The sequence below is a fragment of the Cetorhinus maximus genome, chromosome 10, assembly GCF_964194155.1.
Source record: "Cetorhinus maximus chromosome 10, sCetMax3.hap1.1, whole genome shotgun sequence".
Lineage (NCBI taxonomy): Eukaryota > Metazoa > Chordata > Chondrichthyes > Lamniformes > Cetorhinidae > Cetorhinus > Cetorhinus maximus.
Genome location: NC_135888.1, coordinates 46,016,119 through 46,160,297, shown reverse-complemented (window position 1 = coordinate 46,160,297; position 144,179 = coordinate 46,016,119). Strand labels below are relative to the sequence as shown.

At 45.8% G+C, this 144,179-nt stretch overlaps 1 protein-coding gene and 1 long non-coding RNA gene across 6 annotated transcripts; one reads left to right on the top strand and one right to left on the bottom strand.

Moving 5' to 3' along the window:
* The first annotated feature begins 46,099 nt into the window (after nt 1-46,099).
* On the top strand, nt 46,100-143,805 carry glipr2 (GLI pathogenesis-related 2). Of its 5 annotated transcripts, XM_078550419.1 has the most exons (15): nt 46,100-46,116; nt 60,478-60,588; nt 68,765-68,845; nt 77,495-77,713; nt 83,812-83,889; nt 88,635-88,874; nt 93,294-93,512; nt 102,099-102,176; nt 110,833-111,072; nt 112,629-112,847; nt 113,939-114,016; nt 118,018-118,266; nt 124,080-124,298; nt 129,770-129,847; nt 143,594-143,805. In XM_078550419.1, exons 3-15 carry the CDS (start codon nt 68,815-68,817, stop codon nt 143,755-143,757), a joined length of 2,112 nt encoding a protein of 703 aa, XP_078406545.1. In that variant the 5' UTR covers nt 46,100-46,116; nt 60,478-60,588; nt 68,765-68,814; the 3' UTR covers nt 143,758-143,805. The 5 variants fall into 5 exon arrangements, with proteins under 5 accessions (XP_078406545.1, XP_078406550.1, XP_078406549.1 ...); XM_078550423.1 differs by lacking the exon at nt 46,100-46,116 and having other exon boundaries at nt 60,460-60,588; nt 68,765-68,827; XM_078550421.1 differs by lacking the exon at nt 46,100-46,116 and having other exon boundaries at nt 60,460-60,588; nt 93,300-93,512.
* On the bottom strand, nt 77,132-95,563 carry LOC144685663 (uncharacterized). Its single transcript, XR_013577757.1, has 2 exons — nt 95,485-95,563; nt 77,132-78,050 (listed from the first exon to the last, which is right to left on the bottom strand). It is a non-coding gene; the product is annotated as an uncharacterized LOC144685663 (long non-coding RNA).
* Nucleotides 143,806-144,179: the final 374 nt, after the last annotated feature.

The following is a 144,179-nucleotide window of genomic DNA, read 5'->3' as shown; positions in this document are numbered from 1 at the left end:
GGGAGGGGAGGTAATAGACACCAATACAGTCTCAGGTGGATGGTTATACACACATAATACTGACTGACGGGGTCGTGGGGGCGGTAGGAGCTAGTACTGTGGTATCGAGTGGGTGATACACACTGATAGTGACAGAGGTAAGGCTACATTGGTATCAAGTTATTGAACAATTTATTAAATGGATGCCAACAGGTTTATAACTAAATTATTGTTCAGTTCATTACCCAGAAAATGATAGGTTTGTTGGTGAGTTATTGATTGCTTTATTTGTCAGATACGTACAACTTTATAAATAAGTTATTGATAGGTTTAACAGGCAGATTCTGATGTGTTTGTCATACTGCTAACAGTGCCAGCCCCTCCAAAGGAAGAGAAGAAAAAATCACATCGTCATTGCCCCAAAAAGAAGGACCCAAAACTGAAGAAAGCAGAACGAAGCCCATGCGAGTAATGGTTGAGTTCAAAGCCATTAAGATCGAACGATAAGCATCTTCTTGCTATTGCAAAGCAAGGAGTGAATTCATGGCACTTAGGCATTTTGGCAATAAAGCTCCATTGAAACATTTATATCTTTAGTACCTGTCATGAATGTAAGATAATCCCAGCTTCTTCTGAGCAAATACCTACTGACGGATTATATTTGGTCACTGACCTCATACGAGTGTCAATGATACAAAAAACTGAGTAGACACAAAATTCAAAAATGCAATCACTGAACATGGCTGATTCTGATTCCATTGAACGATATAAACCAATGGGCCATTTTTCACTGACTGGAGGACTGCATGCATCAACCAAAATGAATGGCTGTCAGTCTTGCTTTGATTGGCACCTGCTGAGTAAACAGGCTCCATGTTATCACTGACAATTCAACAACTTGAAAAGCTTGCAGGAGACCCAGAAACAAATGCAAGTATCTAACTGTGAATGCAGCAGCACATGGAAGATCTGATCACTCTTCTTTAGTGAGCGTGAAGATAGGCACTAAGTGAAAGATGTGTTTAAAAATCTGGTTTTAGCTCCTAATTATGGGGCCCGTTGCTGATTACTATAGTTTAAATATGCCTGTAGGCGCTAAACTAGAAACCTGCATGTTGAGCATTCAAGCACTGATTAGGATTAATTTTCGTGAAGCAGTATGTAGTTTACAAGCAAGTACCTCCCTGGAGGTGTGGAATGGACTGGTTATTAGGATGTTAGGATATTAGGCAATTAGTTATCAGGATGGCTCAAGGACTAAGGGCAAGTGCTGACAGGTTCACAGAGGTAGGTCAGAAGTCCTGATGGAGGAAGTACAGAGGAGTGATATCATAACAACGTAAGAAACAAAATAGGAGCAGGAGCAGACCCTTCACCCCCTCAAGCCTGCTTCACCAGTCAACAAGATCACAGACTCAGCTCTACTTTCCTGCCCTATCCCATAGCCATTGGTTCCCTTAATATCAAAAATCTATTGCTCACTGTCTTGAATATGCCCAATGACTGAGCACCCACAGTTCCCTGGGACAAATTCCAAATATTTACAACCCTTTGAATAAAGAAATTTCTCCTCATCTCAGACTTAAATGGTCAACCTCATTTTCAGAGACTGTGATTCCTACTTCAAGACTCCCTGGCAGGTGAAACATGCTACCATTATTTATCCTGTTAAGCCCCATAAGAATCCTCTCATTCTTTTAAACTCTAGGGAATAAAGCTCCAATCTACTTAATCTCTCCTCATAAGACAATTCCCTCATCCGAGGAATCTGTCTAGTGAACCATCCTTAGGTAAGAAGACCAAAACTGAACACAGCATCTGTTGCAATGTCACCAGGACCCTATATGATTGCAGTTGTCGCGGTCCATATGAGAACCAGTGACATAGGTAAAACCAGGAATGATGTCCTACTATGATAATTTGAGGAGCTAGGGTCCAAATTAAAACACAGAACATCAAAGGTAATAAACTCTGGTTTGTTACCTGAGCCAATCACTAATTGGAATAGGGTCGAGCAAATTAGAGAATTAAACGCGTGGCTCAAAGAGTGGTGTGGGAAGAAGGGGTTTTGATTCATGGGGCACTGGTATCAGTACTCACGGAAGGGTGAGCTATTCTGTTGGGATGGGCTACACTTGAACCAGGCTGTGTCCTGGCCAATCGTATAACTAGGGCTGTGGACAGGGTTTTAAACAAATAGAGAGGGGACAGGGTTCGGGTGAAAGGAGATATAGAAATCCAAAGGGAAAGGTTGAGGCATTGGAGGAGTATAGCAATGTGGGTAAAGACAAGCAGAATGGGACAGGAAGGGACAGAGAGTTTAAGAAAAATTGTACATAAATAAATAAGGTCATTAAGGGGAATAAAAGTAAAACAATGAAATTAAAAGTTTTTTTATCTGAATGCACAAAGCATCCGCAATAAGGTAGATGATGTAGTGGCACAAGTAGAGGTAAATGATTTAGATCTAATCGTTTTTACAGAGACATGGTTACAAGGTGATCAAGGTTTTATATAAATATCCCAGGGTACACAATATTTCGGAAAGACACAAAATAGCGGAGGAGGAATAGCCCTGCTAGTAAAGGATGATATAAGGACTTTAGTGGCCTCAGAAGATCATGAAGTAGAATCAGAATGGGTAGAAATTAGAAATAGCAAGAGTCAGAAAACACTGGTGGGTGTGGTTTATGGACCCCCTAACTGTAGTATTACCATTGGACAGAGCATTAAACAAGAAATTATTGGAGTTTGTTACAAAGGCAATGTAATATATGTGAGAACTTTAATCTTCATATAGACTGGGACAATCGAATTGGCAAGAAAGTGGTCTAGGAGGTGAGTTTGTGGAATGTTTTCTTGACAGTTTCTTGGAGCAATACCTTTTGAAATCACTTAGGGATGAAGCTATCTTAGATCTTATCTTATCTTAGTGTTGAATAATGAAGCAGGATTAATTAGTAATGTCATAGTAAAAGATCCACTGGGAAATAGTGATCATAATACCATTGAATTCCAGGTTAAATTTGCAAGTGACGTACTCCAAGCGCAGGGACACAGTCTCATGAGAAGGGGCCTATCATTTAGGACTAAGATGAGAGGAAATTACTTCACTCAAAGGGTTGTGAATCTCTGGAATTCTCTCCCCAGAGGGTTGTGGATGCTCCATCATTGAATATGTTTAAGGCTGGGATAGACAGGTTTTTGGTCAATCAGGGAATCATGAGGATATGGGGAATGGGCAGGGAAGTGGAGTTGAAGCCCAAGATCAGCCATGATCGTATTGAATGGCAGAAAAAGCTCGATAGGCCATATGGTCTTCTCCTGCTCCTATTTCTTGTGTTTAGTAAGATTTCTTTACTCTTAATCTTTAATCCCTTTATAACAAAGTTTAACATATAATTTGTTTTCCTAATTGCTTGCTGAACCTGCATATTAGTTTCCTGTGATTCCGTACAAGGATACCCATAGCCCTGTGAATACAAACATTTCCCAGTCTCCCCATTTCAAAATTATTCTGCTTTTCTATTTTTCCCTTCAAAGTGTATAACTTCACATTTATCTACATTATACTCCATCTGCCACATTCTTGCCCACTCACTTAACCTGTCTATATTCCTTTGTCTCCTCACAGCTTACATTCCCACCTAGCTTTGTATTGTCAGCAAATGAGGATGCATTGCACTCAGTCCCCTCAGCTAAGTATGATATAGATTGTAAACAGCTGAGACCCAAGCACATGCAATGTCCTCCTAGATACAACCTGCTTACCCCATCAGCCCTAATTTTGTGTAAATATCTCTTGTGTGGTACCTCATTGAATGTTTTTGAAAGTACACTACATCCACTGGTCCTTTGTCCAACCTGCTACTTACAGCCTCAAAAATCTCTAACAGATTTGAAAAATACAATTTCCCTTTCATATATCTGTGATGACTCTGCCCAATCATATGATGATTTTCTAATTGCCCTGATAACATGGGCTGGATTTAATGGAGGCGGCGGGGTCTCATCTGCTGGCTGAAGAGCCAGCGGGAGCCCTGCATCGTGTCTTTTAGGAAAGTCTCACAGTATTAAGTGCCACTCGAGCACTTAGACAGCAGCGGGCGTTCCCTGGGATCAAGGACCCCCAAGGGCGGAAGTCCCGTCCACCGAGAGCTGCCAGCCAATTGGAGGTTGCACATTCTATTAACAGCTGTGCCGAGGAATGAGAAAGGGGGCGTCGGTGATGGCTGCTGGCTGGTACGGCACCCACCCGAGGTCTATTATCATCCAAAGATCCCAGGCTACATGTGTGTGATGGTGGGACAGCGGTCGCGGGGAAGTTGGGGTTCGACAGCAAGGCGAGAAGTGGCTCTCAGTGGGCTCACCCTTTCTGATGTCAGTTCCGGCATTGAGTGCCTTTGAACGAGGGACCACTCCTGGGGACCTGCAAACAACCCCACACGAATTTGCATGTCAGCCTCCCCACATGGCAAGATCCTCACCTGTTTTTGGGTAAATATAAGCGGCTGTAGGATGAGGCCCTTAAGTGGGCATTAAAGAGCCTCAATTGACAGGGTAGGAAGGCCATCCATGGGCCTTCCCACTACAGAATTAATCTGGGTGGAGGCGGCAAAATGCTGGGGTCCCCACCCACCACCCTCCTGCCTGATTAAATGCCCCCCACCACCAAACATGCCACGGGGGTGGGCACTAAATTCCGCCTCACATCCCTAATAATAGACTCCAGCATTTCCCTACACCTGATGTCACGCTAAATGGCCTATGGTTCCCTGTTTTCTTTCTCCCTCCTTTCTCGAATAGTAAGGTTACATTTGCTACCTTCAAATCTAAACTCTAGGGAATTCTGGAAGATCAAAGCCAATGCATTCACTATCTCTGTAGCTACCTCTTTGAAAACCTAGGATGTCGGCCAGGGGTTTTGTTGACTTTAATTCTCATTCATTTCTCCAGTCCTTTTCCTTTATCAATATTATTTGCCCAGGTTTTGCAGTGATAACAGTGCAGCTGTCAGTATTCGTCATTATTACACCATTGAACTTGACAGCAACTTGGGCAGTGTGCACATGCACACAACATGGCAATCCTGAAGTTGCTGTAAGAAATTCCACAGGGTGTGCTGCATAACTCTCCACTGTTGAAACTAATTCAAAAAGCATGGCACCAGCATGAACTTGGGTTAATTGCCCACTATTACAAACTTTTAGCACCAGTGTGAGGAGGTGCAAGGAGCCTCTTCTGGTATTCAGGAACATTTAAGGAGACCAGCATTGTACTGGAAGGAGGATTTCTAACACTTTTCCAAACGACAGTGAAACATCGGTATGACAATATTCAATTCTCTTCACATTTATATGGCTTTATAAAATCCTGTTTGCATGCATATGACTTTGAAAAATGATTTTGTCAATGACTTTTTGAATTTTTTTAACAGGTACTGCAACAGCTTAAAGTAAAATAGAAGCCTGCCAAAGGAAAATGTGTCTTTTCCACTCATAATCCATCAGTTTTCATAGCTTTTGAGGGCATGGCTTCACTTCACTGCCCCACATGTTCTGATGTTCAAGAACATTTTAAGCCGTGCTGCAGAAATCCATTAGGGCCATGTCGTGAAGACATCCTCTGAACTTTCTAACGCAGTTTTCCCTTAGACCATCGCATAGGTAAGTGAACAGTTTTGGTTGATGCCAGAAGCAAGTGCCATCAATACACTGCTGATTGCAAAATACAAACCAATTTCTTTAAGTCCCTCCTTCCCTCTAGATCCTTGTGTCCCCACTATTTACATTTTTTTTGTATGTGTGTCTTCTACTGTGAAGACAAAGCATTTGTTTAGTGTTTAAGTCATTTCCTTATTCCCCACTATAATTCCACCTACTTCTGCCTGTATGGGACCCATGCTTACATTATCTCTTCCTTTTTGCATATCTATAGAAGCTTTTACATGTCTCTTGCTAGTTTACTATGATCATCTATATTCTCTTTCTTTATCAATTCTTGGTCATCTTTTGCTGAATTCTAACCTCTTGTCAGTTTGCAGGCTCACTGCTCACTTTGGCAACATTATAAGCCTCTTTCTTTCATCTAATACTATGTTTAATTACTCTTGTTAGCTACTGTTGTACCACTTTTCCGATGGTGCTTTCATTTCTTAACGGAATGTATAATTGTTGTCCTGTATCTGTAGGGAGCGAGGTGGCCACAAAGGCAGGTAATGCACCTGATTTGGGAGGTGTTTACTGAGGAGGTCACAGTCAGGAACCCTGCCCTCAAGGCGATGGTGTAGGGGTATTATCACTGGGCTAGTAATCCAGATAATGCTCTGGGGACCAAGGTTCGAATCCCACCACTCCAGATGGTGGAATTTGAATTCAATAAAAATCTGGAATTAAAAAAGTCTGATGATGACCAGGAAACCATTGTCGATTGTTGTAAAAACCCATCTGGTTCACTAATGCACTTTAGGGAAGGAAATCTGCCATCCTTACCTGGTCTGGCCTACATATGAATCCAGACTCCACAGCAATGTGGTTGACTCTTAAAATGCCCTCTGAAATGGCCTAGCAAGCCACTTAGTTGTAGCAAACCACTAGAAAGCCTCAAAAAGGAATGAAACCAGATGAGCCACCTGGCATTGGGAAATGACAATGGCAAACTCAGCTCTGTTCACCCTGCAAAGTCCTCCTTACTGACATCAGGGGGCTAAGTAAAGCTGCCTCACAGACTAGTCAAGTAACAGCCTGACATAGTCACGAATCGTATCTTATACATAATGTCCCAGACACCACCATCATCATCCCTGGATATGTCCTGTCCCACCAGACCCAGCAAAGTTCGTGGTACAGTGGTATACAGTCGGGAAGGAATTGCTCTGAGAGTCCTCAACATCGACTCCGGGTCCCATGAAGTCTCATGGCATTAGGTCAAACATGGGCAAGGAAACCTCCTGCTGATTACCATATACCACCCTGCCTCAGCTGATGAATCAGTGCTTCTCCATGTTGAACATCACCTGGAGTAAGCACTGAGGGCGGCAAGGGCACAGAATTTACTCGGATGGGTGACTTCAATGTCCATCATCAAGAGTGCCTTGGTAGCACCACTACTGACCAAGCTGGCCGAATCCTAAAGGACATAGACGCTAGACTGGGACCCCAGCAGGTGGTGAGGGAAAAACGTATTTGACCCCATCCTCAGCATCTGTCCATGACAATATCAGTAGGAGTGACCACCGCACAGTTTTCGTGGAGACAAAGTCCCATCTTCACATTGAGGATACCCTGCATCGTGTTGTGTGGCACTACCACTGTACAGATTTTGAACAGATCTACCAACTCAAGACTGGACATCCATGAGGCACTGTTGGCCATCAGCAACAGCAGAATTGTACTCAAACATAATCTGTAACCTCATTGCCCGATATATCCCCCATTCTACCATTAATATGAAGCCAGGGAATCAACCCTGGTTGAATGAAGAGTGCAGGAGGGCATGCCAGGAGCAGCACCAAGCATACCTGAAAATGAGGTACTACTTGCATGCCAAACAGCATAAGTAGCAAGTGATAGACAGAGCTAAGCGATCCCACAACCAACGATCAGACTAAGCTCTGCAATCCTGCCACATCCAGTCGTGAATTGTGGTGGACAGTTAACTAACTCTCTGGAGTAGGAGGCTCCACAAATATCCCCATCCTCAATGATGGGGGAGCTCAGCACATCAGTGCAAAAGGTAAGGCTGAAGCATTTGCTACAATCTTCAGCCAAAAGTGCCGAGTGGATGATCTATCTCGGCCTCCTCCAGAGGACCCCAGCATCACAGATGCCAGTCTTCAGCCAATTCGATTCACTCCACATGATATCAAGAAACGGCTGAAGGCACTAGATAGTGCAAAGGCAATGGGCCCTGACAATATTCCAGAAATTGTACTGAAGACTTGTGCTCCAGAACTGGCCACGCCCCTAGCCAAGCTGTTCCAGTACAGCTACAACATTGGCATTTACCCGGCTATGTGGAAAATTGCCCAGGGATGTCCTGTACACAAAAAGCAGGACAAATCCAACCCGACCAATTACCACCCCATCAGTCTACTCTCGATCATCAGTAAAGTAATGGAAGGGGTCATTAACAGTGCTATCAAGCAGCACTTGCTTAGCAATAACCTGCTCACGGACGCCTAGTTTGGGTTCCGCCAGGGCTACTCAGCTCCTGACCTCATTACAGCCTTGGTTCAAACATGGACAAAAGAGCTGAACTCCAGAGGTGAGGTGAGAGTGACTGCCCTTGACGTCAAGGCCGCATTTGACCGAGTGTGGCATCAAGGAGCCCTAGCAAAACTGGAGTCAATGGGAATCAGGGGAAAAACTCTCCACTGGTTGGAGTCATACCTAGCACAAAGGAAGATGGTTGTGGTTGTTGGAGGTCAGGTCCGGATATCACTGCAGGAGTTCCGCAGGGTGGTGTCTTCAGCCCAACCATCTTCAGTTGGTTCATCAATGACCTCCCTTCCATCATAAGATCAGAAGTGCGGATGTTCGCTGATGACTGCACAATATTTAGCACCATTTGCGACTCCTCAGATACTGAAGCAGTCCATGTCCATAGCAAGGGAGAGTTACAGATCGTCATCCTGTCCAATGAGTCCTGGAGGGTGGCATGTCCAGCCTCTGAAGCTGCAGACTGTGACCTGGAACAAGGTAACGGCAGCACTTTAAAGAACCCCCTGGCACGCCACAGTGCTAGGTGACCTATCGAGTGCATCTACTATACATAGCGAAGGTTTGCACATTTCCCAGTCTGGCCAGCTAAGTCAATTTAAATTTTAGCTAATCTGTCAAACATGTCAATCTTCATAGGTGGCAGAAATTTTAAAAATCAGCAACTCTCCCACCTTTTGGCATTGAGGAGTTGTACATTTATTACATGTAGAACATGCCCCCACCAACAGAGTGAGGGGAGAGGCTTTCTAGAAGGGACAAAGCTGCCCCCAGATTCAGTGAGGCTGCCCTTGGTGCCCTACTTCATGCAGCATATGATGGATGTGACCAGCTTATGCTGAGCGCTGGAAAAAGAAGGACTAAGTGTTCACCAAACCCCTTCTGTAGCAGTGGCAAGCCATACTATATAAACCTTTGCGTTATTAGGGCATCCCTGGTGTCACAGCCATCCACTTGATCACAGCCAGGGCCATCAGCAGGAGCAACGCTGTGGCCCCTGATCGCATCCTCACTCTCATCCCTGGATGACTGGCTACCACCGGATCTGTCATCATCCTCCAGGGCATCTACTCTTTGGATGGCGAAGTTATGGAGTGCACTGTGAACCACACCACAGGGATTTCTTGAAATGTGTACAGGAGAACATTTTAGGTCAATATGTAGAGGGTCCAACAAGGGACGGCGCAGTGCTGGACCTAATTCTGGGGACTGAAGCCGGAAATGTGGCTGAGGTGGTGGTGGGCGAGCATTTTAGTCATAGCGACCACAACATGGTACAGTTTAAGTTTGTTATGGACAAAGAAATCGACAAGTTGCAAAAAAATATTTTGGACTGGGGGAGAGTGGATTTTAGTAAAATACAGCAGGATCCGGCCAAGGTACTCTGGGAAGAGCTACTTGTGGGGAAATCTACAGAGGAGCAGTGGGGGGCGTTCAAAAAGGAAATGGGGAGGGTACAGGCTCAACATGTTCCCTCTAGGGTGATAGGAAGGAGTAACAAGCCCAAAGAACCATGGATGACCAGAGATGTTCAGGTTACGATTAGAAGAAAAAGAGAGGCTTTTAGCAGGCACAAGGGAATCAAATCAGCAGAGGCATTAGTGGAGTACAGACAATGCAGGGTGAAGCTTAAGAAAGCAATTAGGAGAGCAAAGAGGAGATATGAGAAAGCTCTGGCTCGTAAAAGTAGGGAAAATCCCAAGATATTCTATAAGTATATCAATGGGAAGAGGATAACCAGGGAAAGAGTAGGGCCCATAAGGGACCAAGGGGCCAATCTATGGGTGGAGCCAGAGGACATTGCTAGAGTGTTGAATGAATATTTCACATCCATCTTCACCCAAGAGAATCAGGATGAAGGTATCGAACTCGGGGAGAGAGAGACTGCGAGGTTCTTAAGCAAATTGATATAGGGAGTGACAAGGTATTGGAGGTGTTGGCAGGCTTAAAAGTGGACAAATCTCCAGGTCCAGATGATTTATGCCCCAGATTGCTGAGGGAAGCAAGGGAGGAGATCGCAGGGGCTCTGACCCAAATTTTTAATTCCTCTCTGGCCACAGGGGAGCTGCCAGAGGACTGGAGAACAACTAATGTACTTCTGCTATTTAAGAAGGGTTGTAGAGATAAGCCAGGGAACTACATGCCAGTGAGTCTCACGTCATTGGTAGGGAAACTATTGGAGAAAGTTCTGAAGGAGAGTATCTGTCTCCACTTGGCGAGGCAAGGTTTGATCAGGAATAGTTAGCATGGCTTTGTCAGAGGGAGGTCATGCCTAAAAATCTGATTGAATTTTTTGAGGAGGTGACCAGCTGTGTAGATTAGGGTAGTGCAGTTGATGTAGTTCATATGGATTTCAGCAAAGCCTTTGACAAGGTCCCACATGGGAGACTTATAAAGAAGGCGAATGCACATGGGATACAGGGTAATTTGATAAGGTGGATTCAAAATTGGCTTAGTTGTAGGAGGCAGAGGGTGATGACAGAAGGATGCTTTAGTGACTGGAAGCCAGTGTCCAGTGGCGTGCCACAGGGATCTGTGCTCGGTCCCCTATTATTTGTCATTTAAATAAATGACATAGATGACTATGTGGGGGGTAGGATTAGTAAGTTTGCGGATGATGCAAAGATTGGCCAGGTGGTAAACAGTGAGGTTGAGTGCCTTGGGCTGCAGGAAGATATAGACGGGATGGTCAAATGGGCAGATAAGTGGCATATGGAATTTATCCCTGAAAAGTGTGAGGTGATACACTTTGGAAGGAGTAATTTGACAAGGAAGTATTCAATGAATGGCATGACACTAGGAAGTTCTGAGGAACAAAGGGACCTTGGCATGTGTGTCCATAGATCTCTGAAGGCGGAGGGGCATGTTAGTGATGTGGTGAAAAAGACATTTGGGACATCTGCCTTTATCAATCGAGGCATAGGTTACATAAGTAGGGAGGTCATGTTGGAGTTGTATAGAACCTTGGTGAGGCCACAGCTGGTGTACTGTGTGCAGTTCTGGTCGCCACATTATAGGAAGGATGTGATTGCACTGGACGGAGTGCAGAGGAGATTCACCAGGATGTTGCCTGGGATGAAACATTTAAGTTATGAAGAGAGGTTGGATGGACTTGGGCTGTTTTCGTTGGAGCAGAGAAGACTGAGGGGCGACCTGATTGAGGTGTGCAAGATTATGAGGGGCATGGACAGGGTGGATAGGGAGCAGCTGTTCCCCTTCGATGAAGGGTCAGTCACGAGGAGACATAAATTCAAGGCGAGGGGCAGGAGGTTTAGGGAGGATGTGAGGAAAAGCCTTTTTACCCAGAGGGTGGTGACGGTCTGGAATGCGCTGCCTGGGAGGCGGGTTGCCTCACATCCTTTAAAAAGTACCTGGATGAGCACGTAGCACGTCATAACATTCAAGGCTATGGGCCAAGTGCTGGTAAATGGGATTAGGTAGGTAGGTCAGGTGTTTCTCATGTGTCGGTGCAGACTCGATGGCCAAAGGGCCTCTTTTGCACTGTGATTCTGACACACGTGAAGGGGAGTAATGTAATGCACCTCCAGATCTGCCCAGGCATCGGAATCACATCTTTAAGAGACCAGTGGTCTGCTCCACTATCACCCTGGTGCTGATGTGGCTTTCATTGTACCTCCTCTCAGTGTCAGGTCTGGGCACCCTCACAGGCGGCATTAGCCATCTTTTAAGTGGATAGCCCTTATCACCTTGTAGCCATACCTCTAAGGAATGTGAGCCAATGAAAAGATCTGGAACCTGTGAGTTCCTAAGGATGTATGAGTCGTAACTGCTGCCCGGGTACCTGGCACATACCTGAATGCCCCACCGATTGTGGTCACACACCAGCTACACATTGATTGAGTGGAAGCCCTTACTCTTTATGAAGCTGCATGGCTGTCCAACATGGTTATGTGTGTGCAGTCAATGGCTCCCAGCACCTGAGGAAATCTGCAATCACTGCAATTCACCGATCTCTACTCATTTGACTTTAAACATTCTGCAGGAAGTAGATGTAATTCCCAGCCCTTCTGCAATGGTGTGCAGCAGGATGCATTATCTCACTGAGGTCTCCACGGAGGGGGGCTGCCTGGAATGAGCCTGTTGTGAAGAAGTAAAGCGCCACTGTCAGCTTCATTGTGACAGGCATTGGGTGGCCGCCAAGGCAGTTGGATGAGAGCTCTCCTAAGAGCATCTTACAAAGTGATGTTACAGTCGCTCTGAGACTTCGTCTGCACTGAGTATCATTCAGTGGCAGGCAGTTGAATTGCTGCCTGTATACCCTTGGGGCATAAGCTCATCTGCGCCTCCGATGAGGGTTCCTGGACTCCTCCTGACCATCGGGTCTGGCACTACCCTTTCCTCTTCCCAAAGGAGAATGACAGCATCCTTAGCTTCCCTGTGTTACCTTCTTCCTCTCACCCTTCCCCTCCTCCTAATACTTCTCTCTTCCTCTCTGCAGGTTGTGTCCCCAACTGAGACAACAATTCCCATCTGTCTCAGACTCATTTCACCCCTCACCCCTGGGTAATAGACAGGAAAGTATTCCGTCAAAGAAGTCCTCTGAATCATAGGAGAGCACTCCTTGCTCTCAACAAGCTTGCCTGTAAAAAAACAGATTCTCCACCTGTTGTAAATCTCGCCCTGAAGGCGTATTATTGACCTGACTGTATTGTTGCAGTGAGATGGGTAATTAATCAGCTCAATTACCATTTAAATGGATAATGACCTGCCCACATGCCATATTATCAGAAACCGACGTGATGACATCATAAACAGCGCCCAATGTCAACATGCCCCATAATACGCTCTGCAAAGCGGTAAACACTCCCAATCTTGGAGCGTAACATTCAGCCCACCGTACAGCAAATATGCAGACATTGAATGGATATACACAGATACTGACTCGTATATGTGCAGACATTAAGGATGGTGGCCCGTCCCCAAGAGATTCAATCAGAGGGCCAGGAGCTCACTGGCTTCAACAGCGCCACTGCAAGTGGTTGCAGCTGCAGGGAGAAGAGGGGTAAGTGGGGTGGTGTCAACAGGGGCAGGCAGGCAGCCTGAGCAATCGGAACGTAGAGGGACCATGAAGCACAATTGGTGCCATTGCCATGGGTGGGACCATGGCCACTGAGAGTCCCCTGCTTGGGCAATGGAGTACCCCAAAGGAGGACCCCCCCCCCCCCCCCCCCCCCCCCACCAAAGCCCACTGGGAGGCCATAGAGGCAGGAAGTGGTCCCTATATCGCCACAAGTGGCTCAATTGGGTTCCAGGTGGGCATGCAAGCTGCCACCTTTCCTGCAACTGGCAAAATGGCATGGCAGCAGGAAAACATTGGCACACCCCTGTGCCTTCTACACTATTTTTCCAGCCTTCCTACCTCACAGAATTCTACCCAATGTCTATATTGTATATACACCATTGTCTGTATATTTAACAACAGTGTCTGTATATTTAACAATCAGCCACTTGATATATACAAACACTAACTGACTAAAATAAAGACACTGATAGATATACAGTTGCTGACTGGTATATATAGATGCTGAATGCAATATATATGGACATAGCCATATATACAGACACTGTGGTATATACACAGACATTGACTACTACATTTACAAACACCGACTTTAATTTTATTTTTTCATGAGATGTGAGCTTCATTGGCAAGGTCAACATTTGTTGCCCATCCCTAATTGCTCTTTAAAAAGAGGTGGTGGTGAGATGCCTTCTTGAAACACTGCAGTCCACCTGGTGTAGGTACTGGTAGGTACTTATAGTGCTGTTAAGAAAGAAAAGTTTGAGGAATTTGACTCTACGACAGTGAAGGAACAGTGATATATAGTAGTATACAGTAGTATATAGTAGGATAGTGTGTAGCTTGGAGGGGAACTTGCAGGTGGTGGTGTTGCCATGCATTGCTGCCCTTTTCCTTCTAGATGGTAGAGGTTGTGGATTTAGAAGATGCTGTCATTGGAAGCTTGGTGAATTGTTGCAGTTCATCATGTAGATGGGTCACACTGCTGCCACTGTGCATCGGTAGTGGAGGGAGTGAATGGTTAAGGTGGTAGATGGGGGACCAATCAAGTAGGCAGCTTTGTCTTGGATGGTGTCAAGCTTCTTGAGTGTTGTTGGAGCTGCACTCATACAGGCAAGTGAAGAGTATTCCTTCACCCTCCCGACTTGTGTCTTGTAGATGGTGGATCAGGCTTTTGAATCTTGCTGCAGAATTCCCAGCCTCTGACCTGCTTTTTTAGACACAACATTTACGTAGTTTGTCCAGTTCAGTTTCTTGTCAATGGTAACCGCCAGAAAATGGATAGTGGGGGATTCAGCGATGGTAATGCCATTGATAGTCAGGGGGAGATGGCTAGATCCTCTCTTGTTGGAGATGATCATTGCCTGCACTTATATGTGGCATGAATGTTACTTGCCAATAATCAGCTCAAGCCTAAATGTTGTCCAGGTCTTGCTGCACATGGACACGGACTACTTCCATATCTGAGGAGTCACAAATGGTACTGAACACTGTGCAATCATCAGCCATTCCTCACCTTATCTTGAAGGGGAGGTCATTGATGAAGCAGATGGAGATAGTTTGGCTTAGCACACTACCCTGAGGAATTTCTGAAGCAGTACCCTGGGACTTAGATAATTGACCTCCAACAACCATAACCATCTTCCTTTGTGCTAGGTATGACTCCAACCAGCGGAGAGCCACGACTGGGTGTGGCAGGACTGCAGAGATTAGATCTGATCCGTTGCTTGTGGGATCACAGCTGCTGTTTAGCATGCATGTCGTCCTGTGTGGCAGCTACACCATGTAGATACCTCATTTTCAGGTATGCCTGGTGTTGCTTCTGGCATGCTCTCCTCATTGAGCCAGGTTTGGTCCTCTGGCTTGATGGTGAAGGTAGGGTGAGGGATATTCCAGGCCATAAGGTTACAGATTGTGGTTAAATACAATTCTGCTGGTGATAATAGCCCTAAGTGTCTCCAATGTGTCTTAGCACAGTGGGAGTGCCACACAACATGATGGACAGCATCCTCAGTGTGAAAATGGAACTGCACAAAGACTGTGTGGTGGTCACCCCTATCAATGCTGCCATGGATAGATGTATTTACGACAGGTAGATTGATGAGGGCGAGGTCAAGTATGCTTTTCCCTCTTGTTGTTTCCCTCACCGCCTCCTGCAGGCCCAGTCATATGGATATGTCCTTCAGGACTCGGCCAGTAGCAGTGTTACTAACCCATTCTTGTTGATGGGCATTAAAATCCCCCATCCAGAGTACATTCTGTGACCTCGTTAGCCTCAATGCATCTTCCAAGATATGTTCAACATGAAGGAGCATTAATTCATCAGCTGAAGGAGGGTGGTAGGTGGCTTCCTTGTCCACGTTTGGGACTTCATGGGATCCAGAGTCAATTTTGAGGGAACCAGTACCATTCCATTGCAATTAAATGTCATTGTTCTGCTACATCATGGGTCTACCCTACCAGTGAGAAAGGACATTGCTGGAATTGGTGATGGGGGAGTCTGGGACATTGGGTGCAAGGTATGATTCAAGTTGTGTCAGGCTGTTGCCCACTAGACTGTGGACAATTTTGACCCAAGCCCCCATGTTTTGAGGAGGAGGGCTGTTTGAGCAAGATGTGCCTTAGCTGTTTCCAGTGCCTAGGTCCAACCACTCCTTTTCAATTTTCTGTCGTGGTTTGGTACAACTGAATGGTTTGCTATGGATGACACTTAAGAGTCAATCACATTGCTGTCCTGGAGTCACATGTCAGAATGGCAGATTTCCTTCCCTGATGGACATTCGTGAGCTCAATAGGTTTTTAATGATAATCCAATAGTTTCATGAGACTAGTTTTTAATCCCAGATTTATTAAACAATTGAATTTTAAATTCCACCAGCTGCTGTGGTGGGATTTGAAGTCCTGTCCCCAGAGCATTATCCTGGCCCTCCGGATTACTAGCCCAGTAACATTACCACTACATCACTGTACCCGGACACTATCTGGCAAATAATCAGACACTAACTGACTGATTGATATAAGTACAAACACTGTAATGTATATACAAACACTAACTGGCTAATATAAAGATCCTGACTGGTATATATACAGACACTAATTGGTAAATAGATACTGAATGGAAAACGTACAGACACTGAGTAGCAACTATACAGATAATGGCTGCTACGTAGACACACACTGACTTTTATATGCGTGTATTAACCATCCACCTGAGTCTGTATTGGTTTCTATTACTTCCCCTCCCAAACAGTATCAGTGTATTCCACCCCCATCAGCATTGATGTTTATTACCCCAAGTAAGCCCCCAGTTCTTCCAACTGCGAAAGATAATGGGAATGCAACCTCAGAACTTTGTGAGGTTAAATGAGATCACCCATTCCACTTCTTTTGATGGCTGAAAAAGTAAATTCTGGAAAGGCAAAGTCTGCCACAAATGCCACACCAGAAGTTGACCCTTGTCAGTGGTGCAGGATGATCTCTGCTGATGCTTTGTTTGCAGGGCTGGCATCTGCTTCGGAGCTCCTGAAACCACATGTCATGGTGGTGGCGAATTCCTACTAACAATATACATATGCTGACTGGTATAATTATGGATGCTGACTGGTTTATATATGGAAACTGTCTGATACGTAAAAAGACATTGACTGGTATATATACAACCACTGACCAGTATAATTACAAGCTCAAGTGGTATATATACACGGACACTGCGCCATTGACTAAATGGACACCAATTGATGTATTTTACAGAATAATATTCAGTTCTTATGCTTTAGATAAGCATTAAATATAGCTGCATTTACGATACTCACAGTTATATTACATTATCTTCAACACCCTCTCTTCAACCAGCAGAGGAAAAGGCAGCAGAGGAACTTGCTGCCGCTGAACCATCTGCTGGGGATAAAGCCGCTGAGGAGAAACCCACGGAGGAAAAGCCAGCAGGGCGAGGTAATTCACCAGATCAAACACAACACCCAGGGACAGATCCACAGCACAAGAGAGCAACTTTAAACTTAAAAAGACTAATGAGGGCAAAGAGACATTATCTAGACAGTAAGAGGTGTTGCCAAGGTAACAAACACAGATAGCGACTGAGGGCAGGCGGCATGGGGTAATAAACATCAATGCTGATGGGGGTGGAATACACTGATACTGTTTGGGAGGGGAGGTAATAGACACCAATACAGTCTCAGGTGGATGGTTAATACACCCATAATACTGACTGACGGGGTCGGGGGGCGGTAGGAGCTAGTACTGTGGTGTCGAGTGGGTGATACACACTGATAGTGACAGAGGTAAGGCTACATTGGTATCAAGTTATCGAACAATTTATTAAATGGATGCCAACAAGTTTATAACTAAATTATTGTTCAGTTCATTACCCAGAAAATGATAGGTTTGTTGGTGAGTTATTGATTGCTTTATTTGTCAGATACGTACAACTTTATAAATAAGTTATTGATAGGTTTAACAGGCAGATTCTGATGTGTTTGTCATACTGCTAACAGTGCCAGCCCCTCCAAAGGAAGAGAAGAAAAAATCACATCGTCATTGCCACAAAAAGAAGGACCCAAAACTGAAGAAAGCAGAACGAAGCCCATGCGAGTAGTGGTCGAGTTCAAAGCAATTAACATCGAACGATAAGCATCTTCTTGCTATTGCAAAGCAAGGAGTGAATTCATGGCACTGAGGCATTTTGGCAATAAAGTTCCATTGAAACATTTATATCTTTAGTACCTGTCATGAATGTAAGATAATCCCAGCTTCTTCTGAGCAAATACCTACTGACGGATTATTTCTAGTCACTGACCTCATACGAGTGTCAATGATACAAAAAACTGAGTAGACACAAAATTCAAAAATGCAATCACTGAACATGGCTGATTTTGATTCCATTGAACGATATAAACCAATGGGCCATTTTTCACTGACTGGAGGACTGCATGCATCAACCAAAATGAATGCCTGTCTGTCTTGCTTTGATTGGCACCTGCTGAGTAAACAGGCTTCATGTTATCACTGAGGAAGATTTTTTGGGTAGGAGGTAGAAGCGGGCCGTCCGAAGTTGGGAGGCTATCTGTATGGAAGCTGGGGAGGGAAGATCTCCAGAGGAGATGAGGTCAGTAACAGTCCTGGAAACAATGGCTTGATGTTCAGTGGTGGAGTCATGGTCCAAGGAGAGGTAGGAGGAAGTGTCTGTGAGTTGACGCTCAGCCTCTGCGAGGTAGAGGTCAGTGCGCCAGACAACAACAGCACCACCCTTGTCAGCGGGTTCATGTTATCACTGACAATTCAACAACTTGAAAAGCTTGCAGGAGACCCAGAAACAAATGCAAGTATCTAACTGTGAATGGCATCAGCACATGAAAGATCTGCTCACTCTTCTTTAGTGAGCGTGAAGATGGGCACTAAGTGAAAGATGTGTTTAAAAATCTGGTTTTTGCTCCTAATTATGGGGCCAATTGCTGATTACTATAGTTTAAATATGCCTGGAGGCGCTTAACTAGAAACCTGCATGTTTAGCATTCAAGCACTGCTTAGGATCAATTTTCGTGAAGCAGTATGTAGTTTACAAGCAAGTACCTCCCTGGAGGTGTGGAATGGACTGGTTATTAGGATGTTAGGATATTAGGCAATTAGTTATTAGGATGGCTCAAGAACTAAGGGCAAGTGCTGACAGGTTTACAGAGGTAGGTCAGAGGTCCTGATGGAGGAAGTACAGAGGAGTGATATCATAACAACGTAAGAAACAAAATAGGAGCAGGAGCAGACCCTTCACCCCCTCGAGCCTGCTTCACCAGTCAACAAGATCACAGACTCAGCTCTACTTTCCTGCCCTATCCCATAGCCATTGGTTCCCTTAATATCAAAAATCTATTGCTCACTGTCTTGAATATGCCCAATGACTGAGCACCCACAGTTCCCTGGGACAAATTCCAAATATTCACAACCCTTTGAATAAAGAAATTTCTCCTCATCTCAGACTTAAATGGTCAACCTCATTTTCAGAGACTGTGATTCCTACTTCAAGACTCCCTGGCAGGTGAAACATGCTACCATTATTTATCCTGTTAAGCCCCATAAGAATCCTCTCATTCTTTTAAACTCTAGGGAATAAAGCTCCAATCTACTTAATCTCTCCTCATAAGACAATTCCCTCATCCGAGGAATCTGTCTAGTGAACCATCCTTAGGTAAGAAGACCAAAACTGAACACAGCATCTGTTGCAATGTCACCAGGACCCTATATGATTGCAGTTGTCGCGGTCCATAAGAGAACCAGTGACATAGGTAAAACCAGGAATGATGTCCTACTATGATAATTTGAGGAGCTAGGGTCCAAATTAAAACACAGAACATCAAAGGTAATAAACTCTGGTTTGTTACCTGAGCCAATCACCAATTGGAATAGGGTCGAGCAAATTAGAGAATTAAACGCGTGGCTCAAAGAGTGGTGTGGGAAGAAGGGGTTTTGATTCATGGGGCACTGGTATCAGTACTCACGGAAGAGTGAGCTATTCTGTTGGGATGGGCTACACTTGAACCAGGCTGTGTCCTGGCCAATCGTATAACTAGGGCTGTGGACAGGGTTTTAAACAAATAGAGAGGGGACAGGGTTCGGGTGAAAGGAGATATAGAAATCCAAAGGGAAAGGTTGAGGCATTGGAGGAGTATAGCAATGTGGGTAAAGACAAGCAGAATGGGACAGGAAGGGACAGAGAGTTTAAGAAAAATTGTACATAAATAAATAAGGTCATTAAGGGGAATAAAAGTAAAACAATGAAATTAAAAGTTTTTTTATCTGAATGCACAAAGCATCCGCAATAAGGTAGATGATGTAGTGGCACAAGTAGAGGTAAATGATTTAGATCTAATCGTTTTTACAGAGACATGGTTACAAGGTGATCAAGGTTTTATATAAATATCCCAGGGTACACAATATTTCGGAAAGACACAAAATAGCGGAGGAGGAATAGCCCTGCTAGTAAAGGATGATATAAGGACTTTAGTGGCCTCAGAAGATCATGAAGTAGAATCAGAATGGGTAGAAATTAGAAATAGCAAGAGTCAGAAAACACTGGTGGGTGTGGTTTATGGACCCCCTAACTGTAGTATTACCATTGGACAGAGCATTAAACAAGAAATTATTGGAGTTTGTTACAAAGGCAATGTAATATATGTGAGAACTTTAATCTTCATATAGACTGGGACAATCGAATTGGCAAGAAAGTGGTCTAGGAGGTGAGTTTGTGGAATGTTTTCTTGACAGTTTCTTGGAGCAATACCTTTTGAAATCACTTAGGGATGAAGCTATCTTAGATCTTATCTTATCTTAGTGTTGAATAATGAAGCAGGATTAATTAGTAATGTCATAGTAAAAGATCCACTGGGAAATAGTGATCATAATACCATTGAATTCCAGGTTAAATTTGCAAGTGACGTACTCCAAGCGCAGGGACACAGTCTCATGAGAAGGGGCCTATCATTTAGGACTAAGATGAGAGGAAATTACTTCACTCAAAGGGTTGTGAATCTCTGGAATTCTCTCCCCAGAGGGTTGTGGATGCTCCATCATTGAATATGTTTAAGGCTAGGATAGACAGGTTTTTGGTCAATCAGGGAATCATGAGGATATGGGGAATGGGCAGGGAAGTGGAGTTGAAGCCCAAGATCAGCCATGATCGTATTGAATGGCAGAAAAAGCTCGATAGGCCATATGGTCTTCTCCTGCTCCTATTTCTTGTGTTTAGTAAGATTTCTTTACTCTTAATCTTTAATCCCTTTATAACAAAGTTTAACATATAATTTGTTTTCCTAATTGCTTGCTGAACCTGCATATTAGTTTCCTGTGATTCCGTACAAGGATACCCATAGCCCTGTGAATACAAACATTTCCCAGTCTCCCCATTTCAAAATTATTCTGCTTTTCTATTTTTCCCTTCAAAGTGTATAACTTCACATTTATCTACATTATACTCCATCTGCCACATTCTTGCCCACTCACTTAACCTGTCTATATTCCTTTGTCTCCTCCTTACTTTCCCACCTAGCTTTGTATTGTCAGCAAACGAGGATGCATTGCACTCAGTCCCCTCAGCTAAGTATGACATAGATTGTAAACAGCTGAGACCCAAGCACTGACCCATGCAATGTCCTCCTAGATACAACCTGCTTACCCCATCAGCCCTAATTTTGTGTAAATATCTCTTGTGTGGTACCTCATTGAATGTTTGTGAAAATACACTACATCCACTGGTCCTTTGTCTAACCTGCTACTTACAGCCTCAAAAATCTCTAACAGATTTGAAAAATACAATTTCCCTTTCATATATCTGTGATGACTCTGCCCAATCATATGATGATTTTCTAATTGCCCTGATAACATGGGCTGGATTTAATGGAGGCGGCGGGGTCTCATCTGCTGGCTGAAGAGCCAGCGGGAGCCCTGCATCGTGTCTTTTAGGAAAGTCTCGCAGTATTAAGTGCCACTCGAGCACTTAGACAGCAGCGGGCGTTCCCTGGGATCAAGGACCCCCAAGGGCGGAAGTCCCATCCACCGAGAGCTGCCAGCCAATTGGAGGTTGGCAGCTCTATTAAACAGCTGTGCCAAGGGATGGGAAAGGGTGCGTCAGTGATGGCTGCTGGCTGGTACGGCACCCACCCGAGGTCTATTATCATCCAAAGATCCCAGGCTACATGTGATTGATGGTGGGACAGCGGTCGCGGGGAAGTTGAGGGGTCGGCAGCAAGGCGAGAAGTGGCTCTCAGTGGGCCCACCCTTTCTGATGTCAGTTCCTGCATTGAGCGCCTTTGAACGAGGGACCACTCCTGGGGGCCTGCAAACAACCCCACACGAATTTGCATGTCAGCCTCCCCACATAGCAAGATCCCCACCTGCTTTTGGGTAAATATAAGCGGCTGTAGGATGAGGCCCTTAAGTGGGCATTAAAGAGCCTCAATTGACAGGGTAGGAAGGCCATCCATGGGCCTTCCCACTACAGAATTAATCTGGGTGGAGGCGGCAAAATGCTGGAGTCCCCACCCACCACCCTCCTGCCTGATTAAATGCCCCCCACCACCAAACATGCCACGGGGGTGGGCATTAAATTCCACCTCACATCCCTAATAATAGACTCCAGCATTTCCCTACTCCTGATGTCACGCTAAATGGCCTATGGTTCCCTGTTTTCTTTCTCCCTCCTTTCTCGAATAGTAAGGTTACATTTGCTACTTTCAAATCTAAACTCTAGGGAATTCTGGAAGATCAAAGCCAATGCATTCACTATCTCTGTAGCTACCTCTTTGAAAACCTAGGATGTCGGCCAGGGGTTTTGTTGACTTTAATTCTCATTCATTTCTCCAGTCCTTTTCCTTTATCAATATTATTTGCCCAGGTTTTGCAGTGATAACAGTGAAGCTGTCAGTATTCGTCATTATTACACCATTGAACTTGACAGCAACTTGGGGAGTGTGCACATGCACACAATAACATGGCAATCCTGAAGTTGCTGTAAGAAATTCCACAGGGTGTGCTGTATAACTCTCCACTGTTGAAACTAATTCAAAAAGCATGGCACCAGCATGAATTTGGGTTAATTGCCCACTTCTTACAAACTTTTAGCACCAGTGTGAGGAGGTTCAAGGAGCCTCTTCTGGTATTCCAGAACATTTAAGGAGACCAGCATTGTACTGGAAGGAGGATTTCTAACACTTTTCCAAACGACAGTGAAACATCGGTATGACAATATTCAATTCTCTTCACATTTATATGGCTTTATAAAATCCTGTTTGCATGCATATGACTTTGAAAAACAATTTTGTCAATGACTTTTTGAATTTTTTTAACAGGTACTGCAACAGCTTAAAGTAAAGTAGAAGCCTGCCAAAGGAAAATGTGTCTTTTCCACTCATAATCCATCAGTTTTCACAGCTTTTGAGGACATGCCTTCGCTTCACTGCCCCACATGTTCTGATGTTCAAGAACATTTTAGGCCGTGCTGCAGAAATCCATTAGGGCCATGTCGTGAAGACATCCTCTGAACTTTCTAACGCACATTTCCCTTAGACCATCGCATAGGTAAGTGAACAGTTTTGGTTGATGCCAGAAGCAAGTGCCATCAATACACTGCTGATTGCAAAATACAAACCAATTTCTTTAAGTCCCTCCTCTCTAGATCCTCGTATTCCCACTATTTACATTTTTTGTGTGTGTGTGTCTTCTACTGTGAAGACAAAGCATTTGTTTAGTGTTTAAGTCATTTCCTTATTCCCCACTATAATTCCACCTACTTCTGCCTGTATGGGACCCATGCTTACATTATCTCTTCCTTTTTGCATATCTATAGAAGCTTTTACATGTCTCTTGCTAGTTTACTATGATCATCTATATTCTCTTTCTTTATCAATTTCTTGGTCATCTTTTGCTGAATTCTAACCTCTTGTAAGTTTGCAGGCTCACTACTCACTTTGGCAACATTATAAGCCTCTTTCTTTCATCTAATACTATGTTCAATTACTCTTGTTAGCTGCTGTTGTACCACTTTTCCGATGGTGCTTTCATTTCTTAACGGAATGTATAATTGTTGTCCTGTATCTGTAGGGAGCGAAGTGGCCACAAAGGCAGGTAATGCACCTGATTTGGGAGGTGATTACTGAGGTGGTCACAGTCAGGAACTCTGCCCTCAAGGCGATGGTGTAGGGTTATTATCACTGGGCTGGTAATCCAGATAATGCTCTGGGGACCAAGGTTCGAATCCCACTACTCCAGATGGTGGAATTTGAATTCAATAAAAATCTGGAATTAAAAAAGTCTAATGATGACCAGGAAACCATTGTCGATTGTTGTAAAAACCCATCTGGTTCACTAATGCACTTTAGGGAAGGAAATCTGCCATCCTTACCTGGTCTGGCCTACATATGACTCCAGACCCCACAGCAATGTGGTTGGCTCTTAAAATGCCCTCTGAAATGGCCTAGCAAGCCACTTAGTTGTAGCAAACCACTAGAAAGCCTCAAAAAGGAATGAAACCAGATGAGCCACCTGGCATTGGGAAATGACAATGGCAAACTCAGCTCTGTTCACCCTGCAAAGTCCTCCTTACTGACATCAGGGGGCTAAGTAAAGCTGCCTCACAGACTAGTCAAGTAACAGCCTGACATAGTCACGAATCGTATCTTATAGATAATGTCGCAGACACCACCATCATCATCCCTGGATATGTCCTGTCTCACCAACCCAGCAAAGCCCGTGGTACAGTGGTATACAGTCGGGAAGGAATTGCCCTGAGAGTCCTCAACATCGACTCCGGGTCCCATGAAGTCTCATGGCATCAGGTCAAACATGGGCAAGGAAACCTCCTGCTGATTACCACATACCACCCTCCCTCAGCTGATGAATCAGTGCTCCTCCATGTTGAACATCACCTGGAGTAAGCACTGAGGGTGGCAAGGGCACAGAATTTACTCGGATGGATGACTTCAATGTCCATCATCAACAGTGCCTTGGTAGCACCTCTACTGACCAAGCTGGCTGAGTCCTAAAAGACATAGCTGCTAGACTGGGTCCCCGGCAGGTGGTGAGGGAAAAACCTATTTGACCCCATCCTCAGCATCTGTCCATGACAATATCAGAAGGAGTGACCACCGCACAGTTTTCGTGGAGACAAAGTCCCATCTTCACATTGAGGATACCCTGCATCGTGTTGTGTGGCACTACCACTGTACAGATTTTGAACAGATCTACCAACTCAATACTGCGCATCCATGAGGCGTTGTTGGCCATCAGCAACAGCAGAATTGTACTCAAACATAATCTGTAACCTCATTGCCCGATATATCCCCCATTCTACCATTAATATAAAGCCAGGGAATCAACCCTGGTTGAATGAAGAGTGCAGGAGGGCATGCCAGGAGCAGCACCAAGCATACCTGAAAATGAGGTACTACTTGCATGCCAAACAGCATAAGTAGCAAGTGATAGACAGAGCTAAGCGATCCCACAGCCAACGGATCAGATTAAGCTCTGCAATCCTGCCACATCCAGTCGTGAATTGTGGTGGACAGTTAACTAACTCACTGGAGTAGGAGGCTCCACAAATATCCCCATCCTCAATGATGGGGGAGCTCAGCACATCAGTGCAAAACATAAGGCTGAAGCATTTGCTACAATCTTCAGCCAGAAGTGCCGAGCGGATGATCTACCTCGGCCTCCTCCGGAGGACCCCAGCATCACAGATGCCAGTCTTCAGCCAATTTGATTCACTCCACATGATATCAAGAAACGGCTGAAGGCACTAGATAGTGCAAAGGCTATGGGCCCTGACAATATTCCAGAAATAGTACTGAAGACTTGTGCTCCAGAACTTGCCACGCCCCTAGCCAAGCTGTTCCAGTACAGCTACAACATTGGCATTTACCCGGCTATGTGGAAAATTGCCCAGGGATGTCCTGTACACAAGAAGCAGGACAAATCCAACCCGACCAATTACCACCCCATCAGTCTACTCTCGATCATCAGTAAAGTAATGGAAGGGTTCATTAACAGTGCTATCAAGCAGCACTTGCTTAGCAATAACCTGCTCACGGACGCCTAGTTTGGGTTCCGCCAGGACTACTCAGCTCCTGACCTCATTACAGCCTTGGTTCAAACATGGACAAAAGAGCTGAACTCCAGAGGTGAGGTGAGAGTGACTGCCCTTGACGTCAAGGCCGCATTTGACCGAGTGTGGCATCAAGGAGCCCTAGCAAAACTGGAGTCAATGGGAATCAGGGGAAAAACTCTCCACTGGTTGGAGTCATACCTAGCACAAAGGAAGATGGTTGTGGTTGTTGGAGGTCAGGTCCGGATATCACTGCAGGAGTTCCGCAGGGTGGTGTCTTCAGCCCAACCATCTTCAGTTGGTTCATCAATGACCTCCCTTCCATCATAAGATCAGAAGTGCGGATGTTCGCTGATGACTGCACAATATTTAGCACCATTTGCGACTCCTCAGATACTGAAGCAGTCCATGTCCATAGCAAGGGAGAGTTACAGATCGTCATCCTGTCCAATGAGTCCTGGAGGGTGGCATGTCCAGCCTCTGAAGCTGCAGACTGTGACCTGGAACAAGGTAACGGCAGCACTTTAAAGAACCCCCTGGCACGCCACAGTGCTAGGTGACCTATCGAGTGCATCTACTATACATAGCGAAGGTTTGCACATTTCCCAGTCTGGCCAGCTAAGTCAATTTAAATTTTAGCTAATCTGTCAAACATGTCAATCTTCATAGGTGGCAGAAATTTTAAAAATCAGCAACTCTCCCACCTTTTGGCATTGAGGAGTTGTGCATTTATTACATGTAGAACATGCCCCCACCAACAGAGTGAGGGGAGAGGCTTTCTAGAAGGGGCAAAGCTGCCCCCAGATTCAGTGAGGCTGCCCTTGGTGCCCTACTTTGTGCAGCATATGATGGATGTGACCAGCTTATGCTGAGCACTGGAAAAAGAAGGACCAAGCGTTCACCAAACCCCTTCTGTAGCAGTGGCAAGCCATACTATATAAACCTTTGCGTTATTAGGGCATCCCTGGTGTCACAGCCATCCACTTGATCACAGCCAGGGCCATCAGCAGGAGCAACGCTGTGGCCCCTGATCGCATCCTCACTCTCATCCCTAGATGACTGGCTACCACCGGATCTGTCATCATCCTCCAGGGCATCTACTCTTTGGATGGCGAAGTTATGGAGTGCACTGTGAACCACACCACAGGGATTTCTTGAAATGTGTACAGGAGAACATTTTAGGTCAATATGTAGAGGGTCCAACAAGGGACGGCGCAGTGCTGGACCTAATTCTGGGGAATGAAGCCGGACATGTGGCTGAGGTGATGGTGGGCGAGCATTTTAGTGATAGCGACCACAACATGGTACAGTTTAAGTTTGTTATGGACAAAGAAATCGACAAGTTGCAAAAAAATATTTTGGATTGGGGGAGAGTGGATTTTAGTAAAATACAGCAGGATCCGGCCAAGGTAGTTTGGGAAGAGCTACTTGTGGGGAAATCTACAGAGGAGCAGTGGGGGGCGTTCAAAAAGAAAATGGGGAGGGTACAGGCTCAACATGTTCCCTCTAGGGTGATAGGAAGGAGTAACAAGCCCAAAGAACCGTGGATGACCAGAGATGTTCAGGTTACGATTAGAAGGAAAAGAGAGGCTTTTAGCAGGTACAAGGGAATCAAATCAGCAGAGGCATTAGTGGAGTACAGACAATGCAGGGTGAAGCTTAATAAAGCAATTAGGAGAGCAAAGAGGAGATATGAGAAAGCTCTGGCTCGTAAAAGTAGGGAAAATCCCAAGATATTCTATAAGTATATCAATGGGAAGAGGATAACCAGGGAAAGAGTAGGGCCCATAAGGGACCAAGGGGGCAATCTATGGGTGGAGCCGGAGGACATTGCTCTAGTGTTGAATGAATATTTCACATCCATCTTCACCCAAGAGAATCAGGATGAAGGTATCGAACTCGGGGAGAGAGAGACTGCGAGGTTCTTAAGCAAATTGATAGAGGGAGTGACAAGGTATTGGAGGTGTTGGCAGGCTTAAAAGAGGACAAATCTCCAGGTCCAGATGATTTATGCCCCAGACTGCTGAGGGAAGCAAGGGAGGAGATCGCAGGGGCTCTGACCCAAATTTTTAATTCCTCTCTGGCCACAGGGGAGCTGCCAGAAGACTGGAGAACAACTAATGTGCTTCTGCAATTTAAGAAGGGTTGTAGAGATAAGCCAGGGAACTACAGGCCAGTGAGTCTCACGTCAATGGTAGTGAAACTATTGGAGAAAGTTCTGAAGGAGAGTATCTGTCTCCACTTAGCGAGGCAAGGTTTGATCAGGGATAGTTATTTGTCAGAGGGAGGTCATGCCTAACAAATTTGATTGAATTTTTTGAGGAGGTGACCAGCTGTGTAGATTAGGGTAGTGCAGTTGATGTAGTTCATATGGATTTCAGCAAAGCCTTTGACAAGGTCCCACATGGGAGACTTATAAAGAAGGCAAATGCACACGGGATACAGGGTAATTTGATAAGGTGGATTCAAAATTGGCTTAGTTGTAGGAGGCAGAGGGTGATGACAGAAGGATGCTTTAGTGACTGGAAGCCAGTGTCCAGTGGCGTGCCACAGGGATCTGTGCTCGGTCCCCTATTATTTGTCATTTAAATAAATGACATAGATGACTATGTGGGGGGTAGGATTAGTAAGTTTGCGGATGATGCAAAGATTGGCCAGGTGGTTAACAGTGAGGTTGAGTGCCTTGGGCTACAGGAAGATAAAGACGGGATGGTCAAATGGGCAGATAAGTGGCAATTGGAATTTAACCCTGAAAAGTGTGAGGTGATACACTTTGGAAGGAGTAATTTGACAAGGAAGTATTCAATGAATGGCATGACGCTAGGAAGTTCTGAGGAACAAAGGGACCTTGGCATGTGTGTCCATAGATCTCTGACGGCAGAGGGGCATGTTAGTGAGGTGGTGAAAATGACATATGGGACACTTGCCTTTATCAATCGAGGCATAGGTTACATAAGTAGGGAGGTCATGTTGGAGTTGTATAGAACCTTGGTGAGGCCGCAGCTGGAGTACTGTGTGCTGTTCTGATCGCCACATTATAGGAAGGATGTGATTGCACTGGAGGGGGTGCAGAGGAGATTCACCAGGATGTTGCCTGGGATGAAACATTTAAGTTATGAAGAGAGGTTGGATAGACTTGGGCTGTTTTCGTTGGAGCAGAGAAGTCTGAGGGGCGACCTGATCGAGGTGTGCAAGATTATGAGGGGCATGGACAGGGTGGATAGGGAGCAGCTGTTTCCCTTAAATGACGGGTCAGTCACGAGGAGACATAAGTTCAAGGTGAGGGGCAGGAGGTTTAGGGAGGATATGAGGAAAAGCTTTTTTACCTAGAGGGTGGTGATGGTCTGGAATGCGCTGCCTGGGAGGCGGGTTGCCTCACATCCTTTAAAAAGTACCTGGATGAGCACTTGGCACGTCATAACATTCAAGGCTATGGGCCAAGTGCTGGTAAATGGGATTAGGTAGGTAGGTCAGGTGTTTCTCACGTGTCGGTGCAGACTCGATGGGCCAAAGGGCCCCTTTTGCACTGTGATTCTGTGATTCTGACACACGTGAAGGGGAGTAATGTAATGCACCTCCAGATCTGCCCAGGCATCGGAATCGCATCTTTAAGAGACCAGTGGTCTGCTCCACTATCACCCTGGTGCTGATGTGGCTTTCATTTTACCTTCTCTCAGTGTCAGGTCTAGGCACCCTCACAGGCGGCATTAGCCATCTTTTAAGTGGATAGCACTTATCACCTTGTAGCCATGCCTCCAAGGAATGTGAGCCAGTGAAAAGATCTGGAACCTGTGAGTTCCTAAGGATGTATGAGTCGTAACTGCTGCCCGGGTACCTGGCACATACCTGAATGCCCCACCGATTGTGATCACACACCAGCTACACATTGATTGAGTGGAAACCCTTTCTCTTTATGAAGCTGCATGGCTGTCCAGCAGGCGTCTGGAGGTGCAAGGAGCCTCTTCTGGTATTCAGGAACATTTAAGGAGACCAGCATTGTACTGGAAGGAGGATTTCTAACACTTTTCCAAACGACAGTGAAACATCGGTATGACATTATTCAATTCTCTTCACATTTATAGGCTTTATAAAATCCTGTTTGCATGCATATGACTTTGAAAAATGATTTTGTCAATGACTTTTTGAATTTTTTTAACAGGTACTGCAACAGCTTAAAGTAAAGTAGAAGCCTGCCAGAGAAAAATGTGTCTTTTCCACTCATAATCCATCAATTTTCACAGCTTTTGGGGGCATGGCTTCACTTCACTGCCCCACATGTTCTGATGTTCAAGAACATTTTAGGCCGTGCTGCAGAAATCCATTAGGGCCATGTCGTGAAGACATCCTCTGAACTTTCTAACGCAGTTTTCCCTTAGACCATCGCATAGATAAGTGAACAGTTTTGGTTGATGCCAGAAGCAAGTGCCATCAATACACTGCTGATTGCAAAATACAAACCAATTTCTTTAAGTCCCTCCTTCTCTCTAGATCCTTGTATTCCCACTATTTACATTTTTTTTTCTGTGTGTGTGTCTTCTACTGTGAAGACAAAGCATTTGTTTAGTGTTTAAGTCATTTCCTTATTCCCCACTATAATTCCACCTAATTCTGCCTGTATGGGACCCATGCTTACATTATCTCTTCCTTTTTGCATATCTATAGAAGCTTTTACATGTCTCTTGCTAGTTTACTATGATCATCTATATTCTCTTTCTTTATCAATTTCTTGGTCATCTTTTGCTGAATTCTAACCTCTTGTCAGTTTGCAGGCTCACTGCTCACTTTGGCAACATTATAAGCCTCTTTCTTTCATCTAATACTATGTTTAATTACTCTTGTTAGCTACTGTTGTACCACTTTTCCGATGGTGCTTTCAGTTCTTAACGGAATGTATAATTGTTGTCCTGTATCTGTAGGGAGCGAGGTGGCCACAAAGGCAGGTAATGCACCTGATTTGGGAGGTGATTACTGAGGAGGTCACAGTCAGGAACCCTGCCCTCAAGGCGATGGTGTAGGGTTATTATCACTGGGCTGGTAATCCAGATAATGCTCTGGGAACCAAGGTTGGAATCCCACCACTCCAGATGGTAGAATTTGAATTCAATAAAACTCTGGAATTAAAAAAGTCTAATGATGACCAGGAAACCATTGCCGATTGTTGTAAAAACCCATCTGGTTCACTAATGCACTTTAGGGAAGGAAATCTGCCATCCTTACCTGGTCTGGCCTACATATGAATCCAGACTCCACAGCAATGTGGTTGACTCTTAAAATGCCCTCTGAAATGGCCTAGCAAGCCACTTAGTTGTGGCAAACCACTAGAAAGCCTCAAAAAGGAATGAAACCAGATGAGCCACCTGGCATTGGGAAATGACAATGGCAAACTCAGCTCTGTTCACCCTGCAAAGTCCTCCTTACTGACATCAGGGGGCTAAGTAAAGCTGCCTCACAGACTAGTCAAGCAACAGCCTGACATAGTCACGAATCGTATCTTATACATAATGTCCCAGGCACCACCATCACCATCCCTGCATATGTCCTGTCCCACCAGACACAGCAAATCTCGTGGTACAGTGGTATACAGTCAGGAAGGAATTGCCCTGAGAGTCCTCAACATCGACTCCGGGTCCCATGAAGTCTCATGGCATCAGGTCAAACATGGGCAAGGAAACCTCCTGCTGATTACCACATACCACCCTCCCTCAGCTGATGAATCAGTGCTCCTCCATGTTGAACATCACCTGGAGTAAGCACTGAGGGCGGCAAGGGCACAGAATTTACTCGGATGGCTGACTTCAATGTCCATCATCAAGAGTGCCTTGGTAGCACCTCTACTGACCAAGCTGGCTGAGTCCTAAAAGACATAGCTGCTAGACTGTGTCCCCAGCAGGTGGTGAGGGAAAAACATACTTGACCCCATCCTCAGCATCTGTCCATGACAATATCAGTAGGAGTGACCACCGCACAGTTTTCGTGGAGACAAAGTCCCATCTTCACATTGAGGATACCCTGCATCGTGTTGTGTGGCACTACCACTGTACAGATTTTGAACAGATCTACCACCTCAAGACTGGACATCCATGAGGCGTTGTTGGCCATCAGCAACAGCAGAATTGTACTCAAACATAATCTGTAACCTCATTGCCCGATATATCCCCCATTCTACCATTAATATGAAGCCAGGGAATCAACCCTGGTTGAATGAAGAGTGCAGGAGGGCATGCCAGGAGCAGCACCAAGCATACCTGAAAATGAGGTACTACTTGCATGCCAAACAGCATAAGTAGCAAGTGATAGACAGAGCTAAGCAATCCCACAACCAACGGATCAGATTAAGCTCTGCAATCCTGCCACATCCAGTCGTGAATTGTGGTGGACAGTTAACTAACTCACTGGAGTAGCAGGCTCCACAAATATCCCCATCCTCAATGATGGGGGAGCTCAGCACATCAGTGCAAAAGATAAGGCTGAAGCATTTGCTACAATCTTCAGCCAGAAGTGCCGAGTGGATGATCCATCTCGGCCTCCTCCGGAGGACCCCAGCATCACAGATGCCAGTCTTCAGCCAATTCGATTCACTCCACATGATATCAAGAAATGACTGAAGGCACTAGATAGTGCAAAGGCTATGGGCCCTGACAATATTCCAGAAATAGTACTGAAGACTTGTGCTCCAGAACTTGCCACGCCCCTAGCCAAGCTGTTCCAGTACAGCTACAACATTGGCATTTACCCGGCTATGTGGAAAATTGCCCAGGGATGTCCTGTACACAAAAAGCAGGACAAATCCAACCCGACCAATTACCACCCCATCAGTCTACTCTTGATCATCAGTAAAGTAATGGAAGGGTTCATTAACAGTGCTATCAAGCAGCACTTGCTTAGCAATAACCTGCTCACGGACGCCTAGTTTGGGTTCCGCCAGGGCTACTCAGCTCCTGACCTCATTACAGCCTTGGTTCAAACATGGACAAAAGAGCTGAACTCCAGAGGTGAGGTGAGAGTGACTGCCCTTGACGTCAAGGCCGCATTTGACCGAGTGTGGCATCAAGGAGCCCTAGCAAAACTGGAGTCAATGGGAATCAGGGGAAAAACTCTCCACTGGTTGGAGTCATACCTAGCACAAAGGAAGATGGTTGTGGTTGTTGGAGGTCAGGTCCGGATATCACTGCAGGAGTTCCTCAGGGTGGTGTCTTCAGCCCAACCATCTTCAGTTGGTTCATCAATGACCTTCCTTCCATCATAAGATCAGAAGTGGGGATGTTCGCTGACGACTGCACAATATTCAGCACCATTCGCGACTCCTCAGATACTGAAGCAGTCCATGTCCATGTGCAGCAAGGCATGGACAATATCCAGGCTTGGTCTGACAAGCGGCAAGTAATATTCATGCCACACAAGTGCCAGGCAATGACCACCTCCAAAGAGAGAGTATCTTGATGTTTAATGGCATTACCATCACTGAATCTCCCACTATCAACATCCTGGGGGTTACCATTGACCAGAAACTAAACTGGATTAGCCATATAAATAGAGCGGCTACAAGAGCAGGTCAGAGGCTAGGAATCCTGTGACGAGTAACTCACCTCCTTATTCCCCAAAGCCTGTTCACCAGCTACAAGACACAAGTCAAGAGTGTGATGGAATACACTCCACTTGACTGGATGAGTGCAGCTCCCACAACATTCAGAAGTTTGACACTGTCCAGGACAAAGCAGCCTGATTGGCACCACATCCACAAACATTCACTCCCTCCACCACAGTAGCATTAGTGTGTACCATCTACAAGATGCACTGCAGGAATTCACCAAGGCTCCTTAGACAACACCTTCCAAACCCATGACCACTACCATCTAGAAGGACAAGGGCTGCAGATAGATGGAAACACCACCAACTGGAAGTTCCCCTCCAAGTCACTCACCATCCTGACTTGGAAATATATCGCCGTTCCTTCACTGTCACCAGGTCAAAATCCTGGAACTCCCTCCATAACAGCACTGTGGGTGTACATATGGATTGCAGTGGTCCAAGAAGGCAGCTCACCACCACCTTCTCAAGGGCAACTAGGCAATAAATTCTGGCCCATCCAGCGAAGCCCACATCCTGTGAATGCATAAAGAAAAACATGGCTACAATTTTACCAAACAAAATGATTTGACATGAGTGATCATGATTCCATCTCACAAACACACTCCTCTAACTGTCCCTCAACCAGCATAGCAAATTCAACATCTACCTATACACTGACATTCCCACATCTGGCATTATTGGATCCTTCACAGACACAACTCACAGCTCTGTAACCAGGTGAGGCATCATACACCCACAACTATACCTGTCTACATATTAATTTACAATCACCACTCTTTCTCTTCCAGGACAAGATAGTAAATAACAGCAGGATCTGACTCGGGCAGGGAAGTATGACTCCATAAAACCATTTCCTCTGAGGAGGTAATGTGGGTGCTAATCGGGAGAGGTGTGGGAAAAGCTACGGCATAGGCAGAGCAGGAGACATATCACTTAGAAGTATGTGGTCACTTCCTTATATATCCAAAGTATTCTTTATCCCTAACCTCCAAACCTGTCCTCATCTGTTCCATATGGCCTCGACATACACATCTTTTTCAGTGTCCATAAGCACTGCACCCTTAACCTTCTATTGTTATCATTGCAGGCTCCCAAGAGCAAGATCCACCTGCCTCAGCCAGAGGAGGAGGAGAACAGCAAAGATGAATGCTCTGCATCGAATACAACCACTGTCACAGGCACCCACTAAGGGACCGGTTCCACATGTAACTTAGTGACAGGCACAGGGCACTAGTGGGCATGAGCCAAACTGAATAAAAGGTACAGAAAAGGTGCCACCTTTCCAGGGGGGACAAGACAGTATATCAGTTCTGCAGTAGAGGAGCGAAATGAGGACCTCACAAGGCCAAGCTTCTGTTATGGCACAGCTGATGGTAAATGCTGAGTTGTTCAAATCCCAGAGAGAAACTTGAAACAACTGCCACAACTTGTTTTGCAATTTATGAAAATTTCAAAATGTGTGCCTTGAATTCAGTAGTAATAAGACCAAGTCTTACAGGTATTTACAAACAATTAAACATTTATTAACAAGAAAAATGATTTTTTAGCACATAAATAGATCTACAAATTACTAATATGATAACTTCTAAATCCCCTCATCAATCTAACTCCCAGTTACACTTTCGTTAAGACAACATTAAGATTCATAGATTTTAAAAGACCCAGGCAAAGAAACATGATACCCTGAACAATTCGAATTCAAAGTGAGTTTTCTTAACTTCAGTTCTGTGAAGACAGCAGCTTGAGGCATAAATGCCGAAGGCTTTATCACAATTGTTAGATCTTAAAAATGTCTACCCTTACACACAGCCTTCGCTCCCTTACACATATTTACCCCTTTGAATATAAATTCCCATTGTTTCACTATGTCTTTAGACTTTATCTTTCTGATAATAAAAAATCTCTCACAGCACTAAGTTTTACCTGTAATCTTTGGGAAAAATAAACACACTGTTTCTAAACTTCACCTGGCTAGGTGACACATTTCACCCCCACTTTGAAAACAATCTAGTCTGGTTTATTTAAAAATGAAAATGTCCTTTTACATCTTACATTCTAAACTTCCCCCATATATACATCAAAGCCTTCAGACCAGCTGTCTTTAATCCAATTAAGCTACACACACACACACACACAAACAGGCATCGGTACAACCATTTTGCAATAAATTCCAATAACATTATGAGAATTATTATAGCTTCCTGACACTTCAAAAGAAGGCTGAGGGGACTGACAAACCAAATGGTTGGTGCAATGGGCAGTCTGCCTGAAAGCTTACAGATCGTGGCTAGCGTGATGGAGGAGTCCACCTACACCTTGATCTGTAGCTTGATGCAAAGCTGGAATCAATCTGCTGGTCAATTCCATAGAGCAACCTCTGGAGCCCAACATTGAGCAGCATCTGATGACTGAGGTCACAGCTTCACTGCGGTCATAGCAGCTTCAATGGAATGTCAAAATGCTACAATGGAAGCCCAAAACAGGTACATTGCACTGCTAGCATCTTTTATGGGATAGTAAAGCCCTACAATTGAAACTCAGACAGCTGACGTGGGTGCTGTGTGCTCCTCAATTCAAAGGGGCCTGCAGTGGTATCTCTGCTGCCCAGTGATCTTTCTTCCAGGAGATCACTGGGCTGGTTGACCAGACCCCCTGAGGTAGTGGCATGGAAATCATGGAGCAGGAATCTATTGGCCTCTCCCTAGATGCCAGCAATCCTACTCCCTCCCTCACTACTCCACTATTGCCCTTGTAGTGTCTTGTCAGCTAGGCAGCCTAGACCGCTGAAGCCCATGCTAAGATGCTGCAGTCTGAGGTGTGGCCATAACAGCCCACAGACTCTTGTGGGTGTCACAAGAGGATATCTGACCTGCCCTCTTCAGATTCTCAGCAGCCATCTACCTCACCTGCTGCCACTTGGGCTGAACCTCGTATAAACAGCAGAGTAGGTAAGAGCACTTAGAGATAAATAGTTCAATATTTGTTACTTGAGTCATGTTTCCATTGTTTGCTTTTGTTCTAGTTAAAGAGTGATTATAATAATTAGATACTGGTGGAACTGGTGATTTATTTTGTGTTCTTTATGGGACAGGTGTTGAAAGGATTGAGTGCATATGCTGCCCACGGTGCTCTGAAGTCTGATGATGGAGAATATCTCTCAAAAGCGGTCTTCAGCTAGATAGCTGCAAGTGACCCTACCCATTGCGGATCATCTTCCTGGAACCCTCTGGTGCTCCCCTTGGTCTCTCAAGTCTTTCTCCTCCTCTTCTATTTCCCCTTTTCTCTCCTCATCCTCCTCCTCCTCCTTTTATGGGTCCTAAGCTTGGCATTGATGATAACATCTAGTCTCTCTTGATAACCAGATTGTGGAGCATGCAGCAGGTCATCATGAATCTGGTCCCCACCTTGGCCTCTTATCCCTTCTCTCTTTCCCTCCTCCAACAGATGGTGTTGCTGTGCCTGGCCTCACCTCCTTCCATTCCTCCTCCCACTGAAGCGGAACCACCAAGCAAGTTCCCCATGATCAACCACTCCTTTTTCCTGGTGATACCTCTAAGGTATCCAGTAAAAGAGTAGCACCACGCTGTCTCTTTTGATGAAGTTTTCAGAGAATTTCTGGAATTTTCTTACTTATGCATGGGATGTGAGCTTTGCTGAGAAGGCCAGCATTTGTTTTCCATCCAAAATTGTCCATGAGAAGGTGAGCTGCCTTCTTGAACCACTGCAGTCCCTGTGCTGCAGGTAGACACCACAGTGCGGTTAGGAAGAGAGTTCCAGGATTTTGACCCAGTGACAATGAAGCAATATGTTGATAGAGCGTTGGTGAAGTCTTGACAAAGTGTCCATAAAGTCTCCTGGAGTGCATCAAAAGCTGTCTTCAAAAGTAATGGTGTCAGTTGATCTCAAGCATAGAGGCATTTTTTAACTGGCAGCCAATCTAGGTCAGTGGGCACAGGGGTGATGGGTGAATGTGGGATGGGTGTTGGTAGATGGTGTAAGTCAGGATACAGACAGCAGAGGTTTGGATGAGCTGAAGGTCGGAGGCCACCCAGAAGAACTTTGGAACAGAAACTTGAATTTCCTCAGTATATTTAATGCAGTCTACCCACTAAGGTGGATGTAAAAATATTGTGTGGCACTATTTCAAAGAAAGTACTTTAGAGCCAATGAAGTACGTTTGAAGTGTAGTAACTTAGGGAAGTGTGGCGGCCAATTTCTACACAGCAAGCTCTCACAAACAGCAATGAAATAAATGATCAGATAAGCAGCTTTATTTTAAGTGATGTTGTTCGAGGGATAAATATTGGGCAGGATCAGGGCAAGGGAGAGAAATCATGGACTCTGGTGCTTCTCCTCTTTCCAGGCCCTTTATCCCAACATCCACCTTTAACCCTCCTCATCGTATCCAGGTTCCCAGAATTGTAACCATAGTCACAGTGGGATTGAACTGTTTTCTATAGGTCTAACAAAAGTTCTTGGCTTTTGTACTCGATGCCTCTATTTATAAAGCCTATCGAAAGCTCAGGTTTCAGTATCATACATTTTACAACCACAGTTTTATCAGACACTCACACAGAACCTGTTGATTCATATTATGCAACCAGCTTCTCTTCTTTGAACTTGGCCCTATGCAATATCCAGACAGCAACATCCAAAAGACTTGAACCTTACAAGCACTCCAAACAAAATCCCATGTACAAATGAGAATATCTTGAACTAGCAGTGACATATTCCATTGACAAATGACTCCTGGTTTCACTTCCAAGCATAAAAATGCAAAACTTCCCAATAAATTAGCACCCACCTATTCACCTTCAATCATGAGATATTTCTATCCACACAAATGAGTTTTGTTAATGGAAAAATTACACTTTGCATTGAGTGATAAATATTTTCTCATTTTGAATTGAAACTATTCACACTTACAGGTGCCCAGCATGGAGCATATAATAGGAGAGCAAAGTACTGCAGATGCTGGAAATCTGAAATATAAACAGCAAATGCTGAAAATACTCTGCAATCCAGGCAGCATCTGTGGAGAGAAAAACAAACTTCAGGTCCATGATCTGCACTAGTTCTCATGAAGGGTCAGTGACCTCTGTTTCTCTCTGCACAGGTGCCACCAGACATGCTGAGCATTTCCAATGGACAGTGGGCTGAAAGAGGACCTGTAGACAGTAATCACCGCCTAGAAGTGGGGCGAGAGGACCCAGAGGTAGTAACCACCAACTAGAAGAGTGGGCGAAAAGAAGACCTGGCGGCAGTCAGCAGCACCTAGAAGAACAGGTGAAAAGAGGACCCAGAGGCAGTAACCAGCATGTAGAACAACTATCCAGTCTGTGGCACCAGAGCAGAGCGGCTGCGTTCTGAGAGAAATGAAGGTGTAACATCACAGAAAAACAGATAATTCATTAGTTGGTGAATATTTTGCTTGTTTATCTTCAAGACATATCTAATTTGTTCGTAATTCTAAGGTTTTATTAGGTGTAGTAAGATTTAACAGTAGTAGTAACGATTATAGGGAGTAGCAGTGTTTATTAATTATAAATTAATTAAGAATAAATTAATTAACACATAATAAAGATGTCAGGACAGGTGATGTGTTGTGACTGCAGAATGTGGGTGTTTCTGGACACCAGGGTGATCCAGGGCAAACATGTCTGCAGTAATTGTCTGTGGTCTGAAGAGCTTAGGGTCACAGTCATTGAGCTGGAGGCCGAGCTGCAGGCACTGTGATGCATAAGTGTGGCAAGAAAGATGCCTGGACACTTTGTACAATGAGGCAGTCACACCCCTTAGGATAGGGTTTTCTTATTTCGTCAATGGTCAGGGACAGCAGGGTGTGACTGCAAGTTAGGTAGGTATGGGGACCCAGAAGGTAGAAGTGGAGGAGCCTCAGCCTTTGCAATTGTCAAACAACTTCAAGATTCTTGCAGCTGTATGCATGAAAGTGATGGCTGCAAGGTGGATGAACAAACTGACCATGGCACTATGGTACAGGTGCCATTCAAGCAGGGGGAGTTAGAAGGAATGTAGTGGTAGTTGGGGACAGTATAGTTAGTGGGGGTAGACACAGTGCTGTGCAGCCAAGAGCCAGAGCCCAGATAGCTGTGTTGCCTGCCTGGATGCCAGGCTTTGGGACATCCACTCTGGGATGGACAGGAACTTCCAGTGGGATGGGGAGGATCCAGTGGTTGTGGTCCAACTAGCAGCAAGGGGATAAATTAAAAAGCAGAACCTCAAGGGAAAATTCTCTGGATTACTACCTGAGCCATGAGCAAATTGGTGTGGGGTAAATCAGATTAGAGAGTTAAACGCGTGGCTCAAAGATTGGTGTGGGAGAAATTAGTTTTAATTCATGGGACACTGGCACCAGTACTGGGGAAAGTGGGAGCTGTACCATTTGGACGGTCTTCACCTGAATTGTGATGGGACCAGTGATCTGGTGAGTCATATAACTAGGACAGTAGAGAGGGCCTTAAACTAAATAGTGGGGGCAAAGGATCAAGTTTTGGAAGAATACTAGTGCCAGTGCCTCATGAATTGAAACGCATTTCTCCCACACCAATTTTTGAGCCATGCATTCAACTCCCTAATCTGATTTACCCTGCACCAATTTGCTCGTGGCTCAGGTAGTAAACCAGAGATTATAATCCTTGAGATTCTGCTTTTTAATTTAGCCCTTGCTGCTCATACTTCCTCAGCAGAACCTCTTTCCTAGTTCTACCTATGTCGTTGGTACCTACATGGACCAAGAGAAGGCAAGAGAGCAAGTTTGCAGGTCCTGAAGGACTTCATCCTAGGGTCTTAAAAGAAGTGGTTGCTGGGATAATGGATGTATTGGTCTTAATTTTCCAAAACTCCCTAGATTCTGGAAAAGTCCCAACAGAATGGAAAATGGTGGATGTGACTCCTCTATTCAAGAAAGGAAGCAGACAAAAAGCAGGAAACTACAGGCCAGTTAGCTTAACATCTATTATAGGGAAATTGTTGGAATCTATTATTAAGAAGGTTATAGCAGGACACTTGGAAAATCTCAATATAATCAAGCAGAGTCAACATAGTTTTGTGAAAGGGAAATCATGTTTGACTAATTTATTAGAGTTCGTTGAGGAAGTAACAAGCAATGTGGATAAAGGGGAACCAGTAGATGGGGCAGGATATTGAGGTCGGTGAGCGGGGGGGCGGGACCTGCTCGCCGACGCATAAAATGACACGGGATGACGTCGGGCAGAACTCCCGACGTCACCCTGCGTCGTTTCAATTTTCAGGTCTGTGGGGGCGCAGCCGAATCAGCTGTGCACCCACCAACCTGTCAACAGCCAACTGAGGCTATTTAAAAACTAATTGAACTAGTTAAAGGACCTGCCTGTCCATCCTTAAGATTGGCGGGCAGGCCGGGAGCCCTGGCAGGCTTCAGAAAAAGCATGAAACCTCATCCATGGGCGGAATGAGGTTTCATGTAGGTCTTTAAAAATTTAATATGAGTTTAATTAAAAATGATGGACATGGCCCAACTCATGTGACAGTGTCACATGAGGGGACATGTCAGGGAAATTTTATTTTTCTATATTTAACATTTTTAAATTTGGCGCCGATCTCCCTGAGGCAGCACTTAGCCTCAGGGAGATGAGTGCACTCTTTCATGCGCATGCGCAGAAGAGCGCACTCTCGGCTGAGGGAATCACCACCCCCCCCCCTGCCCGCACAGGGAGCGCACAGCGCTTCCTGGCGGACGTCATGCTGGGTGGGCCTTAATTGGCCCACCCACTTAAAATGGCAGCGCGCCCCCAATCAGGGGCACCGATCGGAGGCGCGTCCGCAAGCACCCGCTCCTGAACTTCCCCCCCCCCAACTGGGGGAAAAATCTGCCCATGGTGTACTGAGGTTTCCAGAAGGCATTTGACAAGGTGCCATATCAAAGTTTATTACATAAAATGAGAGCTCATGGTGTAGGGGGTAACATATTAGCATGGATAGAGGAGTGATTAGCTAACAGGAAGCAGAGAGTAGGGATGAACAGGTCTTTTTCTGGTTGGCAAGATGTGACAAGTGGAGTGCCACAGGGATCAGAGCTGGGGCCTCAACTATGTACAATTTATATAAATGACTTGGATGAAGCTACCAAATGTTTAGTTGCTAAATTTGCTGATGACACAAAGATAGGTAGGAAAATAAGTCATGAAGAGGACATAAGGAGTCTGCAAAGGGCCATAGGTTAAGTGAGTGGGCGAAAATTTAGCAGATGGGAGTATAATGGGAAAATGTGAACTTGTCCACTTTGGCAGAAAGAATAGAAAAGCAGAACTCTGAGGTACAGAGGGATCTGGATGTCCTGGTACATGAATCAGGAAAAGTTAGTATGCAGGTACAGCAAGTGATTAAGAAGGCAAATGGAATGTTGTCTTTATTGCAAGGGAAATGGAATATAAAAATAGGGATGTTTTGCCACAGTTGTACAGGATGTTGTGAGACCAGATCTAGAATACTTTGTACAGTTTTTGTCTCCTTATTTCAGAAAGGATATAAATACATTAGAAGCAATTCAGAGAAGGTTCACTTGACTGATACCTGGGATGGGGAGTTACTTTACGAGGAAAGGTTGGACAGGCTGGGCCTGTATCCATTGGAGTTTAGAAGAATGAGAGGTGATCTTATTGAAACATACAAGATCCAGAGGGGACTTGACAGGATGAAAGGATGTTTCCCCTTGTGGAAAAGACTAGAACTAGGGGAAAACATTTTAAAAATAAGAGGTCCCCCATTTAAGACGGAGATGAGAAGAAACTTTTCTCTCAAAGAGTTCTGAATCTTTGGAACTCTTTTCCCCAGAGAGCGGTGGAGGCTGGGTCAATGAATAATTTTTAAGGCAGAGGTAGATAGATTCTTGACTATCAAGGGAGTCAAAGGTTTTTGGGTAGGCTGAATGTCAGATTGAGACCAAATTAGATCAGCCATGATCTTATTGAATTGCGGTGCAGGATAGAGCCAGTTCCTAATTTGTATGTTCATATGTCCATATATATGTTCCCATTTCTGTTAGAGCAAAAATAATCCCTTTTGCCAGCCCTCCAAAAAGCAGTCAAACTTCTTGTGAGCCTCTCATTCTCCTTCAGCAAGAAACCCAGCAGCAGCTGTCTGAGATCTGGTCTGACACAACATTAAACATGAATTTCAAATAAGAAAGCTAAGGTATGAAGGAAACATAAACAACTTGCTGAGCAAAAAAAAAAATCAATGTCAGAGCAATAAATTGATAATTTAAAAAAATGAATAATTAATAAAAATGACCATTAAAAATTGTCACGCAGCAGAGATAACTAATAGCACCTTTTTTGTCTTTTAATTTAAGAAGTAAAGCTAGAGAGAGGCAGACTAGACTACAAGTCCTGGTCATCAGGGAAGAAGGAGGGGACTGGGGATGAGCGAAGGAGTTGATTTAACTAACACTGACCTTGCATTCACCTCTGGTGGTGTACACTGAGAGATGGCCTTGGCGGAATTCATACGAAAGTGGGGCCCAGAAGTGGGTTGCCTTTCAGCCTGAGTTTTCTTCCTATCCTGGCCTGGTGTGCGGATAGATTCTCTCTCTCTCTTTCACACATCCACATTCACACTCACACATACCGACTCACTCACTCACACTCATACACACACTCTCACACTCAGGCCAGGATTTTCTGCTGACGTTGGGCATGTTCGGTGGCGTGAGCTAACAATATGGTGTGATCAATTTCACAACGGCGTGAAACTAGTTCGCGATCATCCGCTCAGCCCGTCGATGGCGGGCTGGGTTTCCTGACATCGGCATCGGGAACCTCGTTGTAATACATCTGCATATCGTTATAAGGCCAGCCCGCCGGAAACATCCCCCCACGCTGGATCATCCATCCATTTCAGTGGGAAAGTGGGATAGAACATGTCTTGACAAGTTTGATGTGCAGAAGTCAGGGCTTTTCCTCAGACATCCGAGGAGCAGAAGATGCTGGAGCCAACAGAAACGGCACACTGGAGGAATGTCCATGACATGCTGGGTGGATTCTCATGGACATGGCTTTGCCGGGAAGCAGCACACAGAAGTATCGTCACCATTGATGCTCACACAGTTGATGGTCGAAGGGGCGGGAGAAGGGCTAGGATTGGCTGGGAGAGGAAGAGGTGTCAGGGGTGAGGTTGGGAGGGGGTAAGGAGAACAGGTGGAGGAGAGGGTAACGGGAGAAAAGACCGCAGCTGGGGAGGTAGGTGTAAGGGGCTTGGAAGGTGAAAGGGAAGGAGTGCGGTGAGGGGAGGGGGTCCGGGGGGGGAAGGGGTGGGGGGAATAAGGGTTGAGGAAGAAGCAAGAGTGGAGGAAGGAGTCAGGAAGGGGGTAGGAGTAAGACTAAAGGAAGGAGTTGGGAGGGGGAGGAACTAAGGGTGGTTGAAGAGGCAAGGGTGAAGGGAGGGACTAGGCGGGGGGGTAGTAGTCCCTGGGGGTGGGAGGACTGAGGGGGGTAATGGTTCCGGGGGGAAGGGGTGCGGAGTTGTGGGCTGTGCAGGTGAACGTGCACAGGAGGGGTTCCGATGGGTCCATGTCTGCCTCCTGGGGAGCGAACTGATGGTGTGCGTGGTATGGAGGAAGGGTGAGAACGACCGAGGGCGAGTGAGGCGGTAGGGTGGGAGGGTGATGGTTCAACCCGTTGATGTGAACAGCTTCTCCTGGATGAAAACAGATGGAGAGAGTGTGAGCAGGACACATGGCACTGAGTGGAGAGTTTGTGTGGTGAGTGGCACCATGGACAGGATGAGGATGCGAGCTCCAGAGGATATGAGCCTGATGGAGATGTGAGGGTGTGTGAGAGCTAATGGTGTTGTCCCTTGAGGTGTGAGATCCCTGTGGATGTGTGATGGGTTTGTGAGTGTGTGAGGTGACAGTGATGAGAAGAGTGAGTTAACCTGGTGGAATAGATGAGATCATTCATCCTCTGGCAGCACTGGGTGGCTGACCTCTTTTGCAGGGCATTGGCACTGACCACCGCCTCCCAAGCCTGGTTGGTCATGCCACTGCCCATCCTGCAGCCAGAGCGGGGGTAGATGGCATTGCGGCGGGCCTCCACGGCATCAAAAAGGCCATACCAGTGACGCATCGCTAAACCTCGGGGCTCCAGTCTTTTTGCCTTTCGTGGACATCTTCCCTGCAGCAGTCGTGGGCTGGAAGCACTGAGATGTGTGCGTGTGGCTGGACTTTAAATTTGGCGCCAGGTGTGAGGAAGTATGGTGATGGCGTGGCGGGTGAATTGGAGCCTGCCCACCATGGAAACAGCGTGCTTATCGTGAATGCATAAAATAATGTGGCGAGTTTGGGATGATATAGTGCGAAAAGCTGCCATTGTGGCCGGCAGGTAAAATATCGTTTTACATGCCCGCTATTGCACTCAATGCAAATCTGGGACGATTTTGCCCACAGTCTCACATTCACATTCACTCACGCTCACACTCAGTTTCACACACACTCATTCACTCACACTCACTCACTTCCCCCCTCCCGCTGCTCGCCACCCCTACCAGGCTCAGAGGTTTGGAGATTAATATCGCTGAGGAGTTCAGGACGGCTGTGAAGGTGGTAAGGTGCACTTTCTCCCTGCCCTGTCTAACACTCCAGCTACCCTTCTTTGAAATAATAGCAGGAGGATCTTTTACATCCAGCTTAGTGGACAGAGTACATTTAAACACTGAGGAAATATTGTTGAGTAGACTCAGTTTAATAACGCATCTGAAAGATGGACTGCTGAAAATATTTGGAAATAACCTGAAATGAATATCTGAGGAACAGGACATTAGCGTGTCTGGGAAGACCTGGGAATATTTTGTTAAGGATCATGCAATGTGAAAACCTGCCACGATTACACGCACTTCAAAGATCAGCAACAGAAGAAAAACATTGTCACTGAACAGTCAATCAGCAGCAACTGGTTAATAGATAACAGTGAGCATGTGGCACATGCAACTGTTTCAAGCCCCTATCACTGAATGTCAATGTGAAATATCTCAGTTGCACTGGACTCTTGGGTGTGGAAACATTCATAGTTCTTAGTAATGCTAAATGATGTTAAGCTGATAAAAAGTGAGAGCAACAATAACTTGCATTTATATACCATCTCTAATGTAGTAAAACATCTCAAGCTACTTTACAGGAGCATTATCAAAGAAAATTAGACACTGAGCAACACAGGGAAACATTAGGACAGGTGACAAAAAGCTTGAACAAGGGTTTTAAGGAGCATCTTAAGGATAGAGAGAGAGTTAAAGAGGCGGAGATGTTTAGGGAGGGAATTTCAGAGCTTAGGTGGCAGAAGGACTGCACTGCACAGATAGATCTCCAGACATGTTCACATTACCCAGAGAGAGAGAGAGAGAGACGTTGTGCTGCTTCAGGCTGAGCTCCCTCACTCTACAGGCTCTGCAGTTCCCAGTCACAGTACATCACTGAGATCTCTTTCTTTTAGGTGAAGGTTCTGGAAGGTTTGCTGCGCAGTTGCTGAAATCTCTGAATGAATATCGGACGAAACATGGAGCGGGGCCGTTAACCCTGAACCCGGGAATCAGCGAGAAGGCTTACCTGGTAAGCTCCAGAACATTGCAGCACAGCGACACACCGTATGGGGAGAATATCTGGTGTCAGCAAGGCCACAGCAGTCTGCAGGCTACAGGTACATCACATCACTGCCTTACACGTCAGAAAGCTTGTTTGTTTATTAAATAACTATTTTGTCCCTGCTTCCCTGGAGCACTGATCCAATAAAGTCATGGATTTCCTTTGCTTGGCCCATATGGTCATTCTTCAAGTGTGAAGCGAGACCAGGTGTATTGGCAGACTATTCAAACACAAAAGGGATCATAGCTATGTGCAGTCCTGTTCTTCCTCAATGATTTCTTTTTCACTAAGGTTGAGATAAACCATTCAGCTGCCTCTCCTGTTTCCTCCCCTCTCCCCCTTGCCCAAAAACCAAATCTTCCTCCACCCCAACATCCCTGAACCTACATCACTCTCTAGGTTCTTTCCCATCATTACTCATGCCCTCTCAGAGCCCATCCCTCCACAATATACTGATATCCCTGGTTTACACCCATCTTTTCAGTAGGCTGGGCCCCCAAAGCCAGCACATGAGTGCTGTGCAGCAGAGCTACTCTGTGACCTCGCCCTGCAGAGAACTGGCACTTGTGGCATCCTTTCCCCTTTTCCCAGGTCCTATGCCCTTGTGCCTGGCAAGTCATCAACTGGTAGCATTGGCTGCTGCTTGATTGATGGTAATGAGCTGGCAGTATGACCATGACGTGTTACATGGGACAACACTACCAGCAGTGCTCAGTACTGGCCCTGCCCTATCAGCCTGTCCTTTTGGGCAATGCAGATGTGGCCGTTTAGTCTGACAGCAAGCATCATTACAGCATTGATCACTTGTCATGCAAAGACGAGGACTTGTTCTTAAAGGCCCTGGCAGCTTAAGTGAGCAAAAGGGGAAGTTGGTAAATGATAAAGTAAAAGCAAAAGAAGTATCTGTGGAGAGACAATTTAGTAATATCAACTTCTGATAAAAGATCACACCTAAAACGTTAACTGATCTGTTCTTTCCGCAAAGTGGTGTGACCTACTTTCTAGCATTTTCTGAGTTTGATTTGGTGAAATGCTTCCTGGAATGGGATGTGGCAGAACCTAACATGAGACATGCGTCACTCAAAGGATTAGCCAGCTTTGATTAGCTGCATTTTTCATCATGTGACATCTGACCTCCAACCGCATCATCCAGTCAAACAAACGGCCATTTTCCTCCATCACCAATATTTATCTGGCTGATGAACAAAAGTGCTAAAAAAAAATGAAAAAGACAGGCAATTCAATGTTAATGCCACAATGATTTTTGTTTGCTGTTGTTTCCAGGTGATGAAAGCAGGAGGGTCCTGGTGGCTTAGCAACTCGAATCCCTCTGTCCCTCCCATGTCAAACCCATTATTTCCTGATGTGCTATTGGGTCTTTCTGCTCAACTTTTGTCTCCGCCCACTCTTTGCTATTATATTTTCTCTCTCTCTCTTCCTCTCTCCTCTCTCTGTAAGAAGACATGGTTCATTCTGGTCATTCTTTCACTCATCATGACCACAGTATCCTCCACAATGTTATAGCCAGTATTTGTTCAGGGACGCTGGTGTAACTTAATAGGATGGTGTTTACTGTCATGCTTTGGTAACGACATCTGTACATTCCAATAAATGTGACCATTTTCTTGAAAAACGTGAATTGTGTGCTTTTAGAGGTGAGGTACAGAATTTCACACACCCTTTACCAGCACACCCAACAACAACATGCATTTATATAGCATCTTGAACATGGTAAACCATACCAAAGTGCTTCTTCACAGGAGCGCAATCAGACAACATGTGACAACAAGCCACACAGGAAGGCATTAGGACAGTTAACCAAGAGATTGGGTTGATAGAATTTCGGGGGGAGAACAGATAAGTAGAGAGGCAGAGCAATTTGGTCAGGGAATCCCAAAGCTTAGGCCTAGGCAGCTGAAGGCATGACCACTAATAGTGGAGCAAAAGTAATTGAGGATTTTTACTCAGATGTAAAGTTTCTCCAATTTTCCCCAACAATTTACCTCAATCAAACCTCAGAAAATTCACCATTGAATATCTCCTGTGGCTTCTCTGACTGAGATTGATCATTGGTGCTGAATTAGGGAGATTTTTTTGGGTTAGCTTCTTGAGCTGGGGGCCTTAATAATCTGAATGAATCTCCAAAATGGGCTTGTCTATTGAGCACAAAAACAGAATTACCTGGAAAAACTCAGCAAGTCTGGCAGCATCGGCGGAGAAGAAATCAGTTAACGTTTCGAGCCTTCATGGCCCTTCGGCAGAACTGCAGCATAGTTTCAACAAGGGAGAAATATAAATTGGTTTAAGGTGGGTGGGGGGGTGGGAAGAGACACATTGAGGGTGTTGTGTGAGCAGATAATCAAAAGATGTCACAGACAAAAGGGTCAAAGAGGTGTTGAAGGTGGTGGTCTTTGTCTGAGAAAAGTGCTAATTAAGAATGGAAAACAGGATATTCAAAGTACAGCTCTAGTGGGGGTGGGGTGGAAAGACTAAAGGTTTTAGTTTTAGATTTAAAAATAATGGAAATAGGTGGGGAAAGAAGAATCTATATAAATTATTGAAAAAAAAGCGGGTGGGGGGTGAAAAGAAACGGGGTGGGGATGGGGGGAGGGGGAGTTTAAGATCTAAAGTTGTTGAATTCAATATTCAGCCCAGAGGGCTGTAAAGTGCCTAGTCGGAAGATGAGGTGCTGTTCCTCCAGTTTGCGTTGGGCTTCACTGGAACAATGCAGCAAGCCAAGGACAGACATGTTGGCAAGAGAACAGGGTGGAGTGTTAAAATGGCAAGCGACAGGGAGGTTTGGGTCTTTCTTGCGGACAGACCGCAGGTGTTCTGCAAAACGGTCGCCCAGTTTGCGTTTGGTGTCTCCAATGTAGAGGAGACCGCATTGGGAGCAACGAATGCAGTAGACTAAGTTAGGGGAAATGCAAGTGAAATGCTTCACTTGAAAGGAGTGTTTGGGCCCTTGGACGGTGAGGAGAGAGGAAGTGAAGGGGAGGTGAAGGGAGAGAGGAAGTGAAGGGGCAGGTGTTGCATCTTCTGCGTGGGCATGGGGAGGTGCCATAAGTGGGGGTTGAGGAGTAGGGGGTGATGGAGGAGTGGACCAGGGTGTCCCGGAGGGAATGATCCCTACGGAATGCCGTCAAGGGGGGTGAAGGGAAGATGTGTTTGGTGGTGGCATCATGCTGGAGTTGGCGGAAATGGCGGAGGATGATCCTTTGAATGCGGAGGCTGGTGGGGTGATAAGTGAGGACAAGGGGGACCCTATCATGTTTCTGGGAAGGAGGAGAAGGCGTGAGGGAGGATGCGCGGGATATGGGCCGGACACGGTTGAGGGCCCTGTCAACGACCGTGGATGGAAAACCTTGGTTAAGGAAGAAGGAGGACATGTCAGAGGAGCTGTTTTTGAAGGTAGCGTCATCAGAACAGATGCGACGGAGGCGAAGGAACTGAGAGAATGGGATGGAGTCTTTACAGGAAGCGGGGTGTGAGGAGCTGTAGTCGAGGTAGCTGTGGGAGTCGGTAGGCTTGTAATGGATATTGGTGGACAGTCTATCATCAGAAATTGAGACAGAGAGGTCAAGGAAGGGAAGAGTAGTGTCAGAGATGGACCATGTGAAGATGATGGAGGGGTGGAGATTGGAAGCAAAATTAATAAATTTTTCCAGGTCCCGACGAGAGCATGAAGCAGCACCGAAGTAATCATCGATGTACCGGAGAAAGAGTTGTGGGAGGGGGCCAGAGTAGGACTGGAACAAGGAATGTTCCACATACCCCACAAAGAGACAGGCATAGCTGGGGCCCATGCGGGTACCCATAGCCACACCTTTTATTTGGAGGAAGTGAAAGGAGTTAAAGGAGAAATTGGTCAGTGTGAGAACAAGTTCAGCCAGACGGAGGAGAGTAGTGGTGGATGGGGATTGTTGGGGCCTCTGTTCAAGGAAGAAGCTAAGGGCCCTCAGACCATCCTGGTGGGGGATGGAGGTGTAGAGGGATTGGACATCCATGGTGAAGAGGAAGCGGTTGGGGCCAGGGAACTGGAAATTGTTGATGTGACGTAAGGTGTCAGAGGAATCACGGATGTAGGTGGGAAGGGACTGGACAAGGGGAGAGAGAAGGGAGTCAAGATAACGAGAAATGAGTTCCGTGGGGCAGGAACAGGCTGACACGATCGGTCTGCCAGGACAGTTCTGTTTGTGGATTTTGGGTAGGAGGTAGAAGCGGGCCGTCCGAGGTTGGGCGACTATCAAGTTGGAAGCTGTGGGAGGAGGATCTCCAGAGGAGATGAGGTCAGTGACAGTCCTGGAAACAATGGCTTGATGTTCTGTGGTGGGGTCATGGTCCAGGGAGAGGTAGGAGGAAACGTCTGCGAGTTGACGCTCAGCCTCCGCGAGGTAGAGGTCAATGCGCCAGACAACAACAGTACCACCCTTGTCAGCGGGTTTGATGACAATGTTGGGGTTGGACCTGAGAGAACGGAGTGCAGTGAGTTCAGAGAGAGACAGATTAGAATGGGTGAGAGGAGCAGAGAAATTGAGACGGCTAATGTCACGCCGACAGTTCTCAATGAAAAGATCAAGAGAAGGTAAGATCCAGAGGGAGGGGTCCAAGTGGAGGGAGAATATTGGAGGTGGGTAAAAGGATCCGTTGAACGGGGAGAGGACTCCTGCCCAAAGAAGTGAGCACGGAGACGAAGACGGCGGAAGAAGAGTTCAGCATCATGCCGAGCCCGAAATTCATTGAGATGAGGGCGTAAGGGTATGAAACTAAGTCCTTTGCTGAGCACTGAACGTTCAGCATCGGAGAGGGGAAGGTCAGGGGGTATAGTGAATACGCGGCTGGGGCTGGGATTGGAAGATGGGGTGAGGACGGAGGGACAAGCAGGGGTGGAGGGTCCCAGATGGGTGTTGGAGTCGATGAGTTGTTGGAGCTTGCGTTCCTTAGCACTTGAGAGAAAGAGAAAAAGTTTCTTGTTGAGGCGACGGATGAGGCGAAGAATAAAATGAAACTGGGGGCACGCGCAGCTTTGAAAAATGGTGCGGCGGTGCTGCTGGAGGGAGAGGTCGAGTGTGTTCATATGGCGGCGCATGGCACTGAGTGTGGATCTCAGAATGCGACGGGAACAGCAGTCCGAGAAACGTTTTATGTCCCGGAGATACCTGTAATCCTGGGTGGGTTCGAAACAAGAGGGATGGAATTTCAGTTGAAATCCACGTGGGGTGAGTCGGAGACGGAGACAGTCACTGAGAAAGGAGATATGGCTGTGAAAGCGGGTTTTAGTAAACACCTTGTCAAACACCAGGAGAGAAATGGAAAGCAATGAAGGTGAGCAGGGCAGAAGAGACAGTCGGAAATCCTGTCGGAGGACAGAACCTCTATTGAGCTGCCTAATCCAAAATGATATGTTTCCAGTATGTCAATGTGATAGGCCCTCAGGCTTCCTTCTTGTGCCTATAACACCGGAGTAACACAGTAGAATTTCTAGGCTAAAGTGCTCTTACTGAGTACAGCCCACAGAGGAGAAGACTTCTATCTGATCCTGGGTTGGATTTCAAACCAACACCCAAACACCTGTGGGAAAGGTCAGTAGCGGACTTACCCCATCCCACTGCGATCCCTGAAAATAACAAAGACACAGGTTAATAGAAACAGATAATGCTGGAAATAATCAACAGTTCAGGCAGTATCAGTGGAGAGGAAACGGAGTTAACGATTTGGGTCAATGACCTTTCATCAGAATATACAGATTATTCTGGAATACACTGTCTGAAAGGGCAGTAGATGGAGATTCAATAGTAACTTTCAAAAGGGAATTTCAGGAAGGACCAGAAACCCTGCACAATATTAAAGAGGCAGAGAAACTGTATGTTTCCAGGGACAAGAGGCAAGAAAACATGGCTTGGTCGAGCATTTTTCAATATTAGAACAGTACTTATAATGGTGTTTTGCTATATGTGAATGTGTAACAGGGTTAACTATGAGAACAATTTATAATAAAATGGTATCATTATATGATAAAGGTAGCATGTTAGAATACCAGCAAATACAACAAGGTATATCATGATGTTTTATTATATATCATGATTTCATTATATCTGAAGTGTAATTGTAACAGCTGCTTATTATAACAGGAGTTTATTATGATGATTTTGTTTTCATTATAACAGGTTTTGTTATAACAGGAGTTTAATTAGGATAGGGTCTTGTTAAATAGGATCTTATTTCTACAGCATGGGTTTATTGTAAACTCGAGATTATGATGACAGGAGTTTAAATATAATAGGCATTTCATTCTAACTGTAGTATGTTACAACTAGTTTAGTGTGTTATGACCGGTGCATTTAGTAAAGCGGAGTTATTTAAAAATCCCAGAGGGAAACTTTAAACAACTGTCATAACCTATAATTTTAAGTGTTATGTTTGAGATGTGACTCTAAATTCAGGAATCAGACCACCAGTTCTCGAGGTTTTACATTAAACTAAGTGAAACATTTTATTAATTTACACAGGTTAAAATATATATACACATGGCTACAAATTACTACTATCATAACTTTCAACAAATTCCCAGACTAATCTCCATTAAGGCAACAGCAACCCATAAACTTAACCAAACACCAGGCAAAGCATTTTCACCTTACGCATTCAAAATGAGGTTCTTTTCACTTTGGTTCCTTGCAGACACAGTGGTAGGCTTACTGGCTTTGATCTTACATTGCCTCTGCTCTGCACACACAAAACAGTTGTCTTGTTATATCTACCACTGCCCATTGAATGTTAATTCTTATTGTATCAACAACCTCTGAACTAAACCTCTCTAACAATAAAACCCCTTTCATAGTACCAATTTTATTAGTAATATAAACATATTGTTTGGTAGCTGCTAGATAGGTATCATTTTTCACCCCACTTCTTGAATGCTCTATTCAAAAAATGCAAATGCACGCTAACTCTCTTACATATCAAAACTAGTACACATCAAAGCACCCAGACTAGCTGGCTTCAATCCAATTAAGACACACCCACAGACTAAACCTCTATTTTAAAAGAAAAATATTTTCCAACATTATTATATACATTAATAGCTTCATGACAAGTGTCAGTTGTGACTCAGTTGATAGCACTCACATTTATGAGCTGGAAAGTCATGGGTGTAAGCCCCGCACCAGAGGCTTGAGTATAAAACTCTAAGCTGATACTCTAGTGAAGTACTAAGGGAGTCTTGCACTGTCAAAGGTGCTGTCTTTCAGATGAAGCCTTAAACCAAAGTCCCATTTGCCCTCTCAGGGCATGGTAAAAGAACCCATGATATTATTTTGAAAAAGTTTCCCCTGGAGTCCTGGTCAATATTTATCCATAAATCAACGTCACCAAAACAGGTGATCAGGTCAACTTCCTGTGCGCAATTTAGCTGCGGTTGCACATTTCAAAAGTGACTGCACTTCAAAAAGTACTTTATTAACTGTAAAGTGCTTGCTAAATCCTGAGGTTGTGAAAGGCTCTATAAAATGCAAGTCTTTTTTTTGGAGAGTCACTTTTTTCTCAGTCCTGCTCTATTATGTTTTGTGAAATTCAAATTGCCTTTGGTGACTCAGACCCAGGTTTTTGCTGCCGGGTCGGGTGTGCAGAGACAGGAGATTTCCCAGCTCCACCAACCCAACCTTTAAAAATGGCTGTCCAGATGTTGGATTTCCGGTCCGTGGGGGATGGGTGTGGGTGGTGGGAAGGGTGGGTGTGGGTGGTGGCGTGGTGGAGGGTGGGCTGGGGCAGGCAACCTGGGAAGAGCTAGGAAGGCTGACCGGTGCAGATACGGGCATCCCTCTAGCCCCCAACTCCCCCACATAAACCCCATGCCCCATCTATGCCAAGCCATGCCACCTCCTGCCCCCCACCCACCCCCTTATGGCCCATCATGCCCTTCATGCCAAGGTATGTCCCACACCCACCCCATGTACCTTTATAGCCCCTATGCCAACCTATGTATGCTTGGCTGAGAGCCCAGAAATCCATTGCTCTGATGAAACATCCGAGCCTTAGAGAAAATATCACTTGAGTGACAGCTCTAGCTCTCTGCTCTATGCTGTCAATTTCACAATATTTATTTACACAAGGTTAGGAGGTTTCAAGGGTTTGCAGTTTCTGTTATTGGTATTTTTAAGGGTCTGGATGATTAACACGTATATTGACCTGTTGTGAAACGACTTTTTTGTAAACAAAGGGCGGAATTGTCCAGTCCCGTTGGCGGCATTCAACATGGTGGACGTGAGCAGAAAATATGGCGGGAAGGCCAAAAATCATTTCACGCTGACGTGAAACCAGTTTGCGATCGACCGCTCCACCCATCAATGGTGGGCCACGTTTACCGCTGCCACACGTCGGGAACCTAATTTCAATACTTTAGCATCTCAATATAAACCCTGCTCACCAGAATCATCCCCCCACGTCAAATATACTGCCCATGTCAGTTTGACAGAACGGCATGATTCACGACTGCCTTCATAAGGCATCCACCTGGCGAGCTAAACTTCGAGGGGAACTCAGAGGTGAGTGCACACAACCTTGCGCAGTGCTCACGAGCCTCGCCCACAGGACAAGGAAGAGGTGCCACGCATTCGGTGGGGGGGCACAGGCAAGCCGCCTTTTGCCGGCTGGCTTTCAGTGCAGTGCCGGGGCAAGGGCTCTGGTGCGGGTGGGGCCGGGATGGGGACAAGGGAGCACAGTCTATAGGAAGTACACAAGTGTGCCAGGTTGGGGGGGGGGGGGGGGGGGGGGGGAGGCAACCACACATTTAGAAAAATTTGTCTAAAGTGAGCATTCTTTTGTAGCTGAGACCATTCAGCTGCAGCACCATTGACATGCTTGGAGTCGGGCTTCTGAAGCTGTTCCGCCCACTCAAGCAACACAAAAGCATGAATGTGTCACCGATAGCTCCAGAAATTTTAACTCCTCAGGTGCGGACTGCAAATTAATGTGAATTTTCAGGGCCAGCAAAATAAATAATTGGCCGCCTGGGCAAGTTGTAGAATCCCCTTGTGAAAGGTGGCCATGGAGCAGTCACTGGTGGAGGTGCTCACAGCCCCTTGCAATGTCTTTATTAAGGTTTGGACCAGTATCCCTACTGGTTCAAACGAATAGCGCAATCTTGCAGTGCAGGTTAGGAGAACGCCTGTGCCTGAGCTGAAAGCGCAGTATGTAGTCCATTGGCCTAAGCTGCCATCAAGTAAGGCGGAGGTAGGTGGGGTTTCGGACAGCCATGAAGTGCGCCACACACACTCCTGCATGCGTGAAGGGGCCTTCAGACTTAACCAAGAGAGGTTCTTAGTACATCTATGCTAACCCACATGTCTCTCTTTGATCCTGCAGGAGGAGAACATCAGGATCATGGAGCCTGGCGATTTACCTCATGACTTACAGGAAGCAGAGAAGAAGAGGAAAAGTGCAGCAGAGACACCTGGCTCGGCAAAGGGAGGAGCACCTCCCTCAAGATGAAGGGGCAGGAGGGCCTGCTGCACACACAGCTGAAGATCCACAGCGAGCCGTCACTCGTAGGCACTGCGATAGACCCAGGGTCCATAGACAGCACCTGTCATTCCTGCAGATGACTGAGAACCAGTGTCGCCGAAGACTGCACACGCCCAGGAAACCGATCAGTCACATTTGCCACCTGCTGCAGGATTTGGCGCCACAGGGACATGGAGGGCATCCACTGCCAGTGCCATGAAAGTGACCGCGGTGCTCAATTTTTACGCCAGTGGCTCCTTCCAGGCTCCACTGGTGACCTGTGCAGGATCTCGCAAGCCTCCACACACAAGTGTATCCAGGAGGTCATGGACGCCATCTTTGCAAAGGCACAAAACTTTGTGTATTTTGTCCAGGATCAGGAAAGCCAGGAAGCAAGGGTATTGGGATTTGCACAGATCTCTGGTTTTCCTCAAGTGCAGGGTACCATCAACTGCACTCACGTGGTGCTTAGATCTCCATAGCAACAAGCAGTCAACTACATCAACTGCAAGGGCTTCCACTCGCTGAATGTTCAGCTGCTGTGTGACCATCACAAACACATCTTATAGGTCTGTGCACAATTCCCAGGAAGCATCCATGACTCCTACATCCTTAGCAGGTCCCAGATCCCTGACATCTTCCAGGGTCCAGAGAGGCCGCAGGGTTGGCTCCTCGGGGACAAGGGCTACCCACAGAGGATGTGGCTGATGACACCTGTGCAGCAGTCTCAGGCTTCAGCAGAGCGACGGTATAATGAGGCTCATGCCACGACCTGAACCTTGGTGGTGCAAACAATCGGCATCTTGAAAATGAAGTTCCGGTCCCTTTACAGGTCCAGTGGAGCCCTGCAATACAGTCCCAGAGGGTGTCATGCATCATCATAGCTTGCTGCATGCTCCATAACCTGGCGCTGCAACAGGGTGAGGACCCGGCTGAGGAGGAGATGGAAGAGCCGCACGTCTCCTCCGATGCAGTCAAAGGGGCTGACAGTGATGAGGTCCTTGAAGGCGAGGATGCTGGTGATGAGGCCATCACATTGACCAGATGAGGCAGGCAGACTTGGGAAGCCCTCATGGCCGCACGATTAGTGGAGGATGATGACGAGATGCAGTGAGGACAGTCCTGACATCCTTACCTTGCATCTGTGAACATTTGACTCCTGTCTGGCTGATGGCAGCACACATACTCTCAGTGCTCAGGGTCATGTCATGGATACACAGCAGAGACCCTAATAGTCACTCGATCGCAGGAGGATGATGACAACATACAATGAGGACACGCCATAGATCTTCACATAGCCTCTGAGAATGTCTGACTGCTGTCCGGCAGAGGGCAGCTCACTTGCGCTCTGTGATCAGTGTCATATCATGGAGACGCAGCCGTGAAACTTTAAAGGTGCCTGATCCTTTGTCAGCCTTCAGCACCTGACCCCTTCAGGAGCACAGCGTCACCGGTCACAGATGCGGAAGAGATGGGGGGCCAGCCCCACCTCAAAGGTGCTGAGAGTGCACAGAGAGAATGACGGAACTCTGTGATGCCTGCCCACGACAGTTTGGCAGCAATGACAAGCACCATCAAGGTGCAGGCATCACTAATGTGCCCAGTGGGTGTGAAGCTGGACCATCACTTGGTCAGTTGATCAGTTGATCACTTGATCAGCCCTGAAATTTACACACTGCACAGGGAAGAGGCCCTGGACTGACACACCTGCCTTTATCTTGTGCAGAAACCAAGGTTTCACATATGAATGGCATGAACACTGCTCATCATAACAAGGAGCCATAGGCAGGGAGACATTCTTGGGAGTTTATTTACAATAATGAACATTAAGTACAAGTGATTAACACCCATGCACAGGCTGTGGTGTCAGCTGTGGCTCAGTTCATAGTACCCTTGCCTTTGAATCAGAAGGTTGTGGGTTCATGTCCCACTCCCGGAAACCAAGAACTGTGAATGTACTCGAAAGAGTTACATGCGATCTGTTGATAACTCGAAAGAGTTACATCTTCTTAACCTTCCTAACACACGACTCTCATTCAGAGTGAGGACCTTGATGTCCGGCACTCCAGCTCAAGTCTGGGGCCTCTCCTGTTGATTGTGCGCGATCTTGTCCTGCATAAAGACAGATGGAGAGAGTGTGAGCAAGGCACATGCCAGGCCAAATGAGAAGGACCAGGCATGCCAGGAGATGAGGCCAGATGGAGATGTGAGGGGCTGTGTGAGAGAGTGAGTGGTGATATCCCTTGAGCTAGCAGTGAGTGAGATGCCAGTGAATGTGTGATGGGCTTGTGAGTGGGTGAGTTGAGATTGATAAGATGGTTGACTTACCCTGGCGGCACAGATGAGATCATTCATCCATTTTCTGCAATGTATTGGCCGACCTCTTGTGTGCAGGATTGGCACTGACCACCTCCGCCACTGCCTTCCAAGCCAGAGTGTTGAGACTGATGAGCCTCCTGTGGCAGAGCCGGGGTCACTGAATCAGACGGGCTGCACTCTGCTTGGCTTTGAGGGCCATGTCTTCACTGGAGCAGTCGTGGGCTGCAAGCATTGAGAAGTGTGCACACGGTTGCATTATAAATATGGTGCCCAATGTGAGGAAGCAGCTAGATAATGATGTGGCGGGCCAATCGGAGGCCGCCCGGCTGCGATCCGACATGTTTCCCGTGACTGCATAATTTATGAGGTGGGAAGGGGACGATGCGCCTAGAAAACTCGCCATTGCAGCTGGCGAGTAAAACGTTTTTTTTCATGCCCACTACCGCACTTAGTTCAAATCTGGGACCATTCCACCCATTGTGGAAAGTTATGAATGAATGACTTTTTATAAAGCTTTTTTTTTACTCATCCTATTGTCGCTCTAGGGTCAACTGGTTCTATATAGTATATAGTGAGTCAATGGGCATGGAAGTGCCATAGCTTGGCATAGAGGACATGAGGGCCCATGGAGGCTGGGTAGAGGGGCATAGTTTGGCATGGGGGCATAAGGTACACAGGGTGGCATGGATGCGGCATGAGGAGTGTGTAGCGGGTGAGGGGCTTTCAGGGGTGAGGGTTGAAGGACTTTCCTGTTTTATTTTAACTGGGAAAAAGTCCCAGAGCAACGAGACGGATCTTTCAAACAGTCCTGAGCACCTGGCAACCCCTGTGGTTGCCTTTATCCTCTTTCCCAGGTCGGCTAGCCAGCCAAATGGCAATGAAGATCCCAGGTACTTTCTCCAAATGCCGGGGGGTCCGAGACTGGAATTTTCCTGACTTCTGTTATCCGCCTTGGTGATGAAACTCCAGCCCAAAATGTCTATAGCTATATTGAAAACAACACTCTCAGTCGTAAAACCCATTTACTACACATACATTCCTTCAACGAAATAAAGCCTCATCACAACAAACATTTCATTCAATCCCTTATTACAGCAAGCATTGGAGTTCACAGTCCCACGTCAAATGCCTATAAACACATTTAGCTGTCAATCAAACTGTAGAATGGCAGCCACCCGACTGTGATAATGGATGCCTGTGAAATCAGCCATGCAGTAGTAATCCAGTAATGGAAGCCCTCAGGTTTATGCCAACAGAGTGAAATAGCAAGCAATCATTTCTTTTCACACTACAGATTTTTTTTCAAAGATTTAAATGACAGGGCTATTAAATACCTTGGAACTTTTGACAGCACCCTTTGGCAGGTCCATTTGATGGGTTTAACGGCTCCCTTTGACAGGTGCTGCTAACAGTTTTCACAGTTGATTTGTTCCAATGAGCTTGACAGTAATGAGTTTATGCACGGTTTATGTATGTTTATGCCTAATTTTAACACTTGACACCTGACCTACCCCAAAGGGCTCCTTACCTCCCCCAAATGTGTCCCAGGACCAGATCCAAAGGGGTACCTTACCTCTCCAAAGGGGTACCCTGCCTATCTAAATGAATCCACAAGTTCAAACAAGCTCATACCTGGTCTAATCTGCACACGTTGGGTTTCACACTCCTGGCCTTCTAAAATCCCACTTTCAGCAGGGGCAGCTGACGATTTAAATGGCACAGACCCTGTCCCCAATCCCGCCCCCATGATAAAGGCTCTCTGTCGTGACGAAAATCTGGGCCTCAATATTTCATGGCTAATGGGACAGGGAGTGGCTGATTCTTGTTACACCAAAGTAATAAACAATGACTTCTCCAGAATTTAAGAATAATTAAGATGTTAGTCTGACGGCTTTTGAATTTTTCTCACATATGATGCAACTTGCCTTTGCAGCAACATTAATAGGAAAGACAACAAAGTGTTAGCAGAGTGTTGCACCAGAATGTCAGAATAGATTTTGTGCTCAGGTCTCTGGAGTACGACTTGAACCCAGAAACTATCTCAGATATGAGAGCACTGGGGCATGGCTGGCACTTTAATTGCAGTTCTTTAATGAAGCTGAACAAGCGATTGGATGATGTATTCTGTGTTGAGGTGGGTTTTATCAAAGGTTCCGTATTTGGCCTTGGCTGTGGGACAGTAGTCCCATAGGACAGTAGGCCCTTAAATCCTTAGACCAGTAGGACTGTACATAAAACCTCAGCTGCACAATACGAGCCTGAAAGCACTAGGGAGACATGATAACCCAGTTCAGTTCTGCTGCCTCTGTTGTGTTGCAGGCATTCTGCGGCACTGCAGTCTGCTTGACACTGTTCACAGAATTACTGATTGCATCAATAGCACAGCTACATTTTCTTCAGAGCATTGCTGTTTGATTGGGTAAACAAACATCCCCTGCAGCCGGTCATCAGCCAACCAGAATTCAATGTTCAGTGGTTAAAGCGGTTTCAGAATATCTGCCTTGCTGTTGCAATTCTTGCCATGGGTCTTTTTATAGATCTTGCTCTTCAACTGTGTTTTTTTACCACATTTCATTTCCGCCTTGTGAATCTGCAGGATCAGTACAAGATACCTTGTGAGTCGAGTTATTTAGGTCTGTGCTCTTGCATCCAAGCGTCAGTCTGATAGAAACACACACTTCAAGATCTGCACTGCTTGTTAGCACAGGTAAGCAGAGAATACTTTATACCGTCTTTTTAAAATTTTAAATCAATCCACCTGTTCGGGATATTGGAATGTATTAATAGAACCATTCAGTACATATGAAAGGAGAACATTCTGTCATTACACTAATTGTTGACTAGACCACATCTGGAGTACATCGAAATAAAGGGCTCAGAGGAGAGCTCCGAGGATAAGCCATAGTTTAATTACGCAGATAGGCTTAAGGAACGGGGTGTTTTAAACCATTATAGATTTAGAGGGAAGTTGATAGAGATGTAACAAAATGAAAGGGCTGGATTACGTATCCAGTGACAAATTATTTCAACTTAACTGATTGGGGAGAACCAGGGATTATGAGAAGTAGGAATAAACTATTTATTAGGAGATTCTCCTTTTCCCAGAGAATTGTGACCCTCTGGGAAACATTGCCAGCTAGCGTGGTTGGTGCTGACTCTCTGGATGTCTTCAAGAGGGAGCTGGACAGGCTCCCGACCGGGACAGAGATCATACAGAAAAGTGTCTACATTGATAACACTTGGTCCGTGTGACCTCCTGAAGGGGTCAGAAAAGATTTTTCCAATTCTCCCCCCCAACCCCACTCTCCTGCCGTTGACTTTTTTCTTGCTTTTCCCCCGGGAGATTGCAAGGCTGTGGAGTGGGGCAGGTGAGAGTATCTGGTCAATGCTGCAGCAGACGTGAGTGTGGAGCAGGCTTGATGCACCAGATGATCTTTGGCCAATTTTGTATTTCTGTTCTTTATTCTTTCATGGGATGCTGTCACACGAAGGCCAGACCAGGTAAGGACAGCAGATTTCTTTCCCTAAAGGACATTAGTGAACCAGATGGGTTTTTACAGCAATCGATGATAGTTGTCATGATCACCATCACTGAGACTAGCTTTATATTCCAGGATTTTTTTATTTTTATTAATTGAACTTAAATTCCAGCAGTTGCCGGGGCTCTGGATTTCTAGTCCGTGATATAACCAGTACACCACCGTCTCCCGCTAAAATGTGTTCTACATACAGGATGATGCTGGTGCCTCTACCCTATGCGTACGCTAATGTGTACTCAAACTGGACAGAAGTAACTAGTGGTATCCCACAGGCACTCTTCTGGATCATCAACTATTCACAATATTTACTAAGGACTTAGGTAACAAAATAGACAGGCAAGTATCAAAGACTGACAATGACACAAGTATTGTTGGTATACAAAGTAGTGCAGTTGGAAACATAACATTAGAAAGGGACATTGATAAATTAATAACTAACTGGATAAAACTGTGGCAGATGGATTTCAATACAGATAAGTGTGAGGTTATTTTGGACTGAAATAGGATACATCTGAGTTGTATTTTAATTGTGAAAAGTTAGGAACAGTAGAAGTCTATAAAGATTCAAGGATCATGTAAACAGATCAGTTTTGAACTCAAGGACGTGCATATGAAGTAGAGGAAGCTTTTCTACAGCTATAGGAAATCGTGGTTAGGCCGCACCTGGGCTACTGTGTGCAGCTCTGGGCACTGCACCTTATAAAAGATATATTGACCTGGAATATAAAAATGTGATTTGATTGAGGTTTTTATGATTTTGTAAGGAATTTGGGAGGTAGAGAGAAGCTTTTTTCTGCTGGTGGACAAAGGGACATAACCAAGCTATTCAGGAGAGAAGTTAGAAAATTCTTTGCACAAAGGGTGGTAGAAATGTGAAATGTTTTTCTTCAAAAAGCAGTATATGCTTGCTCAATTCATGATTTTAGGTCTGAGATAAAAATTTGCGAGCCAAGGGTATTAAAGGATGTGGAAACAAGGCGTAACTTTTAAGTGAGAACCAACCCTTCGCCAGAATTCTATGCTGGTTGTACGCGTCCAACCCAACAGTGTGTGAAATCGTGCGAAAAGATGTCGGGTGCATGCCCTGACGTCATTGCGCACTCGCACAATATTTTGCTCACCAGGTGCGCGCGGCAGTTGGATGCGCGCCCACCGACAATTAAACGGGTAATTATGTCCATTAAGGAAGCAGTCAAAATTGATTTTATGTGGCCCCGTCCACTTTCACGGTTGGCGAACGGGGCCACAATCGGCCAAGTGGCCTTTACATTTTCACTGAAACCTCGGTCTAGGGCTTGATGAAATGTCTGGGGTGAAATATAATAAAAAAAGATAACTGGGATCCGATATTTTTTGAGTTCGGCTGTCAGCTGCTTGAATGCGCTGAATAGACACAGTTTGGTGCAATCTTTTCTTGTCATTTAAACTGTCCAGGTCTGCAGCTCCCTGAGGCAGCTCCGCAGCAGCTGTCTGCCTTCAGGGAGCTTGCTAGAAGCGCGCACCTGCACTCTCACTTTTGTCGGCGCCCACCCTCTTCTCGCTATTCCCCCCCCGCCCCCTCCACCACCAGCAGCACTAAGGCTTTCTCAGCACGCGTTTCATGCTGGCTGGCCATTAATTGGCCAGCCAGAGTGAAATTGTGTTCAGGTGCCAATCGTGGGCGGACGCGCATTTTGCATCCACTTCCGGGCCCACCTATCGCACGCCCGACAAATGTAAGATTCAGGCCATTATGTTCTGAGTTTTGCAAGCATAGGCTGGTTGAGTACAGTTAGTACTTTGCCTGTGCTGTTTGATACAATCAACCAGTTACTGGGACTTACGACCTCCATACCTGGCATCACACTGGCACTGAAATTCATATAACACATTGTCCGTTTGTGTGATAGGCAGAATGTCTTTTTGGCTTGTCGGCAGCATCTTGTTAGTGGAAAATACCAATTGTGTTGCTCCTGCTTAGCAGCAACATAAAACAGCTAGCTTCACCTTTGGCTCAAATATTTGATTTAGCTTAACCGTCCAGGATAATTTGAGGTAGACTGGGCACTTTTCAGGTCTGAATTTCAGTGCCTGTGCAATGGGCTACATAGGCTATAGGTCCCAACAATTGCAGATCAACTGTTCGTAATAGGCAGAGTACTGACCATACTTGCAAAACTCAGAACACAAGGTCTAATGTTAGATATGATTCCGTGACTGGACAGCACTTGCTAAACAACCGTGAGTGTCCTAAGAATTACACTAACGTCCAATTTAAATCATCAGCCGGGTTCGCAATGTGGCTCACTTCTGTTTGCTAAAAGCTACACAGATTCATGTACAGGGACCTGTCCTCTGCAGGCAAAAAGAACATGTCCAGACAATGCGCCTTTTTTGAATTAAACAAAGGCTTGTGGATCTATAGTTCTGCATTCTTCATGGCAATACCTCGACCAATCAGAGTCAACTTACCAACCAATCAGTACCGTTTTCTCATGCAGTATGAATTGTTCTCCCTTTGAAATTTGGCATTCTTGCGTCTGTCCTGATGAGTGCAAGATGAAAAGCTATGACAGAATTTATTTCAGCAATATATTGTACCTGTTGGGCAGGACCAGTGTCTGTGGGACCTCCATCTCCAACTCTTCTAATTCCCTGCCATTCAGTTCCCTAATAATCACATCTTCCCCTTCTTCAACCTGTGTTTGTCCCCTTCGGTATGACTGTGTTCTGAAATCTAGAAAATCCTCTCACTCCCCTCTGTTTCAAGGTGTCTTGAACTCACACTCCTGTTCAATGACTATGAACTAGGATGACAGAGGCAGAGACAATTCCTGCAGAATGGTGTAATTGTAGTAATATCATTTGACTAGTAATCCAGAAGTAGCTGGTGGAATTTGATTTCAATTAATATATCTGGAATATAAAATTAGTCTCAGTAATGGTGACAATGACAACTATCATTGAATATAGTATAAACCCATCTGGTTCACTAATGCCCTTTCGGGAGGGAAATCTACTATTGTGACCTAGTCTCACCTACATGTGACATTAGACACACAGCAATGTGTTTCATTCTTAACTGCCTGCTGCAATGGCCTAGCAAGCCACTAAATTTAAGGGTAACAAATGCACAATCCATGAAATAATAAAGAAAAAGAAGATGCGGGAATCCAGAACAGTTGTCTCATCCATAAACTTCCACATACTACAGTCCCAAATGTTTCACCTAGCCAAAAGAAGTTAAGAAACAACGATTACTAGTAAAATTGGTACTATGAGAGATTTTGATTTTCAGAGAGCTAAAATCCAAAGACACAGTGAAACAATAGGAATTTGCATTCATAGGGGAATGTGTGTGTGTATGTGATCTGATTGAATTAAAGATAGCTGGTCTGAAGGTTTTGATGTATTAGAAGATAAGCCAGCTTTCAAATGTTAGGTAAGTAGACATAGGTGTAATGGGAACATATGCATTTTTAGATTAACCAGGCTAGATTGATTTCAAAGGAGGGGTGAAATATGTTACCTAGCATGTGAACTTCAGAAACAGTGTGTTTATTTTTCCCAAAGATTACTGGTAAAATTGGTTCTATGAGAGATTTTTATTATCAGACAGGTAAAGTCCAAAGGCATAGTGAAAAATTTGCATTCAAAGAGGAAAATATGTATAAAGGAGAGAGGGTTGCCTGTAAAGGCAAGCCTTCTAAGATCTAACAAGTGTGAAAACCTCCAGTATCTAAGCCTCAAGCTGCTGTCTACAAAGAACTGAGGTTAAGAAAACTCACTTTGAATTGGATTGTTCAGGGTATCATGTTTCTTTGCCTGGGCCTTTTAAAATCTATGTGTCTTAATGTTGTCTTAACAAAAGTGTAACTGGGAGTTAGATTAATTAGGGGATTTAGAAGTTATCATAGTAGTAATTTGTAGATGTATGAATGTATTTAAAATAATTTCTTTTATTAATAAAGGTTTAATTTAGTTTTGTAAGAAACCTTTAAGACTTGGTGGTCTTATTACTAGTGAACTCAAGGCACGCATCTCAAAATTTATTGCAGATTGCAAAACAGCTGTAACAGTTGTTTCAAGTTCCCCTTTGGGATTTGAGCAGCTCAACATTTACCATCAGCTGTAACATTATGATGGAAGCTGTTGGAAAATATCATACTTTTTTGAATTTGGTTTATGTTCTTTCTCTTTGGTCCTTATTAATGTTTTCACCCCCGTTAGTCTGTTTGTCTGTAAACAATATATCTTAAAACTAATGCATGGATCTCATAGAGATTTAGTACGTAGATCCTGGAATATTTTTAAAGGATCCATTGGGTGAATTGACTTTTTTTTTAGAATGTGGTGGGTTGTTTTATCTAGAATGTTGTTGATTGTTTTAGAATGCTGGGGTTTGTCTCAGCGGCTGTGGTAGAATTTGTCGCAGCTGTCAAAATGTAAGCAGAGTTTTCAGAGCAATTTGTTGGATGTTGATTGGCCTGAAGCCTCCTAAGTGAGATGGAAGCTCTTAATAAATAAATTTCTTCTTTCAGCTTTGTAATTACGAAGCTTCAAGCAGGCAGGGAAAAGCCTCATGGAAGATCTGCGTGATTGTAATAATGTTGAGTTAACACAGCGTGGCGGAAGTATACATTCTACAGGGCGCGCTCTTTACTTGTCAATCTGTATTTATTTAGAGATTAGCTTTTAGTCTGTTTAAAGTTGTTTTTGTGTTTTTTACATACTCATTTGTACCAGCACTAAAACACTGAATTTTTTTAAATACTGACTACCTCAAGCTTACACAAGCAAATACAAATAGTGAAGTAACAAAGAAGCACCTCCTTCCCCTTCCACACTGAATTCCCACTCTCATCAAACTCTAAACTTTGCACTCTGGGCGGAATCTTGTTAAAGCCTCAGGAGTTTCGCGTACCAGCTGGAAAGCCAGCGAGAGAGCTGCACTGCCTCTTTTCAGGAAGGTCTGCTGAACCACACGTCAATCGAGCAGTGGTGAGGCCAGTGGTGGGTGTTCCCCTGAGGGCAAAAATCTCACCAATCAGAGGCTGGCAACTCTTGTGCTCAGCAGCGCCACTGGGGATACCATGGCTGCTGCCGGAAGGACAAGCGCTAGAGTCCCAGGACAGGGAGCAACCCTGGGCACAGGTGAGTAAAGGGGGGGATTTTGCATGGGGTGGGGGTCGCAGGGAGAGAGGTGCAGGGGGGTCAGCAGCAAGATCAGGGGGTGGCTTTCAGCAGCACCCCTCCCGCCACTACCAGATGTCCAATCCCTTGTTTGAGGGACACCCCCCCCGCACCCCCCATGCCAGCGCATGGTTTCACCTGTCAGTCACGTCCCATCGTGATAGGCCTGCCAGCAGCTGGGTTAATACTGGCGGCGGCTGGTCATTAATTGGCTGCTTAAGGGCCTGCATTCGCTGTGAGGCAGGAAGGACAACTTTGGGCCTTCCCGCCCAGAACTTAATTCTGGCGGAGGCAGGAAGGCGAAGGTTTTCTGGTACGCCACCATCCCACCTAAGTAAACACTATTCCTGCATCCAAGCTCCCCACCAGCAAGGACACAAGACTCCGATTTCTGTTCACAATCCACTCAGTTGCTGTCTATGATCATGCTCTGTTCTGCAGAATGTATTAAGTCTCACAAATAAGGTGTGTGATCCAGAAGGTCTTGCATGGGTTGATAGATTGGACATCATTAGTGCCACAGAGATGGTGGAATGATTCCAGTTAATGGAATGCATATTTGAAGGATTGAAATTGAAGAGTCTCTTCTAGGAGAGACCATGTCAGGAGAAAAGGAGGTGGTGTAGCTGTCCATATAATCTCCAGTTTTGAGGCACAATAGGCAAGAGGATATGAAAATGGAAAAGGCAGACAGGGAGGCCGGAAATTTTCCAGCCTCTAATGCCAGCAGGATCTTCTGGTCCTGCCGATGTGAAAGGAGATTTCAGTGGCTCGCCGGCCCCATCATGGGAACCCGCCGTGGGAGGACTGGAAAATTCTGGCCAGAATCACTTTGGGTAGAATTAAGAGATGATTAGACAGTAAACTATTATGGGGGGCAGTGAGGATGGGGTGTGGGGTGTTGGTGGTGGGTGGCGGTGTTGCTATAGACCCCCAGGCCAGGGTGTCTAGGACTGTGGGATGAATTTAAAGGACCAATTATAGCATAGCAATTGGAAATTTTACCTTAGCAGAAATTGATTTGGACAACAATATCTCTCCTGGTGAGACATGAGGGATTTATAGAGTTAATGGAATACTGTTTTATGAATCATTTAGAGAATAAACCAACATCTTGAACTTAATTACAAGTGATCACAAACAAATCTCCCAAACAAAGGTGGATGAGGTTTTAAATGTCCTGTTTAAACAGGACTATCAAGAAACTCATAAAGAGCGAATAAGAGGCATTTAAGCCATGAAGGAAAATGGTACAGAGTTAAGACAGATTCAACGCCAAAAGGAATGCCAAGTGTATATAGAAAAGGCATCACATTGGTAAAGAATAAAAATCAAATTGAATATGGCAAGAGAAACGAAGGATACTCATAAAAATAATTCTAACCATATTAAAACAAATAGGAAAATGAAGGATGGAGTGAGGTCCCTGAAAGTGAGATCAGGTGAAGACGGGACAACTCTTGCTATACAATTTGCTAAACTGCTAGATAAGTTTATTCTCCCAATTTTTATCCAGCATGCAACAAGTGTTAGAGGTAAAATCCTGGGGCATCTGGATAGAATTGGCAGCCAATATAGGTTCATGAGGGAAGGTCCTGCCAATTTAACTTGCTGGTTTCCTTTGAGGGCGCAAAAAGAAATTTGATAGGTGAAAAGCAGTAGATTCAATTATATGGAATTACCTAGAATTTGCAGCACAAAATCTGGCCATTCTGGTTGCACCAGTTTTTATGCTCCATACAAGCCTCCTTCGTCTCACCTATCTGCATTATCCTTCTCTAGCCCATTTCAACTATTATTTCCCATGTGACCTGCTTATTCTACCTACCAAAATGCAACACCACACATTCACCTACACTGAAATACATTCGTCAATTACACACCCATTCTGAAAGATGTATTTTGTTGCAGACTTCTTCAGTATTAACTACCCCCCCACCACCTCAACCCCTTCCCAATTTGGCGTTGCACGCTTGGATTTCAGTAAAACCTTTGACACAGTTACTCAGGAAAGGCAGGCACTGAAAATAAAGAGAAAGGGAACTGGTGAAAATATTTTGCAACAGGTATGTAATTGGTTGACTGATAGAACCGAGAGCATAGTGGTACAGTGAGTATCACCATCACCTGTGTCCTGTGCCCTTTGTAAATCCGACTGTTGTTGTCCTGCAGGTTATTTCGCACAGTCGGTTTGAAGGGACTCCAAAGAGATCAGACTCAGCATGGCATCTCATGGTAAAGTGGTTCCAGCCGGTAACATCGCCAACCAGGGCTACTTTACTAAAAATATTCTGGCTGAATTCTTTATTGCATTTCCACTACCCTTTGTGTGAAGAAATACTTCCTGACATCACCAATGAAGGGCACAGCCCTGATTTTAAGGTTATGCTCCCTTGTTCTGGTCTCTCACACCAGGGGAAATAGTTTCTTTCCATCTACCATATCAACTCATTCAGTCATTTTAAAGGCATTGATTAGATCAACCCTTAATCTTCTAAAGTCAGGGGGATATAAGACTAGCCTGTGTAGAGTAAAGGGTTAACATCAGGAGCACATGGTACCAATGTAACTGCTGATGTCACTATGATGCAATGTCACATGATTAAGTAACAGATCTGGTGGAAAGCAGAAGTACAACCTCGTGTGGAGTACTGAGATATATGTAGATCTGTAAATAAACAAGAGTAGTTTTTTACAGTCCATTGTAGCATTCTTACGGTAACAAGCAAACCCTAAAGAAATCCCATCTAGACTTGAAACACAAGACAAAACAGTCTGAGCAACCTGTCCTCATAATACGACCCTTCAGCCCCATTTTCATTCTAGTGAATCTGAGCTGCATTCCTTCCAACAATATATCCTCCCTGAAGTGTGGTGAAGGAGAGCAATGGCGGGTCAGCCCAAGGAGAGAGCGTTAAGACACCTGACACACCAGAAAATGGCTGGGCCTCATTTTCTAAATCTTGTTTTCTGTAAGAGATATGAGAACAGTGAGTGGAGTTTAACTGTCCCAGCCCAGCAGAAACTGGATGATTGGTAATTAAATACAAGCAGATTATTAACCCACTCGCACTCCAAACATTTCTTGTTTTAACTTTGCTGCCTGATGAGATAACAAGAAAATAGACCAAAGCCTCATAAATTTAGCAAATTGGGACCATTACGTCAAGGACCTTGATACAGTTTTACCCAGGGCCTGAGTGTGGAGTCCATGGAGAGCCTTTCCCTTGAAGCAGATAGAAGAGACACTGTCAGGTAAAAAAAAGCTTGAAACTTTCTCTTGGGGGATCCAGGAGGAACAGGATTGTTCCCTGGACTCTGCCGATTTCCCTCCTGGGAGGCCCTCCCGAAAACTCACCAATTACGAGGTTCTTAAGCAAATTGATATAGGGAGTGACAAGGTATTGGAGGAGTTGGCAGGCTTAAAAGTAGACAGATCTCCAGGTCCGGATGATTTGTGTCCCAGACTGCTGAGGGAGGTAAGGGAGAAAATCGCAGGGGCTCTGACCCAAATTTTTAATTCCTCTCTGGCCAACAGGGGGGGTGCCAGAAGACTGGAGAACAGCTAATGTGGTTCCGCTATTTAAGAAGGGTTGTAGAGATAAGCCAGAGAACTACTGGCCAGTGAGTCTCACGTCAGTGGTAGGGAAACTATTGGAGACATTTCTGAAGGAGAGTATCTATCTCTACTTGGAGAGGCAAGGTTTGATCAGGGATAGTCATCATGGCTTTGTCAAAGGGAAGTCATGCCATAACAAATTTGATTGAATTTTTTGAGGAGGTGACCAGGTGTGTAGATTAGGGTAGTGCAATTGATGTAGTTTATATGGATTTCAGCAAAGCCTTTGACATGGTCCCACATGGGAGACTTATAAAGAAGGCAAAGGCACATGGGATACAAGGTAATTTGATAAGGTGGATTCAAAATTGGCTTAGTTGTAGGAGGCAGAGGGTGATGACAGAAGGATGCTTTAGTGACTGGAAGCCAGGGTCCAGTGGCGTACCACAGGGACCTGTGCTCGGTTCCCTATTATTTGTCATTTATATAAATGACATAGATGACTATGTGGGGGGTAGGATTAGTAAGTTTGTGGATGACACAAAGATTGACCGGGTGGTTAACAGTGAGGTTGAGTGTCTTGGGCTACAGGAAGATATAGACGGAATGGTCAAATGGGCAGATAAGTGGCAGATGGAATTTAACCCTGAAAAGTGTGAGGTGATACACTTTGGAAGGAGCAGTTTGACAAGGAAATATTCAATGAATGGCATGACACTAGGAAGTTCTGAGGAACAAAGGGACCTTGGCCTGTGTGTCCATAGATCTCTGAAGGCGGAGGGGCATGTTAGTGGGGTGGTGAAAAAGACATATGGGACACTTGCCTTTATCAATAGATAACAAAAGTAGGGAGGTCATGTTAGAGTTGTATAGAACCTTGGTAAGGCCACAGCTGGGGTACTGTGTGCAGTTCTGGTTGCCACATTACAGGAAGGATGTGATTGCGCTGGAGGGGGTGCAGAGGAGATTCACCAGGATGTTGCCTGGGATGAAACATTTAAGTTATGAAGAGAGGTTGGATAGACTTGGGTTGTTTTCGTTGGAGCAGAGAAGACTGAGGGGCGACTTGATTGAGGTGTACAAGATTATGAGGGGCATGGACAGGGTGGATAGGGAGCAGCTGTTCCCCTTAGTTGAAGGGTCAGTCACAAGGGGCATAAGTTCAAGATGAGGGGCAGGAGGTTTAGGGGGGACGTGAGGAAAAGCTTTTTTACCCAGAGGGTGTTGACGGTCTGGAATGCGCTGCCTGGGAGGGTGGTGGAGGCGGGTTGCCTCACATCCTTTAAAAAGTACCTGGATGAGCACTTGGCACGTCATAACATTCAAGGCTATGGGCCAAGTGCTGGTAAATGGGATTAGGTAGGTAGGTCAGGTGTTTCTCACATGTCGGTGCAGACTCGATGGGCCGAAGGGCTTCTTCTGCACTGTGATTCTGTGACTCTGTGAATTACGTTGAAGCCAACAGGTGGCCATGGGCCATGTGATCCTCATCGCCTGCGAGCAGCCACTCTGCTCCTTCACATCTATTTCAGGTAGGAAATAAACTGATAGCATTTAAAAGGGGCCCAAATGTTAAAATACACAGGGCCTGTATTTTTGCATTTCACACTCCACCCTCTCTGCCCGAATCCTGCTCTGAGTTAAAAATTAAGTGTCACCAATGGTTGCTATGGGACAACAACCCAACCCAACTGATGCAAGTATGGAGTCGGGTCAATGTACCCATTTTTTGTGGAGTGCACAGGCGATTTGTTTAAGCCCCTTTAAATGTTTTTGCACAGCTAAACTCATAACATAAAGGCCCACTCAGATATTGAATACTTCTCTTGTCATCACAGCAGTGGTGAATGATACAGACGCAAAGTTCTTCATAGGAGCCAAAAGCGCTGCATTTTGTCAGTGCTTTCAACTTTCCCCAGTGTGCAATGTAGAAGAAGATGGGCGGGAGGATTTCAGTTCGTTGTCTTCCTTTTCAAGGAGTTGTGATTGTTCGAGTCCTGGAGGATTCTCTCTTGAATCAGTTTTTCCGTGAATGGCCTCCTCAGAGTAAGTGGGCGCCCATTTAAAACAGAGATGAGGAGGAATTTCTTCTCTCAGAGGGTATTCAATCTGTGGAATTCTTTACCGCAGAAGGTAAATTCCTCATAAGAACTCCGGTTTTAATGTAATAGCACTCCAGAACTTCTTCAACCTCAGCTTCAGTGTGAGCTAACTGTGCTAACTTGTTTAACTCTGGATCTGCTTTCTGAGCCTCAATTAACCCCTGTAGAGGCTGGGTCGTTAAGTATATTCAAGGCTGAGATAGACAGATTTTTAACCAGTAAGGGAATCGAGGGTTATGGGGAAAAGGCAGGAAAGTGGAGTTGAGGCTTATCAGCCATGATCTCATTGAATGACGGATCAGACTCGATGGGCCGAATGGCCTACCTCTGCTCCTATGTCTTATGGTAACAAGTCATAAGAAATCTAATCCTCTGTTCCAATCCTTTGGGTATTCATGGAAATAGGTATTAATCATGGTTTTAAGAGTCTGATGGTGTCTCTCTAAAGCTCCCTGTGTCTGTGGCTGATAGGTGGTAGACTTTAGTTGTTTGATACCCAAATTGCTGATTATGTCCTGGAAAGTTTTAGACATGAAGTTAGAACCTTGGTCAGATTGTATTTCAATTGGTAGGCCATAATGAGTGAAAAACTGAGTTAACTTTTCCACTACCACCTGAGTTATAATTGTCCTTAAAGGAATAGCTTCTGGAAAGTGGGTTGCCATATCCATGATTGTAAGGATATACTGATGCCCTGCTTTCATTTTGGGTAACGGTCCTACACAATCTACTAATACCCGACTGAATGGTCCTTCAAAAACTGGTATGGGTATTAAAGGTGCTGGTTTGACTACATGTTGAGGTTTATCTACTACCTGACCTGTATGACACGCTTTACAAAATTGCACTTCGTCATTATGAGGTCTTGGCCAGGTAAAATGCCTGTTTATCGATGCTTGGGTTTTCCATATTCCTACATGTCCTGCCATAGGATTTTTATGTGCTACTCGCAATACCTCCTTATGATATTTGGGCGGTACCACTATCTGATGAACAACCATCCATTCCTCATCTGCAGTTCTGAGGGTGTCTCCACTTCCTCATAAGAACTCCGGTTTTAATGTAATAGCACTCCAGAACTTCTTCAGCCTCAGCTTCAGTGTGAGCTAACTGTGCTAACTTGTTTAACTCTGGATCTGCTTTCTGCGCCTCAATTAATGAAGATATCCCTGTTCAATCCCTAATTGAATTAGGCCTTTGAGTTTCACCTACACCCTCAGTACCTTCCTTTCTGATCTGGTAAGGAGATCTCAAGGTACTCCCAGCTATCCATTCGTTACCCTGGCTACTTGTCTTCCTTTCACTCCCCCGTTTTCTATCCTTTCTATTTTTTCCTTTGGCCAGTTCATCGGTTTAGCTATCTTCTCAAATGAAATAAAGAATGCTTCAACATCCCTTTCCTCAAATTTTGAAAGAGCTTGCACAAATTTAAACATTTCCCCACGGGGTTCTGATCTAGAAATAAGTCCTGCCTCACCTACTAGTGCCTCTTTTTTAACTGTCAGCATTTTAAGCTAGAATTTTCTCTCTTTTTCTCTTTCCTCCTTTTCTAATTCCCTTTTTTGTTTTCTTTCTCTCTCTTGCCTTTCTGCCTGTTCGCTTTGGGATGCCCTTTCTCTTTCTGCTGCCTGTAGTTCTGATTTTTTTATTTGCAACTAAATTTGAGCCCATTCCAATTAACCATCCCTTAGAGAACTCAGTCTCTCGGGTATTCCTTCCAATTTCAAATGCTGTGCCATCTTTTCAATTATTTCTGCCTTCCTAGCTTTGGCAGGCAATCCTACTCTTAATTTACTTGCCTATTCAATTAACCTGGCTTTTGGATCCCTTGTAAAATTGTCAGAGCCATCTCTTCCACTTGCAGGAAAGCTTTAGCAGTTTCCAGTACCATCTTATGTTTGACAGTACAAACCTGGTGTTTCATTTTAGCTTTTATTACTTACTAAACCTACACCCAAATAATCATTGTCTTTTGTTCCAAAAAACGGACCTAAGCCCCCAAACTTTGTTACAAATGACTGGGGATACCGCGCCATAATACCAAGCCCCACTGTTCCCTAAGCCGCAACAAATGTGAAAAATTTGACCAAACCACCAGATTGCCCCAATCCTACCTAACTGTTTAATTTAGGTTAAGAGAACACAAGCACCAGGTTTGTAAACCTAATAAGTAAATAACTGTTTATTGAACAAATTGTTGTTAACCAGTAGCAAAAGAAATATGAACTGCTAATTTCTAACACCATAACTTAAACTCTACCCCCTTCTTAAACCCCTATACACACAGACACACAGGACACATAAGAAACACAAATCATGGATTTTAAGGGTGGGATAAAACAGTTCAATTGCACCAATTCCGGAGTACAGGATTCGATGGGTTGATTTTGATCAGTGTCTTCCAAATTCCTTTCAGTTCTTTGTTGATGACACAAGGTGGTCTTCCAGCACTCTCAGTATTTAGTTCACTGATTGAGCACTTGCCTTTCAATGTCTCTCACGGTGATTTTCCCCTTTTGCCTCTTGACAGGGGTTTTCAGAGAGAGAGCAGGTTATAGAGATATGAGAAGAAAAAGCCATCTAGCTATTATTGTGGAATCACTGGAATCTTCCACACACAGGAGTAAGAGATTTTAGGCCTTGTTCCTTTCAGGCTTGGAGTTATTCAGCTGCACTGCTTCTCACGCAAAACCTGGTCATCTGGGGCAGAATTTTCTGCCTGTCGGGCGGGCGGGCCCGACCCAATCTCCGGCTGGCACAGAGCCGATCGCCACCAGGAAAGCGGGCCGCACCGCCATTTTGCACGGGCGGGCCAATTAAGGCTCGCCCAGCATGATGTCTGCCAGGCAGCACCAAGCACTCCCGGTGCAGGCGATTCCCTGAAATCGAGAGTGCGCTCTTTCGCGCATGCGCATGGAAGAGCGCACATCTCCCTGAGGCTAAGTGCAGCCTCAGGGTGATCGTCTTTTAAAAATATTAAAAATAGAGAAAAAAAAATTCTTTTACATGTCCCCTCATGTGACAATGCCACATGAGTTGGGACATGCTCATAATTTACAGAACAACTTTATTACAATTTTTAAAACCCTACATGAAACCTCATCCCGCTGGTGGATGAGGTTTCATGTTTTTTCTATTTGCCGCCGGGGCTCCTGGCCTGCCTGCCAACCTTAAGCTTGGACAGGCAGGTCCTTTAATTGGTTAATTGATCTTGTCAATGGCCTCAAGTGGCCATTGACAGGTCAGCGGGCCTGCAGCTGATTTTGCTGCGCCCCCGCCTTCCTGAAAATTTAAATGGGGTGGGGTGACGTCGGAGATTCTGCCCGACATCATCCCGCATCATTTTACGCATCGGCGAGCGGCCCCCACCCCCAGGTCGCCAACGGCACAATTCTGCCCCTGGTCAGGAGCCAATTTAAAATGTTGTTGTCAGGCAGCTCCCTTGGTCCAAGACTCCTTTCGGGCACCATCCTGTCTTTCATGGCACACTCTGTTCCAAGACTGCAACATTGTATATACCTCTCATCCTGTTCCAGCGGACATGTCTTTCAACCTGCAACCATTGTAATTTTAATCCCCACACCAACAGAAAATAAAAAGATATGTTCTTACAGCATTTCGAGCGGGGCATTCTTCCTACCTGTGGACCTTCCTCCTGTCACAGTGGGGATATTGGAAAGTGGTGGTTGGTGTCTTTTCAGAGCGTTTCCCTGGTTGCTGCCTTGCTATACTTTCAGTTTTACACAATACAAATTGAATTACTTCATCAGGCTGTTGTTGGGAAATTTCCCTCGCATCTCTGGCAAAGGTTTTGTTCTGCCTCTGCCCTTCAGCCTGTCTGGCCAGTTGTACAGCTTTGCTTAAATTTAAATCTTCCCGAGATTGTAAGAAGTGAGAGAGATTCTCATCTAAAACACCAATGGCTATTCTATCTCTGATCAGGTTGTCGTTTAGTGTTCCATACTCAGATTTTCAGCTAAGCGGTACAATTCATTGATGAATGAATCAATCCCTTCACCCTGTTTTTGACTGCGCTGATTAAATTTCACCCTCTCAATGGCAATATTTTTATGAAGACCGAAGTAATAGTCAAAGGCTCTGATGACATCCTCGTAGGAGGCTCTTCGTTCATTCCCTGTCTGGCCAGTACATCGTCTGCTCTGCTCCCAATAGCATATAACAAAAAGTGCTAACTTGATGTTTGTTCTCTTTACTCGCAAGACCTGATGCATTGTGGTACCGGGTAAAATGTCTTGACCAATTTTGCCATTGATCAGCCTGCATACGTCCCTCAATATTTTGAATGGATTCTGGTAGGGACAAAGTAGTAGTCATTTCTCACCATGATTTAAGGTTGCCTTGCCAGTCGCTGGGCTGCCCTTGTTATTCAGTCGTCTCCCGTGTGGTTGCTGGGTTGGCCGCAAAGTCCTTCATCCACTGAGCTGCACTGTTGCTGGGCTTCACTTGAGGTTTTCCCACCGTTTTCTACTGTTTCTCTGTGGGTGCAGACACTGTTGCCACCATCTATTATCTTGGTTTTATCTTGGGATTCATTAGCTTCTTACTCTGGAAGATACTTGCTGGCGGTAATGGTCTCTTGTTGAAAACACATTTATTTACATACTATTTACAAAGGTTATGTAAGGCCAAGACCGAGCTGGAGCTACTCTCTAAAATGCTGCCCAGTCATCTCCTCTCAGTGAGTGACATCACTGACATAGCTACTTATGCACTTGCTCAGTAGCTATTATTAGAATTCACCCCTTACTCTACAACTACAAGTCATGGGACTAATACATCACATCCTGTCGAGGTGGTAGTTCACAGGACTTGGCAAATGTGATGCAAAGCTGAGAGGAAGTGAGAGGCAACAATAACTTGCATTTATATATCCAACTTTAATGTAGTAAAACATCCCAAGCTACTTTACAGGAGCATTAGCAAACAAAATTTTATGAGTAGCATAGGGAGATATTAGGGCAGGTAACCAAAAGCTTGAACAAAGTGGTGGGTTTTAAGGAGCACCTTAAGGATGGAGAGAGAGTTAAAGAGGCGGAGATGTTTAGGGAGGGAATTTCAGAGCTTAGGTGGCTGAAAGACTGCACTGTACAGATAGATCTCCAGACATGTTCACATTACCCAGAGAGAGAGAGACGTTGTGCTGCTTCAGGCTGAGCTCCCTCACTCTACAGGCTCTGCAGTTCCCAGTCACAGTACATCACTGAGATCTCTTTCTTTCAGGTGAAGGTTCTGGAGGTTTTGCTGCGCAGTTGCTGAAATCTCTGAATGAATATCGGGCAAAGCATGGAGCGGGGCCGTTAACCCTGAACCCGGAAATCAGCAAGAAGGCTGAGAAATGGGCAAAGCACCTGGTAAGCTCCAGAACATTGCAGCACAGCGACACACCGTATGGGGAGAATATCTGGTGTCAGCAAGGCCACAGCAGTCTGCAGGTTACAGGTACGTCACATCACTGCCTGAAACATGCACACCCTGTTTCATGGTTAACGTCAGTGTCAGAGAATATACAATGGGTTTAGAGGGTGACCCCAGTCCGTCGAATTTGTTCCTTCCACAGCCAGTGTGTACTTCGCTCTACTCTGGATTCAACCAACTGAAACTCCTGCTAAAGGATACTGCAAAAATGTTCTCTGCCTGAAAGTAAATCCAGGATATTTACTCAACCTTCCTTTTTCATCCTTGGTTTCTTGCATGACATTATTTTGAGTCATTGGACTTATGAACTATAATAATAAAAACAGAAAATGCTTGCAATACTCAGCAAGTCTGGCAGCATCTGTGGAGAGAGAAACAGAATTAATGTTTCAGGTCAGACCTTGGGCCAGTTCCTAACCACGCATCCAGGGCATACTCATTAAAGGTGTTCGTCAGCAACCCTGAACCTATCCACTTTAATCGTTGCTCTAAGAAGGACATAATAGGCTAATGCAACGCACCAATCCAAATAGGGCAGCGAGCAGGGAGCAATGGGGAGATGATCAGTTAGGAAAGGTGAGACCAGGCCAGTAACTATCATGAGGCTTGAATCAACACTCCTGCTCCTCCTGGTTCCCCAGGAATAAGGCTAGGCCATTCAGCCCTTCAAGCTTGTTCAGCCATTCAATTAGATCCTGGCAAGTCTGTAGCCTTTGCCTGAAAAAAACTATCAATTGCAGATTAGAGATTTTCAATTGACCTCCAGCCCAACTTTTTGTGGGAGAGTTCCAGATTTTCACTACTCTTTGTGTGAAGAAGTGCTTCCTGACATCACCCTGAACAGCTTAACTCTTTATGTGTCCTTGTTCTGGACTCCACTCTAAGGTAAGTAAATATAATCACACATCTTTTCTCAGTGGCCTCAGTCGACCCAGAAAAACTGAGCAGAACATGGGGAGCAGAGACTTCTGCCGCTTCATCACATTTGGTCGGTAAATTGATATCAGATCTCTAATTAGTGATATTTAAAGGGTCTAATACCTGTTTCAGACAGATGGCCTGGAGACTTGGAGATTGCCAAAGGTCTCCCCAAAATCCATCCTCCTCCCACTCCCCAACAGAAACAGGCCATTCAGCCCAACAAGTTAATGGCAGTATTAATGCGCCATGCAAGTCTCTTTCCATTTTACTTCATCTAGCCCTATCAGCATATCCTTCTATCCCTTCCACATTCTCACCACATTCCACATTGTAATATGCCCCAGTTACAGAACAGGTTTGACTTCAGTTTGCAGCCGTTGTTTCCAGATGATTTTTCAGTACAGCCCACACCCTGCAACCTCTTCCTTTGCCTGAGGCCACTTCTCCCCCTTCCCTAAGCAAGCCCTAGCGCTGCAACTGTTGAAAAGCCACGCCCACTTTACGGCTGTTCTAGTGGGTGAAGACCTGCCGTGAGCCCCCCTAAAAGTGATGTGGCGTTGCCTGCGAATCCTGGCATTGATGACTACGAATGCTGCCCGAAGCAAGGTGGGCAAACAAACCTCGAAGTCCTGAGTGAAGCGCACCTCACTTTTTTATTTTATTCATTTACGCGATGTGGACATTGCTTTCGCGGCCAACATTAATTGTTCATCCCTAGTTGCCCTTGAGAAGGTGGTGGTGAGCTGCCTGCTTGAACCGCTGCAGTCCGTGTACATTGTGTGCCCAAATGACCCAGCATGGAGAGATGATTCCAGCAAGCAGGGCTTATAATTAGATGCAAATGTATTAAAATAACGTCCCCAATGTTGGACAGTGGGAAGGGTGGCCCGTCATTGATGGGTGGAGCGGACGATCATGAACTAGTTTCACAACTGCATAAAAACAATTTTTGGCCTTCTCGCCATATTGTCTACTCACGCCCGCCATGACGTCCGATGCCAGTGGGGACGGAGAATTACAGCCCAAGATGTTGACATTTTTCCTTAAATGCGATGCCCAGAAATGTACAGGCCCTCCAAGTGAGCTGAATCAATAGTTTATAAAGGTTTAGCATAACTCCTTACTTTTGTGTTCTATTCTTGTATTAACAAAATTAAGGATCCCATACCCTATAACAGCGTTCTCAACTAATTTTACCACCTTAAAGATTTAACTTAAAGACGAAGGACACCATCTTCACGGAGGCACACAACTTTGTGCGTTTCACCGAGGACCAAGAAAACCAGGATGCTAGAGCGCTGGGATTTGCCCAGATCTCTGGTTTCCCACAGGTGCAGGATGCCATTGACTGCACTCATGTGGTACTCAGATCTCCGTGGCAACAAGCAATTAACTATGCCAACTGCAAGGGCTTCCACTTGCTGAATGTGCAGCTGGTGTGCGACCACCACAAATGCATCCTGCAGGTCTGCGCATGGTTTCCATGGAGTGTCCATGACTCCTATATTCTCAGTAGGTCTCAGGTCCCTGATGTCTTCCAGGGGCTACAGAGGCTTCAGGGTTGGCTCCTCAGGGACAACGGCTAGTCGCAGAGGACATGGCTGATGACACCTGTGCGGTGGCCTCAGACTGCAGCAGAGAGAAGGTATAACGAGGCTCGTGCTGTAACTCCCACTTTGGTGGAGCAGACCATCGGGATGCTGAAAATGAGGTTCCGGTGCCTGGACCGATCTGGTGAAGCCCTGCAAAATAGTCCACAGAGGGTGTTACGCATCATTGTTGCCTGCTGCGCCCTTTATAACCTGGCGCTGCAACGGGGAGAGGAGCTGGCTGAGGAGGAGATGGATGAGCTGCACTTTCTCCTCCAATGAGGAGGACATGAACTGGGATGAGGTTGAGGAGGTCCTTGAAAGCGAGGATGACGGCGATGAGGCCCTTGCACCGGCCAATTGAGGCAAGCACGCCCGGGAGGCCCACATAGCTGCTAGGTTCATAGAGGATGATGGTGACAAGTGAGGAAATACTATACATGCTCACATCGCATCTGGGAACGTTTGACTACCGTGTGGCTGATGGCAGCGCACATACCCTCTGTGATAAGGCTCCTGTCACGGAGACACAGCGGAGGCCCTAATAGTCACTTGATTGCAGGAGGATGACGATGACATGCAGAGAGGACATTCCATAGATCTTCAAATAGCCTCTGTGAATGTCTGATTCCTGTCTGACTGAGGGCAGCTCGCTTGCACTCTGTGATCAGGGTCATATCATGGAGACGCAGCCATGAAACTTTAAAAGCACTTTGTCAGCCTTCAGTACCTGACCCCTTCAGAAGCACAGTGTCTCTGGACACAAATGCTGAAGAGATGGGAGCCAGCCCCACCTTAAAGGTGCTGAGAGCAACATTCTGGCAGCAATGACAAGCACTGTCAAGGTGCAAGAATCAGTAATGTGTCCAGTGAATGTGAAGCGGACCATCGCTTTGCTCTGAAGGTTACACACAGCACAGGGAAGAGACCCTGGACTGAGACACCTGCCTTTACCTTGTGCAGGAACCAAGGCTTCACATCTGAATGATGCAAGCACTGCTAATCATAACAAGGAACCATAGGCGAGGAGACATTCTTGGGAGTTTATTTACAATAGTGAACATTATGTACAAGTGATTAACACCTGTGCCCAGGCTGCACAAGTACATTTCTTAACCTTCATAACCCTGCTTCTACGTCTTGGCGCTCCCCGGCCATCCACAGCAGAGGTGGAGGCAGCCTGCTGACCGCTAAGCCCTGTCTGTGACGACCTTGGCGGGCTCCTCTGGAGGGCCCCGGCCTGCTTTCGGGGTCCTGCTGTGTGGCAGTGGCACCCTCCTCGGCCTGTGGAGCTGGAGATGCTGGGGTCGCAGGAAGAGGGAATTCGGACGGGCTGGACACTCCCAAAGTCACCTGGATGGATGGCCCCCAGGGGTGTGCACCTACTGATCCTCCTCCCTATGGGTGCTCAAGTGCCCCTTGGCTGACTCCTTGAGAAGAAGGGGAAGCTGGAGTGAGATCGAGCTGCCCTGCACCCCTCTCGTGTTGGCTCTGTTGGAGGCCAACTATGGCATCAGCAATGAAGTTCAGTCTATGCAGCAGTGCAGGATCAATGTCCTGGACCAAGGCCTCCATGACGGCTGCCATCCTACCAGTATTGACCTCGGTGTATTCGCATGCTGGCGCTTTCACCTCAGACTAAAGGCGGACGGACTCCTCCATCATGCCTTGGAATCTGAGGAGTGCAGCGGACATCCCTTCCTGATGTTCCCGAGCTTGCCTTTGCAGCTCCAGCAACTGAGGTATGACCGAGTGCAGAGGCTTGTCATCTGACTTGGACTCAGCAGATTTCTGGCCTCCAGCAATCCTCTGCGTGCCAGAACCCTGCTGCCGCCTGCTGTGGATTAGAAAGTGTGATTGGCTCACTACATTGTGATCCCGAGGCTACTCTAGAACTAGGCTACACTGAGGTGTGTGTCTCTGCGCTGGTGAAGGGTGTGAGTGAGCACTGTGACGGGTCTTCAATTGGGGTTTCAGCAAATTCCTCTTCTGAGGTGTTTTTGGGGCTTGAGTCAAGGACCTGGATCATGGACTCCCTCAGCTGTTTCCCAGATGTGCCTGCGAAAGCAATGGGAGATAATTAGTGCATGGCAGTGACCTGTGAAACAGGACACATCACTCACAGCATGGTTGTCTAATGGATGTTGCACTGCTGGACCCTTACTTGATAGAGCACCGCCGACCTCACCGTCAGCACAGGAACTATCCAGATCTTCACCGGCCAGCTGTACAACTCTATTTTCAAACTCCGTGAGGACCTTGATTTCAGGCATTCAGTCAACCATACTTACTCACTTACCTTTCGTACTCCACCATTATGCAACCCTTCCCTTTTGATGTGTGCCAAGTTGTCCTGCATGAAGACAGATAGAGAGAGTGTAAGCAGAGTACCTGCCGGCCAGATGATAAGTAGGACTGGCATGTGCCAAGAGTGGTCTCACAGATGGAATGAGGACAATGAAGGTGTGTGTGTGAGAGAGTGAATGGTGATGTCCCTTGAACTGGCAGTGAGTGAGGGCTCTGTGGGTGTGTGATGGGTTTGTGAGTGTGTGAGTTGAGAGTGATGAGAAGAGTGACTTACCCTGGCGGAACGGAGGAGATCATTCACCCTCTTTCGGCACTGAGTGGCTGTCCTCTTTTGCAGGGTATTGCTAGCACCTCACAGGCCAGATTGGTGATGTTGCTGCCCCTCCTGTGGCCAGAGCAGGGGGGTAGAGGACATCATGGCGGGCCCCCACGGTGTCCAAAAGACTTTTCAGGAACGTGTCATTGAATCGGGGGCTGCTGCAGTCTTGTTGCCTTTCAGGGCCATGTCTTCTGTGCAGCCGTCCTGGGCTGGAAGCACCGAGGGGTGTGCATGCGGCTGCTGTTTAAATATGGCGCCTGGTGTGAGGAACCGGCGAAGTGATGGCATGGAGGGTGAATGAGAGCTCGCCTGCCAACAAAACAGCACCTTCCCAAGAACGTATGATTAATGAGGCGGGTTTGGGATGAAAAAGCTGCCATTGCGGCCGGCAGGTAAAATGTTTATTTGCCCGCCTGCCACTGCACTTAGTGCAAATCTTGGATGATTCCACCCAAAGGGAAATGGACCAGAGTACCAAACCATCTCACCATCATTTGAATGCCCATGTGCAGGGGAAAGGGCAAGTGATGAATCCCTTGGGCTTTAAGGATAGTTGGCATTGGTTGACATGGCAGAAATCTTTGGCAAAAGACAGGAAACGGAGTTATAGCCACAAAGGAGAGGGAAGGAATTTCACCAGAGATCAGTGGAGATACTGAGGCCAAGAATACATAGGTTTTCATAAAGAGGGAGTAACTGAAGGCCTGTGAAAACAGAAGCAGAAGTAGGCCATTCAACCCTTCGAGCCTGCTCCGCCAATCAATATGATCATCTTCCCTAACCAATGGTTCGGCATTTACCTTCACCTATTGCTTTCCAGTGCTCAGTCTCTGTTTAATTCCCATTAACTACAGCACGATAGAATGTTGTTATACCTGGGGGAACTCCTCAGAATCCAGATCCTGCTCTCTAATGGCTTTCCCTTAAATTAAATTTTGTGTAAGCTAATTGCCTTTCTGTGACTGTCAGTATTTTAATGTTCACAGGGCAGGAAGTTGCTGATTCTTGGTACAATGAAATTAAACATTATGATTTCTCCTCTCCTGGATTTCAGAAGAATTGCGGTAACTATCTTTTTATGAACCCAATTTATAATCAGTTCCAGGACTAATGAGGAGAGAAACAACAGCAAGTCTGAAAGGACAATTCTAGTCCAATTATTGCAACCATGGACTGATCCTCATTAAAAGAGAAAGCAGAGAAATCCTAGAACTATGAGCACAGTGAAATGGGCGTAGGGTTGGGAATGGGGGTAGGGAGGCTATGGGGATGGGGGTGTGGAAACGGGTTTGGGAGTAGATAGTGCGGGAGTGGGGAAGGGAGGGGGTGGGGATAGAAATGGGGAAGGTGGTTGGGAGGGGTGTGTGGGGAGGGGAGGGAGTGGGGTTGGGGTGAGGATGGGGGTAGGGATAGGAAGGGGGTTGGGGTAGGGGTGGGCCTGGGATGGGGTGGGGATGGGAAGATGGGGTAAGGGTGGGAAGGGAATAGATGTGGAGAGGGGATGGGGTGGGGCTGGGGAGGGGATGGGGTGAGGGTACGGAGTGAATGGGGTCGGGAAGGGATGGGGTGAGGATAGGGGTGAGGAGGGACTGGGGTGAGTGTGAGGAGGGGGTGGGGTGGGAAGGGGATGAGGTGAGGATGGGGGTGGGGAGTGGATGGGGGGTGTGGAGGGGATGGGGTGGGGATGGAGGGGAAGTGGAAGGGACAGGGTGGGGATGGGGGTTAAGATGGAAGAGGGGATGGGGTGGGGAGAGTATGGGAGGGGAGGGGGTGAGGATGGGGATGAGGTACAAGTGGGCATGAGGAGAAGGGTCTGCCTTTTTAAGTTTAATTACCTAACAGTGACTTAGTTGATTTCCTCACTTTGTTTTGACTGATGATGCGTTCTGTTAATTTCAGTGATAAAACATCGAGCTCTTCATGTACAGTACAAGAACATTCTAATAGCGCTGTGTTTGAGTGATGTTTCTGACTGGTCGTTTGGACAGAGATGAGAACTAACCAGCATCATGGGGGAGGGGGTTGGCAGGGTGCGGGGGGGAGTTTTCCCAGCCTGGTGGAGGCTAGTTTCAAGGCAGGGGCCAGGAAAATTACAAAAAATGTGATTTGGCCAGTATCCAGCTGCATTCCTGCCCCCTTCCGTCTTTGTCCAGGAAGGGTTGCAAATGAAGGTAGGAACCTCCAGGGCTGCAATGGGAAGACAATTAAAACCATGAGGTAGCCAATTATGAGAGATTTTGCACAACAGGGAGCAGTTCCATATTGTATCTCCAACCCAGCAGATAAGAGAAGGTGGAGAAAGTACAGAGACTTCTTCAGTGTTACTGACAAGGTGGGTTTGATCAGTCACACTAAGGAACTGCAGACATGGCCAGGTTAGAAGTTGCTGTGTAAAACTATCAATGCATGACAGGTGATTGCCACCTGCTTGGAAGTCACTTCACATGTCTAGCACTTCACCTGCCTTCAGCTGTACTTCCCTGTTGCCAGCCTTCACCTCGGCTCCACTGTTCATCTCCGCTGAGGGCCCAGGCAACACCAGCAGCAGCACCAATTGCCTTCCCCTCAGCCACATGCCCCTGCACAGGGCAAAGGGGGTGGCCATTGAGACACAGCTGGAAGGAGGTTAGACCCCAGCATCTACAAGCAGAGGACCAGCTATGCCAACATGTGCAAGCACCAGTGCCTCCATAGGCTCAGGCTCTTGTGCTAGGTCAGAGATTACATCTGCATCCTCATGGTGCTAGACCGCCTTCCCAATGGACCTGACGGACATGCATTGCCAGTGGCCGACAAGAAGCCTGTCACTGAAGGCCCACCCCCCTCACCCACTCCAACACATTTCATCTCCTGCAAGGAGAGAAAGCAGAGAAACTGTGTCAAATCAGTGGGAGGCGTTCAAAGGCGAGATTCTACAGGCACAGTGCAAACATGTCCCCACAAAGAAAAAGGGTGGCACTGCCAAATCTAGAGCCCCCTGGCTATCCAGAAGCATACAGGCAAAGATAAAGCAGAAAAAGAAAGCTTATGACAGTCACAAAAGACTGTAGAAAGCCTAGAGGAGTACAGAAAGTACAGAGGTGAAGTAAAAATGGAAATTAGGAAAGCAAAGAGGGATACAAAAAAATATTGGCAAGTAAATTTAAAACAATCCTAAGATGTTTTACCAGTACATTAAGAGCAAGAGAATAACTAAAGAGAAAGAAGGGCCTATCAAAGATGTACGTGGTGACACTAAGGAGAGGGATGATGCAGACATTCTAGTTAAGAGGAGGAGTGTGAAATATCAGATACAATAGCATAGTGAGAGAGGAAATACTGGAGGGACTGGCATCCTCGAAGGTGGATAAATCACCAGGACCAGATGGATTGTATCCCAGGCTGGTAAAGGAAGCCAGCGAGGAAATAGCGGATGCTCTGAGGATCACTTTCCAATCCTCACTAGATACAGGCGAGGTCCCAGAGGATTGGAAGTCTGTGAATGTTGCACCATTATTTAAAAAGGGTGCGAGGGATAGGCCAGAAAATTATAGGCCGGTCAGTCTGATTTCTGGTGGGCAAATTATTGGAAACAATTCTGAGAGACAGGATCAACTGTCATTTAGAAAGGCACAGATTGATCAGGGATACTCAGCGTGGTTTTGTTAGGGGAAGATCGTGTCTTACTAATTAACAAGGAGGATTGATGAGGGTAGTGTAGTGGATGTTGTCTACATGGATTTCAGTAAGGCATTTGACAAGGTCCCACATGGCAGACTAGCCAGGAAAGTGAGATCTCATGGGATACAGGGAACGTGGCAAGTTGGACCCAAAATTGGCTCAGTGACAGGAAGCAAAGGATAATGGTCGATGGATGTTTTTGCAAATGGAAACCAGTTTCCAGTGGTGTTCCACAGGGATCAGTGTTGGGGCCCTTGCTGTTTGTTGTATATATTAATGATTTGGACTTAAATGTGGGAGGCATGATTGGGAAATTTGCAGATGACACAAAAATTGACCATGTAGTTGATAGTGAAAAGGATAGCTTTCGACTCCAGAATGATATCAATGGTTTGGTTGAGTGGACAAAGAGGTGGCAAATGGAATTCAATCCGGAAAAGTGTGAGGTAATGCATTTGGGGGGCAAACAAAGCAAGGGAATACTCAATAAATAGGAAGTCATTGAGAGGGTTTGAGGAAGTGAAAGACCTTGAAGTACATGTCCACAGATCCTTGAAGGTGGCAGGACTAGTGGACAAGGTGGTCAAGGAAGTATATGGAATGTTTTCCTGTATTGGACAAGGTATTGAATACATAAGCAGGGATGTAATGATGGAACTGTATAAAACACTGGTTAGGCCACAGCTGGAATTTTGCGTACAGTTCTGGTCATCACATTACAGGAAGGACATAGTTGCTCTGGGGAGAGTGCAGAGGAGATTTACAAGAATGTTGCCAGGACTTGAAAATTGCAGCTATGAGGAGAGATTGGATCAGCTGGGGTTGTTTTCCTTAGAACAGAGGAGGCTAAGGGGTGACCTAATTCAAATGCACAAAATTATGAGGGGCCAAGATAGGGTATACAAGAAAGATTCGTTTCTCCTAGCTGAGGGGTCAATTACCAGGGGGTATAGATTTAAGGTGATTGGTAGAAGGATTAGAGGGGATATGAGGAAAAACCTTTTCACCCAGAGGGTGGCGGGCATCTGGAATTCACTGCCTAAGTTGGTGGTTGAGGCTGAAATGCTCAACTCAGTTAAAAGATACCTGGATCTGCATCTGAAGTGCTGTAACCTGTAAGGCAATGGAGCAGGTGCTGGAAAGTGGGATTAAAATGAGAGGCTAGTTTCCTTTTTCTCTTTCTGACTGGTGCAGACATGATGGGCTGAATGGCCGCTTTCTGCACCGTAGCTTTTCTATGGTTCTATGGAGTTTTCATAATGGCTTGTGTGGTGTGCAGAGGAGTGATGGCGACAGTTTGTGGAAGGTGACTGAGGCATGGGTGCGAGATGGCTATAAGCTGAGAGTCGGTGTTAGTGTTGGCTCTTCAGATGGTGACGTAAGGTGCCTTCAGGAAGAGGAATGAGTGCGGCTGCAAGATGTGTTGCTCTGAGGAGTGCCTTGCAGAAGAATGCAGAAGAAGTCAGTGAGTGCGATTTGACGCCTGAAAATGTTATGCCGCTCAACTGTCATGCACTCCTGAAGTCCAAGATGCCCATTGTGCACTGTCTCCAGGTTGGAGGGAACCCAGTGCTGCAGTTCACTTTTTTGGCCCTTCCATCCATTCCTGGAGAGCTTTTCCTCTTCTACCTGTCCTTGGGAGAGCTCACTTCATGCAGCCCCTCACCTTCCCAGCTGGAGCTCCAGGTAAGAGCAAGAGACTGGGGCTGGGGATTGCAGCCTTCCCAGGCCTTCTCACTATTCCTGTGTGTGCTGCAGCCTAAAAATCCAAGTGCTGGTGAGCTTCTCTGCATCATGCTGTGGTCCTTTTAAACGGAAATCCTTCCTCTGACAAACTGGCCGTGTCATCCCGCCAGCTCTCCTCAATTGGTCGATAAGCCTGGAGGTAGACTCTTAATCAGTCACGTTCCAGAAAGAGCAGTGGAAAGGTTCACTATTATTACATTCAGGTTTCCAATTCCAATCCTGATACTCCACCAAAATCAAGGTGATAAGATTCTGCCCAAAAGGTTAGGAGATGCCATAGGCCCTGAACTCTATGGAAGATACAACTCATGAACATTACTGGATGGCAGAAGCTGTGGATCATACATGTTGACTGCACTGTCCTGTACTCTTTGTAAATCACCTAATTGTTGTTGCCCTGCAGGTCATTTCACACAGTTGGTTTGGAGAGAGACCAAGGAGATCGGGGTTGGCCTGGCATCTAATGGCAAAGGTCTCACCATTGTGGTGGCTCAGTTCAACCCAGTTGGTAACATCACCAACCCGGGCTACTTTGCTAAAAATGTCTTGCCCATTGGCAGCAAGGTGAAGGAGGACAAAGGTGCATCAGCACAAGGAGAGCGCGGCAAGGCACCTGGAACAAGCAGGGTGGCATCATTGCCAGGTATGGGTTTTGTTCTCTGAGAAACACACACACTTCTTAAATAATCTTTAAGGGAAATCGACTGAATGGAACCATCCCCTTGGAGAAGAAAGGTTGCCCTGAGCATTTCTCTACAAATATGGCCAGCAAATCACCACATCCACAAATGCTTATATGTAGATAAATATTTATATGTAGGATGGTGCCAGTAGATTCACTAGGACTGGAGATCCTACACAGGGAATCCCATTCAACACTTCCTCTGTTAACACTGCTGAAGTTTGTGGGGTTTAGTTGGGGAGCAGGGGTTTGCCTCAAATTGCATCCCACTGGCAGGTGGTCACATGACAAATAGGGTTGCCAACCCTCCAGGATTGCCCTGGAGACTCTAGGCATTAAGGATCCATCTTTCAGACGCTGCTGTGAAAACTCACAGCAGCACTAAAAATAATTGTATGTTTTACATTAAGGCTCTTTGAGAGATTGTCAGAATTCATCCAATCAGCTAAAGGAGAGTCTGTTTGCTCTCTAATTGGTGTAGGATAGCGTTGTTCCACAAGGATTGACATGTCGGGCAACCAATCGCAGAAGCAGTGGGGTTGGGCGGTTGGACATAATGAGATGAAACCTCCCCCCCGGCCCTGGAAATAAGTACCACTGGAGCTGACAACTCTAACACAAGGGATGCATCCAGAGTGAGTGTCTTGCTCCAAAGCCCACAGACCGTGTCACAAATTGCCAGTTCAAGGTAAAGGGCTCCTTAAGTTACACAACCCCTCCCTCTACCCAGCCAGGAAGAACAGCTATATTTGGGAAGAGTCCAGGGCACAATTCCAGCCAGGATCATCAGGGTGGGGCCCAAACATACTGCCTGGCAGGTTAGTATCAGTGATCATTCCACTATCCAGGGTTCCTTTGGGGCCAGAGACATGTGAGCTCCTGACATTGGGAGACCCCTTCCTATACCCATGACCTTCCACGGGATGGGCAGAAACTCTAGCATGATAAAGCTCCACAGAATTCCTGATGTATGGCCAGAAGCTGGCATCCCCAGGTCCTAGTCTGAATTCTGGCCCTTTATGCAGGCTTCAGATGGAGAAATGGCTGGACAGCAGCAGATGAGAAATAAAATGTCAAGCCCAAATGCACCACCATACAGTCATATAGCCCCGAAGGGTGTGGTCACATGGCCATGGGTCACCATATCTTCTGTGGCCACATGGTTATGCAGGGCGTGATCACATGGGGCTGTGATCACATATTGTCTTGCAGGATGCAATCACATGGCTGTGCAGCGTGAGGTTACATGGCTGTGAAAGGACAGCCAATGGCCCCTCAAGATGTGATCACCTGGCCATGCAGGGTGGAGTCACATGGCCATATAGCGACGATCACATTGATCTACAGGGTACAGTCACATGGTCATAGAGGATGCATTCATGGATAACTGTACAGGTGCAGTCATACTGCTGTTTATTGTGGTATAATGCTGGCCTTCCTCTTTGTATGGGCCCTACAAACACTATGGTAAATAATAACCCTCACAACGTGTGCGAATGGATCGGTGGAGGGGTTTCAAAATTTTTAAATCAGCGAACATGACCCCAAACCGGCCATCACCAGTTTTAGGCCTATGGGTAAGTGCCATGCAAGAACCCCACCTTGGAGAAGCAGGACACTTTGTTAGAATATTTAAATCAGGCCCCTTCACTATAATTAATCAGATTGGGTTTCCCAGGACTCAGGAAACCCAGAAGTGAGTTGGAGTTGGCAGCTACCGGCTACAGAAGCTCAGTAACTTGTTACAGAACTCCTTGTGGGCCTGGAGGAGAAAGAGAGCTCCCTCCAACCCACCTTCCCCCACCCCCCCACCCCACAACCCCACCAAGCAAACAATCTTCCAATTCCCCTGGCAATTGTGGTCTGCCTTTTTGCCTTGATGAGTGACCACTCCGCCCCCTGCCCCCTCTAAACTCTGATCTTTCCCTCATTCCTGATTGCTGGACTCTGTCTCATTTCCCCACCCCTTCACACTAAACAAGCCCTGATCTTTCCATTTTGACAGAGACCATCTCCACCCTGTCAGTCGTGCCAGCTGTCAGGCAGGTAACAGAACAAAATATGATAATCAGGCCCTGTCATTAAGTTGGGCAACATTCTTGCATCACCAGGATTTCCAGTGTTCCCCTCTGCAACAATTCTCCATTGCTCCAACACCATCCTGCTGTGCAACACACAGGCACAAGCAAATAACAATGTGCATTTATATCATGTTTTTAATGTAGAAAAGCATCTCGCAGTGTTACCTAACAAAATTTGACACTGAGCCACATAGGCAATGTTAGGACAGGTGACCAAAATCATAGGTAGGTTGAAAGGAGCATCTTAAAGGAGGAGGAAGAGATAAAGAGGCAGAGAAGTTACTAGAGGGAGATTCCAGAGTTTAGGATCTAGACAACTGAAGGCACAACTGCCAATGTTGGAGTGATTAAAATCAGGGACGTATAAGAGATTAGAATTGGAGGAGCGCAGAGATCTCAGAAAGTTGTAATGTAGCATAATGAATATGTTACTGGACGAGTAATCCAGAAGCCTAAATTAATAATCCGATGGATGTGAGTTTGTTATGGCTCACTGGGGATAGTGCGCTGTAATATCAAGCCCCACTGTTCCCTGAGCTGCGACAAATGTGAAAACTTTGACCAAACCACCAGATTGTCCCAATTCTACCTAACCGTTTAATTTAGGTTAACAGAATACGAGCACCAGGTTTGTCAACTTAATAAGTAAATAACTGGTTATTGAACAAACTATCATTAACCAGTGGCAAAAGAAAGAAATATGAACTGCTAATTTCTAACTCTATAACCTAAACTCTGCCCCTTCTTAAATCCCTATACACACACATACAAGACACACAAAAACATAGATTTTAAGGGTGGGATAAAACAGTTTAATAGTACAAATTCTGGAGTACAGCAGTCGATGGGTTGATTTTGATCAATGTCTTCCAAATTCCTTTCAGTTCTTGATGACACAAGGTGATCTTCCAGAACTTTCAGTATTTAGTTCACTAGTTGAGCACTTGTTTTTCAATGTCTCTTAACAGTGATTTTCCCCTTTGCCTCTTGACAGGGATTGTCAGAGAGAGAGCAGGTTATAGAGATATGAGGAGAAAAAGCCAGCCAGCTATTATTGTGGAATTCTTGGAATCTTCCACACACAGGAGAAAGAGGCTTTAGGTCTTTTTCCCTTCAGGCTAGGAGCTATTCTGCTGCTGCACTGCTCGCACACAAAACCTGGTCACCTTGTCAGGAGCCAATTAAAACTTTATTGCCAGGCAGCTCCCTTGGCCCAGGACTCCTTTCCGGCACCATCCTGTCTTTCATGGCATACTCTGTTCCAGGACTGTAACATTGTATATATCGCTCATTCTATTCCAGTGGATATGTCTTTCAAACTGCAGCTAATGTAATTTTAATCCCCAGTCCAACAGAAAATAAAAAGATATGTTCTTTACACCAGTCCAACAGAAATAAAAAGATATGTTCCTTACAGTTTCAAATCCCACCACAGCAACTGTAGATTTCACTTTCAGTTAATTAAGTTAGTATCAGTAATGGTGTCAATGAAACTACTGGATTGCTGCTAAAATCTATTCAGTTCACTAATGTTCTATGTGGAAGGAAACCTGCTGTCCTACTGGGTCTACCCTACATGAGACTGCAGGCCCACAATAATGTGGTTGACTCTTAACTGCCCTCTGAATTGGCCTAGTAAGTCACTCAGTTGTATCAAAACTGCTACAAAAAATACTCATCACACAGACTGTAGTGGTTCCAGAAGGTGGCTCACCACTATTTTCTCAAGGGTAATTAGGGATGGGCAATAAATGTTGGCCTTGCCAGTGACACCTATATGCCCTGAAGGCAGAAATAGAGAATAGGGGGTGAAACCATGGAGGGATTTGAAAACAAGGATGAGAATTTTTGTGCCAAATGAGATGGCTAGACCTGCTGAGTTTTTCCAGCATTTTCTGTTTCTGTATGAGAATTTTAAAATTGACTGTTTACCAGACCGGGAGCCAATGTAGCTCAGTGAGCACAGAGGTGAATGGGACTTGGTATGAGTTAGAATATAGGTAGCACAGTTTTGGATAAGCTGGAGTTTACTAAGATGGAACATGGAAGGCCGACAAAAACACATCAAATAGATTGATACTTCAGGCACTACCACACGGTGGTGCCACATTCCCGGGGGAGAGGGAGAGAGAGAGATGTTGGGCTCCACATTCCCTGGAGAGAGAAAGCAACGTTGTGCTCCACATTTCCTGGAGGGGGAGAGAGAGAGAGACATTGTGCTGCTTCAGGCTGAGCTCCCTCACTCTACAGGCTCTGCAGTTCCCAGTCACAGTACATCACTGAGATCTCTTTCTTTCAGGTGAAGATTCTGGAGGTTTTGCTGCGCAGTTGCTGAAATCTCTGAATGAATATCGGGCGAAGCATGGAGCGGGGCCGTTAACCCTGAACCCGGAGATCAGCAAGAAGGCTGAGAAATGGGCAAAGCACCTGGTAAGCTCCAGAACATTGCAGCACAGCGACACACCGTATGGGGAGAATATCTGGTGTCAGCAAGGCCACAGCAGTCTGCAGGTTACAGGTACGTCACATCACTGCCTGAAATACGCACACCCTGTTTCATGGTTAACATCAGTGTCATGAAAATGTAATAATTTTCATGATATTATTGTGATTTATTGTAAAGCTAGGTTAATAATGGCGTTTGGATTGGTTTTTGTGTGAGATTGTGGGGGGGTTTTAGTTGAATTACAGACAGCTGGTCTGGGTGCTTTGATGTATCAAAGGAAAAGCTAGGTTTGAAATGCTAAATACATAAACATGGCTGAAGTTTTAGAATGTGAGGTGTGAGGAACATTTGTATTTTTAGATAAACCAGAGTCGTGAATTTCAAAGAGATGGTAAGGTGTTACACCTAGCCAACAGAGGCTAAGCCAAACCGTGTATTTATTTTTCCCAAAGATTTCTGATAATATGAGTGCTATATTATGGAAAAAGTAAAGTTACAAAGACCCATTGGAACAATGGGATTTACATTAAAAAGGGAGAAACATGTATAAAGAAGATGAGGTTATGTATAAGAAGAAGGCGTTCTAAAATCTAACAAGTGTGAAAAGCCTCCTGTCTCTATGTACCAAGCTGCTGTCTCCTAAGAGAATTCACTTTGAATATCACTGTCCAGGGTATTGTGTGCATTGCCTGGGTCTGCTGAAATCATTGTTGTTTTACTGTTGCCTTAACGGAGGTGTAACTGAGAGCTAGATTAACTAGGAGATTTAGGAGCTATTACAGTAGTAATTTGTAGACCCATGTACATGCATGAACTCTTTTCTTCTATTAACGAATGTTTATTTTAGTTTTGTCAAAAACCTTCAAGTCGTGGTAGACTTATTACTACTGAATTCAAGGCACGCATCTCGAAATAAAATTACAATTTGAAAAACAGTTATGGCAGCTGTTTCAAGTTTCCCTCCGGGATTTAAGCAGCTCAGCATTTACCATCCGCTGTGCCATAACAATCAGTCAGAGAATATACACTGAGTTTAGATGTCAGAGGGTGACCCCAGTCCAACAAGCTTGTTTCTTCCACAGCCAGTGTGAATTTTGCTTTACCTTGGACTCTAAACAACTCACTTATTTTACAAAGTCTCACCCTCCCCAAAGTAAATCCAGTGAAATTCCAGAATATGTTCCTAGCCTTGTTGAAGACAAGGATGAAGATGTCAGCCTTGGTTCAGTTGGTAGGATTCTCACCTCTGAGTCAGAAACACTACTTGAAAGACTTGAAAATACGGCTACCAATTTGTGCACAGCAAGATCCCACAAATAGCAATAGGATAACAGCCAGATAATCTGTCTTAGTAATGTTGATTAAGGGATAAATATTGGTCACGATGCCAGGGAGAACTCGCCAGCTCTTTGTCAAATTAGTGCCTTGGGATCTTTTACTTCCAGTTGATGGGGCAGGCAGGGCCTTAGTTCAACCTCTCATCTGAAAGGTGGCAGCCCTGACAGTGCAGCACTCCCTCAGTACTAAACAGGAGTGTCAGCCTAGATTATGTGCTCAAAGCTCTGTTTTCTAGAATGTTTTTTTTTCTAAGCATCTTATACAATTTTTACTCATGTCTGAGGCCAAATAGGGTGGCAGTGGGTGAGAATGGAAAGCTGGCCAACAGGCACTGGATCTTTCATTCTTCTTTTCCTTTGCTATCCTCTTCCCTTCAGATACACAGCATCAGTCTGGGTCACTCTCTTGGATAGAGACTATTTTCATTTCTACATGACGAGTAACCCACAATATGCTACGTTCTTAAACTCAGCAAGTGTATATCTTTTCAAAAAAATAAAATCTAAATTGCACCTCTGGTCAAATCCACATCTCACCCCAACAAGCACTAAACCTTACATTGAATTACAAAGTATGTATACCACGGAAACACGCCAATCGACATAGCTGGTCTATGCCAGTGTTTATGATCCACATGAGTATCCTCCCACTAATATCATTTGCCCTATCAGCATATCCTTCTAGTCCTTTCTCCTCATGTGCTTACCTGTCATCCTCTTAAATGCATTTATGATAATTGCCTCAGTCACTCCATGTAGTAGCTAGTTCCACACTCTAACCACTCTGCCAAAGGAGTTTTCCTGAATTCCTCATTGGATTTATTGATAAATTTCTTATGTTTATGACCCTCTGTTTTGGATTGGCCATGTGTGAAAACATCTGTGTCCATTTTATCAGACCCTCCCATAATTAGAAGGATATCTGTTATGTCACATTGCGGACTTCTCTTTTCAGAGAATGTTGTTCCATATGTGACTGAAAAGTATGAATCCAAAGACTGTGAGCAAAGACTGTTTATACTGCAGCCTCAGATTATATCAATGGAAGTGTTCTCTCATAAACCTAATTATATCAGTGTCAAATACAGCTGCAGTTTAGTAATGGTATAATGTAGTATCTAGTGTAGCAGGAGCTCATTGCAACAGGAGTTGATTGTAATAGAGCTATATCATAACACAGCTTTGCTTTAATGAGTTAAATTATAACAAGATTTTATTATTTTAGTAATTTATTATAGAAGGATTTTAGAATACAAATTTATCAAGCAAGTTTTTGCCATAAGTTTATTGGAATGGGTTTTGCTGAAGGAACAGACTGGCAAAACTTGTCATCTTGCGCTCATCAGACACTTCACAAGAATACCAACACAAGGGAAAAACAACAATTTATACTGTATGTGCTGATTGGTTGAGTCATCATGCAAGCTTGATGCTGAAATAGGGTACATCAAAGACACCCTGCGGGATTAAAGCTACCCTGATAAGATTATTTCGCGTTGTATATCATGCAAATTTATGAACAGGCCTAAGGCTGTCACTTTCGGCCCTGAAAAGTGCCTCAGATTACCCTGGAAGGGCAAGGTATCTAAAAAATTTGAGCAACAGGTGAAGCTAGCTGTTTCACACTTTTTAAAAAATCATTCAGGGGATGAAGCCTGGATATTGTCCAGGTCTTGCTGCATTTGGATATGGACTGCTTCGCTGGCTGGGCCAGCATTTATTGCCCATCCCTAGTTGTCCTTGAGAAGGTGGTGGTGAGCTGCCTTCCTGAACCACTGCAGTCTATGTGGTGTAGGTACACCCACAGTGCTGTTAGGAAGAGAGTTCCAGGATTTTGACCAAGCGACAGTGAAGGAACGGTGATATATTTCCAAGTCAGGATGGAGAGACTTGGAGGGGAACTTCCAGGTGGTGGTGTTCCCATCTATCTGCTACCCTTGCCCTTGTCCTTCGAGATGGTAGTGCTCGTGGGTTTGGAAGGTGCTGTCTAAGGAGCCTTGGTGAATTCCTGCAGTGCATCTTGTAGGCGGTACACACTGCTGCTACTGTGCGTCAGTGGTGGAGGGAGTGAATGTTTGTGGATGTGGTGCCAATCAAGCGGGCTGCTTTGTCCTGGAGGGTGTCAAGCTTCTTAAGTGTTGTGGGAGCTGCACTCATCTAAGCAAGTGCCTTGTTGATGGTGGACAGGCATTGGGAGTCAGGAAGTGAGTTACTCATTGTAGGATTCCTAGCCTCTGACTTGCTCTTGTAGCCACAGTAGTTATGTGGCTAGTCCAGTGCAGTTTCTGGTCCATGGTAACCCCCGGGATGTTGATAGTGGGGGATTCAGTGATGGTAATGCCATTAAATGTCAAGGGGTGATGGTTAGATTCTCTCTTGTTAGAAATGGCCATTGCCTGGCACTTGTGTAGTGCAAATGTTAGTTGCCACTTGTCAGCCCAAGCCTGGATATTGTCCAGGTCTTGCTGCTTTTGTTCATGGACTGCTTCAGTATCTGAGGAGTCACGAATGGTGCTGGACATTGTGCAATCATCAGCGAACATCCCCACTTCTGACCTTATGATGGAAGGAAGGTCATTGATGAAGCAGCTGAAGATGATTGGGCCGAGGACACTACCCTGAGGAATTCCTGCAGTGATGTCCTGTAGCTGAGACGACTGTCCTCCAACAACCACAACCATCTTCCTTTGTGCTAGGTATGACTCCAACCACTGGAGAGTTTTTGCCCTGATTCCCATTGACTCCAGTTTTGCTAGGGCTCCTTGATGCCACACTCGGTCAAATGCTGCCTTGACGTCAAGGGCAGTCACTCTCACCTCACCTCTGGAGTTCAGCTCTTTTGTCCATGTTTGAACCAAGGCTGTAATGAAGTCAGGAGCTGAGTGGCCCTGGCAGAACCCAAACTGGGCCTCGGTGAGCAAGTTATTGATAAGCAAGTGCCGCTTGAAAGCACTGTTGATTACCCCTTCCATCACTTTACTGATGATCGAGAGTAGACTGATGGGGCGGTAATTGGACAGGTTGGATTTGTCCTGCTTTTTGTGTAAAGGACAAACCTGGGCAACTTTGCACCTAGCCGGGTAGATGCCAGTGTTGTACCTGTACTTGAGCAGCTTGTCTAGGGACGTGGCAAGTTCTGGAGCACAGGTTTTCAGTACTATTGCCGGAATATTGTCAGGGCCCCAAGCTTTTGCAGTATCCAGTGCCTTCAGCCATTTCTTGTTATCACGTGGAGTGAATCGAATTGGCTGAAGACTGGCATCTGTGATGCTGGGGTCCTCCGGAGGAGGTCGAGATGCACAATCCACTCAGCACTTCTGGCTGAAGATTGTAGCAAATGCTTCAGCCTTATCTTTTGCACTGATGTGCTGGGCTCCCCCATCATTGAGGATGGGATTATTTGTGGAGCCTCCTCCTCCTCCAGTGAGTTGTTTAATTGTCCACCACCATTCACGACTGGATGTGGCAGGACTGCAGAGCTCAGACCTGATCCGTTGGCTGTGGGATCGCTTAGCTCTGTCTATCATTTCAACACAAGTGTTGGACCTGGAAAAATTTCTCAATTTTTCTTCCAGTTTCCACCCCTCAATCTCCTTCACATGGTCCATCTCTGACACTTCCCTTCCCTTCCCTGACCTCTCTGTCTCAATTTCTGTTGATAGACTGTCCACCAGTATTCATTGCAAGCCCACCGACTACCACAGCTACCTCCACTGCAGCTCCTCACACCCGGCTTCCTGTAAGGACTCCATCCCATTTTCTCAGTTCCTTCGCCTCCGTCACATCTGTTCCAATGATGCCACTTTCCAAAACGGCGCTTCTGACATGTCTTCCTTCTTCCTTAACCGAGGTGAGGTGTGGTTGACAGGGCCCTCAACCATGTCCATCCCATCTCCTGCCCCTCTGCCCTCACACTCCTTCCTCTCCCTCCCAGAACCAGTCCTCCTTGTCCTCACTTTTCACCCCACCAGCCTCTGCATTCAAAGGATCATCCTCCGCCATTTCTGCCAACTCCAGCATGTGCCACCACCAAACACATCTTCCCCTCACCACCCCCCCATCAGCATTCCGTAGGGCCTTTCCCTCCAGACACCCTGGTCCACTCCTCCATCCCCCAAATATCTCATCCCCTTCCTACGGCACTTTCCCATGCAATCGCAGAAGGTGCAACACCTTTACCTCCTCCCTTCCAACCGTCCAAGGGCCCAAACACTTATTTCAGATGAAAGCAGCACTTCACTTGCACCTCCTTCAATTTGGTCTACTACATTCGCTATTCCTAATGCGGTCTCCTCTACACTGAGGAGACCAAACGCAGACTGGGTGACCACTTTGTGGAACACCTTCAGTCTGTCCACAAACATGACCCAGACCTTCCTGTTGTTTTCCATTTCAACACCAGCCTGCTCTCATGCCCATATGTTCATCCTTGGCCTGCTGCAATGTTCCAGTGAAGCCCAACGCAAACAGGAGGAACAGCACCTCATCTTCCAACTCGGCACTTTATAGCCTTCCAGATTTAACATCGAGTTCAACAACTTCAGAACATGAACTCTCCCCTCTATCTTCACCCCTTTTTTAATCCTTTTTTTCAAGATTTATTGTTATTTTATATCTACTTATTTTTTATTCATTGTTGTATCCCCTTTTTTATCTGCCCTTCTTTATCCCACTTTCTATCCTTTTCCCCCCCTCCCGCCCCACACCCAAAAGGGCCATCTGTTACTTGTTCCATGTTGTTCTTTCACACAATGCTTACCTTGCTCTGCTATTATCACATTCTGCTTTCTTACCTTTATGTCACTAACAGCACCTTTTTGAGGCCCTTACCACTACCATTAACACTCCCTTTGTCCTTTTGTTCATGCCTTCTTTGTCAATCTCTCCTTTGCCCCCATCCAGCTTCACCTTCTCCACCCCCTTTAAGCAGTATAAATTCCATCACATTTCTATTTCTCTTTAGCTCTGACGAGGGGTCATACGGACTCGAAACGTTAACTCTGTTTCTCTCTCCACAGATGCTGTCAAACCTGCTGAGTTTTTCTGGCATTTTCTGTTTTTGTTTTGATTTCCAGCATCTGCAGTATTTTGTTTTTATCTGTCTACCACTTGCTGTTTATGCTGTTTGGCACGCAGGTAGTTCTGTGTTATAGCTTCACCAGGTTGACGCCTCATTTTTAGGTATGCCTGGTGCTGCTCCTGGCATGCCCTCCTGCATTCTTCATTAAACCAGGGTTGATCCCCTGGCTTGATGGTAATGGTAGAGTGGGGGATATGCCAGGCCATGAGATTACAGATTATGTTTGAGTATAATTCTGCTGCTGTTGATGCCCACAGTGCCTCATGGATGCCCATCTTGAGTTGCTAGATCTGTTAGAAATCTATCCCATTTAGCACGGTGGTAGTGCCACACAACATGATGAAGGATATCCTCAATGTGAAGGCAGGACCTCGTCTCCACAATGACTGTGCGGTGGTCACTCCTATCGATACTGTCATGGACAGATGCATCTGCGGCAAACAGGTTGCTGAGGATGAGGTCAAGTATGTTTTTCCCTCTTGTTGGTTCCCTCACCACCTGCCACAGACCCAGTCTAGCAACTATGTCCTTTAGGACTCGGCCAGCTCGGTCAGCAGTGGTGCTACCGAGCCACTCTTGGTGATAGATATTGAAGTCTCCCACATAGAGTACATTCAGTGCTCTTGCCACCCTCAGTGCTTCCTCCAAGTGGTGTTCAACATGGAGGAGCACTGATTCATCAGCTGAGGGAGGGTGGTATGTGGTAATCAGCAGGAGGTTTCCTTGCCCATGTTTGACCTGATTCCATGAGACTTCATGGGGTCCGGAGTCAATTTTGAGGATTCCCAGGGCAACTCCCTCCAAACTGTATACCACTGTACCGGCACCTCTGCTGGGTCTGTCCTGCCGGTGGGACAGGACATGACTAGGGATGGTGATGGTAGTGTCTGGGACATTATCTGTAAGATATGATTCCATGAGGTTGACTATGTCAGGCTGTTGCTTGACTGACTAGTCTGTGAGATAGCTCTCTCAATTTTGGCACGAGCCCCCAGATGTTAATAAGGAGGAGTTTGCAGGGTCGACAGGGCTGAGTTTGCCACTGTTGTTTCCAGTGCCTAGGTCGATGCCAGGTAGTCCATCCGGTTTCATTCCTTTTTTGAGACTTTGTAGCGGTTTGATGCAACTAAGTAGCTTGCGAGGCCATTTCAGAGGGCATTTAAGAGTCAACCACATTGCTACTATGTAGTAGCAACATGAGTGGTATTCACCACTAACAGGTTGCTGCCATCAAGAAACCTTTCTGCCTATTGCACAAATGAATAATGTAGTATATGAATTTCAGTGCCAGTGTAATGTTAGGTATGTAGGTCCCAAAGACTGGCAATCATATCAAACAGCATGTCCCAGCCACTGTTCACAACGGGCAAGGTACAGACCATACCCAACCAGCCCGTGCTTACAAAACTCAAAACACAGTGTCCAACATTAGATGTGATTCCACGATTGGACAAGATTTGCTAAATAATCCTCAGTGTGTTAAGAATTACGCTGACAACCAATTTAAGATTGTCAGTCGGGCTCACAGTGTGGTGCATTTGCATGTACTGGAAGCTACACATATTAATACACAGGGCCCTGTTCTTTGCAGACAGAAAGAACATGTACAAATTTGTGCCTATTTCAGCTAAACAAAATAAGTGACAGCCATTCGCAGACTTGTTCCTCAGGGCAATGCCTTGACCAATCAGTGTCAAGCTGCCTGGTTTAAATTTCAAACAATGCTTGGCAGTTAACTGTCAGTCACCATCACTGGTGCATTCTCCATGGCAATGCCTCTATCAATCAGAGTCCACTTGCCAACCAATCAGCGCTCTCTTCACATACAGTATAAATTGTTGTTTTCCCCTTATCTTGGTATTCTTGCAAAGTGTCCTGATGAGTGTAAGACGAAAAGCTTTGACATGTCTCTTTTTTCAGTAATACTCAAGTTCTGGACGACCAAACGATTATTTGGAACGGGTTTGTCAAAGTTGTGTTTATTATAATAGAAGCTTATTATAACAGGGGTTAATTAAAATGAATCTATACCAGGAGTGTGTTACAACAGCAATTTTTCATAACATGGTTTATTACAATGGATTTAGCATAATAGTGTATTGTTATATGGGGGTTTATGGTTATTGGAGTTTAATTATGATGTTTCTAAAACAAGGTTACTTGCAATGATATATCAGTCAAACTCTATTTACATGGCAATGGATTTAATTCAATTACTAAATTATTCTCTCTTGTTTACAGGAAAGGAAGTCGTTGATTCTTGGTACAATGAAATTGAAAATTATGATTTCTCCTCTCCCGAATTTCAGAAGAATTGTGGTAAGCTTCTGATTGGCCCAGTGGTATGCGATGATCGGTCAGTCACTCTGGGACCATGAATAAAACACATTGCATAAGGATTTAAAAGATCGACTATGTCATCGTATTTGCCACACTTCAAGGGGATGGTGTAATGTTGGTGCTGTCTTTTGGATAAGACATTAAACTGAGTGCCAGCTGCCTCTCCCAATGGCTCAATCCAGTTACGTATATGATTTCATCAGTGTGGGAAGCGATTGCAAGCTTGGAAAGATAGTCTGAGTGAGGGCTCCAACAATTGAAATAATGGAACTTATCTCAATGAGGAAGATAGAAATTGTACAGCAATCTGAGGAATCCCAATGTTGTGGAGATTTGGAGAGTCACTTTAGTAAACCCAGCACTCCACTTGCATTGGTCCATCAGGTTCGTTGGATGGAAATGAGATAGAACTGGGATGGGATTGGTTGGAGAATTTCTTATTTTCTGTTAGTGGGTTATTTGGTTTTTTGACTGTTTTTAGCTGATGATTCCCTCTATTGATCTCATTGATGAAACATCATACTCTGGGCTATCCATTTATTGATATTATACAAGAATGTCCTTTGTTTTGACAAGCGTTTAAATGTTTCTGAGTGGTGACTGTGATGGATTACCTCTGTTTGTCCTTCTTGGCCTCTCTCCAGCCTTTGACTCAATCAACCACACCTGCCTCCCACACCTCTCCCCTGCTGTCCAGCTCAATGAGACTGCCCTCACTCGGCTCAAGTCTCACTTCTTCAGTCATAGCCAGAGCAATTCCAAAATTAGCTTCAATTTCTGTCCCCACAACATTAGCCACAGATTTCCCCAGGGGTTAATCCTTGGCCTGCCCTCCCTTTCCACATTTCCATTACCCCTTGGGGACACTAACCACACATGGAGTCAATTTCCACATGTATACTGAAAATATCTAGATCTACTTCTCCTCTGTCTCTGTGATTGTCTGATATCCAGCCCTGGATATGCTGCAATTTCCTGCAACTAAATTCCTCTAGCAAATCTATCACTATTGGCCCTCTTGCCAATCCTCCTGGCCACCTGCTGAGACCGAACCAGACCAATTGCAACCTCGCCATCCTATTTGACCCTAAGCTGAGCTTCCTATTCAATAATCTCTCCATCACAAAGCTTACCTAAGTATGACGCTATCAGGTGACTTTCATATCATGCCTCAGCCCATCAACTAATGAAACTCTTATCCATGTTTTTGTCATCTCCACACTTGACTACTCCAATGTCTACATGACCAGCCTCTCACCTTTCATTCTTTGTAAAATTCTGATCATCCAAAACTCTGATATCTATATCCTGCCCTTCACCAAACTCTATTCACCCATCACTCATGACCCCACTGATCTGCAATGATCCCCAGTGCTGGTGATCTTCTGGACAAGTGCTTAACCAAGCCAGCATGTTACCATGGTAACAGATCACTCACACACAAGTAATGTTTCATTTTCTTGACCATGGCTACATTTTATTATAAAAAAGAAAGTGAGGCCAAAGGAAAGATTGAGAGGTGCAACAAGGTGGAGCGAAGAGGGAACCAATAATCACTTTGTGAAGCTAACTTCTTTATTTCAACTTGTTCTTCCTAACATGCACATTGTAAAGCACCCTCTAACTCAACCCTCCCTCTAATCACACCCAGGGGTTGAGCTGCTGCCAACAGCAAAGCCCAGGCACAATTTTGGATGAGGCAGTGGGTGGAAATGGCGTCGAGCGTGTTTGTCGGTGTGAGCAGACAATATGGCGAGAAGGCCAAAAATCAGTTTCACAACATCGTAAAACCAGTTTGCAATCATCCACTCAGCCAGTCGATGGCGGGCCATGTTTCCCGCCTCAGACATCAGGAACTTCATTGTAATACATCTGCATATCATGATAAGGCCAACCCACCGGAATCATCCCTGCCAGCTGGATCATCCGCCCACGTCAGTGGGAAAACACGCCGGTGCAGAACACGTCTTGACAAGTGTGACGTGCAGAAGTCGGGACTTACCGCCGGGGCCTTGCTCACATCGCGGACATCTGAGGACCAGAAGATGCTGGAGTCTGTCCATGGCATTCTGGGTGGATTCTCATGGATATGGCTCTGCTGCGAAGCAGCTCACAAAAGGTGAAAAGTCACCGTTGAGGGTCTGCTCACAACGGATGAGGGACGAAGGGGTGGAGAGGAAGGTCCAGCTGTGTTTGAGAGAGGAAGATATACCAGGGGGTGGAAGAGGAAGGTCTAGGATCAACTAAGAGAGGAAGCGGTTTCGGGAGGGGTGAGGTAGGGGTGGGGGAAAATGAAGGTGTCAGGGGAGATGAGGTAGGGAGGGGGGAACGAAGATGTCGACAGGGTGAGGTTGAGAGGGGGGGAACAAAGGTGTCAGAGGGGAGGGACTACGGGGGCGGGGGGAGGAGAGAGTAACAGGTGAAAAGACAGCAACTGGGGAGGTAGGTGTAAGGGAAGGAGTTCGAAGGGGGGGCAAGAGTCCAGGGGAAGGAAGGAGTCCGGTGGGGAGGGAGTGCGGAGAGGGAAAGAAGTAAGGGTGGAGGAAGGAGGCCGGAGAGGGGAAAGAGTAAGGGCAGCGGAAGAAGTAAGGGTGTCTGAAGGAGTCAGGAAGGGGAAGGACTAAGGGAAGATGGGGGAGTCCAGCGGGGGGAGGGGTTTTGGGGGAGAGTCTGGGGGGGCAGGGAGGACTAAGGCATAGAGTTCTGGTGGAGGGGAAAGAGTTCCAAGGGGGGATGGAGTTCCAAGGGGAGGAATGTCCAGGTGAACGTGCAAGGGAGGGCACTGATGAGTCCATGACTGCCTCCTGGGGAGCAAACTGAGGATGGGCGTGGTACGAGGGAAAGATAAGAATGGCCGAGGGTGAGAGCTTGACGGAATCGATAGAAGGGATGGTGAGGGTGGTTGGTGGGGACTCAGAGGCAGACACAGACCCTGGGGGTGGGAAAGAGGGTGTTGGGGAGGTGAATGTGGATGCGGGTGGAACTTTTGGGAAGGAAGGGAACGTGCACATTCACCTGGACATCCCCGAAAGAAAACTGTTAAGGCTGGTAGGTCATGGAGGGGAGATGGAAGGTGATGCCAGGGGGGCAGACTGTGATGGGGGAAAGGAAATGGATGAATGGGGGAGGGGAAAGGACGGGGGAGCGAAAGAAAAACTGTAGCACTATCATGCAGACTAAATCGAAAGTGAAATGAGAGTTATGGTGGGCGAGATCAGGTTCTGCATGGGAGTATGATCAGTGGGTGGGCGAGATGCAGCTCAGCTCAGATAGACAACAGAAGGCGAACCTTAGCAGGCAGCATTCAAAATGCTCAGGACATTGAGATGAGTGTGATGGAGGAAGGATTCAGATATGTCGGAGAGTGTTTGCACGAGGCTCCGAAAGACCCTGCCCCACACACACTTCTCCCTCCAGAATCACTCATGGGCCGGCTGTGCGCAGCTGAACTGCTGGTAGAGGCGGGGAGATGCGGTGGGAGGACTCGCGAAGCCTGTCAATGAAGCTGAAAGACACCATTACACATTATTCAGCAAAAGTGAAAATATTTCCAGATTATAATGTGACACAATGTGTTCAACCAACTGTGATCAGAATTTCTTAACTTTTGAATGCCTTAGACTTGTAGGTGCTGCCCTCACATCTGCAGCAGGGGTGGAGACAGCCTGTGCAATGGTTGACCCTGTTGCCTCTTATGCCTTCGGCATGTGTCCTCTGATGAGCTGAGGCCTTGGGGGCCCTGGCTTGCTTTGGCTGTCCTCCTGTGGGCCAGCTGCTCCCTCTGCGGTGACAGAGGATGAGGTTGAGTGGGATCACAGGCAAAGGGGACTCAGAGGGAGAGGACAGCCTCAGATCCTGAGTGGATGACCCAGGGGTGTCCAGCTGCCGCTCCTCCTCTCTTTGGGTGTCCGAGGGCCCTGACCTGACTCCTTAAGAGAAAGAAGCACCTAGGGGGACGTCGAAGTGCCCGTTTCCCTCTCATGTCACCACTGCAGGAACTCACCCATGGCTACCGCGATGGAGTGCAGGTGTGCACACACCTCCACATTCTGCTGGATGAGGGTCTTGATGGCGCCCACCATCCTCCATACGCACACATGTGGCCACCACTTCATCAGAGACCGGGCAGACGCACTCCTCCGACTCTCATGCCTCTCTGTTCAAGGCTTCCAACAGCTCCGCCTTCTGCTGGCACTCAACAATGAGTTGGAAAGTCGAATCCAGAGGCTCGGCATCTGACTCAGACCTCACAGATGCCTCTTGCCCAGCAGTCCTCCATGTGCCAGGGAGCTCGGCTGATCCTGCCTCCTCCTGCTGTGAACACGTGTCCGTGTGGTGACCACCAGACTGTGAACCCGAGCCTGCTCTAGATCTAAGGCCCACCAAGGTGTGTGTCCCTGCGCTGGTGGAGGGTGTGCGTAAGCACAGTGACAGATCTTCCAGGCTGCTTATTTCCAGCTCTTCAATGGAGAAGGTGTCCTCTTGGCTGGAGGTGAGGATGTGGATGGAGCTGAGGGACTGGCTGGCTGAGGGTCTCAGTCGCTTGGCAGAGCTCCCTGTGAACCAAAGTAGAGATAATTAGTACATGGCAGCAGAGTCAAAAGCAGGAGAGAGGGATGATGTGGTGCAGGATCTTTACAAGGGTGTTCGCCACCAACCTCACTGTCACCGCAGGCACGGTCCACATCCTCACCAGTCAGTGCGATGGCATGCTCCTCAAAGTGAGTGAGGGGCCTAACATGGGCCACTCCATGCCTGGTCTGGGATCTCTCCCTGCTGCTTTGAGCCAGCTTCTCCTGCATGAAAACAGATGGAGAGAGTGTGAGCAGGACACATGACACTGCGTGGAATGCTTGTGTGGTGAGTGGAGACATGGACGGGATGAAGACACGAGCTGCAGAGGATATGAGCCCGATGGAGATGTGGGGGTGATGTGAGAGTTAGTGGTGTTGTCCCTTGAGGTGTGAGATCTCTGTGAATATGTGATGGATTTGTGAGTATGTGAGTTGAGAGTGATGAGAAGAGTGACTTACCCTGGCGGAACAGATGATACCATTCATCCGGTTGTGGCACTGGGTGGCTGTCCCCTTTTGCAGGGCATGAGGCACTGACCATCGCTGCCACCACCTCCCAAGCCAGATTACTGATGTTGCTGCCTCTCCTGCATCCAGAGCTTGGGTAGAGGACATCGTGGTGAGCCTCCACTGCGTCCAAAAGGTGCTTGAGGGATGCGTCATTAAACCTGGGGGCTGCAGTCTTCTTGCCTTTTGGGGGCATGTCTTCCATGCAACAGTCCTGGGCTGGAAGCACTGAGAGGTGTACACGCAGCTACACTTTAAATGTGGTGCCCGGCGTGATGAAGCGGTGAGGTGATGGTGTGGCGGGTGAATGAGAGCCCACCTGCCATTGAAACTGGGTTTCCCAGGAATGCATAATCAATGCAGCGGGATTGGGATGATACAGCATGAGAAGCCGCCATTGCGGCCGGCTGGTAAAATGTTCTTTTTCCCGCCCGCTACCGCATTTAGAACAAAGAAAAGTACAGCACAGGAACAGGCCCTTCGGCCCTCCAAGCCTGCGCCGATCATATTGCCTGTCAAACTAAAACATTTTGCACTTCCGGGGTCCGTATCCCTCTATTCCCATCCTATTCATGTATTTGTCAAGCTGCCTCTTAAATACCACTATCGTACCTGCTTCCACCACCTCCTCTGGCAGCGAATTCCAGACACTCACTACCCTCTACGTAAAAAAACTTGCCCCGCACATCTCCTCTAAAGTATTCTCTCATCTTAAATCTATGTCCCCAAGTAATTGACTCTTCCACCCTGAGAAAAAGCTTCTGACTATCTACTCTGTCCATGCCACTCCTAATTTTGTAAACTTCTATCAAGTCGCCCCTCAATCTCCGTCGCTCTAGTGAGAACAATCCGAGTTTCTCCAGCCTCTCTTCATAGCTAGTAACCTCCAGACCAGGCAGCATCCTGGTAAATGTCCTCTGCACCCTCTCCAACACCTGCATATCCTTCTGGTAATGTGGCAACCAGAATTGCATGCAATATTCCAAGTGTGGCCTAACCAAGGTTCTATACAGCTGCAGCATGACTTCCCAGCTTTTATACTCAATACCCTTGCCGATGAAGGCAAGCATGCCATATGCCTTCCTGACTACCTTATCCACCTGCGTTGCCACTTTCAGTGATCTGTGGACCTGTACACCCAGATCCCTCTGCCCGTCGATGCACTTAAGTGTTCTGCCATTTACTGTATAATTCCTACCTGTATTAGACCTTCAAAAATGCATTACCTCGATTTGTCCGGATTAAACTCCATCTGCCATTTCTCCGCCCATGTCTCCAACCGATCTATATCCTGTTGTATCCTTTGACAATCCTCTTCACTATCTGCAACTCCTCCAACCTTAGTGCCATCTGCAAACTTATTAATTAGCCCAGTTACATTTTCCTCCAAATCATTTACATATACTGCAAACAGCAAAGGTCCCAGCACTGATCCCTGCGGAACACCACTAGTCACAGTTCTCATTCAGAAAAGCACCCTTCCACTGCCACCCTGTCTTCTATGACCAAGCCAATTCTGTATCCATCTTGCCAGCTCACTTCTGATCCCGTGCGACTTTACCTTCTGTACCAGTCTGCCATGAGGGACCTTGTCAAAGGCCTTACTGAAATCCATATATATAACATCCACTGCCCTTCCATCGTCGATCATCTTTGTCACTTCCTCGAAAAACTCAACCAAGTTAGTGAGACATGACCTCCCCTTCACAAAACCATGCCGCCTCTCACTAATATGCCCATTTGCTTCCAAATGGCAGTAAATCCTGTCACGAAGAATCTTCTCCAATAATTTCCCTACCACCGACGTAAGGCTCACTGGCCTGTAATTTCCTGGATTATCCCTGCTACCCTTCTTAAACAATGGAACAACATTGGCCATTCTCCAGACCTCTGGGACCTCACCCGTAGCCAGTGAGGATATAAAGATTTCTGTCAAGGCCCCAGCAATCTCCTCCCTTGCCTCCCTCAGTGCAAATTTAGTGCAAACCTGGGATGATTCCACCCAGTGTCACATTCGCTTCACCTCACACTCTGCCTCTGATAGTTCACATCCAAATTTACAATTCTAATCTTTGTGTTCTAATCCTATAATACCCTTGCAGTCCTCCCCAGCACCTCCATCTCTGTATCTTCTTTCAGCCCCCCTTTTTCCTAAGCCTCCCATTCAGCTGATCCTGGCGTTCTGTGCATGTCTCCCTCAACCTGTCTTCAGTTGCTTAGGCTGCACGTTCTGAAATTAACCTCCCTTAAACCACCCTGCCTTTCCACTTCCCTCTTTTCATCAAAACCCACCTCTTTGACCAAGCTATTGATAATCTCGTCTAGTATTTCCTTTATTGTTTGTTACCATTTTGTTAAGAAGACCTCTATGAAATGCCTTTGGAAGATGTTCTATGTTAAAGCCAAGTTGCTGTTGCTGGTATCTCCACTGCCATACTGGGAGTGAGTAGCTTCATTTTCCAAGTCCTGGAATAGGCTTTAGATAATGGCTCCATGGCAGGATTGTTTCTTGTGCGCTGTGTCACGACTCATAGGAGATAGTGCGCTGTAATATCAAGCCCCACTGTTCCCTGAGCTGCGACAAATGTGAAAATGTTTGACCAAACCACCAGGTTGTCCCAATTCTACCTAACCATTTAACTTAGGTCAACAGAATACGAGCACCAGGTTTGTAAACTTAATAAGTAAATAACTGTTTATTGAACAAAATGTCATTAACTAGCAGCAAAAGAAAGAAATTTGAACTGCTAATTTCTAACTCTATAATCTAAACTCTACCCCCTTCTTAAATCCCTATACACACACACACAAGACACATAAGACACACAAAAACATGGATTTTAAGGGTGGGATAAAACAGTTCAATAGCACCAATTCCGGAGTACAGGATTTGATGGGTTGATTTTGATCGATGTCTTCCAAATTCCTTTCAGGTCTTGTTGATGACATGAGGCGATCTTCCAGCACTTCCAGTATTTAGTTCACTGGCTGAACACTTGCCTTTCAATGTCTCTAAAAGTGATTTTCCCCTTTTTCCTCTTGATGGGGGTTTTTAGAGAGAGAGCAGGTTATAGAGATATGAGAAGAAAAAGCCAGCCAGCTATTATTGTGCAATTACTGGAATCTTACACACAGGAGAAAGAGGTTTTAGGTTTTTTTCCTTTCAGGCTAGGAGCTATTCTGCTGCACTGCTCTCAAACAAACCCTGGTCACCTTGTCAGGAGCCAATTAAAATGTTGCCAGGCAGCTCCCTTGATCCAGGACTTCTTTCCAGCATCATCCTGTCTTTCATGGCACATTCTGTTCCAGGACTGGAACATTGTATATATCTCTCATCCTGTTCCAGTGGACATGTCTTTCAAACTTCAGCCATTGTAATTTTAATCCACAGTCCAACAGAAAATAAAAAGATATGTTCTTTACAACAGTCCAACAGAAATAAAAAGATATGTTCCTTACAGCTGCTAGACATATAGTCGAAGATATAGTTTATATATGTTGGCTGCACTGTCCTGTTACTCTTTGTAAATCACTTAATTGTTGTTGCCCTGCAGGTCATTTCACACAGTTAGTTTGGAGAGAGTCCAAGGAGATCGGGGTTGGCCTGGCATCTGATGGCAAAGGTCTCACCGTTGTGGTGGCTCAGTTCGACCCGGCCGGTAACATCACCAACCCGGGCTACTTTGCTAAAAATGTCTTGCCCGTTGGCAGTAAGGTGAAGGAGGACAAAGGTGCATCAGCACAAGGAGAGAGCGGCAAGACACCTGGAATAAGCAGGGTGGCACCACTGCCAGGTATGGGTTTTGCTTTCTAAAAGACACTTTTACATCCTGTCAGAAAACTGAAAACTATGTTTAAAATGGAACAGAGGCCCAAGGGTAAGCTCGGGTAGCTCCTAAGCACTTTGAACAGAGTCTCGGGACTGGAGCTTCAAAGGCCCATTAGGGCGAGGTCAGGTGCGAGTGCACATTGACAATCACCATCTCAGAGGCCGTCATTGGATCTCGATGCTTCCTGTACACAATGCAATTTTCAAAGATGGGGGAACCAGCAACCCACTTGGCTCCATTAAACAGATTGTTGAGCTCATTGTGAAGGTCATTATCTTTGGAACAGCAGTTTGAGGTTTTCAGTTAAGAGGCACAGGGAAAACATCTGGGACACCTTAGGATACAGCTGTCATGAACACAGCAGGAGCCATCAGTGTTAAAGGTCAACAATTGTGAGAAATGGGAAATAAACGCAACTACTCAATAGCCTCTTTGACTGCCTCAGCCCTTTCGTTGTGCCCTTACATGCTGGGTGAGGCATCCATTCCAAGCATCTATCTCTGTGCCATCACCGACACTGAGCGGTCGATGCTACAGAGAGTCTCACTCTTTCTGTGCATGTCAGCCTGCTGCTCCTACACCCACCCAGAGTGGTGCTGCATATGGCTCTCCAAGGGGTTGGTCACCCTCTCAATGGAGGAGCTCAGGTGCTCAAAACCCCAGGTCATCACAGAGCATATATGCTGCATGAACTCCATTCTCTTCCCAGGGCCCTGCAATGCCTCAGGGATCTCTGATATTTGGGAACCTATATGCCTCTGACGCTCCAGAAAGTGTGTGTGACACACCACTCTGAGAGGGACTGTCCATAGCTGACTCGTCCTCACCCTCCTCCTCCTCTTCCTGCTCATTCATGATATGCAACTCAACCAGTGCTCCCCATTCTAAGCTAGATTGAGGCCCAACCGAGGTGAGTGTGTCTGCGCAGAAGAGGCAGAGGAATAATGTGACTCCCTGCTGAGGAGCCTGGTGATGACTGAGCAGCTAAACTCAGCTCCCACTTCATGAGTAGTCCTATGAGAAACACAAGAAATTGGTAATGAGAACTTGGCCTACTGTGCAGGTGCCTCAGCACAAAGAACACAATAGATGACAGTGGTTTCATAGCCATGTGCACAGTGGGTAGGAGTGACCTCCATCTTTTCACCTGAAAATTCAGCTATCAAATAACTAAATATCTGGAGCCTCATGTCCTTCCCCACCGCCCCCCCCTTCCTTTTTATTTCTCTTCCACCCGACAAAAGGTTCTGTTTAATGTTCGTCTTCCCCTTCTACTGAAACATAAACCTGTCTTTTTTTCCTTGCACCTGGCTGCATATTTCCAGCATGTTTTTGATCCTCCTTCACATGCTTTCGTTACCACACCCAGATTGTCACTGCACTATCAGTAAAGAGACAGTTACAGTCACACTCCACAGAAAGAGAGAGAGAGACATTGTGCTTCTTCAGGCTGAGCTCCCTCACTCTACAGGCTCTGCAGTTCCCAGTCACAGTACATCACTGAGATCTCTTTCTTTCAGGTGAAGGTTCTGGAGGTTTTGCTGCGCAGTTGCTGAAATCTCTGAATGAATATCGGGCAAAGCATGGAGTGGAGCCGTTAACCCTGAACCCGGAAATCAGCAAGAAGGCTGAGAAATGGGCAAAGCACCTGGTAAGCTCCAGAACATTGCAGCACAGCGACACACCGTATGGGGAGAATATCTGGTGTCAACAAGGCCACAGCAGTCTGCAAGTTACAGGTACGTCACATCACTGCCTGAAACACGCACACCCTGTTTCATGGTTAACATCAGTCAGAGAATATACACTGGATTTGGGTGTCAGCGGGTGACCCCAGCCCATCGAGCTTGATCCTCCCACAACCAGTGTGTACTTTGGTCTACCCTGGACTCTATACAACCCGCTTAATTCTAAAGTTTCGCCCTTGCCAAAGTAAATCCAGTGAATCTCCATAATACTAGTATGATCCATATTTTGTATGATCCATATGGGTCATATGATGATCCTTATCTGTAGCGATCCTCAGAGCAATTCCTCTGATTGGAAGACATTTAATACAGAATTAACTAAAGTTCCAGATACCCACTGCTGGGCTCATTATGTGGTCTAGAAGTTGCTTTCTATCTTACAGCAAAGTGACTCATGGGATGAGGAAACTGCTTCTAGGAATTTCCTGCCCATGTTGTACTAGAATCAACAGATTGTGCTAGATGTTTGAGAGTCTTCTGGGTCTCCAAGTATAGATTATCTGCTGATTGAAGCAAAAGTTAAATGAAGTCTACAAAATAATTGAGATAGCACACCAGATGAATATTACCAAGAAATTGTAAGTTAGATAATTAGAACTATAACAGGAATAGGAGCATACATTTCAGGTTTTGATTATATCAGTAGTTTATTGTAACAAGAGTGTACTATATCAGAAGCTGAGAGGGTGTTTCTTGTGAATTTATTATGGGAAGAATTTAATTTTAAACAATTTATTTGAACAGAAATGTACTTACACATGGAGTTTTTTTAGACTACGTGTTTATTGTAACAAGAGTTTATTGTAGCAGTATTTTACTCTGACAAGACTTTATTACAACAGAAATTTATCTATAACTTTAGTTTAATATAACAGGAATTTACTGTGGCTGGAATTTATTGTAACTTGAGTGTATTCTGACAAGATTTTGGAATAACAGGAATTCACTCATAACTAGTCTATTATAATAGAAGTTTCTGACAAGACATTATTGTTAGTAGTTTATTTGCAGTGATATCTGAGGGCATTCCTCCTGTTCAAGGCTCCAGTGAGTTCATGCTGTCAATGTTTCAATGTTTACAGGAAAGGAAGCTGTTGAATCCTGGTACAATGAAATTAAAAATTATGACTTCTCCTCTCCTGGTTTCCAGAAGAATTGTGGTAAGTTTTTGATTGTCCAAGTTGTACATAATGATTACATGGAATTATATAAAATATGCACCATAGAAACAGACCATTTGGCCCAACTAGTCTGTGCTGGCGTTTATACTCCACACCAATCTCCTCCTATTCCAGCTATCTCAGCTCAGCCATTTAAACTATTTTTTTATTCCCTTTTCTCACATGTGGTTCATTCATTTCCTTTTAAAAGCATCTAAGCCATTTGCCTCAACCACTTCCTGTGGTAATGAAATTCCACATTCTCACCATTCTATTGTAAAGGGCATGATAACTAGACACTTAGAAAATAATGATCTGATGGGGCAGAATCAACATGGATTTATGAAAGGGAAATCATGCTTGATTTCTGTTGGAGTTATTCGAGGATGTTACTTGTAGCATAAATAAAGGACAACCAATGGGTGTAGTGTATTTGGATTTTCAGAAGGCTTTTGATAAGGTCCCACAGAGGAGGTTAGTAAACAAAATTAGAGCATGTAGGATTGGGGGTAATATACTGGTATGGATTGAAAACTGGTTAACAGACAGAAAAGCGAGTAGGAATAAATGGTCATTCTCAGGATAGTAGGCGGTTACTAGTTGGGTACCACAAGATCAGTGCTAGGGCTACAGCTGTTTACAATCTTTATAAGTGGTCTGGATGTGGGACCAAATGTAGTATTTCCAAATTTGCCGATGACATAAAACTAGGTGTGAAGGTAAGTTGTGAGGAGGATGCAAGAAGGCTTCAATGGGACTTGGACAGGTTAAGTGAATGGGCAAGAACATAGTAGATGGAATATAAGGTGAATAAATGTCAAGTTATCCACTTTGGTAGAAAAAGCAGAGAGGCAGAGTATTTCTTAAATGGTGAGAAGTTGGAAAATGTTGATGTCCAAAGGGACCTTGGTGTCCTTCTTCATGAGTCACTGAAAGCTAGCATGCAGATGCAGCAAGCAATGAGGAAGGCAAATGGTATGTTGGCCTTCATCATAAGGGAATTTCAGTACAGGAGTAAAGATGTCTTACTACAATTGCATAAAGCCTTGGTGAGGCCGCACCTGGAGTACTGTGTATAATTTTGACCTTCTTTTCTGAAGAAGGACATACTTGCGACAGGGGGAGTGCAACAGAGGGTCACCAGACTAATCCCTGGGATGGCTTGATTGTCTTATCAGGAGAGATCGAGGAAACTGGGACTGTATTCTCTAGAGTTTCAAAGAATGAGAGGTGATCTCATTGAAACTTAAAATTCTTCCAGGATGTGACAGGGTAGATGTAGACAGGATGTTCCCCCTGGCTGCTGAGTCTAGAACCAGGGGACACAGTCTCAGAATAAGGGGCAGGCCATTTAAGACTGAGATGAGGAGGAATTTCTTCACTCAGAGGGTGGGGAATCTTTGGAATTTTCTACCCCAGAGGGCCATGGGAGCTCAATCATTCAGCATGTTCAAGACTGAAATCGATAGATTTCTGGAGACTAGTGACATCACGGAATATGGAGAAATGGGAAAGTGGCACTGAGGTAGTTGATCAGCCATGATTTAATTGAATGGTGGAACAGGCTTGAAAGGCTGATTGGCCTACTCCTGCTCCAATGTTCCTATGTTACATCTACTGAGTAAAGAGTTTATCCTTATTTCCTTCATCAGAGGCCAAGGGCCTCTGGTGAAGAGTCATATGGACTCGAAACGTTAACTGTATTCCTCTCCTCAGATGCTGTCAGACCTGCTGAGTTTTTCCAGCTATTTTTGTTTTTGATCCTTATTTCCTTATTGGCTTCATTAGTAACTATCATGCATTTATAGTCCCTAGTTTTGAATTCTCCTACAAGTTGTATAGAACCTTGGTGAGTTCACACCTGGCGTACTGTGTGCAGTTCTGGTTGCCACATTATAGGAAGGATGTGATTGCACTGGAGGGGGTGCAGAGAAGATTCACCAGGATGTTGCCTGGGTTGAAACATTTAAATTATGAAGAGAGGTTGGATAGACTTGGGTTGTTTTCACTGGAGCAGAGAAGACTGAGGGGAGACATGATCGAGGTGTACAAGATTATGAGGGGCATGGACAGGTTGGTTAGGGAGCAGCTGTTCCCCTTAGTTGAAGGGTCAGTCATGAGGGGACATAAGCTCAAGATGAGGGGCAGGAGGTTTAGGGGGGACGTGAGGAAAAACATTTTTACCCAGAGGGTGGTGACGGTCTGGAATGCGCTGCCTGGGAAGGTGGTGGAGGCGGGTTGCCTCACATCCTTTAAAAAGTACCTGGATGAGCACTTGGCACGTCATAACATTCAAGGCCAAGGGCCAAGTGCTGGTAAATGGGATTAGGTAGGTAGGTCAGGTGTTTCTCACGTGTCAGTGCAGACTTGATGGGCCGAAGGGCCTCTTCTGCACTGTGTGATTCTGTAATTCTGTGAAGTGGAAACATTCTCCTCACATCAACACTGTCAAATCCATTCAGAATGTTAAAGACCACAATGAGGTCACTTCTAAGTGTCCTCTATTCCAAAGAAAAAAGCCCCAAACTATTCAATCTTTCCCAAAAGCCATAGCAGGACAGTAGGAGAAAACCATACTCTCCAATGGTGAAAATCAAAATTCAACGGCAGCAACAATGAGAAAAGTATGGACCAATTCCCTTTCTCCCTGCACTACCACCTCTCTTTGTTGTGTAGCCAAGGCATTTGGAATGTTGCAAGCAGCTTTACAAGGTAAGTGCTTGTTTCAGCCGTCCTTGAGCATTAGGAGGAGCAGCAGTGCTTTCCCCCAGTCATGTCCCTCCCATGCACCACCCCCTCCCCCAGACTTCCTGATCAGGGGCCTCACTACCCCCATGAGCCCTTCCAATTGCAGGTTTCTCCAGCCCCCATGCCCAGCCCTCCCAATCGTGGGCCAGCCTGTCCGTTTGGCTGCATGCCAGGTGAGAGACAGACCTACAAGATGTAAGTGACCTTAACAGCAATGTCTCCATGTCTCTGGCCTTGTAAGGTACTTCAGCTGATTTTGACCTCACCCACATCCTTCCCACAAATATCAGGGCCACCGGCATTGCTGCACTTTGAGGCTCGAGCGCATAATCTCCAACGCCACATTGAGGGGAAGATATATCATTGCTGGCACCAGCGATGAGATATTAAACTGAGTGCCAGCTGCCTGTTCCAATGGTTCGGATGGATGTTAAAGATCCCATGACAGTATTTGAAGAAGAATAGTGAACAGTTTGGTATTATTGGGCTGTCTCAGATGACCTGTGTGTCTGGCTGGAGGCAAAGATCTTTCCTTAAAAATACTTTTATTTACATAACTAACAGGACAGAGCTACTGCTTCTCTCAGGTTCTTCTCATTCACCTCTCTCTGAGTAACATCATTATGACATAGCTCCTTTTGCACATGCTCAGTAGCTATTATTAGAGTAGTGTTAAAGTTAACCCTTTACTCTACAAACAGTAGCCTGGGGAACATTAATTTTCCTCAAACTATTGCACTACAGCCAAAAAAGTTCGTCATTGCCAGATCCTTTGGTGAGCGAAATATATAAAGCAGCTACTATGCTTCATGGCATTTCATCGTTTGCAATGGTCTTGGGATGTTTTCAGTAAATGTGCTGAGCATCGCTAAAGGTCTAAGTGTTTCTGCGTGATGTTGGATACACAAAATTGTAGGAAATGGAGGTGCACAGAGATCTTGGAGGGTTGTAATAATGGAGGAGATTACAGAGATAAGAAGATAGGTAGGCATTGAGGAATTTAAAAACAAGGATGAGAATTTCAACATCAAGGCTTTGCCAGACCAGGAGCCAATGTCAGTCAGCAAGAACAGGACTTGGTGCAAGTTAGGGCATAGGGAGCAGAGATTTGGATGAGCTGAAGTTTACAGTAAATGGTAAGTGAGAGTCTGTCCAATAGAGCATTGGATTAGACAGTGGAAGGTGTGGATCATACATGTTGACTGCATTGTCCTGTACTCTTTGTAAATCACCTGATTGTTGTTGCCCTGCAGGTCATTTCACACAGTTGGTTTGGAGAGAGACCAAGGAGATCGGGGTTGGCCTGGCATCTGATGGCAAAGGTCTCACCGTTGTGGTGGCTCAGTTCGACCCAGCCGGTAACATCACCAACCCGGGCTACTTTGCTAAAAATGTCTTGCCTGTTGGCAGCAAGGTGAAGGAGGACAAAGGTGCATTAGCACAAGGAGAGAGCAGCAAGACACCTGGAAGACCAGGAACAAGTAGAGTGAAACAACTGTCAGGTACGGATTTTGTTCTCTATAAGACACTCATACATCCTGTAAGAAAACTGAAATAGTTATTGATATGGGACAGCAGCCCAAACCAACCAACACAAGCATGAATTTGGGTAGCTCCTGAATTCTCTGAACAGAATCCAAGGGAACCTGTTTGGATGGCCCTTCAGAGCAGCCCACAGAATGAGGCTACTACTGACATTCCCACACTGAACTGACAGAAACAGAGAAACAATAGGCCTGATATTAAAGAGGTGGCAGGGAGGGTATGGGAGGTGCATGGGGAAAATACAGCAAGTTCAGTAACAGGGAGATGCTGCTGATCTAAATGACAGGTCTTTACTCAACCAATTGACTGCAGATACATGCTCAACAGCTGGACAAATTGACAACCTTTGCAGGAGCAACAATTTGCAAGAGGAGGTTGCAGCCAGTGACCTGTGGGGAAGATCGTTGGCAGTTAGTGGAGGAGGGGGTCTGGCCACAATTGTTGGGGAGAGCGGGATGGAGGGAGGGGTGGATGGTGTGGTTATTCAAGGGAGGCCCAAAGCTTCCTTGTGGGACCCAGAGGAGAATACCTGGCCTTCTGCCCCTCCTGGCCCACAATAAAACCTGCAAAATAGATTTCCATCTTGCCTATTGGGCTTCTCTGCCTAGAATTCAACTCCCAACCAGCCTTGCCTGATGATTTGACACTGCCACCCTTTCCACTCACACCTTCGGTACTCGGTGAAATGGCCGGATGCACTCTGCATATTTAAGTTTGGTCTCTGCTTCCTTGCAGCAGGTGTCCCACTTGAGGCTGTAATAGGGACATGATGGGAAGAAACAGGATCGAAGATAACTGATCTACGTTATTTTAAGTGCCCAACTCCCCCACGCCACTTACCAGCCTGTTTTTCCCTAGGTGGGTGCAGTTAAAATCAGAGTCAATGAATATTCAACAAAGTGTAATTTTTCTGGTGGTAAGATGGGAGTGTGGGTTTGATTTTCCCAACACCAGCTCCTACTAATGTTATTGTTGTTTTGATTGTAGTTGGTGGGCGTCAATCATCTCAGTCCTGGGACATCACTGCAGGAGTTCTTCAGGGTAGTGTTCTAGGCCCAACCATCTTCAGCTGCTTCATCAATGACCTTCCCTCCATCAGAGGGTCAGAAGTGGGGATGTTTGCTGATGATTGCACAATGTTCAGCCCCATTTGAAACTCCCCGGTTACTGAAGCAGTCCGTGTCGACATGCAGCAAAATCTGAATAACATCGAGCCTTGGGCTGATAAGTGGCAAGTAACACTCATGGCACACCAGTGTCAAGTAATGACCATCCCCAACAAGAGAGAGTCTAATCATCTCCCTTTGACATTCAATGGCATTACCTTCGCTGAATCGCCCACTATCAACAGCCCAGTGGGTACCATTGACCAGAAACTGAACTGGACTAGCCATATGAATAGTGTGGCTACAAGAGTAGGTCAGAGGCTGTGAATTCTGTGAAGAGTAACTCACTTCCTGATTCCCCAAAGCCTGTCCACCATCTATAAGGCATAAGTCAGGAATGTGATGGAATACTCTCTAATTGCCTGGATGAGTATAGCACCGACAACATTCAAGAAGCTTGACACCATCCAGTTTGCTGGATTGACAACCCATCCGCTACCTTCAACATTCACTCCCTCCACCACAAATGCATTGTGGCAGCAGTGTGTACCATCTACATGATGCACTGCAGCAACTCACCAAGGTTCCATCAACAGCACCTTCCAATTCTGCAATCTCTAGCACATAGGGCAAGGGCAGCAGATGCATGGGAACAGCACCTCCTGCAAGTTCCCCTCCAAGCAACTCACCATCCTGACTTGGAACTAAAGCGCTGTTCCTTCACTAATGCTAGGTTAAAATCCTGAAACTTCCTTCCCAACAGCACTCTGGGTGTACCTACAATAAATGGACAATAAATGCTGGCCCAGCCAGTGATGCCAAATCCTGTGAAAGAATAAATGTTAAAATAATATAGCTGAAGACTTCCACACAGCTTGATGCGCTCACAGGGACGCTGATATCACCGTACACAACCAGTACATGCACTTCTGTACACTCATATTTCGGTCACAACAACCCACAGTCACATTCAAACACTAGTAGGCCTTCTTTTTGCCACTCACAGACACCCTGACAACCCACACAGATTTACCCAGGCTTATATTCAGCCTCCACATGCCAACACACCCTTACTCATTCCCAAATTGCTGCTCATATAACGATGCACGTCCTTTGTGGCACAATTCCAGTGGGATGAGGCCTTCAGTGGTAAATGCTGGGCCTGACTTAGAGGATGAGGAAGCTGCTGCAGAGTGCTCTCCGTTCCTGGGGAGGTGCAGGAGCTTTTACCTCATGGGGCCTATTCCTGCTGTCCACATGGAAGCCATCCGAGATAGTGGTAAATGGAGTGGATGGGAGGAGAAATCTGCCAGAGGCTTAGGACCCATGTCCTCCTGCTGCTATTGGCATTCCTTGGGCAGGGAAGGACTCCCAACTGGTCATGGGCAGGAGAAAGAAAAGTCAGGATACTGAGATAGCGATAGACCTGAACTTTCCTCATTATGTACTACAATCCCACCCAATTTCTATAAACGTACGAATTAGGAGCAGGATTAGATCATTTGGCCCCTCGAGCCTGCTCCGCCATTCAATAAGATCATGGCTGATCTGCCTGTTGCCTCAATTCCACATTCCCACCTACCCCCAAAAACCTTTGACTTTCTTGTTAATCAAGAATCTATCTACCTCTACCTTAAAAATATTCACTGACCCAGCCTCCACCGCTCTCTGGGGAAGAGAGTTCCGAAGATTCACGACTCACTGAAAGAAAAATTTTCTTCTCATCTCCGTCTTACATGGGAGACACCTTATATTTAAACTGTATCCCCTAGTTCAAGTCTCTCCCATAAGGGGAAACATCCTTTCATCATCCACCCTGTCAAGTCCCCTCAGGATCTTATATGTTTCAATAAGATCACCTCTCATTCTTCTCAACTCCAATGGATACAGACCCAGCCTGTCCAACCTTTCCTCATAAGATAACCCCCCTCCTTCCATCCCAGGTATCAGTCGAGTGAACCTTCTCAGAACTGCTTCTAATACATTTATATCCTTTCTTAAATAAGGAGACCAAAACTATACATAGTACTCTCGATGTGGTCTCACCAACTGTAGCAAAACATCCCTACTTTTATATTCCATTCCCCTGGCAGTAAAGACTCTCAGGAAGGTATAATAATTCTCATAATGTTATTGGAATTTATTGTAGTGTAATAGTAGGGTCTGTGTCTATGTCTGTGTGTGTATGTGTGACTTAATTGAATTAAAGGCAGCTGGTCTGAAGGCTTTGATGTAACAGAGATAAGCTAGGTTAAGTAGGTAAACATAGATGTAAAGGGAATATTTGCATTTTTAAATAAACCAGACTAGATTGATTTCAAAGGAGGGATGAAATGTGTCACCTAGCCAGGAGAAGTTAAGAAACAGTGTGTTTATTTTTACCAAAGATTACTGGTAAAATTGGTACTATGAGAGATTTTTATTATTAGAGAGGTAAAGTCCAAAGACATAGTGAAACAATAGGAATTTGCATTCAAAGGGGGAAATATGGATAAAGGAGGGAAGGCTTCTAAGATCTAACAAGTGTGAAAAGCCATCAGCATCTAAGCCTCAAGCTGCTGTCTACAAAGAACTGAGGTAAAGAAAACTGACTTTGAATTGGATTGTTCAGGGTATCGTGTTTCTTTGTCTGGGTCTTTTAAAATCTACGTGTCGTACTGTTGCCTTAACGAAACTGGGAGTTAGATTAACTAGGGGAGTTAGAAGTTATTATAGTAGTAATTTGTTGATTTATGTATGTGCTTCAAATTATTTCTTCTATTAATAAAGGTTTAGTTTTGTAACAAACTTATAAGACCTGGTGCTCTTATTACTACTAAATTCAAGGCACGTGTCTCAAAATATATAAAAATTGCAAAACAAGTTGTGGTAGTTGTTTCAAGTTTCCCTCTGGCATTTAAGCAGCTCAGCATTTACCATGAGTTGTGCCGTAACAGACAACATTGCATTTGCCTTTCTAATCGCTTGCTGTATCTGCAAATTAACTTTTCCTGATTCATGTACCAGGACACCCAGTTCCCTCTGTACCACAGAGTTTTGCAATCTCTCTCCATTTAAATATGTTGTTTTTCTATTCTTCCTGCCAAAGTGGACAAGTTCACATTTTCCCACATTATACTCCATCAGCCAAATTTTTGCCCACTCACTTAACCTAACCATGTCCCTATGCAGACTCCTTATGTCCTCTTCGCAACTTACTTTCCTACCTATCTTTGTCTCATCAGTGAATTTAGTAACCATACATTTCGTCCCTTCATCAAAGTCATTGATATACATTGTAAATAGTCGAGGCCTGATCCTTGTGGCACTCCACTTGTTACATCTTACCAACCCGAAAATGACCCATTTACGCTACTCCCTGTTTAGTGTTAGTTAACCAATCCTCTATCCATGTGCGAATATGTTACCCCCTACACCATGATCTCTAATTTTGTATAGTATCCTTTTATTTGGCACCTTGTGTGATACCTTCTGGAAATCTAAGTACAGCACATCCACAGGTTCCCCTTTATCCACATTGCTTGTTACTTCCTCAAAGAACTCCAATAAGTTAGTCAAACATGATTTCCTTTTCACAGAACCATGTTGACTCTGCCTGATTGAATTAAGATTTTCTAAGTGCCCCACTTTAACCTCATTAATAATAGATTCCAGCATTTTCCCTATGACAGATGTTAAGCTAACTGGCCTGTAGTTTCCTGCCACTTCTTTTAAGACCCTAGGATGGTGTCATGGTCAGGCTGTTCATCCACTTTGCAGCCAGCACTTTCATCCACACAGGTTGCAAGATCCTCAAACCTATTGGACAATTGCAAAGGCTGAGGCTCCTCTACTTCTGCTTTCTGGGTCCCCATACCTACCTAACTTGCAGTCACACCCTCCTGTCCCTGACTACTGACCAAATCAGTAAACCGTATCCTAAGGGGTGTGACTGCTTCCTGATACAAAGTGTCCAGGTAATATTTCCCCTCCATGATGCATCACAGTGTCTACAGCTCGGCCTCCAGCTCAATGACTCTGATACTATCCTCATCAAACCTCCCTGTTACTTCCTCAAAAAATTCAATCAAATTAATCAGACACGACCTTCCCTTAACAGAACAATGCTGACTGCCCTTGATTAATCCGTGCATAAGTGACAACTTATCCTGTCTCTGAGAATTGATTCCAATAATTTGCCCACTACTGAGGTCAGAGTGACTGGCCTGTAGTTATTCGGTATATCCATCGCTCCCTTTTTAAAGAACGTTATCAGACCTCCATTGGTTCTCTGATGACTTCTGGAGAAACTTCATTACCCAATAAATGGTAAGAATGTGAAACTTGCTATCACAAGGAGTGATTGAGGCAAATCACATGGATTCTTTTAAGGGGAAACGAGATAAGTACATGAGGGAGAAAGGAGGGTATACTGATCCAGTCAGGTGAAATAAGGTGGGAAGAGGCTCCTGTGAAGCATAAACACCAACACAAATCTGTTGTGCTGAATAGCCTATTTCTGCACTCTAAATGATAGGTAATTCTACAAATGTAAATGTCACATTTAAGCTTCAATAGCGTTCTTGATGGTGCCAATCCACGACGTAGCAATATGAACATTATGTCACATAGCAGCCTCAGTAATGCTCTGTGAAAGATATCAATTGACATCTGGTGTTTTGCAGACAAGGAGAAAAAAGCTTTTCTTGATGAACTGCTTCAAGAACACAACAGGTTACGAGCCCTACACCTGTCACAGCGACTGAAGTTGAACTCTAACCTCTCCAAGCAAGCACAGAAATGGGCAGAGCATCTCATTGGCATCAATAGCCTCCAGCACAGTGGCACCGAGTATGGAGAGAATCTCTGGTATAAATGGAGCAGCAATGCAAAGCTACCAACAGGTATAGAGCTGATAGTTCGGCATGGTCCTCCACACAGCTGAGTGTTCAGAGTGACCTCTTACTGCCAGAGAGCTAAGTGTTCAGAGTGAACTCTCACTGCCAGAGAGCTGAGTGTTCAGAATGACCTCTCACTGCCAGAGAGCTGAATGTTCAGAGTGAGCTCTCACTGCCAGAGAGCTAAGTGTTCAGAGTGACCTCTCACTGCCAGAGCTGAGTGTTCAGAGTGACCTCTCACTGCCAGAGCTGAGTGTTCAGAGTGACCTCTCACTGCCAGAGAGCTGAGTGTTCAGAGTGACCTCTCAGATGTACAGGGGGTTGACTGAGTTATGAGAGCTACCACTGCAATAGCACGAAAATGAATAATGGATTGAGCTAATCATGAATTTGAGCACTGAGGGAGAGAGTGTAAAGGAAACTGTCCTTATATTCTGACATCTCTAGGTTAATTGGCCTCTTCCAGTATAGAAATTGAAAAATGGAAGTTTCCTATCCAATTTTAAAATTGGCATCTGCCACCATCCACCTCTTCTGCCACTGGAAGGTGACAAAATGGGCTCTCACTGGGCTAAAGTGGTATCTACAAGTCAGTATTTGTAAAACCAAGATGGATGTCAACTGACCATTTGATTGGCAGTGACCTTTAACATCCCTCAGTTACCATGCAGCCTTGAGCTGCTCTCAAAGATGGGCATGTAGATTTGAACTTGCTATGTGCAAATTGCCTGCTGTGTTTCCTACATTATATCAGCGACAATACTTCAAAGTTATATCAATGTCTGTAAACTGCACTGAGGTCATGAAAGGTGCTTTCTTTTGATTTAAAATTACCCTTGAGCTGAATAACATAAATTATTTTAGTTTGAATGTATAATTGTTTTTACTTCAAGGTTAAGTTAATACATTTATGATGGGAGGCGATGGCATAGTGGTATTGTCACTGGACTAATAATCCAGAGACCCAGGGTAATGCCCCAGGGACAAATCCCACCACGGCAGATGGTGGAATCTGAATTCAATAAAAAAGAACCTGGAATTAAAAGTCTAATGATAACCATGAAACCTTTGTCGATTGTTGTAAAAACCCATCTGGTTCACTAATGCCCCTTAGGAAATCTGTCGTCCTTACCTTGTCTGGCCTACATGTGACTCCAGACCCACAGCAATGTGGTTGACTCTTAACTGCCCTCTGAAATAGCAAGCTACTCAAGTAGTCACGAGAAAGAAATGAAACTGGACGGACCACCCGACATCAACCTAGGCACCAGAAACGACAACGGCAATTGTCGATTCTGCAAAGTCCTCCTTACTAATATGGGGGCTAGTGCCAAAATTGGGAGAGCTGTCTCACAGACTAGTCAAGCAACAGCCTGACATAGTCATCCTCACGGAATCTTATCTTACAGATAACATCCCAGACTCCACCGTGACCATCCCTGCCGGTGGGACAGACATACCCAACAGAGGTGGCAGCATAGTTGTCCTGGGAGTCCTCAACATCGACTCCGGACCCCATGAAGTCTCATAGCATCAGGTCAAACATAGGCAAGGAAACCTCCTGCTGATTACCACATACCGCCCCCCCTCAACTGATGAATCAGTGCTCCTCCATGTTGAATATTACTTGGAGGAAGCACTGAGGGTGGCAAGGGCGCAGAATGTACTCTGGGTGGGGAACTTCAATGTCCATCACCAAGAGTGGCTCGGTAGCCCCACTACAGACTGAGCTGGCTGAGTCCTAAAGGGCATGGCTGCTAGATTGGGTCTGCGGCAGGTGGTGAGGGAACCAACAAAAGGGAAAAGCATACTTTACCTCATCCTCACCAACCTGCCTGCCGCCGATGCATCTGTCCATGACAGCATCGATAGGAGTGATCACCGCACAGTCATTGTGGAGACCCTCCACCGTGCTAAATAGTATAGATTTCGAACAGATCTACCAACTCAAGACTGGGCATCCATGAGGCGCTGTGGACCATCAGCAGCAGCAGAATTGTACTCGAACACAATCTGTAACCTCATGGCCCGGCATATCCCCCACTCTACCATTACCACCAAGGAGATCAAGCCTGGTTCAATGAAAAGTGCAGGAGGGCATGCCAGGAGCAGCACCAGGCATTCCTAAAAATAAGGTGTCAACCTGGTGAAGCTAGAACACAGGACTACTTGTGTGCCAAACAGCATAAGCAGCATGTGATAGACAGAGCTGAGCGATCCCACAACTAACGGATCAGATCAACATCCAATCATGAATGGTGGTGGACAATCAAGCAACTCACTGGAGGAGGAGGCTCCACAAATATCCCCATCCTCAATGATAGAGGAGCCCAGCACAGTAGTGCAAAAGATAAGACTGAAGCATTTGCAAAAATCTTCAGCCAGAAGTACCGAGTGGATGATCCATCTCGGCCTCCTCCGGAGGTCCCCAGCATCACGGATGCCAGGCTTCAGCCAATTCAATTCACTCAATGTGATATCAAGAAACGGCTGAAGGCACTGGATACTGCAAAGGCTACAGCCCTGACAATGTTCGAGCAATAGTACTGAAAACTTGTGCTCCAGAACTTGCCATGCCCCTAGCCAAGCTGTTCCAATACAGCTACAACACTGGCAACTACCCAGCTATGTGGAAAATTTCCCAGGTGTGTCCTGTACACAAAAAGCAGGACAAATCCAACCCAGCCAATTACCGCCCCATCAGTCTACTCTCAATCATCAGTAAAGTAATGGAAGGGGTCATTAACAGTGCTATCAAGCGGCACTTGCTTAGCAATAACCTGCTCACTGATGCCCAGTTTGTGTTCCGCCAGGGCCACTCAGCTCCTGATCTCATTACAGCCTTGGTTCAAACATGGACAAAAGAGTTGAACTCCAGAGGTGAGGTGAGGGTAACTGCCCTTGACATCACGGCAACATTTGACTGAGTGTGGCATCAAGGAGCTCTAGCAAAACTGGAGTCAATGGGAATCAGGGAGGAAACTCTCCGTTGGTTGGAGTCATACCTAGCCCAAAGGAAGATGGTTGTGGTTGTTGGAAGTCAGTCATCTCAGCTCCAGGGCATCACTGCAGGAGTTCCTCAGTTCCCTAGGCCCAACCATCTTCAGCTACTTCATCAATGACTTTCCTTCCATCATAAGGTCAGAAGTGGGGATGTTTTTGATGATTGCAGAATGTTCAGCACCATTCACGACTCCTCAGATACTGAAGCAGTCCATATCCAAATGCAGCAAGACCTGGAAAATATCCAGGCTTGGACTGACAAGTGGCAAGTAACATTCACACCACACAAGTGTCAGGCAATGACCACCTCCAACAAGAGAGAATGCAACCATCGCCCCTTGATGTTCAATAGCATTACCATCACTGAATCCCCCACTATCAACATCCTCGGGATTACCATTGACCAGAAACTGAACTGGACCAGCCATATAAATACTGTGGCTACAAGAGCAGGTCAAAGGCTAGGAATCATGCGACGAATAACTCACTTCCTGACTCCCCAAAGCCTGTCCACCATCTACAGGGCACAAGTCAGGAGTATGATGGAATATTCCCCAGTTGCCTGGATGAGTGCAGCTTCCACAACACTCAAGGAGCTTGACGCCGTACAGGACAAAGCAGCCCGCTTGATTGGCACTACGTCCTTAAACATTCAGTCCCTCCACCACTGATGCACTGTAGCAGCAGTGTGTACCATCTACAAGGTACACTGCAGGAATTCGCCAAGGCTCCTTAGACATCACCTTCCAAACCCATGACCACTATCACCTAGAAGGACAAGGGCAGCAGATAGATGGGAACACCACCACCTGGAAGTTCCCCTCCAAGCCACACACTATCCTGACTTGGAAATATATCGTCATTCCTTCACTGTTGTTGGGTCAAAATCCTGGAACTCCCTTCCTAACAGCACTGTGGGTGTACCTACACCACACGGACTGCAACGGTTCAAGAAGGCAGCTCACCACCACCTTCTCAAGGGCAACTAGGAATGGGCAATTATTGCTGGCCCAGCCAGCGAATCCCACATCACATGAATTAATAAAAAAACAATATACGGTGGGAGCTGGTGCATAGTGTGGCAGGAAAGGAATGCAACAGCTGCAGGCTGCATTTGAGGTGCCCGCAGCTATATCACTATACCTACTCCCTCTCTTTGACCTACCCCTCAACCCATATACCCTTCCCTCCTCCTTGCTCTGCTGTCACTACAATAACAACTTGCATTCATGTAGAGCTTTTAACATGGTAAACATCCCAAGATGCTTCACAAGAGCTTAGTCAAACAAAACTTGACATTGAGCCACAAGAGAGGTAGGTTTTAGCGAGATTCCTGAAGGAAGAAAGAGATCGAGAGGTTTAGGGTGGGAATTCCAGAGCTGGGGATCTAGGTATCCAAAAGCACAGCCGCTGATGGTAGAGCAATGGATCCCCAAGAAGCCAGAATTGGAGGAGCACAGATACAGTGTTGAAGGGCAGAATGAGGTTACAGAAATAAGGAGGGGGCAAGGTCATGGAGCATTCGGATACACAGATGAGCATTTTAACAATGAGGCACTACCAGCTCAAAGCAGGTTAGTTAGCACAGAGGTAGTGGGTGAGTGGGACTTTACCTAACCTAGCTTTCAACCCCCATCTATTTATCCCAACTCCCACTCATTCCCCAAAGTCAAGGTAGAAGATCAAAGCTCTTCTCACCCTTAACTAATTTGGCTACTCCTGTTCCTTTCTCTTGCCCTCTCTTCCTATCTGTGTTTCTCAAAGCGGGCTTGCCTGATTCCAATTTTGATAAAAAGTTTCCAGGGAAAATGGTTTAAAATGCATAGCTGGAAAATTACTTGTAGCGTGAAGCTAATTTTCTGACAGATGCTCAGGACGAGCTTCCCACCAAGAAGGACAAATACAAGTGAATTAGGAACTGGCACCAAGCTTCTGTTACAAAAGCCTGCAGGGTGTTAGGTGGATGAAAAGGTCAAGGGAGTTGAAGAGTTGCAGTTTTAAAATTTTGGGAAAAAATGTGCCCGAGGAGCAGATGGTGCATTGAGTCTAACACATTTGATGTCAAACCAGTATGAAGCAGAAAGGAGAACGAGTATGGAATTACATAGTACTTCACAATAAAAACAGGTCATTCAGGCCAACGGGTCTATGTGATGTTCCGTACACTCCTCCTCTCACCCTCTTCATCTAATCCTATCATCATAATATTCCCTTACTTTCTCGCTCATGTGTTTACCTAGCTTCCTCTGAAATGCATCTATGCTTTTCATCTCAATTGCTCCTTATGATAATGAGTTCCAGATTTTCAGCACTGTCTGGTTAAGCAAGTTTCTCCTGGTCTCCTTATTGGATTTATTAGTGATTAACTTACATTTAGAGCCCCTGGTTTTGATCTGACTTTCCCTACAAGTGGAAACATCTTCTCTACATCTATCCTATCAAACGCTGTCATGAATATCTTTGTTTTATTTTAGGGACCGAAGTGAGTGAAGCCTGGTACAGTGAAATCAAGAAATACAACTTCAGTGATCCGGGTTTTAAGAGTGGGACAGGTGAGAGAAAAAGATTCAATGGAAAGCACAAGACTTTTGAGAGAGAGACACACAATGAAAGCCAGAGAGTGAGAAAGAGGAAAAGAGACAGATTTGTTGTTTATTGCACTGTGTAACACTAACATATGCTCAACTGCAGACAGCCATTATTACACTAACTTTATTTACACCTCCCCAACAGAGAGGGCAGCAGGGAGAGCAATCTTACAAAATGCTCAGATCTTGCAATCTACTACAAGATAGAGGCAGAGTCAGGTGATAGAGTTACATTAGAGAGAGATGCAGTGAGACAGACAAAACACCACCACCTGCAAGTTCCTCTCTAAGTCAGAGAATGTTCTGATTTGGATTCCATCACCACCTTTGGGTCAAAGTCCTGGAAGTCTCTATCTAGCAGCACTGTGAGTGACTGCAACAGTTCAAGAAGGAGGCTCACCACCACCCCCTCTAGGACAATTAGGGATGGGCAATAAATGCTGGCCTTGCCAATGACACTCACAACCCATGAACAAATAAAAAAGAGAGGCAGTGTTACATGAGAGAAAGACAGCTGGAGAGATAGCAGAACATATAAGCAAATAGATTCAAAAAGATACACAAGGCACCAGATAAAATCTCAGAGAGATATGAGTTAATGTTCTTCTCAGTACCCAACAGATCAACACTTCTGTAAGGCCCTGCACCAACATAACAATGGACCATGTAATCATCTTGTCCCGTGCCATTAATAGGGCCAAGGCACACTCCCACTGAAGGATTTTGTGAACCACAACTGGTTCCTACCCCATTTTATGGAACGACTAATGAATCCTATCTGTGCAATTGTGCACAAATTCATCAATAGTGATACCTGCCATGGACCTGGTGGCAAATCCAGAGACATTGGCACCTCAGACCACACTGCAGCCACAACTCCAAAGATATAAGCACCACAGTACACCACTGGCACAGATCTTAAGCTCAATTGAAATATCTGCTGCAAGTGCTTCAATGACTGCTATAGATTTTCAGTCTTCAATCTACTGGGCAATTGGACTGAGCGAGTCATGACATATACCCGTCCCCCGGTCTGCGCTTAGGAGGTACGAAGAAGAGCTCTGACTGGAGTAGGCATGGATAAGGTTCATGTCTCAAGGTGACCTGAAATCCAACCCATCGTGCAGCCACCAACAATAAATGAAAGACTATAAGATTTTGAGTGCAGGAATCATAGATACCTAAGATAAGCAGTCGAGTATTTACAGGTAATTTTAAGAAGCAACAGTTTAGATATGATGCATTACACAGGAAAAGTATACGACCCATAGCAGGTGGAAATGGTTTACTGATTCCAGAAGACGAACGGATGGTTAAGCACAATGTGCGTTGATCTCAATAGCTTGTGATGGCAGCATTCTGCTCTCTGGTCAAAGTGTTGGGGAACTCTTCCTCCAGTCTTCCCCCATCTTCCCTGGTCCATCATCCATCTGAAGAAGGTGGGGACGTGACAAGGGGACAGAATCATCCCAGATTTGCACTAAGTGCGGTAGCGGGCAGGTAAAACAACGTTCCTGCGGGTTTTCACGCCGTATCGTCCCAAGCCCGCCAAGGGTTTGCCAATACTTATGCATTCCCAGGAAACACGTCATTTCCACGGCGGGAGGGTGGGCTCTCATTCGTCCGCCGTGCCATCGCCTCACCGCTTCAGCATGCTGGGCGCCATATTTAAAGTGCAGCCGTGCACACACCTCTCAGTGCTTCCAGCTCATGACTGCTGCAAAGAAGACATGGCCCTGAAAGGCAAGAAAACTGCAGCCCCAGGTTCAGTGATGCATTCCTCGAACACCTTTTGGACACAGTGGGGGCCCATCACGATGTCCTCTACACCCACTCTGGCCGCAGATGGGCAGCGGCATGACCAACCAGGCTTGGGAGGCAGTGGCAGCGTTGGTCAGTGCCAACGCCCTTCAAAAAAGGACAGTCACCCAATGCCACAAGAGGATGAATGATCTCCTTGTGAGTCACTCTTCTCATCATTCTCAACTCACACTCACAAACCCATCACACATTCACAGTGATCTCACTCACTGCCAGTTCAAGGGACATCACCATTCACTCTCTCACACTCACCTTCAATTGTCCTCATCCCATCCATGGGACCACTCACCACCCACACATGCCAGGCAGACTTATCATCTAGCCTGGCAGGCGTTCTGCTTACACTCTCTCCATCTGTATTCATGCAGGACAAGCTGGCACAGAATAAAAGGGAGAGGCCGCAGACTGGTGGAGAATGCCTGAAATCAAGGCCCTCACAGACTTTGAAAACAGAGCCATCCAGCTGGCTGGCGAGGATCTGGACCGGTCCTGTGCTGACGGTGAGGTCAGTGGAGCTCTACCAAGTGAGGGTCCAGCAGTGCAACATCCATCAGACAACCATGCTGTGAATGGTGTGTCCTGTTTCACAGGCCGCTGCCATGTACTAATTATCTCTCCTTGTTTCTGCAGGCACATCTGGGAAACAGCCGGAGTCCACGACCCAGGGCCTCCAATCAAGCCCCGAAGAAACCTCTGAAGAGGAATCTGAAGGCACCCTCCTTGCAGACCCATCACAGCGCTCACCCACACCCTCCACCAGCGCAGAGGCACACACCTTGGTGGGACCTAGCTTTTCAATAGCCTCAGGGTCACAATCTGGTGAGCACATCGCACCCTATGATCCACAGCAGACGGTGGCAGGGACTTCCCAGATGTCCGGCACTCAGAGGACTGCTGGAGGCCAGAAATTTGCTGAGTCCGAGTCAGATGACGAGCCTCTGGACTTGGTCATGTCACTGTTGCCGGAGCTGCAAAGGCAAGCTCGGGAATATGGATGGGCAGTAAATGCTGGCCCAGCCAGCGAAGCCCACCTCCCATGAATGAATTTAAAAAATAATCAGGAAGGGATGTCTGCTGCACTCCTCAGATTGTAAGGCACAATGGAGGAGTCCATCTGCTTTCAGTCTGAGGTGATAGCGCCAGCATGCCAATGCACCAAGGTCAACACTAGTAGAATGGTGGCTGCCTTGGAGATCTTGGTCCAGGACGTCGTTCCTACATTGCTGTATGGGCTGAATTCCATCGCTGACACCATAGTTGACCTCCAACAGAGTACGCGAGAGGGGTGCGGCTCAATCTCACTCCATCTTCCCCTTCTCCTCAAGGAGTCAGCCAGGGGCCCTCGGGTACCCATAGGGAGGAGGATCATCCACCTAGATGACTCCGGGAGTGTCCAACCCATCTGAATCCCCTCTTCCTGTGACCTCTGCAACTCTAGTTCCCCATGCCGAGGAGGGTTCCACTGCCACACAGCAGGACCCTGAAAGCAGGCAGGTGCCCTCCAGGTCTTGGCCCTCCAGAGGATGCGCACCAAGATCATCACAGACAGGGCATAGCCGTCAGCAGGCTGCCTCCACCTCCGCTGTGGATGGGCGGGGAGCACCAAGAGGTAGTGGCAGGGTTAGGAAAGTGAAGAAGATGTAGTTGAGCAGCCTGGGCATGGGTGTTAATCACTTGTACATACCGTTCACTATTGTCAATAAGCTCCCAAAAATGTCTCTCTGTCTATGGTTCCTTGTTCTGATGAGCGGTGTTCATGTCACTCAGATGTGAATCCTTTCCGCATAAGATAAAGGCAGGTGTCTCAGTTCAGGGCCTCTTCCCTGTGCCTTGTGCAACCTTCAGACCAAAGTGATGGTCCAGCATCACACTCCCTGGACACATTACTGATGCCTGCGCCTCGATGGTGCTTGTCATTGCTGCCAGAATGTTGTGGGCAGGCGCCATAAAGTTCCGTCATTCTGTGTGCTCTTAGCACCTTTAAGGTGGGGCTGGTCCCCATCTCTTCAGCATCTGTGACCAGTGATGCTGTGCTCCTGAAAGGGTCAGGTGCTGAAGGCAGACAATGGATCTGGAGCTTCTAAAGTTTCACGGCTGCATCTCCATGGTATGACCCTAATCACAGAGTGCAAGCAAGCTGCCCTCGGCCAGACAGGAGTCAGACATTCTCAGAGGCTATGTGAAGATCTATGGAGTGTCCTCACTGCATGTCGTCATCATCCTCCTGCAGTCGAACGACTATTAGGTCCTTCACTGCGTCTCCATGACAGGAGTATAAGCACAGAGGGTATGTGCCTTGCCAAAAGCCAGACTGGAGTCAAACATTCACAGATGCAATGCAAGGATCTATGGGGGTCTCCTCGCTGCATGTCATCATCATCCTCCACAAATCTAGCAGCTATAAGGGCCTCCCGAGCGCGCCTCCCTTGTCTGGCCAGTGTGAGGACCTCGTCCCCGTCATCGCAGCCTTCAAGGACCTCCTCACCCTCATCCCCGTCAGAGTCCTCCTCATCCGAGGGGGCCTCCAGCTCCTCCATCTCCTCCTCAGCCAGCTCCTCTCCCCATTGCAGCGCCAGGTTGCAAAGGGCACAGCAGGCGACAACGATGCTTGACACCCTCTGTAGACTGTATTGCAGGGCTCCACACGACCGGTCCAGGCACCGGAACCTTTTCAGCATCCCGATAGTTTGCTCTACCAAGTTGCGAGTTGCAGCATGAGCCTCATCTGCTGCAGTCTGAGGCCGCCACACCGAGTGTCATCAGCCACGTCCTTTGCGGGTAGTCCTTGTCCCCAAGGAGCCATCCCTGCAGATTCTGTGGACCCTGGAATACGTCAGGGATGTGTGACCGACCGAGAATATAGGAGTCGTGCACATTCCCTGGAAACAGTGCGCAGACCTACAGGATGCGTTTGTGGTGGTCATGCACCAGCTGCACATTCAGCGAATGGAAGCCCTTGCGGTTGATGTAGTTGACCACGTGTTGTAGCAGAGATCTGAGCGCCACGTTAGTGCAGTCGATGGCACCCTGCATCTGTGGGAAATCTGAGATCTGGGCAAATCCAATCGCTTTTGCATCCTGGCTGTCCTGGTCCCAGGTGAAATGCACAAAGTTGTGTGCCCTCGTGAAGATGGCACCCGTGACCTCATGGATGCATTTGTGAGTGGAGGCTCGTGATGTCCCACAGAGGTCACCTGTGCCATAAAAATTCAGCACCGCTTTTACTTTCATGGCCACTGACAGTGGATGCCCTCCATGTCCCTGTGGCACCAAATCTTCAGCAGATCCTTGCAGATGACAGATGTGACCGACCAGTTCCCTGGACATGCGCAGTCTTCGGCTACACTAGTTCTCGGTCATCTGCAGGAATGAAAGGCGGCATCTATGGACTCTCGGTGTCGCTAAGTGCCGACTAGCGACGGCTCACTGTGGCTCTTCAGCAGTATGTGTGGGAGCCCCAGCCTTCTTCCTGAGGGTGTTGCTCCTCCCTCTGCGCAGCCAGGCGCCTCAGTCACTCCTCCTCCATCGTCTCCGCTCTCTGTAAGCCACAAGTCATACAGCTAGTTCACCAGGCTCCATGATCCTGATGTACTCTTCCTGCAGGATGAAAGTCAGAGACACGTGGTTAGCATGGGTGTACTAAGAACCTGTCCTGGTTAAATGTGCCAGCCCCTTAACGCTTCCCGGAGAGTGCTGGCCACCACTTGGATGGCCAGAGATTACGCGCTGCATGGCTGCCCGAATCCCTACCCACCTCCGTCCCACTCCACCTGACCGATTGGCAGCAGCTTTGCCCATTGGACTGCATGCTGTGCTCTCAGCTCAGGCACAGGCATTCTCCTAACCCACATTGCAAAGCTGCACTGTTAGCTTGAACCATGGGGGACATTGGTCCAAACCAGGATGCTGACATTTCAAGGGGCTGTGAGCACCTCCACCAGTGACTGCTGCACGGCCAGCTTTAGCAAGGAGATTGTACAACGTGCCCAGTTGTCCAAGTGTTCTTCAGTCCACTAAAACGCTCATTACTTCGCAGTCTGTGCTCGAGGGGTGAAAAGCTGTAGAGCACTTGGTGGCACTTTGATGCCTCAGCATTGCTTGAGTGGGCAGATAAGCTAGAAGCCCAACTCCAGTCATATCGATGGCCGCGCTTGAACTGTCTCAGCTGCAGAGGAATGGTCACTATATATAAGGTGTCCCTAATGTGTGGCCACTTCCCTCACCCACCCTACCCCCACCGTGAATGCTCGTACGTTACATTCAACCACAAGGCAGCCCTAGCACGCCTCCCCCCCGCCCCCCAAGTCACCTCAACCGCAGGGCTGCCCTTTCCCCCCCCCCCCCCCCCCCCCCCCCCCACAAGGCACCTGAACCACAGGGCTGCCCTTACCCACAGCCCCTCCCAACATGCTTCAAGGCTTGAAATCCAACAGATGACCCTCGTGAGTGCTGCACAACGCTACTGTGCACTCTCTTCCGAGTTCCCCTCAAAGTGCAGCCCGCCAAGTGTATGCCTTTAATATGCTGTTGTGAAACACATCGGAGTGCTTTCCTGCCAACGTGGACGGACGATCCAGCTGGAGGTGGGGGGACAATTCCAGCGGGCAGGCCTAATAATGATATGCTGTCGGTTCAGCAATGTTTGTAGAGTCTACTGACTGCAATGCGGGGAGCACAATCTTTGTGACCTTTATCTCAATCTTGTCTTGGTCCCTGACTCGTTAGAATTGTTTTTGGTATTTTTCAGAGAGAGAGAGAATCAATGCTGTGCCAGCTAACTCCATTAGAGCTCCATGCAGTTCTAAAAGTACCCATTTCCTAAAGGCCTTATTATTACAGTTCCCCACATCGAGAAGGAAATATCCTTATTGTCTGCTCACAGCTAATTTTTAACTAACATGGTTATTTCTAAAGTACAAGTTTGTTTGCCTAATTTCTTGATTATATATTGTAGATAACATACTAATGCTACTAGAATTATCTGATTATGACCAAATTGGATTGGCACTCCCCACTAGCAGATCACCTCACTCAGTGATATTCCTTAATAATTTCTAATGCATAAACTAATTTCCCTAATTTGTTATTCTTTTTCAGGAGTGCTGTTAATTTCTAGGCTATTAACATATCCATACATATAATTAAAGCAACAGATTATACATGGATTTAAAACTCTCCAGCTCTGCCTTCGCCTGTATCCGTCTTGTGAATAATTCTTATTAAGTCCATAGCTTTCAATTGACCCAACCCAAAATTCCTTTTTCTTTAATATTACTCCTTCTGACCATTACCATCTTAATTGTCTTAGTCAGTTTCTGTATGGTCTATGGAGTATGTGTCAGTGCCTTGATCGTTCAAAAGATGTTTTCTTACTCTTCAGGCCATATTAACCATTTTGTGTCATGAGGTAGCCAAGCGTGTCTGCGACCCCTTCTTCAGCTTCACCATGCACTCTCACATGTTAGTGACTTCACACATAACAAATCACTTCTGCACGTTCACACCAGTGTCCCAATTCCTTTTTTTAAATCCTCTGCTGGAATTTCACATTCATAAGTCATCTTCACACATATCCTTATCTGCTGGATGGGGTCTTCAGTGATTTTTCTTTCCCAAAGCTTTAATCTCAACAATGGTTATTTGCCACTTCATTATTCGCCGTAGTATCCAAACCAGAGACAGCATTTAAAAGCTCCCTGTAAGAAATAGGGACCTTTAAGAAATGGTACTTTTAGAACTGTTTGGAACTCTAATGGAATTAGCTGGCGCAGCATTAATTCTCTCCCTCTCGCGCTCTCTCACTGAAAAAAACCCATAAATAATTCTAAGGAGCCAGGGGCCAAGTCAAGGTAGAACTAAAGGTCACAAAGATTATGACCCTCGCATTGAGGTCACTAGACTCTACAAACATTTCTGAACCAATAGCAGGAAGCCTTCTGCTGGCCTTGTGTACCTCTATATCTAGCAAATCTTGCACAGCATGCGGTAAACAAAAAACATGACATCAAGCCAAAGTGGTGGCGAGGGAAGAGAGGAGGTGACCACCCTGATATCTTAGCTACCTGTCCTGTATTCATTGGTCAGAAGGCTTTGAATGGGTGATTGACACAGGGTAAACTACCAGCCCCTAGAAATAAAGTATATTAACGAGTGCTTGGAGACAGGTGGCAGGCCTTGTCACTTCCCACCTTCTTCAGATGGAAGATGGACCAGGGAAGATGGAGGAAGACCAGGGGAATTGTTCCCTAACACTTAAACTAGAGAGCAGAATGCTGCCATCACAAGCTACTGAGATCAACACACTGTGTCAACCGTTTGCTCGTCTTCTGGGATCAGTGTAGCGCTCCCCACTGTCATGGTAAATACTCGAATGCCTGTCTTAGGTATCTGTGGCTCCCGAACTCAAAATCTTACAAGTCAATGCAGTAAAATGTGAGTGGAACCAGCCAACCATTGTAGTAGTGGTAAAGCCATATTCAACAGCCAACACACCTGCCCCTCCAATCCCATTATCTCCAATTGAAATCCAGAGGCCGGTCACTACACTTACTCTTCCACCTTGGAGTCACTTAGGAGTCGCAGGTTGGGATTAAAAAGGTACAGGTGGTATACACTGTCACTAAGGAGAAGCATGAACTTGGCTTGGACTTCCTCGAGTATAGAATGTTGAGGCATGATCTAAGTGAGGTATTTAAAATGAAAAAAAGAATACAATAGGGTAAATACAGAGAAACTATTTTCTCAGGTGAGGGAAACCAAGAATCACAGTGCAGAAGAGGCCCTTCGGCCCATCGAGTCTGCACCGACACATGAGAAACACCTGACCTACCTTCCTAATTCCATTTACCAGCACTTGGCCCAAAGCCTTGAATGTTATGACGTGCCAAGTGCTCATCCAGGTACTTTTTAAAGGATGTGAGGCAACCCGCCTCCACCACCTTCCCAGGCAGCGCATTCCAGACCGTCACCACCCTCTGGGTAAAAAGGTTTTTCCTCACGTCCCCCCTAAACCTCCTGGCCCTCACCTTGAACTTATGCCCCCTTGTGACTGACCCTTCAACTAAGGGGAACAGCTGCTCCCTATCCACCCTGTCCATGCCCCTCATAATCTTGTACTCCTCGATCAGGTCGCCCCTCAGTCTCCTCTGCTCCAACGAAAACAACCCAAGTCTATCCAACCTCTCTTCATAACTTAAATGTTTCATTCCAGGCAACATCCTGGTGAATCTCCTCTGCATCCCCTCCAGTGCAATCACATCCTTCCTAAAATGTGGCAACCAGAACTGCACACCGTACTCCAGCTGTGGCCTCACTAAGGTTCTATACAACTCCAACATGACCTCCCTATTTTTGTAATCTGTGCCTCGATTGATAAAGGCAAGTGTCCCATATGCCTTTTTCACCATCCCACTAACATGCCCCTCTGCCTTCAGAGATCTATGGACACTCACGCCAAGGTCCCTTTGTTCCTCAGAACTTCCTAGTGCCATGCCGTTCATTGAATACTTCCTTGTCAAATTGCTCCTTCCAAAGTGTATCACCTCACATGTTTCAGGGTTAAATTCCATCTGCCACTTATCTGCCCATTTGACCATCCCGTCTATATCTCCTGTAGCCCAAGACACTCAACCGCACTGTTAACCACCCAGCCAATCTTTGTGTCATCCGCAAACTTACTAATCCTACCCCCCCACATAGTCATCTATGTCATTTATATAAATGACAAATAATAGGGGACCCAGCACAGATCCCTGTGGTACGCCACTGGACACTGGCTTCCAGTCACTAAAGCATCCTTCTGTCATCACCCTCTGCCTCCTACAACTAAGCCAATTTTGAATCCACTTTATCAAATTACCCTGTATCCATGTGCATTTGCCTTCTTTATAAGTCTCCCATGTGGGACCTTGTCAAAGGCTTTGCTGAAATCCATATAAACTACATCAACTGCACTACCCTCATCTACACACCTGGTCACCTCCTCAAAAAATTCAATCAAATTTGTTAGGCATGAACTCCCTTTGACAAAGCCATGCTGACTATCCCTGATCAAACTGTGCCTCTCCTAGTGGAGATAGATACTCTCCTTCAGAACTTTCTCCAATAGTTTCCCTACCACTGACGTGAGACTCACTGGCCTGTAGTTCCCTGGCTTATCTCTACAACCCTTCTTAAATAGCGAAAGCACATTAGCTGTTCTCCAGTCCTCTGGCACCTCCCCCGTGGCCAGAGAGGAATTAAAAATTTGGGTCAGAGCCCCTGCGATCTCCTCCCTTGCCTCCCTCAGCAGTCTGGGACACAAATCATCTGGACCTGGAGATTTGTCCACTGTTAAGCCTGCCAACACCTCCAATGCCTTGTCACTCCCTGTATCATTTTGTTCAAGAACCTCACAGTCTCTCTCCCCGAGTTCAATACCTTCATCCTCATTCTCTTGGGCGAAGACGGATGTGAAGTATTCATTTAACACTCTAGCGATGTCCTCTGGCTCCACCCATAGATTGTCCCCTTGGTCCCTTATGGGCCTTTATGGGGACACAATCTTAAAATTGGAGCTGGATCATTCATGAGTGCAAGCCAGATGTATTTTATGCACCAAAGGCTGTGGATACTGGGACAATTGCAGCTTTCAAAACTGAGATTTTTGTTAGGAATATGGATCAAAGACGAGCAAATGAACTTAAGACACAGATCAGTCATGAGATGATTGAATGGAAGAAGAAGCTCAATCAACTGAATGACCTACCCTTGTTTCTATGTGAACACTATGGCAAAAAGAGTAGAATTATATACGAATAGCACAAAGTAATCAAAAAAAAACTGGTGATGCTTTATTTGAAATTTGTCCCAAGACTTTCTTATTGGGCAACATAACGTAGCAGCATCACAAAGTATGCAAGTGGACAGGAGTTGAAAAAATGCCAAGAAGCACAGGCATTGTTAGATGTAAAAAGTTTGAGGTCCGTCTATTTCACCTATCCCCTGGTGGTGACATGACACAATGACAATGCAGTTGTTGATTGATAGAGATTGATTACTATGATTAATGAGAGAGACCAATGAGAGAATCTGGAATTGTTTTTTTTTTAATTCATTTACAGGATGTGGGGCTCGCTGGCTAGGCCAGCATTGATTCCCCATCCCTAATTGCCCTTGAGAAGGTGGTGAGCTGCTTTCTTGAACCGCTGCAGTCCCTGTGGTATACGTACACACACAGTGATGTTAGGGAGGGAGTTCCAGGATTTTGACCCAGCAACAGTGAAGGAACATGGTATATTTCCAAGTCAGGATGGTGAGTGGTTTGGAGGAGAACTTCCAGGTGGTGGTGTTCCGATCTATCTGCTACCCTTGTCCTTCTAGATGGTAGTGGTCATGGGTTAGGAAGGTGCTGTCTAAGGGGTCTTGGTGAGTTTCTGCAATGCATCTTGTAAACGCACTGCTGTTGCTGTTCATCGGTGGTGGAGGGAATGAATGTTTGTGGATGGGGTGCCAAGCAAGCGGGCTGCTTTGTCCTGGATGGTGTCAAGCTCCTTGATACTGTTGGAACTGCATTCATCCAGGCAAGTGGAGACTATTCCATCACACTCTTGACTTGTGCCTTGTAGATGGTGGACAGGCTTTGGGGAGTCAGGAAATGAGTTACTCACCGCAGGATTCCTAGCCTCTGACCTGCTCTTGTAGCTACAGTATTTATATGGCTAGTCCAGTTCAGTTTCTGGTCAATGGTAACACCCAGGATGTTGATAGTGGGGGATTCAGCGATGGTAATGCTATTGAACATCAAAGGGCGATGGTTAAATTCTCTTTTGCTGGAGATAATCATTGCCTGACACTTGTGTGGCCCAAATGTTATTTGCCACTTGTCAGCCCAAGCCTGGATATTGTCCAGGTCTTGCTACATTTGGACGTGGACTGCTTCAGTATCTGAAGAGTCACGATTGGTGCTGAACATTGTGCAATCATCGGCGAACATCCCCACTTCTGACCTTATGATGGAAGGAAGGTTATTGATGAAACAGCTGAAGATGTTTGGCCTAGGACACTACCCTGAGGAACTCCTGCAGTGATGTCCTGGAACCGAGATGTTTGACCTCCAACAACCACAATCATCTTCTTTTGAGCTAGGTATGACTCCAACTGGTGGAGAGCTTTCTCCCGGATTTTCATTGACTCCAGTTTTGCTCGGGTTCCTTGATGCCACACTCGGTCAAATGCTGCCTTGGTGTCAAGGGCACTCACTCTCACCTCACCTCTGGAGTTCAGCTCTTTTGTCCATGTTTGAACCAAGGCTGTAATGAGGTCAGAAGCTGAATGGCCCTAGCGTAACCCAAACTGAGTGTCAGTGAGCAGGTTATTGCTAAGCAAGTGCTGTTTGATAGCACTGTTGATGATCCATTCCATTGTTTTACTAATGATGAAGAGTAGACTGATGGGGCGGAATTGGCTGGGTTGTGTACAGGACATACCTGGGCAATTTCCCACATTGCCGGGTAGATGTCTATGTTGTAGCTGTACTGGAACAGCTTGGCTAAGGATGCAGCAGGTTCTGGAGCACAAGTTTTCCGTACTATTGCCGGAATATTGTCTTTGGAGCAAACAAGTTAAAGGGGAGATTTAATAAAGGTGTTCAGAGTTACGAAGGGCTTTGATTGAGTAAAGAAAGAAAACCTTTTACCACTGGCAAGCTGGTCAGCAACAGAGGAGACAAATTATAGGTAATTGGCAAAAGAAGCAGAGAGAAGGTGAGGAGATTTTTTTTTTACACAGCGAGATGTTGTGGTTTGGAATAAATTGTTTGAAAAGGCAGTTAAAGCAATTCAATTGTAACTTCTGAAAGGGAAGTGGATAGATATTTGAAAGGGAAAAAATCTGCAGGGCTATGGGGAAAGACGCTGGGGAGTGAGACTAATAGCACAGCTCTTTCAAAGATTTGTTACAGGCACAATGGGCCAAATAATTTCCTTCTTTGCTGTAAGATTCTATAAATTTGTCTATAACAAACTCTGACATGATGCAAGGAAAACCACAGTGGAGGAGAGTTTCAGGAACCATAGGCCCAAAGTCACCTGTTCCTCCCAAGCATACTACATTAACTACATCCTGTTTCAAACAACTCAATCTGTATTCACAAACTTTATTTTCTGAATTAAATTTATTTAGTTTTATTTGAATGAACCCACGTTGTGAATATTGTCAGAGGGAGAACATTGGGGATGATGTTTTCAACTCACTTGATTGAATACATGTGAAAGAAGGGGTCTGTTCCCCTGCTGGAACATAAAGTGGGTAGTCCAAACAGGTTAACATTTGATGGGTTAAAGTTTCAAGTACACAATGCACTTTCTGGTGCCTCATCCCATGGCCATTACCCATGTGTGAGCTTTGATGGTGAGTGTTGCACAGATATTACACCAATGGGCAACATAAACAAGTTCGATATTCTCCATACATAATGTCCACACGAATGCCCTTTCAGCTATAGGAGCACAAAATCTAGGCTGACAGTCTCAGTGGCTTACTAAAGAAGTGCTGAGCTGTGGAGGCAACGTCTTTAAGATGAGCTGTTAAACTAAAGTCCCATCTGCCCTCTCGGGTGAGGGTAAAAGATCCCATGGCACTCTTCGAAGATGATCAGGGTATTCTCCCCGGTGTCCTGATCAATATTCATCTCTTAACCAACATCACGAAAACAAATTTATTGGTCATTATCATATAATTGTGGGCTGTCTGAGCTCTCTGTGCACTAATTGGCTCCCACATTTCCTACAGCACACAATGACTACATTTCATAATGTATTTCATTGGCTGTGAAGTGCTTTAGAACAGCCCGAGGTTGTGATTGTCTCTGTAGAAATATAGAAAAAGTCTTTCTTTTTGTGCTGATTCCAGGGCACTTCACCCAGCTGGTGTGGAAGGCATCAAAAGAGATGGGTGCTGGCTGTGCGACAGATGGGAAGGGCACGTTCATGGTGGTGGCAGTTTACAATCCACCAGGAAATATCACCAATCCTGGCTACTTCAAGGACAATGTTTCACCTCCCAGTAAAAATTGACAAAGAAGGAAGAGGAATGGAGTCAATTGCCAGACACAGTTGTACCGTACACCAAAACCACTGGGATTACTGGTACTCTCATTTGGGACTTAATTAGAATTTTAAATAAGATTTCTTTCCAGGCTTTGTGTGATTTTACTATGATATAGCTTTAACAATACCATGCAGATAACACCAACATACAGAAGATTGCACATCCCGGATTTCCTTCATTCCATCATTGGCGTCCATGCCTTTAGCTGCCTGGCTCTAATTCTCTTGCTGAACCTCTCCACCACTCTACCTCACTTTCCTTATGTGGCTTGGTGTGAGATTATGTTTAATATCATTCTTGTGAAGTGCATTGGGATGTTTTACTATGCTAAAAGTGCTATATAAATACAAGTTGTTGTTGGAATATGCTCGGAGTATAATGGAATGAA

Bases quoted from the DNA above. Each gene is read 5' to 3' on its own strand.
- glipr2 (XM_078550419.1), top strand. From the start codon at position 68,815: ATGGCATCTCATGGTAAAGTGGTTCCAGCCG. The intron at 68,846-77,494 runs GTAACATCGCCA...TCTTTCTTTCAG, and splicing joins TGGTAAAGTGGTTCCAGCCG to GTGAAGGTTCTGGAGGTTTT. The intron at 88,875-93,293 runs GTATGGGTTTTG...TCTTTCTTTCAG, and splicing joins CAGGGTGGCATCATTGCCAG to GTGAAGATTCTGGAGGTTTT.